Source organism: Opisthocomus hoazin, chromosome 8 (assembly GCF_030867145.1).
Source record: "Opisthocomus hoazin isolate bOpiHoa1 chromosome 8, bOpiHoa1.hap1, whole genome shotgun sequence".
NCBI classification, from domain to species: Eukaryota; Metazoa; Chordata; class Aves; order Opisthocomiformes; family Opisthocomidae; genus Opisthocomus; species Opisthocomus hoazin.
Window position 1 is genome coordinate 16,306,103 of NC_134421.1, and position 139,249 is coordinate 16,445,351.

The following is a 139,249-nucleotide window of genomic DNA, read 5'->3' on the forward strand; positions in this document are numbered from 1 at the left end:
GGCTGCTCCATCTTTGACTTGTGGGAGGAAAAGTCACAATTCAGAGGCGTCAGGGTCATCCCCATGCAACAGGCAGCCAAAGAAAATCCACCAGCTGACATGAGCCCACCTGGTCCTGGCCAACAGCCAAAACTCCCACAGAAATAACCTGAAGGAGGACTGCTGCACCCCAATCTGTGCATCCAGCATCTTCCCAGAGTCCTTCCACCCCCTGTCATTGCATCACTCTTAGACTTGCATTCCTTTTGACTTCTTCTCTGTCTTTGTTTTGGCCAATTCGCACAGTGGAAAAAAAAAATCCTCTGGTTTATTTGGTTTCCAAGGCCGAATGGTGATGACTTGTTGGCTTTTGCATCCATCACTGGGAGAGCTGGCAGGTACTGACCCCCCCGTAATCTGGAGGGTGCAGGCTACCCTGAGCTCAAGCCGTGACAAGAGCTAGAGAAATGAACGCAGGCGAAGTTCTCCTTTTCTGTTGGCCGTTGCTCCTGAGGGGAAGACACCAGAAAGCTCCCAGCCCGGCAGCATTTCTTCCGCAGGAAGGGGTTTGCTGTTGCACTCGGAACAGGTGATTCAGAATACAAGCACCCAGCAACCCCAGGACTCCCAGTGCCCTCCACTGCCTACACACGATTGCTGTTAGAGACCTCTTCTGCTGTGCTGCAGAAATGCCTCTGAAGCCCCTTTTGCATGTGCTTTTTCTTGACTGCATGGCGGGTTTTTTTAACCAAAATTATGTAGAAACACTCTGTTGCTGCCAGACCAAATTTTTGCTCAACTTTTCCTTCACCGACTTTCCTGCTTCCGACAAGCCACCACCGACTTGCTTTTATTTATATTTCAGTTGTTCTTAGAGGAAGTCGTGGAAGCTCTGGTGTATCCAGTGGTCTGAAAGCGTGCAGCAAAATATAGCCCCATGCTGCAGTCTGCAGGCTGGAGAGGCTCGGCATTGGCTGGAACAAGTGGCGTGGCCTGGGCTGGGCAGGACGCTGGTGCCAGCAGACACCTTCACCTCCGTGCCCGCCGCCTTGGGCCACCTTGCCACGGCTGCCTCCCTCCTCAGCCCTCCCAGCTGCGGAAAGATCCAATTTTTCATGCTGCCCGGAATCGCTCTGTAGTAGGAGATGAGGATGAAACTTGATCGCTCTGCCTTCAAGATCGCAAACTGAAAAAAAGCCAAATGCATTTCAGCAAATAATCCAAGGAGCAGGGCTGCCAGAAACCCCTAAGTGAGAGCAAACAATCCTGATCTGGCAAAGGTTTACGTTACTTAACACCAGTGCAAGTTTAAAGGCATTTGTTTGTTTCTGTTACACACAAGGCATCTTTTCTGGCCGGATCCTGCTATTAGGGTTAGTCTGTGAGTATTTGTACCAGCACTTGTTCATCTTCCCACTTGCTCGACTACTGCCTGATTGCTGGAAATGGTGATTGCCAGGGACTGTAATTTTTTTCAGATCTGAGTCCTCAGAGCACTCAAGGAGGAGATAAATATCATTGTCTTATGCCGATTGCCTTGTGACCGATGATAGAAATGTCACTTTGTTGTTTTCCTCCCTGCCACCAGCAGTGCAAAATGAACAAGAGCATCGGATTTCAAGACTGGTTGGCTCAAAGGAGGACTTTGTTGGCGGAGACTAGCTCGAAAGGGCATAAAAGGACTCTAATCCCGAAGGGGGGGAGAAAGAGGTGACCTTTCGGCGATCTTCTGGGGAAAGGGCGACAGTGAAAGTTCGGCTCTGTGACCATTAACTCGGCTCTGTAACTCAGTGTGAAGGAGTTAACCGAATGTCAAATGACTTGCACACAGGGAGCCCTAGAATCACTTATCAGCAATAGCCACATGGTGAAAAAGAGATCGCGTAAGTGCGACCGAGTGGGAAGTGTTTATAGTTCCTCTTAGGAGAGGGACTGGCAGAATTACCTCTTTCTGTAACAGCAAACCCTTAGGCACAGCCCCTCAGATGTGAACCGCGTTCCCCCAGGAGTGATGGGGAAGCACCTTTCCACCCCCTGCCTTTGGCTGGCAGGTTGGAGCTACCCAGCTCTGCTGGGGTTGCTAAAGCCAGCGCTGACCAGAGGCTCTTGCCCACACCACCCACATTTGGTGCCACCCAAGAGGAAGAAAATAGGGCCACATCGCACATCCTGGCCACCAAAACCCATAAAAACCACACAGGACAGTGTTTTGCTTCTGGCAAGGCAGTAGAGTGGGGTGGGGAGGTGCAAATCATCACAGGGCTGAGCACATCACCAGGGAGTCCCCTTGGTTCAACTGCAAACACAGAAGGGTCTCGGTCAGCAAACCAGCGGAGCCGAGGGCTCAGCTGTGGCTGGGCGGTGTTTTATCTCGCTTCTTCCATCAGGATTCATTTGCATGCAGAGGTTTGGGTTTTTAGTCCATTTAAGGTTAACTCGTCGCAATATGTTAATCAGCCGCTTTCCCGGAGGAGCAGCCGGCGGGGGGTTTGGGAGTGCAGAGAGCAGAAGTTGCTCTGCCAGTGGCGGGATGAGTGGTCTCTTCCTGGGGTCTCTGGGTCTCTGCCCCATTCGTGCTTGGGGTCGCTGCATGCCCGGGACATCCGTGCAGCGTGCTCAGCTCCTTCCCGGCCTCGCCGGCTCCGCACGCCGTGCCCTGGGCTCTGTCCGTCTCCCTCACCCCGTAGAGGGGCAGGAGGCACCACACGCCGTGCCAGGAGCGGTGTCCAGCCGCCCCACGGCCCGCAGGTGCACGCTCTGCTCTCTCCCTCTCTTCCCTCCCCTGTTTCTGCTCATCACGGAGCTCATCCAAACTGCTTCGCTTTCGGTTGAAATTGGCCAGTGGATTTAAACCGTATCGTGGGAGGCTGATAGACAGCCAGATAGACAACATGATTGCGAGAGCTTCATTTCTGTAAGAAATAGGGCTAAAAATGACTCCTTATCCCAAGGGAGCTTGTCCAGCATGTCTCTGAAGTATGCGAAGCAGAGAGAAAACACTACACAGACAGCAACGGTTAGGGTGCTGATCCGCAGCCAGATTTCTCCCCTACTGTAGCCTTTCTGTTTGGCCTCCAGCAAATCACAGAATTTTTCTAATCCTCTGTTCCTTTTACATAGAACAGAGTGAAAGGTTTGGGGTTTTTTACCTCTTGGAGAGGGTATGATGGCTAAGTAAATTAGAAACTGTGAGGTGCTTGGGTACTACATCTAAGCCTACAGCCGCAGTTTGGTGCCATCAAAGCATGTAATACCATTTAAAAAATAATAATAAAAAAAGACTTCTGCTGTCTGGGCCCACAAACCCAGAACCACACAGGTTTGGAAACAAGGTCCCACTCGGGAGGAGGTACAGGTAACGGCTGCGCTGGGGTGAAGGAGGTACCAGCAAGCTGCTGCGCCTGGTAACGTACTAGCGCACGCTGAAACAACCGCCTTCTGCATCATTCTGCTCCAGGGTTAGCCTGAGGAAGAAGAGCAAAACCTCGTCTTTCCTCACAAGAAGGTTGAAAGGCGAAGCTAAAATCCCTCCCCAAATGTTTGCAGGGTGTAATAGAGGGGCAAACAGCTCCGGGGAGGCTGCGGGAGCCCTGTCTCCATCTAGTCAGGAGTACTCAGCATGGCAAACGCTGTTTGTCACAGGACAGGGGAGCTGTGGTATCGCAGCTGCCTCTCCGTGCGCAGGGATGTTATTCTGCCTCTAGATTTGTGGTCTGATGTTCCCAAACATTTGCAATCTCTGGATGAGCCCGTAAGCCTTTAGTTTTATCACATTAACATGGAAAAGTGTTGGCTGTCTTCAAACCACTCCAGGGATAATATCTGAAGCAAAGGGATAATGTTTTGCGAGCGAAGGAGGTCCAAAATAGCGGTATTTTCTTCCCACTAGTGCCAACCGCCCCTTCCGTGATGGGTGTTCGCCGGCTGGGGGAAATGAGTTGGTTATTGCTGCCCATCCCTAACAGGATTTATACTCCCAGAGCTGAAATCACCCACACAAGCAAGGCTAATGCCATCACTTTCCAACCCTCTCAAAAAAAAAAAATAAAGCAGTTGTGGCCTCAAGGCAAATTGAAACACAGCTGCCAAATTTCCCCTGGGGACGGAGGAGCTAAGGGCTCCCTTGCAGCCCAGTTTTCTGCTTGGGTCCCACGGCTGTCCCGGAGAGCATCGTCCTGTGGGTGAGCGACTTCATCTCAGACCCGCAAAGATGGGGATGTTGTTGTCTTCCCAGTGTGTTCCCCCCGATATGCTACTGGTGTCGTCGAGATGGAACCTCTTGGCGTGCTCAGGGACTTGTGCTGGTGTAGTACTGTCTTCTGCCACAAAACGACCTCCCTCATATGGTGAGAACTTCACTTGCTGTACCATTGTCTTCCTCCTCTGTCCTCATTCCTTTCCCTCAGTACTTCTGCAATACTCCTGAGGCACTTCTGAATCCAGCTGACCTCTGGCTGTCTTCAGTCATCCTTCTAGCTGAGTTTGCAGCGGGGAGAATTCACTTACGCTGTCTCTTAGCCTGGGCTCTGACACGGTCTCCATCTTGGCCTTAAAACCCAAAATTAGGACGGCCCTTTCCCAAGGAAGCCCTCTCTGGTGCCAGCTAGGTGAGACGAGGAGAACAGGCAGAAGATCAGTCCCTAGGGCAGACTCCTGTGCATCCCCACCGGCCTGCCGCCAGCACTGCTTGGGAGAACGGGCGGCAGCGGTTTAACCGCCCCATCTGAGCAACGGCAGGTCCGAGGGGCGCTGGCACCGACGCTTTGTTTTCAGCGCGCTGTTTTTCTAAAGCCCCATCGAGTCGCGAGGAAGGGTGTGCTCCGGTTCTGCTTCCTTTTGACCTCTCGCTAGCTCTCGGCCGCGAGGGGTGAGGTCCCACGCTCGCGTTTCAGCGCGTTCGTAGCGGTGCTGCTCAGCCGAGGGGGTTGTTTCGCTTTGGCTTGGCTTCATCTTCCTTCCCAAAGACGGGCCCGAGGAGGAAGAAGGCAGGGAAAAGTTGAATTAAGAAAAGGCAGCTTTTTTGCGGTCGGGGCGCGGGATCGGGAGTCAGCAGGCGCAGGTTTCTATTTCTGGCACCGCCGCACAACTTTCCGGGTGTCGCTGGGCACGGCGGCTCGCCCACCTCCACCTCGCCCATCTCCACCTCGCCCATCTCCACCTCGCCCACCACCACCTCGCCCACCTCCACCCCGCCGCCCCCCGCCGGGGCCCGCGGAGGGATGCCGCCCCGCCGGCGGAGGGGCCGGCCCGCCCGCAGGCCCGCCGAGCGTCCCCGCGGCTCTGCCTCCGCCCCGCGGCACCCCCGGGGGGGCACCCCCGGCCCCGCCGCTCGCCCCGCAGCCCGCTCCGCACAGCCCCCTCGGCCTCACCCGCCGGGCCCCCCCCCCTGCGCGGCGCGGGGAGGCGGGGGGCGGCGGGGCCGGGCCCCGGGGGGCGGGCGGCGGCGGCCCGGGGGAGGAGACAGGCGGGGAGGGCGGCACAAAAGGGGCTGCTGCAGCCCTGCCCGCCGCTGCCGGCGGGGCTCGGCTCCGCTCCGCATCGCACCGCGGCGCGCCGCATCCTTCCCCGCGGCCGGGAGGAGGTGCCGGGCCGCTCCGCCGAGGAGGAGGAAGGCGGCGGGGGGCTGCGGGCTCGCCTCGCCTCGCCTCGCCGCAGCCGGCGCCGAGCCATGCCGGGGGGCGGCGGGCGGGCCGGGGGCGAGCGGCAGCCTCGCCCCGCCGGGGGCCCGGCGGGCACCGACGCTGCGCCGGCCGGGGGTGAGTGAGCGGGCGGCGGGGCTGGGGGAGGTGGGGGGCAGCGGGACCCCCTTCTCGGTCCGTGTTCCCCCCCCTCCCGCCGCTGCCGCCACCTGCGAGTTGTGCTTGGGCCCGGGGCTGCGGCGTCATCCCCTGCGGGCGCTGCCCGAGCGACTTCCCCCGCCGAGCCCCCCTCTCCTCGCTCCTGATTTATCTACATTAATGTTATTTTTTTATTCTCCCCCCCCCCCCCCCCTTCCCCCCCTTAATCCCGGCATCCCCTGCTAAGAGCATCGGCGGTGGGGAGGAGGGAGGCGATGCTGCCAGCCCCCTGCCCGCCGATCCGGGCTCGCCGGGGATGGAGGGACCCTCCCGCCGGGCCGGGGCCCGTCTGCTGCCAGTCCCTGGCTTGGGAGGGGGGCACGGGCTGGGGATGCGCGCCAAGCCCGCAGCGAGCGAGGAGGAGTAACAGGAGTGTGTGCGTGGGAGGGAAAACATACATACAAATATATGCATGCGATCGTCATCAGACGTCCCCTCTCCTACTGCTCTGTCTCCACGTCGGGTTGCCAGAGTCGCCCTGTTTGGGTGCCCACGTCCCCTCGCAGCCAGCCCCAAGTTCTCCCTGCTTGTGCGGGGCTGTCGGGTTGTTGGTGGGCTGGAAATAGCTGTGTGTCCCGCTGCTGGAGTGGCGTGGGCTGGCGTAGCTCTGTCCTTGCGAGAGTTGTGCTCCCTGGGTGAGCGTGACAAGGGTGATGGGGAACGCGGCATCTGCTGCAGCTCTAGACTTGCTCAGACAGCTCAAGCAAGGGAGGGAGCGGGATGGAGCGAGGCTCCGCTCGGTGCCTCAGCCCATGGTTTTCCTCTGGGGATTTCTGCAGGCTGCGTTTCTGTGAGCTGTGCCTGGGTTGCTCGGGATCGCTGCCTGTTTCCCAGAGCCAAAGCTGGGGTCTCGCACCTCTCCCTTCCACCCTAGGGCAGAGCTTGGGTCAGGAGAGAGCCTGCCGTGTCCCCAGCACACCGTGTGGGTGCTAAGCACCTCCCCTCCCAGAGAATGGCCCTCCAGTTAACTCCAAATCCCTCCCCTGAGTGGGAAGTTCAAGCCTGTGAAAACACTCGGTGTCACCACTAACAAATATGACTTGAGTCACCAGGAAACCCCCAGCCCTGTGCAAACTCAATTTCAAATTCCTGCCTACTCCTGCCCCTGTCTCCCTCATCCTAGCAGGGTGTGAGTCAGCAGGAACTTTTGAGGCCCCCTTCCCAAAGGGTGGCTCCTGTGCTGTGTAAATACCACCTGCAGAAGTGGTGTTCAAGTCCAGCTGGAGCCTGTGGCTTAGGAGTTACTTGCGAGTCCCTATTGTTGAAGCCTGTTTGCCGCCAGCTCCTCTGGGAAGAGCTGAAATCAAGCAGGACCTGCCATCGCTGGACCCTCAGATAGTGGAGAGCCATCTCAGAGGGGAGGGAAAACCAGCAGGCTTTCCACCCTCCAGCTTCCACAGCCCCCTTTAAACACAGCCATAGTACCTGTGCTGGTTTTCTCAGCCTCAGTAGTAGGCTGGGAATGCATACTGGGGTGGGAGAAGAGCAGTCCTGTGAGCTATTCCCAGGGAGCCTCCAGCCTCCCTGTAGCAATATAAAGCAAGCTTTGAATGAAAGCCACTGCAAACTGCAGAAGAGGAGTGAAGCTGCGACTCTGCCACTGCATGTCGTAAAAGCCCCTCCAAGATTTATAGCCTCTGTACACCCTCGGGTGATTTTGCAGTAGTGGCAAGAAATCCACTGCAAGGTGTAACATTCCGTTCCTGCAAGGACTCTTGGTTACACCTGCGTAGTTTGTTTGTTATTGCCCTGGATATGGCAGTTATATCCTTAGGAGAGGGGAGGGATTTTTGGCTAGCTGCAGGTGAGTTTTCTTGCCCTGCTCCTAATGTGGTGGCCCAGCTGCTGCCTTTTGTGCTGGCACACCTTTGGTCTGAGGTGCTGCTGATGCTCGTCTCCATCGGAGGTGCCCAGAGTGTGGGGGACCGTTTCCAAACTGGGTTCAGGAGCTGAGCTGCTATCCGGCTCCCTGTAAATGCTTGTAAGGCTTTAAAAAGAAAGCTGCTTTTGTGGCACACAGGGTTGCCTTAGCAAGGAGGTCAAGAAGAGGAGGTGGAAAATATCGCATGTGTTTGCACGGATGTTAGCTTCAGGGGATGCTCACAACTGTAAACATGTATCTAGAGTACTTGTGCTTGGTATGAGGCAGGGATAGCTGCTCTGGAGGGTTGCTGGGGCTGCTCTGTAGCCACAGAGCCTGCTTAACCTAGGCCAGGCACATGGCAGCAAGCACAGATACACTCGGTGTGTTTGCCTGGGGACCATACCGGTGAAGTCTGAGTGCTGGTGCATTTATCGTAGGCCTTGTGTTTACCTTTCTCCTCCTCCTCCCACACGCAACTGGCTAAGTACGGTGTGACTTTGTGGCCTGCCAGGTTGGTGCAACGTGCTTATTGCGTGCCTTTAAGGGATGCTTGTGTGACAGATGTGGGTGGGTGTTTGCTGGGTGTGTGTAGCAGTGCACACGGGTCCTGCTGGTCACGCTTACCATGAAACACATGCACTTTGCAGTAGAGTTTATGCCTGTGGTAAATGTGGTGTGTATAAGCAGTCATGAGTAAAGCAGTTGTTCAGGACAGCGTGCGTAGGTGTTATTGTGCATGTTCAGTGTGTGAAGGACACCTTAGGACAGAAAGTTTCTCTCTCTGTCCCTCCCTTGCTTTGACCTGTCAGCAAGCAGAGATAAACTCTGTCTCACGGCAGGGTTTGTGGCCGAGCTTTCAGCCTGCTGCATCTGAGCTTCCTCCTGTCTTGAGAACAGCATCTTGAAGGTGCACCTGCCATCACAAATTGACATCTTCCCTCCCCCCCACCCCTGTGCTGGATTATAAAGGAATTTGGTGATGGATAGATGGAGCAAGTTGGGCCAGCATTCATTCCTAAAGGCTGATTAGGTTTTAGGTGGAGTTGGTGGCTCTAAAATGAGCCCTTTGTACATTGTTGGAATCTGTGACCCAATCAGTGGGACGTAGCTGGAGGAGGTGGTGCTAACGAAGGCTGGTACAACTGACAATAACTCCGGCAGAGAGGAAGGCGGAGGGGGTACTGACTGGCACAAGAGGCGTCTTAAGGTGACCGAAAGACGTGAAGGCACCTCAAAGGGCTGGTTCGTGTTATCAGCCCTGACTGTAGAGGTGTGGCTAGTTGTCCCCACCTGCATTTCTCTACTGTCAGCCATCAGTTCTGCACTGGTCAGGCTGTGTTGCATTTGTCCTGACGACTGGATGGCATCTTGTGGTACTGCAACAAAGTGTTACAGTGGGATCTGAAAGCTGGGGAAGGTAGACATGGGGCTACATCTGAGGAAAGCCCGCCTTTCCCTCTCCCAGATGTTGTTGGAAAGGTGGTGACGTATCTGCAGTGCACATGTGGACCATGCTGTCAGGTCAGCGCTGCAGGCTGGCCTTGAGGAGCCTTGGCAGAGCTGCGTGGTGGGAGCAAGCCTGGGATCGTGGGCAGCTGCAGGTCAGGTTTTGGGATGCTTAGTTAGGTGAGTGTGTTGCTAGGACTGGGCTGCGCGGGTCAGGGCTGTGCCCCAGCAGCAATGCTGTGTGGGGTGCCAGGACCAGGTGCTTGTCCCAGGGGCCAGGGCAGAGTGTAGGTCACAGAGCTGCTGAGTTCTTCCTTATCCTGTAGGAGGTGGGAAGAGTGCTGTGTGCTGGAGCAGCAGCACAGGCTGCACAAGAGCACTCTGTGCCTGCATCCTTGTTGAAATGGACATGGCTGCAGCTCTCAGGAAGGCAGAAACATTTCTTTACCTTCCTTTTCTGCCTTCTCTGCACTCCCTGCAGTGCAGACTCTTTACTTCCCTCAAGCTCCTCCTGAAGCACAACAGGTACCTCCTGCTCTTCAAACCTCTGAACACCTGGAACAGGGCGGGTGCATTTTTGTGCTTAGAAACTTGCCTGGTAGAGCTGACAAGGGTGAAAGGGAGTGCAGCACTGCACTCTGAGCTTTCATCAGGCAGGCTGAGCGAAGAAGCAGCACGAAGGGAACTGGCTGCCAGACAAAAAGCAAGGGCTTGTTCTTGAGCTGTGATTTAGGAAGTGGTTATTCCCTGCTTCGTGATAGCAGAAGTTACCTGAGCTGCTCGCTGTGGGGGCCTTGGCCCTTCATAATGAGATAACCCCTCCTGGTTGAATAGGCAGCTTGATAAGCTCAGTTAAGGTTCCCTGTTTCCCAGCTAGGGGAGTGCCTAGGCCTGTGTCTACGTGGGCTTTTTTTCAAAAAAATCAGCCGTGGCTGTGGAGCATGACCAAACTGAGCTCTGCCAGCAGTGTTTTTGAGCCTGTAGTATACAAGCTTCAAGCAGCAGGAGAGGTGGATGTGGCTGTGCAGAGGGGGACAGGCAGTGGGGGTAACTCCTCTTTCTGAGGATTGTCTGTCTCTTGCATTTTATGACAAGACTTCTCTCCAGGGGCTTCAAAGCAACCCATTAAGCTGCTTTTAATTAGGCAAGCCCCTTACCTGGAGTAGAAAAGTCTCTCCCATTTCCCACCTAGGGAAACTGAGGCATGGGGCAAGGCTGTGATGTGCCCAGTGGCCCAGGCAGGGGCTCAGCAGGAGAGCAGCGACTGACGGGCAACGCTTCCCGTACTTGCTTTGCCACTGGCTGTCTTGGAAGTCCCAGAGAACGGCCAGGTGCGGGTGCCGAGCCAGGGGTTATCGATAACTTTCTGGTCACTGCTTGGATCCTCCTGCCCTTTCAACTGCAGATACTGTCTCCTTCTTGATCTGCAGCCTAATCTATAATCCCAGCTCCCTGCTGCCTTTCCCTTGGAGTGCCGTTTTCCCCTCGGTGTGTAAATCCTCACAGGTTGGGCCACAGTTAGCGAGCAGAATCAGACTCTGTCATCTCTTTAAGGCTTTGGGGGTAATTTTTATCTCGGGATATTGCTGCATGTGTCTTGCATGATGCCAAAGCTGCAGCAAGCAGATTTGAAGCATACCGAAAGACTAATGCAAATTAGACCCGCTGCATAACGTCTTCAGCAACTGTGAAACCTGTGATCTAAACGCAGGTGTCTGCTACACTGACTTTATCTGCGTTAGGATCCCCTGTTTCGGCATACAGATGCTGGAACTGAACAAAAAGCAAGAGAAACAGCGTGGCAAAGAGAGATGAAAGGGAGTCTCTCTCCTAGATGCTGAGCCCTTTAAGAAAGAAGGGGAAGGTAAGCTAGAGCCCTGAGATTTTAAGCTGGTTGTGCTGAGGCTGAAGAGAGGGCTATGGTAGCGCTTTCAATTCCTCGTTCCTCTGGCACAAACACTGCTAGCTGGGCAGCAGGGAAGAGGAGGACCACGACGGAGGCCTGTGTGGACTGAGCATGTGGGGCACAGTCAGATCTCGGAGGCTGCTGGAGCTGGGAAAGGTAGGGCTTTGGAAGAAGGGTTTGCCTGCGCAGGGGCTGAGGGCGGGTGGTGCTGCTGTGTACGAGGCAGTCCTGTTTTCGTGGAGCTTGTAGTGCAAGGGCTGGCTCCGAGGCAGAGCAAAGGGCAGGGTGAATCTGGACAACAGCGCCCTGAAGTGATCAGCGTGAGCTGCACGCTGATGTTTAATGACCCCATTGCTGAGGGAAACCTCCGCGGCCCCGATATTCAGAGGCAGTATCTCTTGAAGGCGGAGTGGGGCAGAAAAGCAAACAGTCATTCTCTGCTTTCAGCTCAGCCTTCCCCGTATGTTATTTGTGCTTCATTTTTGTACGTTATTTTAGAAAAACTGCTCCTTCTTTACTGCCTCCAGAGTGTTTTCAGTTCCCTTTTCTCCTTCCCACCTGCCCCAGCAGTCCTCTCCTCCCCGCCTCGCTGTGCCAGTGCTGTCCAGCTGCAGCTCTCGCCAGCTAACCACAGTTGATGGAGGCAAGATGTACCAAGCAGCCGCGCTTGAAGGGGATGCGATTTGATGCTTTTTCTCCTGGGGCCACGTGAGGTCTCCAGAGAAGAGGTGGGTTAAAGAAATTGCTGTTTCCGCATCAGCCCTGTGTCCCCAAATACCTCCTGTCGCGCTGTTTGGTGCAGGCGTGACTGTTAGCAAGTGGCCGTTGTGCTCTCAGATACGTGCTATTGGCACAGAGCCTCCGTGGCCTTGAAATCCCTATCTAGCAGCAACTTATGGTGCAAGGGTTGACCACACCTGCTTTCAGCTTGGCCAGGGGGACGATGGGATTGCTTGTGCATAATTTAGCAGTCTCTTGAATTATTTATAGTGCAGTTGTGCTCTGGAACAGAGTCTTCTCACTTCCCATGAGCGCTGGGGGGGAGGGAAGGGAAGTTTGTCAGGCATCCAGAGTCTATCACTTAGCGGTGAGGAAGTGCTTTGGGTTTCCTTGCTGCCCATGTTTGTTTGCGTGTGCCTCTGGGCAGCAGAACTGCCCTGAAAATCCAGTTCTGGTTTCCTCATCACTCGAGTGTGTGGTACTGCAGAGCATCTCCGTAGCTTGGGACTGTGCAAGATGTTCCTGAGTTTGGAGCCTTGTCTTTGCAGTAAAGTGTGTCAAGCTGGAGACAGTAAATGTGGTGCTTGGATTTGGTCCCTGACTCAATTACAGTGCTGTGGATCTGGGACAGGGATCATTGGAACTGCTCTCTAAAATATTCAGATGCTTGACAGCATTTTTTTCTTTCGGAGGCCTATCTTGTCTTGCCAAAGTGGTTTTTTAACTTTGGCGTGATGACACGGTCTGTTGGACCTTACAAGAAATATCAGGACCTGAGGACCTGAAAGATCAGGTGGTTGAGCAGCAAGGTGTGCAGCTGAAATTCCCGTCATTTCTCAATGATTAAACCCTGAAGAGCAACCGGTTGAGGGCAGAGGGAGACCGGGGCAGTTTTTTACAGGCTCTTGCAGCAGAGGAGCATCGTGAAGATGAGCTGGGTGGGCTGAGCACCCACCACAGCTACGTGTGAGCTTAATGTCCTTTTTGGCCCTCTGCCTCACTCTGGCAGGTTGCTGTACCATGCGGATGGGCTGTCCTGCTCCTGCCCTCATTTTCCTGGTGACTTCAGCATGACTGTGGATCCACCCCTGCATTGCACATCCTTCTTGTTCACCGCCAGTTTTCATGGTGTGCTTACACATTAGTTTTGTCTTCCTCCCCTCCTTCCTTTCTGACCTGGCTGTGGCAGCTGACTTCTCAGAAACAGTTAGAGTTCAATATAAATGTTTGTGTTACTGAAGACCTGAGAGGGGAGGGAAAGGAACTTGGCCTGTAATCAAGTGACTGTGGCAGTAAACTGCTCTGTCTACTGTGCTGTTGAGCAGAAATGCTCAGCTTCCCTGTTTTTATCTGCACAGTGTTGGTTTGTGGCTTTTGCATTTTGCGAGGAGTTGGCCAGCCAATTGCCAGATGTCCCTTGGTCAAGCTGTGCTGTCCCACCTGGCACCAGCCTGGTTTTTGGGTTCTTCAGTCCGAAACAAAACCCATTCTTTCATCAAATGGTTTTGCTTCTTGTCAGGAATGTCGGCAGCTGGCTAAATGCAAAATTCCTCCTCATCCTTCTCAAGAAATAATGCAATCTGAGGGAAGGATGTGAAGACAAATGGTCCCAAAACCTGTGTGATGTCCAGGATGGCATTTGATTTTGCTGGCAAAGACTAGCTCGTTCTCTCTCTTTCCCCATAGACCTGCTCCTAGTCATTTCCGCTTGGTTTAATCTGGAGATCAGGGTACCGCTTTGCCTGGTGAAAGGGAATGTTTGTACAGAAGTAGTAAACATATTGTTGAGACCCAGGCCTGCTGCAATGCCTGTAAACAAGATCCAGCCGTCTGTGGGAGGCAGAGGAGAGATTTATTTGACCCTGAGTTAAGTGCATTAGGAGGCTTTTGATTTCATTCTGAGAAACTGCCCCTTTTCGTGGTACCATATGCCTGTTACCGGCATAGAGCCGTTACTGAAGATTTGATTCGTGTGGTTTTAATCCGAGGGGCTGTGATGCTGCAATCAGGAGGATTGCATAAGCAGGGGGGTGTCTCTGCAAGCCGGAGCCCGAGGTGCTCTGCAGAGCCCCCGAGCCCTTTGTGCACCTCGGAGGTGGGAGTCCGGGCGGATTTGCTTCTGCCTTGGGGCAAGGCATTGAGGAGCTCTCTGCCTATCAGCGCTTTCTTTCCGAAAATAATAACAAAGCAAAGTGGCAGCGGGGGATCCAGGCGGCACTGTGTCGAGGTCTTGCCTAAGTCTGGAAAGAGGAAGTGAAGAACAAAGGCAGAAGAGACAAATAAATAAGGGTCTGTTCTTGGTCCAAGAAAAATTCCCATGGGTTTGTGTAACATTCTCGGGAAGGCGCGACACTCCCAGGGCTGGAGTTGATTTTTGAGAAATAAAAGGAAAGGGGAAAGAGGTGAGAGAACAAGGTGGGGGGGGTCGGGGATGGGGAAGAGAGAAGGAGCTAGAGACACCCTAGAGAAACCTCGCAACATGGAGTCAGGTTTCTCCGGCTGGCCGTTCCCAGTGAAGAGGGGTTAATGCTCTGTGCATGGGATTGGCTGGGCACCAGACATTCAGAGTTAGAGGGGGATCCGGGGGCTGCCAAGCGGGACCCCTGTGGCCTGAAAGGAGGGGAGGAGGGGAAGGAAGAGGCTGGGAACGGTCTTCCAAACAGTAATAGATCGGCTACTGTGGGAAAGTGAGCGCACTGCCAAACCCCAAGTGGTTGGTGATGGATGGGGGAGGAAAGAAGGCGGCAATGGAGGGCCAGCTCTTCTCCGTGGCCGCTAGGATCTTGCTGCAGTTCCATGGCCTTTCTTTATTTATTGTCTTCCTGGGGTTTAATTACTCCCTTCCTCGATCCGTCTTGGAGCGCTTTTTTACTGGGGATGCATGAACAACTGCCACCCGCTCCAAAAATAGCTGGAGGCAACGTGGTTTCTGCCTGTCTGCGTGGGTCTCTGCACTCTACCCATCACCATGGCATCAAGTGCTTCTTGCCTCCTTCCTTCTTTAACTGCCTTGCTCCAGGCCCATGGGGCACCCACCCCACCTTCTTCTGGGCTGTTCAACCTGCATCTCCCTGTTGCTTGGGCAAGGAACTCCTGCTTTGCTTTGCACAGGGTTTGCGTGCGTGGTCTGACATGTGTCTGCCAAGTGCTCTTCACCCATGGGCCATCAGCTCCGAGAGTGATCTTAATGGCCTGTTTTGGTGCTGTTCTCAGGATTTGTGACTTGTAGTCCGCTTGCTTGGCATACACAGACTGCCTGCCAGGGTCTGCTCTGAAGGCGATTACCTGCTGCTGCTTCTTCCAGATCCTTCCTTGAGATGTGCTCCTTCCCTGATGCTGCTGGGAGGATTTAGCGAGCTCATGGCAGTTGAACATAGCTTAAAAAGTTCTGTAATCTTGAGTGTCTGAGAATGTATCAACATCATGCCACAGTTTTGGGGGGAAGTGAACAGGTGAAATAATTTAGAAAGTTTCTGCTGGTCAGCTGCTTGTTCCCATGTCTAGGCACTTTTCTTGAAGTTTATTTTTAACCCAATTAGATCAGCCGCTGATTTGGCTTGACAAAGCAGACTTTCATACGATTGACAACTTGAATTCATACAACTGACAACTGAGGGGTGGTGAGCTGTGAAGGTGGTGAGTGAAGGGAAAGAACCTATGAAACAGCCTGTGTTACTACACGCCTCACTTGAGGTCTCTGAAGGCATGATTTTTCTTTTATCCTTGGACAAAATAGTTGTGTCCTGTCCCTCTCTGCAAGATACTGAGACCAGCTGGGAGTTCTTGCATACAAGACAGAAGTTGCTTTTTCGTGTAGTTTTGTCCCTTTTTCTTTCCCTATTCCTCGCCTCATGATGGAGCATTCCTTCCCTGTAAGACACCAAAGTCAAGAAGCAAAAGAACTAGCCAACTCCATTTTGCACTGCTGTAACCATTGCACACTTCAAGCAGTGAGCAGCAACAGTACTGTATTTGACTGGGAGAAAGGACTCTTACATCCTTGGTGCGTGTGCGTACTGCAGAGTGCAATGAGCAATGCCTCAGTTCACCCCCTGATGACCTGAGAGACCTGATCTTGGAGCCAAGTGGTGATGCAACCTCCAGGGCCATCGCAGCAGTCTTCGTGGAACCAGATGTTTTGAGGAGACAGTAAGCAGGGTGGAGGAAGAGTCTTTCCAGGATATCAGGCATAAGTGAAGGAGAATAGGATAGAAGTGCTGCTTCTCCTTTAGCGGAAAGAGCGCTCAGACTAGTGGTGCTGAGAAATTAAAACTGGCTTCTGAGAGCGTCTGAAGGATCAGAGTGTGCTGAGGCATCTCTGGAACCATGGAAATTCCTATGGTAAGACTGGATTTAGCTGGAGAGAGGAGACTAGTTACAGGGGAGCCCAGTACAGCTGAATGATACTGAGAAGAATAGTTGATAGATTCCAATAGAGTTGGAAATCCAGCTTGAAGTTTCCTTTAGCATGCAGTACTGTACCCTTGTGATGTCCAAGTACTTCTTGGATAAAATTAAATTCGTGTCTCATAGGCCATTATTGGATTTCAGTAGAGTTTTCTAGTCTTCTCTGAGCAAATCTCTTTTAAACTGGGGGCTGGAAAATTATATAATTATGCTGCTATTAGTGTTATGGTAGTTATAGTAAGAACAGTCTGTTCGAGTGGAGGGTTTTATAATGGCCTCTGAAGGTGTTCAGATACTGGCTTCTGGAAGATCACTTTTGAGGCGAAATCCTGTCAACAAAGACCACTTCATCTCCAGGTCCTGTGTGCTCTGTATAGAGGGCTAAGTCTTGTCCCAAAGTGTACAGCTATCTTGCTGTGGCTGGAGATGTGGCATCTTTAAAATGACCAAGGCTTAGTCCACCGAAGAGCAGGACAAGAAACTTGAGAGAACAGTTGAAACAGCGAGAGCCCGTGGAAAGTCTAGAGTCCAAAGGTACTGTGCTTCCAGGAGCTGAAGAGGTCACAGTACTTGAAAAACTGGAGGCTTTGTATTGCATCCATCTTGGTTTCCGTATGCAGCAGATCGTAGCTACTGGCGTGGAGCACTTTGGTTTCCTACAAGAGCACATAAGAGATACCAGTTTTCTTTTCAACCACAGATGCTTCTGGTCAGTTGAGGCCTAGCAAGGCCTTGCACACAATCCTGAGGCTTGTGGTTGACGTGATGTACATCATGTGTCTGCCTTTAGTGAGAAGCGGAAGGCAATGCCTTGGTTTCTCAACTGTGCTCTCGCCCTTCCCTGGCCAACCTCATCTTAGCCTTGTGCAGATTCACCCTTTAGCTGTCTTTTTTACTCCATCCAGTTTTCTTCCTGGCATGATGACACCCGTTAATAGTGTGTGGATGGCAGCTCTGGAAGTGGATGCTATGGTGGCAGCCTGTTGAGAGTGGTTACCTTGTATCTCTGCTCACCTCCCTGTTGAAAGGGAGGGAAGATGCTTAGGACAAAGCCTGGCTCTCCCTTAGCCTGACCTTACTTGGAGAGTAATTGTACTGGATGGCTTGCTCCAGCTGGTTGTGTTGGCAGCAAGTCAGTGGCACCTTGTGGTCAGTTGCCTCGAAGCCGCAAAGGAAGCGCGTAGCATGAGGTATTGCTGTTTTGCATTAGCGCTGTGGGCAGCAGCTCTTGATGAAGGTCACGGAAGAATGTTATATTCCGTCCTTGAAACTTGAATGGAAGCCGATGTGGACCTGCCTGAGTTCAAACCACCTCGTACTGTGACTCTGCCAGAACGTCCTGTTGACATCCTCCTGGCTTGCAGTCCCTGAAAACACCACGGTGTCCTTCACATAAGGGAAATGCTGAGCCTTAGGTACCCTCTGGTACACCCTGCTTCTCTCCACTTTCCCTGCTGCCCCGCTTTGTAGGATAATCTTCTCTTCCTGTCCTGCTGTCCCTGAGCTAGTCACATTTCACTTGTAGACAAATAGTAGGTTTTGTAGTTTCTCCTTACTTCTGTGGGTGTTTGCAGGACAAAAGTAACTTGAGATTTGAGAGTGTTTTGAGGTACTGTGACCCTGATGCATGTTGTGATTCTTGTGCCCTGTGGATGGCAGGTAGACCTAGTACTTGAGAAGAGTGGAGCCTGTTCATTTGTCCCTTGCTGGAGCAGAGACACACAGTTTGGCCCTCTGGAGTGGGGGATGGAAGTCATGCTGGATTTAATCTACTGTGTGAAAGCAATTCTAATTTGAATTGTTGCTTTGATGAAGTGTCTGAGTGATGGGCAAATATGTTACTGCATGGGTGTTATGGAATAACTTTAGGCAGAGGAGATGAGCATCTCTGTCATGGGAAAAACAGAAGCTTCTACTCTGACTCGTCCTCCAGAGCAGCTTTGCTCCTGTAACCACAGGAGAGGTCTGGGGAGTCTTGAGTTCCATGCCCTAATGAGATGGAGTGCAGGGTATCGTGCATCCGGTGGCCTGTTGCATGGCCTCTTGCCAGTGTCCTCCAGAAGAGAAAATGAGGACTGGTGAAGTGCCGACTCAGTAGTGGTGCGTATCTCTTTCTCTCTGGTTCCTTGAAAAATCAGGATATGACTTCAGGATGGTATAAATCAACTGGTCACTTGATATAGTGGTAAAGTAAAACGGTAACAGGTGCCTGGGGATAACTTACATGCATACCACTTCTAGCTCTCCTTCTCTGAAAGCCCTTCCCCTGTGTGGTGGAGACATAACTTCAAGCAAGGAGGTATCAAAGGGATCCCTTACAAAAAGAAGCTTTCGGCTTGTCTTGCCGAGGCTGAATGTTGCTGAGGCGGTTTATAACTGTGTGTTCCCTAAAGAGCTTTGTCTTAATGGAGCTGACTGTCCATATTCCTTCTGGCTTTTTCTTCTACTTGAACATTAAAGCTTTTCTTGCCGTTGTTTTTAACCTGACAGCAACTTGATCACTCTCCCTGAGATCAAGTTGACTTTTTCCCCCCTCCTCACTCAAAATTGTCAGAAGGGAAATATCTTTTCTTGCTGTTTTCTGTGTTCGTCGTAACTGATGGCTGCTTTGTGACAGAGCAGCTGGGCTCTTTTATGACAAGCTGAGATGTCTGCCTGGTACCTCCTTTCTCGTTTCCACCACATCACATGTAAACGTTCTGGATGGGGAAGGTGGGTAATAACACCTTCCTCCCCTGCTGGCCTTTGTCTCCAATTAGCTACCACTCAAAGACACATCTTTCACTGCAGCGCTGATCAGAGGATATGGGAAGGGATATGTGACTGATGGTTTTTAGCATCTCAGCCCACCTGAGGGTGCAGGAGTGCTCTCCACTCCCCGGCAGAGGCATCTGTGGCATGTGAGAATGGAGGTAGTTCCCGGGGAAGAGGTTTTGAAGAGGACACAGCTTTCTTCTTTGCTCTCCTCATTTTAGGAGGGGATAGGAAAAGGGTTGATGTTCCTGCTCCCTAACAAAGGCAACTGAGCAGTGAAAATTGCCTCCTGGGACATGTCAGTAGCAAAACAGCAGAGGGTACTGCAGGGCCAGCTTGGTTTGGCAGAGCTGCAGGAGAGGGCTGTGCACACCAGCCCAACTCTCCCAGGCACAGGCTGTGGTAACAGGGAGGCAACGCAGCCATGCACAGGCTGAGTGTTGCCTGTGGGTGAAGAGCTGCAGAGCCGTGTGCTCAGCCTGACAGATACTGATGCATGCAAATGTCAAGTGAGGAAAATATGCTTTACTTCCTAAAGTACGTGTCCTGCTATGTTGACACGGCACACCACATTGCAGAAAAGTGAAGCGGTTTGAATGTCAGGAGTTATGACCTTTGATATGGGAGTTTCCCGCAGCATGCGGAGCGTCACAGCTGCCTGGGGAGAAGATGGAGATGTGCCTTGCGTGACTTCTTCAGGACCCATCCTCTGTCACAGTCTGGCCCAGAGGAAGCTGGCTGCCCTGCGTTTGTGTGTCCTCTAGGAGCTGGGGTGAAGCCAGCATTACCTGGCAGCCATTGAGATTGCCTTACTGGAGCAGGAGCAGGCCAGCCATTCACCTCGCCTGGGTTTCAGCATTTGAGAGTGCGACCTGATGTCTGGAGGTGATGCCTCGGAGAAAGTGCAGGATGCCTGACTGGAGAAAGCTATGTGAATTTACCAGTGAGGGACAACTTTCCCCTGACAGCCAGTTGCTGGTAATTAGTGTTTTCAGCTTCCTCATGCCCTTCTCTTCCCCATGCTTCAAGACAGAGCAAAAACTGGTGGCATGCAAGGAGAAGGCACCGGATACTTGTCTACCTTGTAAGTGATCTCGCTGTTCCAGCAAGACATTAATGGAGCCGTAAGAAAAGAAAAAGAAAAATACCCTGGACACAACAAGATGCTGTTGGGGGGCTTCTGCAGCCCCTTGTTTTGTCCCCGTGAAGAAAGCTTGACTGTAAGCCCTAAGGTAGTCCCTTATGGCTTTGAACAGGACAACATGCAGCCCCTCCGTGCCTGGGTCACCACAAAGATGGCTTGCCACCAGCTGGGGCACGGCCAGGCACCTGAGATTGGGCTGTGGAGCTGTGGCAGGTGGGTGCAGGAGGTAAGGGCCTGCGCTGCCCTGGCTGCCTGAGAAGAGCTGCCGTTTCCTCCTTCCCAGCCCCTGTGACGAGATGGCATCCTGGGGGTGCACAAAGCCGGGACTCTGCCCCTCCGCTGACCTGTGTCTTGCCAAAGTTTATCAAAACCCATAATAAACATTAACAAATAGGATCATGCTATCTCTTTTTTGTTGGTTTTTTTATTTATTTTTTCCTCCTTCCCTGGCTTGCAGTTCCCCCCTTCAGAGCTGGGCATGGGACATGTAGACACCTGAGTGAGGGGGATGGTGCTGGTGGACAATGGCTCTCAATGGCTCTCACTAAAAAGGCGACTGCAGAGTGTCCAGAAATGCTTGTTGCTGAGCCAGAAGTTAGAACCGCAGACAACCCTCTACCAAAGTCTGTATCGGAGCCATCTGTAGAGAGCCAGATATGTTGTCCTTTGGGCAGTCGCCATCTGTCTAAATGCTTTATGGCTTTTCACTTTGGTATTAAATTGTCTCCAAGTTAATCAGTAAACGTGCTTTGCTGTATTTTACTTAATACCCTCTGAAGCGGTGGGAGCAGGCTGGGTGCTTCTTCCCTCCACCCCCCGGGACACATGTGGGCTGTGAGGAACCCTGGCGTACCCCTGTGTGGGGCTGGGGTGGTGGGGCAGCTGGCCCATGCCCCCCAGGACGGGGGGCTGCCTCCTGCCAAGGCATCGCTGGCACCATGGCATGCTGGGCAGAGGGTTTGTGAGCCATGGTGCAGGGTGTGTGGTGCTTCTCAGGAACTTTGGCCCTTGGAAGGGGGATGGCGCCAAGGTATGGAGAGCGGCCATGGGGGAGTGTGCTGCAGAGGGGACACAGCGGTGCGTGGGGCTCTGCCGCTTTGCTGGCCACCACAAGGAGGGTTTCGTGCTCCAGGGAGGAGGGGACAGCCTCTACATTGCAAAGGGCTTTTGGATAACCTTGTTCCCCTGCCTACCTTTGCCCCAACCTTCCCTTCCCTAAACAGCAGAAGGTGAGCGCCTTTTCTCCTTTTCCTTGGCAAAGCATTGGGTGAGCTTCATTTTTTCTTCTTCTTTTTCTTTTTTTTTTCCTTTTTCTGGATTGTAGTCTTCAATCACTTCTCTACCTGACAGCAGCTCTGCGCTCCCTGCCTGGGCTAGAGGAGGGGAGGTGGTGTGGGGAGGGGATGAAGGCAATATTTCGTGTTGCCTAGAGGGAAGGGCTCCGCGCTGCCGGCTTCTTGCTGGCCTGACTTGGATCAATTGTGATGGTGCAGTATTACCAGTGGAGAAAGCTAGATGTTTATTTTAGCCACCTTGATCCAGATGCAAAAAAACCTCAGCACCTGGTCCACAGAAAACAAAAAGCAAAGAGCAGCCTTTGGAGATACAGTGGACTTGAGAAGGACGGGAGAATAGTAAAAGTGACAGAATCTTAATTTTTTTTTTTTCCTATTCCCCATGTGAACTTGGGTAGCATTTTATAGGAACAAGGGTGATTTTTAGGGCGTGTGTTGAGCAAACACTGAAAAAATCTGGGGAGTGTAGGTGTTTTCCTGGTTCTGGCTGCCTGGCTAATGATCTCAGTCCTTTAAAACTGCCTCTCTCACACCAGTCATGTTTCAGCCATGTACCCCCTACTGCCTCTCGTTCCTCCTGCTCTCTGCTCTCTCTTCCCCCAAACCTTTGGTGATGCCGGGCCTGAGGAGGCCGACATTCATTTTGTTTCCATCAATGAATAGGGACAAATCTGCCAAGTGCGGTGAGTTCACTGGATTGTGAGTTCTTGTTATTCTGGATTTCCCACGTTTCTACCCTGTTGCCGGTGCCTTCCTTGTCTGTGTGAGTTTAGGAGACTGTGACTGACCTAGAAGAGGTTCAGCTTGGTGTAACCCAGCTGAGGCAGAAGGCCCACTGAAGATGGCAGAGGGTGGGGGGAGCAGATCTTGGATTCAAGTCTCAAGATGCATGCTGAATTTAGACCAGCTTTCTGCCATCCCAGCCCGTGTTCCTACCAGTGGTAAATGTTTTGCACCTCAGTAGCTATTGAATGTGACTTTCTTTTTCGTGGCTTTTCCACAGGATGAAGATGAGACGCCATAAGCTCTTTCTGACTCTCTGCATGGCTGGCCTCTGCCTCATCTCCTTCTTGCACTTCCTCAAAGCCCTTTCCTATGTCACCTTCCCCCGGGAGCTGGCTTCGCTTAGTCCCAACCTTGTCTCCAGCTTCTTCTGGAACAATGCCCCCGTCACACCTCAGGCCAGTCCTGAGCCAGGGGGTGCAGAGTTTCTCCGCACGCCCCTGTACTCCCACTCCCCCTTGCTCCAGCCCCTGCCTCCCAGCAGAGCCAGCGAAGACCTGCACAAAGTCGAGTTTGTGCTGTCGGAAGACACAACAGAATACTTCGTCCGTACCAAAGCTGGCGGCGTTTGCTTTAAACCAGGCACCAAGGTGTTGGAGAAGGCGCCCACGGGAGGGCGGCCGGAGGAGCGAGTGGATGGTGCAGCCTCAGGGCGGCCGGCTCGTAAGCCGCTGAGCGCCGGCGGGACCAAGCGGCGCAAGTGGGTGGAGTGCGTGTGCTTGCCGGGTTGGCATGGCCCCAGCTGCGGGGTCCCCACGGTGGTCCAGTACTCCAACCTGCCCACCAAGGACCGCCTCGTGCCGCGGGAGATCCCCCGGCGGGTCATCAACGCTATCAACGTCAACCATGAGTTCGACCTGCTGGACGTCCGTTTCCACGAGCTGGGAGACGTGGTGGACGCCTTCGTGGTGTGCGAGTCGAACTTCACGGCCTATGGAGAGCCGCGGCCCCTCAAGTTCCGTGAGATGCTCCTCAACGGCTCCTTCGACTACATCCGCCACAAGGTGCTCTACGTCTTCTTGGACCACTTCCCCCCCGGTGGCCGCCAGGATGGCTGGATTGCTGACGATTACCTCCGCACCTTCCTCACCCGTGATGGCATCTCTCGCCTCCGCAACCTGCGCCCAGATGACGTCTTCATCATTGATGATGCCGATGAGATCCCAGCCCGTGATGGCGTGCTCTTCCTCAAGCTCTACGATGGCTGGACGGAGCCCTTCGCCTTTCACATGCGCAAGTCGCTCTATGGCTTCTTCTGGAAGCAACCAGGGACCTTGGAGGTGGTCTCGGGCTGCACCATGGGGATGCTCCAGGCTGTCTATGCTACCGATGGGATCCGTCTGCGACGCCGTGAGTACTACACCATGCCTGGCTTTCGGCAGTATGAGAACAGCACAGGACACATCCTGGTGCAGTGGTCGCTGGGCAGCCCCCTCCACTTTGCTGGCTGGCACTGCTCCTGGTGTTTCACCCCAGAGGGGATCTACTTCAAACTGGTGTCGGCCCAGAATGGGGACTTCCCCCGCTGGGGTGACTACGAGGATAAACGAGACCTCAATTATATCCGGGAGTTGATCCGGACTGGTGGCTGGTTCGATGGTACTACGCAAGAGTATCCCCCCGCCGACCCCAAGGAGCAAATGTATGCTCCCAAGTACCTGCTGAAGAACTACCAGCGGTTCCGCTACTTGTTGGAGAACCCCTACCGAAAAGCAGAGGGTGCTGGGTGAGGCCACGAGGGCTTGCGAGGGAAATCGGGACTTCACAACAAAGGGAAAGAGTCGGGTGTTTTTGTCTGTTCCGTTCTTCTTTTGTTTTCTTTGGTTCCGGGTGGGGTGTGCCATTTCCCCCGGGTCTCTTCCCTCCTTCCCTCCCTTCCTTCTCTTCTTCCCTTCATCCCAGAGTGATGCCTGGGGACATGGATTCCTCAGTCACCTGAAGGGAGGCCTGGGCAGGAGGAAGAGGAGGGATGTTGGGAATGTACTCTGGCAGTAGCATAAAGACTTTCCTGCGTCTCCCGCACCTCTCCTGCTGTCTGGAGAGAATCTCTGCAGCCAGATGGTGGATTTTCCTCCGGGGGAGGCTGGGAGGGTCTCATGGGGAGAGAGGGCAGCTGTTCCCATCCACCCTCGTCCTTTGTGGATTGGAGCAAGCACAGATGCGAGCCTGGGCTATTCAGTGAGCGTGTGAGTCAGCAGGCACAAACCGATGCGAGTGGTCACGTGTGCAGATGTGTTTGTCACAGGCATTTTTTGGATGAGTGAATGTGCAAAAGCATCTCGGTATGCGTTTATTTTTTTGTATACCTCTATATTCAAAGAATATTTTGGGCAAGGGAAGTCTGTTGTTTCCAAGGTGTTGTCCCCAAGAGCAGCCTCCTCCTGCAGCTTAATGTGTCTGTCCTGGGCTGTGTCTTGGCCTGATGCTCTACCAGTCCTGGAGCAGGCAGATGGGAAGCTGAGGAGAAAGCTGATTTTTTTTTTTTTTTTAAACTCCTTTTTCACCCCTGCCCCCACAACACTGCACTGGCTTGGCCCACAGAAGCTGAAGCATCTTTCCTGCAGTACATGCTTCTGTTGGGGCTGGGATAAACTGCAGGGGACTGAATCAGATGGTGGGAGTGTATGTTTACAAGTGCATGGTTTCCTATGTGCATGAATGCTAACATGCATGGTTTTGGTATGCACGTGGGCGTTCGTTACCAGTACGGGGGGGGAGGGGGACATAGTTGGGCTTTGGGTGCGTGTGCTTTCAGGAAATGGTGGGATCCAGAAGCTGCGATCTCTGTCTCGGCATGGGTGACTTTTTGGGGAATTCATAGGAGAGGGCCAGGGAGAGTGTTGGCTCTGCATAGCAGTGCTATGCTGTGGGGTAAAAGGGAGAGGAGAAAGGCAAAGCTCTGAGTCAGCAGTGGGTGTTGTGGCGAAACACAAAGCCTGTCAAGGCACGGGTTCCGTCTGTCTGCTCGTAGGGTGTGAGGGAGCTCATGGAGAAACGGGCCATGGGCGCACTCCCACTGGGACCAAAAGACTGTTTTGGGATCATCGTGCAATCCAGAGAGCACGTGCAGCTCACAGGTGCAGCCTGGGCCGTGCAGACAAGGCCATGCAGAGGAGAGGGGATCTAGGACAGGACACGACACTAATGGCACCTGGTTGGGCTGGTGTCTTCTCAGAGTTGGACAGTGATGGGTAGCCAGGATCGGGCCTGTTGTTGTATTGGATTGATTCAGCTGATTGAGGAAGCAGATCCACATCTCCAGCCGTACCACCCTTCCTTAGCAGATGGCTTGACCGGGTGCCCGGAGCTTGGGCTGTAGTGGGCAGAGGATGAAAAACATGATCAGCTTGCTCTGTTAGCCTTGCAGTGGAAAGACTGGCTCATGTTCCAAGCAGAGAAGTGAGGATCATACGGAGGAGGAGGAAAATATTGGCATAAGGAAGAGTGACCCTGACATCAGGCCAGCTGTGCTGAACCAGGAGGGTTTGCACTGCCATTAACTCACTCCATTAGTGCTCCATATTCCTGCGCTGTCCAGCCTGTTCCCACCACTGTGCCTCATTCCTATCTCTGTATCGCTCTCTTTTTCCTTCCTATTCCCCTCTCTAGAGAAGTGAAAAACATCAACAAAAATAACCTGATTGCCTAATAAGACTGAGACTGGAACAGAATGCAGATGAACGTCTTTTTCTGATCAAACTGAGACGGAGTTCATCTTAGCTCATTCAAAATCTTATGTGCCGTAATGCCTGCTTAGAAGAACCGAACGACCCTCTTTTTTTGTTATATTTTTGTTTTTTTAATCACTGTTCTCAATTCTGCTGTGTCTTCCCCCAGGTAGAAAAGCCCATTGGGAACTGAGTGGTAGGCAGAATGCTCTTTCCCCAAGGGAAGCTGCGGCTCTTCAAAGTCCAGACTTGTTGATGCAGCAGGAGGGAATCTTATCACAGTCACGGGGTCCCTGTGCCAAGCGGCTGCCTGGAGGTCTTGGGCATAGAGAGATTAGGGAGAAATGGGCGTCCGGCTGAGAAAGGAGCAGGATGAGAGCATAGCACTGAGGCTGCAGCACGAGGGGAACGTGTTTTCCACAGCGGCAGCCAGAGGAGAGCAGGTGTCAGCTCATGGGATTCAGTAGCAGAAAAGTGCGGAAGGAGGAAGCTGTTTTTCATTTTTACTCTTGGAAGGGAGCCCAAGACCTACTCTTAGACCTTTGGCTTTGCCTTATCTCGGTGACTACAACACAAGCCCAGTGCCAGGCCTTCCTGAAGACAGGAGAGAAAGAGAAGTCAGTCTTTGCGTGGGTGCTTTAGCAGCACCAGAGCCCCGTGAAGCAGGAGACAAAGTTCATGTGTGCTGGGGCTGCACCTTGTTATCTTCTACAGTGTGAGCAGCCTCTCCCCTGATACCAGCCCTTCCCGTGCGCAGGCATCCTTGGGGGATTTTAGTGCGCTGCAAGTCACATTTTCACCACTGAGGTATGGCCCTTGTCTCTTGGGAGTTTCAGATGAGGCCACAGCTGCAATATCTGGATCTCCTGTTCGTGAAGTACAGCCTGTTGCCTTCTCTCCCCTCTCCTCCATTATTTGCTCCATCATTCTCCACCTCTCGCTCTGAATTGCTTCTCCTCTCTGCTTTCTGGGGCAGGAGGAGAAGGTCCTGCTGGAATAGCAGCACTGGGGCTCTTCTGCAGGACTCAGGCCCTGTTCTCCTCCTGGACTTACTCAGTTCTTTATTCTTAGGAAATTAAATTCAAAACAGACTTCTGTTGTGGTGGGAGGAAGGGGCTTTACAGATGAAATGCATTCTTTTTTGTTTCTCAAGAATTGTTTAAACATTTTTTTGATTTAAGGCCAAACCAGTCAATGTTTTTGTCTAATTTGTCTGGCTAACCCTGTGTTTATTATCCTTAGGGAGCTAGAGTGCTTGTCATTAAAAATCTTCTTTCTTGTCCCTGGAGGGGATGGGGACTAGCAAGCTGACTTTTGCACATGGATTTCCCAAGGTGGTGGCTTGTGCTCTGTCCAGCCTTGCCCGTACTGCTGCACCGGGACCTCCACGGCCGGCGCGCAGGGGAACAGCCACCCTCCCAGGCAACCGCTACAAGAGGGAACCCAAAAGCACGTGGGTGTGTGGGGTGGTGAGAGAGGCAAAGGGGGAAGCAGGTTTGTATCAGATCCTCATTTCCCAACGCTCCGACTCTCTCCAAGGTGTGCGTTGAGGCTCCTTAATCTTATCTGGACCAGGTGGTGAGGTCTGAGAAGAGAAGGACTGAAAAGCCCCGTCCTGTCCTTGGGCTGGAGCTGGGTTCAGACCGCTGGAGCCTGATGTCTGTTGGCTGTTGAGCCATAAACAGCAAAGCCACATGCCCACTGCCTCTCTGGGAGCAAAGCTGTCCAGCTTTGTCCCAGGAGGGAAGGAAAGCATCTCCAGCCTTTCCTTGCAGCCCTCCTCAGCTCTGTGCTTCTGCATCAAAACCTTTCCACCTTCAAATTAATTGGTGTGAAGGAGCGCCAGGTAGTAGGTGAAGCAGTCTGTGGCATCCCCAAGCCTCACTCTTCTCTTTCTGTCTGCCGATCTATGTTCTTGCCTTTCTTTGTGCTTCCTACATAAAAAAGGGATTCTGTGCACATGCATGGCTTTAGAGTGGGGAACTCATCTTCCTCCTTCACCCCAAGCAAAGGGAAGGATGTGGGCTTTGGTGGACCTGCAGCAGGTGAGCTTGATAAAGCAGAGGGAACAGGGCAGGTCAGCTGTCTTTGCCCCTCCAGAGGACTGGGGGTAATGCCCTACCCAAGTGACGGACAGAAAAGATGGGGTGGTTTTGTGCCTGTGTGGTTGGTATGAAGGACGACACGCTGAAGTCCACTCTTGCTGTTGCTTTCTCTGATCCCTGTGTCCTGCTGAGGTGTTTGCTGTCGTGCAGCTCAGGCCAGCCTGCTCTTCGTGTCTCTGTGGTCTCTGTGTGGGTAAAAGGGGACCTTGTGGCCTGCAGGTAGCATATGAGTTGGGATGGAGTGAGAGTGTCAGAGCGGAACAGGTATTTGCTCCCCTCCACCCCCCTCGGTGTATCCTTGTGGGGGATGGTAGTGTCTTTTCCCCTCCTGAACATCCCCTGGGCTCTGTCCCTGTCTCCCAGCTCCTGCCAGCAATCTCCGTGGCTGCTATGCCTCTGCACTGTGAAGACACGTGTCCAGGGTCACCCCTGGTCCGATTAGTGAATGCTGGTGGCGAGGAGGGAAGGGATGGCTTGTCCTGGCTTCACAGACCTCAAACCTTGGTGAGAAAGGAGGGAAGCGAGTGGGAGAACGGATCCCGAATTCCTCCATCGTTGTGTTCTCCCCGGCCTCTCCAAAAAACATCCCTTCTGATTTCTGAGATGTTGGACAAACTTGCTGTGATTATGGGAACAGAGGGGGAGCTGGAGGTAAGGGGGTGGCAGGAGGGGCTCGGATCCAGCACCAAGAAAGGAGAGCTGTTTCTAATGCAATACACTGACATTTAAAGCTTTGGGGACTACAGATAATGGCTTAAGAAGGGACCTGAAGTACTCTGAGACTAAGGATTCAAACCACTGTTTTTTTGCTTCCTGTGTGGATGATGATGCAGTATCATCCTGGCAGTGGTCCAGCAGCGCTTCCGAGCCTGGAGTCCACCTGGACCTACTGGTGGTGGTGTTGCCCCTGGGGTGACCCCAGCACACCCTGCTTTGGCAAAAGAAGGCATGGACTTGCCAAAAATAAAATAAAAGAAGAAAAAAAAAGAGTGTCTGCAAAGCTCCTTTCCACTCTGTAATTTATAAACAGCAAGTAATAATGAACTTTTTGTAAGGATAAATCAAATGTACATTCTGAAATCATTTTCTCTGTAAATGGTTGGATTTCATTTCACCCTTAAAGGGATGCTTAAAAGGAGGAGATAATAATAAAAATAAAAAAAATTTACAAAGTATGAAAGGAAACCAAGGCATGTGTGTGGCAGCTTTTATTTCTCATCGCCTGGCAGAGGGGCTGCTGGAAAATGGAGTGAGGGAAGTTGCTGCTTCCCACCTTGGCAGGACTGTGTTCCCGAGGGGGGAGATCGAGGGGGAACCTGGCTGTTTTGGGGAATGATTCCTGATTCTGTGGGCCCAGGTCAGACCTAATCTTCTGCATGTTAGGTGAGTATGAGCACGTACAGGCACACGAGCAGGGATCGGTGGCTGCCAAGCAGTTCTTGGAAGAGCTGGTGGATGTAGCAACCAGCACCACCGCTCACGAAATTGTCCCTTGCCACCATCTTCCCTCCCTTGGATGCATCCACTTTTTCACGTAAAGCCGTGGAAACCCTGGAGCCCCCAAATGAAACGTCTCCCTGGTAGCTGACTTTCGTCGCGCTGTGTGAGAGAACGTGACCTCCTTGTTTTAGCTTATTTTTAAACCCTCTCATGTAATTTTGGCTGTTCCCATTACTTGGTATCAAAGCCTGGTCTTGCTCTGAATGCTCCCAAGCATCTGGCCTCAGCAGTGCCTTTGGCAAGGGCCTTTCGCAAGCTCATGTGCCATCTACAGCTATTTCCCTTTTTACCTTTTCAAGTGTCTTGTGCTTCAGGTTGATTTCTGGTCCCATTTAGAGACAGTGACTGTAAACATCATAGGTTAATTTCCTTATAATCATTAGATCTGACACGTTCCCTTTCTTTCCCTCTTCCACATCAGTCTGATGTTTTCAATTCTCCCCTTGTGGAAGGGTGTCCATCAAACTAGAGGCTTGCGTTGTCCATCGCTAATGCCTTTCTGCTGTCTCTGTCTCTGGAACAAAGGGCCTGGAATAAACATGCCACTCAAAATTAACAATTAAAATCTTCCATTAAGAATTTTCAGCATTCTGAGTGATTGCTGTAATTTTGTGCCTGAATAGGGGATATTCTAAAAATAAATGATTGCCAGAATGCCTGAACTTTCAATTTTTCATGAGGGGAAGAAAAGTATATAAGCTTAGTCCAATAGCGATTTAGCGAGACAGTTTAAGAAATGAGAGCTGACTAGGTCAAAGATTCTCCCATGTGGTTTTCTTGCATCCAGCACAAAATATTTTACTGACATTTATATTATTTCAAGAACTAATGTAAATGGCATTTCTTCAGTTCCTTAGGAGGTTTCAGAAGAAGGCATTGGCAGACCCTAGGTCCTTTTTCCCCAGAAAGATCAAGATTCTGCTGCAGGAGCTCAAAGCACCTCTGTGAGCGAGGGGTTGACTCTTCCACAAACCAGTCCACAGTGGAGACCCTTGTTTGCAGGAGCAGTGCTGACAGTTACCCGAGCGCGGGGGGCACATGGCCGCCCCACCATGAGCCTTGTACACCATCTCAGAGGGTCCTTCAAGACATCAAAAGGGATCTGGGTAGCCACAGCGTGCAGCCTGGACATGGATATGGGGCCGTAAGCACCATATCCCCAGCACAAGAAGGACATGGAGTTGTTGGAGCAGGTCCAGAGGAGGGCCACAAAGATGATCCAAGGGCTGGAGCACCTCTCCTATGAGGAAAGGCTGAGAGAGTTGGGGCTGTTCAGCTTGGACAAGAGAACACTGCGGGGAGACCTTAGAGCAGCCTTTCAGTACCTGAAGGGCCCTACAGGAAAGATGGGGAAAATATTTTCAGCAGGACTTGTTGCGATAGCACAAGGAGTAATGGCTTTAAACTAAGGGAGGGCAGATTTAGACTAGATATAAGGAAGAAATTTTTTACCATAAGCGTGGTGAAACACTGGAACGGGTTGCCCAGAGAGGTAGTGGAGGCCCCATCCCTGAAAACATTCAAGGCCAGGTTGGACGGGGCTCTGAGCAGCCTGATCCAGTTGAAGATGTCCCTGCTCACTACAGGGTGCTTGGGCTAGATGACCTCTAAAGGTCCCTTCCAACCCAAAGCATTCTATGGTTCTCTGATTCTGTATCGAAGCAGGAACGTGGAGCCATCCGATGCCAGGTAAAGCCCATGTGCTTCGCAGAGTTTGAGCACCCCAGCAGGCGTTGTGTGGGGAGATGCACCATGGAGGGGCTCTGGCATAAGCTGTCTGGAAATGAGCCATTTCCCCCCAGGTCTCGCTGTGTGTCGGGGATGCCCAGTGCTCACCACGGGTGCCGTGCAACACTGCTCAAAAGGGACTGGGGCTGCGGCAGACCCTCCGTCTCTGGCTCGTGGAAGGGCTGGCTCCGGCTGATTCCCGATCGATGCCTGCATCAGATTTGCTGATCAGGGGACGGACATGCTGTTTCCGAACACCAGGGTGCTTGGAAACAGAGTGACTTCGATATAAACTTACAGCACCATTTAGAAAGCTGGAAAGGGGATACCAAGGGCCTGGCTTGCTGGCTGTTTGCTTTGTTGCTCGGATACATTGGTTCCCTGTGTAAGGGCACAGCTTAAAATGCTGTTTAGCAGGGACAGTTAATTTGTAATTATTAGTGCTTTTTTTTTTTTTTTTAATTCTCGCTGCTTTAGCAGCTCAGCTGGGGGAGCAGTGAGGTCTCAGCTGGCCGGCTGGCAGCCTGCGGAGCAGCCAGGGAGAGAGTCGCCCTGGCCCTGGAGAGCGTCACCAGCAAATGGCTTCATGCTCACGTGCCCGCAGCTTCAGGCTCCGGCTGCCCTGCTTTCCAGAGCACCGTGGCAGAGAGGATTTGGCCGAAGCCGTGGCAGAAGGGAGGCATATTCTCTCTCCTGGCAGCGGCACGTGTTTCTGTGGCTCACAGGCGCGCTCACGCCCCGGTGGTCTCAAACCTTCACCTGGGAGCAAGCTTTGCGGGGCTTTGCTCTGTTGCTGCAAAATGGCCTCAGAGGAGCCATGCAAAACTGTCCCATCCGGAGAACAGGCTCCGTGTCACTGGAGTGAGAGGCTGACATAGGGGATATAACCCACGGGCGTTTGGGAGAGGAGCTTGGCTTGGGGCCAGGCTGCTACAAGCTTTGCCTTTGTGGCTGCAGCAGGGACAAGCACGTCAGCAAAAGGGTAAAGGATCAGCCCACTTCAGCTAATGTTTGGGACGTTACTGTGAGCATCTCTGAGAACCCCAAACACAAACCCTTACTTGGAACTAAGGAAAATCTGGCAATCCTGACATTTCTAGCATTTCTGGGTGTGCTTTATCTTTAAGCAAAGCCAAGAGGGAAAACAATCCTTACCATCTTTTGAAATACATTGTAGCTCTGTAAAAACATAAATCTTGCAATGCCCTATCTCTCCTCACCCTGCCAAATGAAATACAAAATAAAACTCCATTGTTATACTCTGCTGTTTCCTGTGCCTTACGGCTTGAACTGTGGGTCCTCCTGGCTGAAGTCCATCCCAGTAATGATTTAATTTGGGAACCACACTTCACCTTTCTAAAAATAAGGAAAACTGAGAAGAAGAGCAAGTAAGCTGTGCCGAATAAAGATCTAAAATGACTTCTCCAGGATCTTGAATTAAAGAAAATGTGTTACCCAGAGAATGTATAAAATTAAATATTATAAGCCAGTATTATAAGCCAGCCTCTATGCAGCAAACTCTTTCCTGGCATTTTAGCCCTGTTCTACAGTCTGGACCTTTTCCAAAGAGAGAGCAACAAATCATCAGTCATATCTCTTTTTTTTCCCCTCAGATGCTTACTAAGAACCAGGCACACACGCGAAAATAAAAGAATGTAGCAAACATCTACCCACTTCTGTTTGGTTCCCAGTGTTTTTAAAGCATTTGACTCAAACTGTTACCCAGAAGTGAATGTCAAACTACTGCAAAACCAAACTCAGACAGATTTCCCCAAATGGGACAGAAATAAATCTAAGGACCCATAACTTCATGGGACCCATAACTTCATGGGACAAGATGTGCAATAGGTGCCTTCAACTACAAAAAGAAGAGAAGCAGCGGGATGTAGCAGCTCTGCGTTTCTCATGTTGTGTGTATGTATGTGGGACCAAACCCCACACGATGGTGGGAGTCCAGACGCCCTTTACACAAACCAAAATCCCGTCTTCACGCTGACAGGACCTCACCACAGCATGCAGCGGGCAGAGGGGTACAAAAAGCCTGGGGTCAGCATGTGCAGCCCTGCTCGGGGGGCTGATGCCACCAGCTGCAAGCTCTCAGCTCTCCACAGATGCTGCTACCGCAGAAAGCCCACGAGGCTGTCAGAGTGATGCAAAATTGCAAGGATAACAGCGCTCACAAAATCAGGGTCTCTGAATGTCTCTGGAAACCTTCTGCAGCATGCAGCTGGTGCGAAGTGTGGGGGGGTGGGGTTGCTTACTAGCCAGGGAAGAATAGAAAAAAAAAAATAGTCCCCCACAAACTCAGCCACGGGGAAATTTGGTTCAGAAACATGAGTTGCAAAAATACTACAGCAGCATTTTCAATTTGTTAGGTAATAAAAGCGAGCTTCCTCAGCGACTGTTGGTGCAGACCCTCCCAGTAGCAGCAGCAGCTCTGCGTCGCAGAGGAGACCACTCGCCGCTGCCAGTGTTTGCAGCCCCCCGGGCTGCCGGGCTGGAGAATGGGGAGCTGAAAAGTCCCACTTCAGCAGCAGCTGGGCTGTTTTTCCCCTCCTGGCAAAAACATACCCTGAGTGCGGCTCCCCGGAGTGGCTAGTTATTCTCTGTCACTAAAATCTGGGCCTCGGCTGTAAATCAGCAATGCCCCTCGAAAGGCGGCTGCACACCAGTGGTCTCTCCTCCCTCTGCACCCATCTTCCTTCGCACACGCGCTGAACATCAAAGCTGCTGGGGGTTCGGGGAAAGAAGCCACCTGCAACCACCCTTGGCCCTCTGCCCCTCCTGGCTCATCGCAGCCCAAGAGCAGGAGGCCAAATGCCATTATTCCTTGTGACTGCTCGAGAAAAGCAAAGAAACAGGGCTGCAATGAAAGAGACAGCTGTTGAACGGAGTTAGACTGCCAAAATGCCTCTTGCAAGGTCTATTTACTAGAAGACAATATTAAGCCCAAGCTCAGATGGCATTGATGGGTCACTACCCATCTTCCGTCTCGCATTTTGGGATTGTTTTCTGGTTCCTGCACGAGACCAGCCTTCTGTTTCTCAGCGCAGTTTTTTCCTGATCCTGCAGAGCCCCTCCAAGATGCCGTTTGCAGCTCGGGTCACGTTCACCTCCCTGCTGCCCAGGGAGGGTTTGCTGGCTGGTGGTGGGCAGCACAGGGACATCTCCCTGGCCGGGAATGGTCCTGCCCTTGCAAAATGGGTGATGGGAAGCCCTGGGGATGGCACTCGGCTGCCAGGAGCAGAGGCTGCAAGCCGGGCTCAGAGGCAGCAGTTCCCTGCTTTTGGTGGCCCGTGGCAGTGGCCGCTCGAGTGGGAGGACCGGCTGCAAGCAGGAGAAGACCGGCAGAGGAGTGGCAGCTCCAGAGACTCCCAGGGAGGCAGGGGATGGGGGGATGCCTGTACCTTATCCCAGGTAACAGCACGGGTTACCGTGCCCTGTCACCCATGCTGCCTTTGATATTTTGCAAGCTCATTTTGTCATCTGGGCAAACAAAGGTTGTTATTGTTCTCCAGTCGCACAAGCTAAGGTGTGCTCCCTCCTCCCCGCCTGCACCTCGCCCCATCTGGGCAAGTAAATTCCCTTTCTTGCAGGGATGCAGGCTGGAGGCGCGGGGGCCACCCCATCCCCAGTGGGGAAAGAAGCCACCAGGCAACAGGGTTCTGCGGGCAGCGGGGCGCCGGGGCCAGCGTCCCGCCAGGGCAGCACAAGTCGATGGGGCTGCTGAGCGGCTCCCTGCCAGCGCGGCTGCGTGCGGCGGGTCAGCAGAGGAGCCGGCCGCGTTGGGAAACACTGGGAAGAGGGGGAACGTTGCTTCACTGTCTCAAGGCACAGTTCAAGTTTACAACCCCCGGCACGTCACCAGAGGTTCAGTGCTCGCACGGCAGCTGGAACGGCGTCGGTCACGGGTCAGTCCGCTGTTGCGCCTGTCCTTCACTTTGCATGACAGAAAGGGCAGGTTGAACACCCGTGCCCGTGTGGCACAGGCGTGGGGAGCCCACGGCAAGGAGCGGGCACGGCGAGCCAGCGAGCGGCCTCCCTGCAGGGGCACGCTGCGTGGCGTGGCCGGAGGAGCTCACAACACGCACACACAGCTGCTGGCGAGGGGTCCGAGTGCTGGCATCAAGCCTGGGGGAAAAAACCAGAAATAAACACTAAAACAGGCACAGCCCGAGGGAGCCAGGCTGGGGAGGGGGTGCTTACGGAGGCCTGCGGTCCTTGGCTGCCATGGCGGGAGGGCAGCAAGGAAAGCCCGTCACTGCGCAGCCTGACCCGGCAGATCCCCTCCGTAGGGCATCAGGGGCTGGATGCACGCAGCTGTGCAAGTTTTGACCCAGACTTGGGAGTTTCAGGAACCGGGCTCATGGGTGCACCTGCCCAGAAGTGACAGAGCCCTGTTGTCAGGAGCGAAGTACTTCTGCGGATCAACAGCCCGAGCAGGAGGGAGGAAGCTGGGAGGAAGGTTCAAAGATCGATTTTCATTCTGGCAGCAGGTTAAGGGCAGGGAATACGAACGCTGCCTCCGAGGTCCTGGATAGGTCAGTATATGAACCAATGATCTGGAAACAACAAAAATGAGCAATATACCAAACATTTTTAAGAGATGACTCAAAGCTATTGACTCTTGAGGAGATCAGAAAGGACTGTAAGTAAAATGCAAACATGGCAAATGGGAAACAACACACATTTGCCAAAGCTTAACTGGGCACGTCCAAAGTCAGACGAGAGAAAACAAATTGCACAGAAGAATTACTAAGCTCCAGACAGTCTCTAGCAACTCAGGAAAGGTTCTGGACGTCACACAAACCCTGGCTCTGTGAGTAGCTGCAGGTTAAAAAAAAGCACACACAAAATATTAGCATGCAGAAGGAAGAAGGAGAGAATAACACGGAAAATATGATAATGCTATTATGTAAATCAGTAGCGTGGCCTCTCTGGGAATACTGTCTGCAGTTCAAGTAAGCCTTTCTCAGAAAGGGCTGATTAGGGGCATGGCAAACTCGCTCACAAAGAGAGATCGAAATGATTGGAGTTGTTTATCTCACAAAGGAAATGAACAAGAGGAGATTGGCACGGAGCGAGCCAGTCCGGAGCTTCTGGTTTTCTTCCTGCTCAATTCTATCGCTGTCATATCTGGTGTCACTGAGAAGCGCGTGAAGTGATGTGGCTCTCCTCTGTCACACATGGTTTTCTCTTTCTCTCCCCTTCTCCCCCATGGGACGCACGGCACATGCAGTTATGTTTTATATTTTGGTAGGATCTGGGGAGGAAGAGATGGCTAAGGAGGAATAATTACTCCCCAGAGTAGGTATGTAGTAGAAAAGGAAAGAATGGAAAAGGGGGATTCGCACCTGGACAGAAGGGCAGAAGGTCCTGGCTTCAGGAGGCTCCTTCCATGTCCTCAGGCAGAGCCCAGAGAGGCTGCCAGCTACCGTCCTTCTCCCAGAGCCCTTGGGACTTTCGGACCAGGGCCCAGGGTTCCTTGGGGTTAAGGAGTTTGAAGCTGGTAAGTTATTCTGTAAAAAGCACCAAGGTAGTCAGGGGTATCTTCAGGCACACAGCGTTAACCTACTGCTCTCTGCCTACCCCGAAGCACGAGAGAAACCTCCTCTATTGACCTCCCCGTCACCCCCAGCATGGGTGAGGACAGCCGGAGACGACCGCGACGGCCTGTGCTGTGGCTGTCGACTCGCCGCAGCGCGCTGAAGCCCGCCGTGCCTCACATGAAGCCGTCTGATGGCGATTAGGCCCATCAAAGCCAGAAGGGCAAAAGGAAAAACCCGTATCAGTGCTCCAGCTGCTCTCGGCCGTGGGGAGCAGGCTCGCGGGCGCGTGGAGCCACCGAGGCCGACCACCGGGCCTGTTCCGCCAGAGCTGACGGAGCCCGGGCCGCTAAGGAGACCTTCCATGGCGGAACGAGCCCGGTGCCCCGCAGTGCGTTCGGCGCCGGTGCCCCACGGGCAGCTACGGGCGTCAGGGGGGAAAGGGGGAGCTCCGGCCCCCGCCGTGGCGACAGCTCAAGCCAAGGTGTGCAGAGGCTGCACCGCGGGGATCCCACGCGCCCCTCAGCCCTTCCCCACAGCCTTTCGGGGTGCCCCCGGCCCCCACCCCGCCCCAGCCTCTCCCCCCCGGCCGCGCCCGCCGAGGCAGCCGCCTCATCACCGAGGCTGTCGCCCCCTGAGGGGCTCGGCCCCCTCAAACTCCCAGCCCCAACCGGGAGCCGCCGGGGGCGGCAGTCCCCCTCCCTGCCGGCAGGGGGCGGCCTCCCGGCGCAGGCGGGCGGCGCGGAGTGTCCCCTACCGCTCGCCGTACGGCGGCGGGCGTGGCGCTGCGCCCCGCCAGCAGGGGGAGACAACGCCGCGCCGCCACCGCCCCCACCGCTCGGCCGCGCGCCGGCCGGAAGTCCCCCGCCGAAGGGACCGTTCGGGCCCCGGCGAGGTCGCTCTCCGATTGGCGGAGCCGCGGTCGCGACCCGGAAGCGGATCGGCCATGTTGCCGGGTGACCCCGGGAGCTGTGCCGGGAGGGGGGTGGCGGCGGCGGCGGGGTCTGCCGGAGGGGAGCGGGCTGCCGTGAGGGTCCCGGAGCGCCTCTTCTTTCCCCCGCGGCCCTTCCCGGTGAGTGCGGTGCGGCCGGTCCCCGCGGACTCGGCCCCCGTCCGGGACCAGGCGTTTGGGGGGGGGGGAGGCGGCGGCTGGTGCGCCCCTCGGGGAGGGAAAAGCTGACCGGTATCCCGCGCTCCGTCCCCTCTCCGCAGGTCGCCCTGCCCCGGCACAGTCGTTCCCCATGGCAGCGTGGTCCCGGGAGGCTGTGCTGACCCTCTACCGGGCTCTGCTACGCCAGGGCCGCCAGCTGCGCTACACCGACCGGGACTTCTACCTCGCTTCCGTCCGCCGCGAGTTCCGCAGGAACCGGGGGCTGCAGCGGCTGGAGGACAGGGAAAGACAGCTGGAGAAGGGGGAGGCTTTCCTGCGGAGCGGGCTTGGGGGCCTGGTTTAGAGGCTCCCTGTAGCTCCTTCTGGCCCCGCTTACTGTCCTCTGCTTTCCAAACCCCCTTCGCCAACCGGAGGAGATGATCAACGCTCCCTGCCCAGCGCTGTCCTGAAGAAGTCTGGAAGCTGCTTCCACAGGCGCACGAGGAGGGCTCTCCTGTTCTCTTTACAAATGCATTAGGTCACAGGTAGGTCATTTGCGATGATATAACCGTGTTTGTCATGTTACTATTACAGTTGGCTTTGTGAAAGTGCATTTTTTTCCTGCCTAGAGAGGAAGAGTAACTGGCTTCCTGGTTTATCAGGGCAAGAACATTCCTCCCGAGATTGTAGTTTGGCCTTAGAAAAACCCAAGCGCTGTTTTAAAACAGCCAAATCAGGCAGGCTCTGAACCTTTGAAAATGACTTAGAAAACAGTTCTGGAGTCGGGTTGGAAGAGTTTCCTGGTGTTTTCATGTAGGTTCACTGAGGATCTGCCTATGGGTGCAGTGGTGGCAAAGTATGTTTTACATGTGTAGTTGGCCAGGGCAACTCTTTAAATGCCAAGATAGGTTAAATAGGGATTAGAAGGAGCAAAAGTACATGTGCAAGAAAATATTAATGTTCACGTTATACATGACTTGTATGAGAGTCAAACCCACCAGCCTTAAGGGCAGGAAGGTGAAAGCAAGGGAGCTGTTCCCCTTGTGGTGCATTGTGGTCTCTGTTGTGGATTCTTGGGTGTCTTTGAAGTATTTGGGACCGGCTGTTGTCCAGAAATGAGTCTGGGAGTGGATTCTCTGAGGCTGCCTGTGAACTCTTGGGAAGACTCTGATTTGTTGTGGACATGCAGTTGACTATCCGTGCATTGCCTTGTCTGTGAACAAAATTACACACATTAGGTTGAGAATGAGAAAATTAATTGGCATAAAAAAGCCGTGCTTTGGTTGAGAAGCACAAATGAAAAAGGATGGTCATACAGTTTTATATAATATGCAGGATTTTATTGCAAAATAATAGTGAAGTAAATCTTAATTTATTTTTAAAAAGGCATTAGGCAATTGCACAATTAAACCTGCTTAAATTATTAGAGGCCACATCAAATCTGAGATGTTTTTCTTCAGGTCATAAATGAAGCTGGCAGCAAATAAATGCTGCCATTGCAGAGCTTGGTCAATACTTCTATTCTGGTGTGTCTGGGAATAAGAAGCTCCTTGAGGGAAGATAATTAAAGAGGCGGCAGCGTTAGGTGGTCCCTCCCTATGGCTGTGTGCTAAGACCCTAAGGGCCGTGAGCTTGGGGTGGAGGAGAAGGGAGTGAACCCTTAGGGCTGCGTATTCTGACCCGTTTGTTTAATGCTCCGGCTCCTTCCAGGTGAGATGGCAGGCGCTGGGCAGCGCAAAGGGAAAAAAGATGACAACGGCATCGGCACAGCCATCGACTTCGTGCTGTCCAATGCCCGGCTTGTGCTGGGCGTGGGGGGCGCCGCTATGCTGGGCATCGCCACGCTGGCCGTCAAACGGGTGAGTGAGCGGGCGAGCGAGCGGGACAGCAGGGTGGGGCCTGAGCACGGGGGCCTTGGAAAGAAGGAGTGGGAAACAAAAAGACCCGAGATGATGGGTAAAATGCAAACGTTGGGCCCTTAATGACTCAAACCGTGCCTGGTGATGTTGTTTTAGATGTATGACCGGGCGATCAGTGCTCCCAGCAGCCCCACTCGCTTGAGCCAGTCAGGAAAGAGAAGCTGGGAAGAGCCAAACTGGCTGGGCTCCTCCTCGCGCTTGCTGAGCCAGGACATGAAGACGAGCATCAGCCGCTCCCTGCAGACCCTTCCCACTGATCCCTCAGCCGCAGACACAGGTAAGGAGCAGGGTCATATTGCTGCATTGCAGAACCATCCAGGCCCATAAACCCTGTATTCATTTAAACAAACGCTGGAAAGGGAATGCTCTGTCTAGCCCAGGATTTTGATGTTTTTGTTCTAAGCAGGTCTTCTGGTAACTTCAAGAATTGGAAGTCAGATTGGGAACTAGTTGTCTATTTGCACTCTTCAGTCCTCTCGTGATTTCATGCTCTTAAGCTTTATTCTCCCTCCGTCTTTTCTCTTTCAAGCTGAATACTTATCTGTGCAGTCTTTCATAGAAAAAGCCATTCTATTCCTTTGAAGCTCTTTGTTACCTTTCTTTGGACCATCCCATTTTGTTTGTGTCTTTTTAGGAGGGAAATACTCAAATCAAGAATGTACTAGCAATTTATAACAGCATTTTCTATGTTATTTCTACCATTTTCCTAATAATTTCTGTAACGCCGTTCGCCTTTTTAGTGCTGCTTACTACTGAGTTAGCCTTCATCAGGCTATAAAAAGTGACCTGCAGCCTTCTTTCTGAATGGAATAATGAATAATTTAGAGTCTGTCAGTGTCTGTTGTATGTGTTTGGTGGTTTATTCTCACCAGTTTTACCTTCCATCCCCAATCACTTTGGGAGATTTACACTTAGAGATTTAAAACAAGAATCAGGGGCCTTCATAGACTGAATGACTTTTTATCTGAAGAATAACAGTTAAGCTTTAACTTGGTTTACAGATTCTCTGCAAGAAAGTCACCTTCAGGATGGCAGTGGATTTTCAACTGAGGAAACGTTAAATAAACAGACAGCTGCATTAAATGGGGTATAGATCATCTGATTGGACTCCCCAAAGATGAGGATTGAGAAATAAAACCCTTAACGATGGTGTCTTGCATTCTTGGTTTAAAAATAGGTTAAACTTTAAGATGGAAAAATAAGGTTTTATTCTTGAACAGGCAATGAAGTCTGGTTCCCTATGGTTTTGTGGGCTATTGCCTCTTCACACAAACCCTCAAGTGTGTCCAAAAGACCCCAGTGGGACAAGAGGGAGCAGCTGCTGAGGTTGGGCAAGGTAGATCTGTGCGCAGCTTGGTCAGCCGTTCCGCATGTGCTGCGTGGCCAAATGCCTGTTGTCAAACAAATGTGCAACAGCCAATTGCTGTGATGGGGCCACGGTCTTGGAGGTTTCTCCTGTACCACTTAAGTGCCACAGCCTTTCCGAAAATTTCTTAGATTTGTAATTCTTCCTTAAGTCTCGTTAATAACTTCTGAAACTCTTGGTCCATGTTAAGACAAGTCTGAAAGATAGATGGGAAGCATTGACTGACTTCTTTAGGAAACCAGTCAGAAAAAAACGGGCTTAGAGAACCTGTGCAGGTTAGATGTTGCTTAATAATGCGAACAACCATGTAAAGTGTTCTGTTGCTGATATGTGCTTAAGCGTGTGCCCTCTGCTCTTTGGCCAATGAAAGTTTGAGAGGGGTTTTCACTGGGGCTGTGATTACCTGAGCTCTGCTGGCCCCAAGATCTGTCAGCTCACCATCCTGAGCAGTGTTGATCAGAGTGCTGGCAACTATTTAATTTCCAGGTGGCATGATCTTCTCAGATCTCGTACCCTAGCGAGGACTGGGTTTTGCTGATAATTTGTAAAAATACATTATAATGTTAAAAACTTAATGAGATAGCAATGGTTGTTCAAGAGTGTTTTATCCACTGGTCTGGCATTGTGTTAAAACCTTCTGAACTGATAACGGTGCTGAATTTTTGATGAAATTGAACTGAGTTACCGCCCACGTAGCCATTAGAATTACTTCCTTGTACATGATGTTAGCCTTGTTCTGGCTAAATTCCAAATCTAGTAACTTGTTTTCGTCGGGTTTGATTCTCACAATACTACCTTTTGAAGTTTCTCAGCACCTCCCTTTTGACTGGTACCTGCGTAAAGCATGTAAAATGTCTGCTGGAAGCTTTTTGAGACCTAGGAGGCTATAATTCTGTGCTGCAGATTTTCTTCTGCGCATCAGTTCACAGTGAAACACTGCAGACGATCAACGGTTTTCCTTCTGTTTTGCAGACTTTTTCCGACCCACAAAGCCCAAGCCATCTGCCAAAAGGAGTCAAGTGGAGCTGAAAAAATCCCGCCTGCGTCTGTCTCTGCAAGAAAAGCTCTTTGCTTATTATCGGAGGAAGGTCGCTATCCCAGCGGATGAGCAGGCCCGGGCCAAGCAAGCAGCCGTGGATATCTGTGCTGAGCTGCGCAGCTTCCTCCGTGCCAAGCTGCCGGACATGCCGCTGCGTGACATGTACCTCAGCGGCAGCCTGTATGATGATCTGCAGGTAATTCCTGGGGCCGCGTGATGGGTCGTTATTCAGAAGGCTGACTGGGCAGGGGCATTTCAGGCTTCCCTGTCGGCGGTGCTGCCTCAGCACAACATTCCTCTGTAATAAGGCTCCTGGTGTCGCCTTTCCCATCGTGGAGCCAGGCGTTGATTTCTGCAGTACTGTTTGAGCAGGTGTGACCAGGCTGCTCTGGCATTTTCTGCAAAGCATTTTCTTTTTGCCATTTTGTTTCTCTGGATTATCTCAGCCCTTCTTTCCTTCCCTCTGTCTCTCCCTTTAGCGGTGTTTTTCTTGCTGTTCCTCCAGTAGACGTCTGTTTCTCTCTGTCTCTACTATCTTCTTCCAAACACATGATATTCCCTTAGAAATCCTGTGTATTCATATAGGTCTTCCCTACTCTTTTTTTTTAATGCATGACAGACCTGGATTGGACAGCAGTCGCTGCTGCATGTCTCCCTGATGGCAAGATGCCCATGGCTATAGTGAGTGATTCAGAGGCACACTTTTTTGTTTGAGTCAGAGCTCTGGAATGGAGTGTTGAGTGTCCAGTGAAACTTAGATCCGGGGTCTTAATCACATTGGTGAAAAGGGATCTTTAATGACCTTTTTCCAAATGATATGGCAGACCGGGTGAGGGCAGTACCTACTTGTAGCGTGGGATAATTAAACCATGGCAACTTAAGCTTGCCCAGAAACTTGATACTCTGCCTTCTGTTTTAAATTATCCTGTGGTGTTGCTGTGCCCTGGGCCAGCTGCATGCCACATCCAAGGAGTGGACTTGGAGCAATAGGAGGCAAAATGATTCATCTGTGTGCAGTCCATGTCAGGTCCTGAAGTATTTGAAGATCTCTAAACAGTACCTATCTTACAAGCACTAGCTTGCGTTGTACCTTGAAGTTATCCCACTGACAACGGGAAATAGTCCTTCAGAATGTCTTTAGACAAAGCGAGGCTGTGAATCCATGCGGAAAGGAGAGTGAGACAACTGAATCCTTATTACCATAAGTTTATTTGAACAGAAGGCTGTCTAAAGGTGGTGAATGAATTTGAGTGTGGAGAGAGAAAGCTTGTTCTTACCGTCTTTTCTCTCTTACGAAAGGTAGTGACAGCTGACCACATCCAGCTCATTGTGCCTCTGATGCTGGAGCAGAACCTGTGGTCGTGCATCCCCGGGGAGGACACTATCATGAACATTCCTGGCTTCTACTTGGTGCGTCGTGAAAACCCGGAATATTTTCCCCGTGGGAGCAGCTACTGGGACCGCTGTGTGGTGGGAGGTTACCTTTCCCCCAAAGCTGTAGCAGACACCTTTGAGAAAGTTGTAGCTGGCTCCATCAACTGGCCAGCGATTGGGACTCTCTTAGATTATGTGATCCGTCCAGCAGCTCCCCCAGCAGATTTGACACTGGAAGTCCAGTATGATCCAGAACGGCATCTTTTTATTGACTTCCTACCATCTCTGACGCTGGGTGACATCATCCTTGTGGCCAGACCCCATCGATTGGCCCAGAATGACAATCTGTGGCGACTGAGCCTGCGGCCAGCAGAAACAGCTCGCCTCCGAGCCCTGGACCAGTGTGATTCTGGCTGTCGTTGCTTGTGCCTGAAGATCTTGAAAGCGGTATGCAAGTCAAACCCAGCCCTGGGCCACCTCACTGCCAGCCAGCTCACCAATGTCATCCTGCACCTATCCCAGGAGGAGTCTGACTGGTCCCAGGACGTGCTGGCTGATCGCTTCTTGCAGGCACTGAAGTGGTTGATCCGCTACTTGGAGGCAGGCGTCCTCCCTAGTGCTCTGAACCCCAAGGTGAACTTGTTTTCAGAGCTCACCCCCGAAGAAGTAGATGAGTTGGGCTACACCCTCTACAGCTCTCTGTCAGAGCCAGAGGTCTTGCTGCAGACGTAATGGGGCCTTACCTAGGGAAATCTTGATAGGGTTTAGCCAAGGTGGACTTTGATTACTGCGGAATATGTCTCCTCCACTTCTCTCTCTCTCTCTGTCTCCTTTTGGTTCATTATTATTTCCTGCTGTGGAGTTGGTGCTCCCACTGAATTTCTTGGTGCTACTGGTCCATTTCCACCATTTCTGCCCCAACAGGTACCCATTGGCTAGGGAAGAGAGGCTGAAACTGCAGCTCTAGGATCTTCGCATAAATTCTGCTGATGTTTAAAACTCTAAAAAAAACAATCCAAACAAACTATGCACTTCTTTTTCCTGTAGAACACTTACTGCAGTGAGACTATTTTCTGTTTTGGTCTGAAGAAGGTGGAACTGGGCTGGTAAATCCAGTGACGATTTTAGCAGACTTGCATTGAGGTCGTTTCCTTTCCTCCAGTCTGACTTTGCCTTGTGTTTGTTTTTCTCTGCTGTACCACACTGTCTCACTTCCTTCCCCCCCCCCCCCCCCCCCCCCCCCCCCGTCCCCTTGACCCAGTTGTGCAGGGCAGACTGAGTGAGATGTTTTGGATAGGGCTGTTTGTTGTATTTCCGAGTGGATAATGATTACACTGGCAGTATTTAGGGCTGTTGAGCTTGGAAGAGGAGAATGCCCATGGCTCCTGCTCCTACGGAGCCTTCTGATCCAAGGTTCAGAAGTAAGGGCTGAGGCATGTCCAGTCTGCTGCAACACAACCTCCAGTATGGGCAATTATCACTGAAGCTGTCACAGGGGAGGAAGAAACCTTTGCGCTCTGGCTGTGTGATGAGGCCGAAGGAGCAGGGCTTGCCATTCCTGCCTAGCCAGATCTGCTGGGTGTTGCTGGTGGGAATGGCCCCAGGAATGGAGAACAGGGCGGCTCCTTAGATGTCTGTCTCTGGCCTACAGGAGGAGAGGCTGATTATAGGGGAGGGGTGGGAGACACATATGGGAACGGGGATTATTTTTTTTTCATCTTTTCACTAAGAGCTTATGGCTGTTCTGGTTTATAGGAGGTGGAAGCAAGACTGCGTGCCTCAAAGGGCTTTGTCATAAGCACACGTAAGCCAGATTCTCACCAGCTATAAGTCTGTGAAGGTGACAGGACCGAACTGGTGTCATCAGCAAGATTCTGTCCCATACGCTGATGTCAGGGTCCGTATGCAGAGCTGGCACTTGGAGATGTGTTGGCTTTGCCATCTGCTCTCAGTCCGTGTTTTAGTCTTCTCCCCAGCCACCTCAGAACTGAGGCTGTCCACCCCCTTCCTCATTCCCATGTGCTGACTTTTCCAGTGCTCCCAGTTTACAATTGCTCTTAGAAAGCTGGTGAGGGCACACCTTCCCATTCTGTCTGGACCAGTTCTGAACACTCCTGTTTACAACTGCTGTCAGGCTGTTCTCCTTTGGCTGCCCTCCCATCTGCTGCTGGACTATGGTATGGCTTTCAGGGGGCAGCTGCTGCACTGTTGGTATCTCCTACACTAGCCACACGTACTCTGTATACTCTGTGTTCAGCCTTCTGGCCTCCAGTCTTCAAAAAGGGGGAGGGAAGGTATCCTCCTCCCGAGTCTGGGTCCATCTCTCTCTCAAAAGACCAGCACAGCTATTGTTGCAGAAATGTACTTGCCTTTCCCCACCTTTAGCACCTTTTTTTCTTCCTTGCTGTCCAGCCTCCCTAGTCAATGGAGAGGGGTACTGCGGCAGCAGAGTTTGGAGGGAGCAGGAATCCTTTTCTTCTCCTTTCCTCTCAGGACTTACTCCCCTTTGACAGAGAAGTTTCAAGGTGAGTTTCAGGAGTGGAAGCACGGAGAGGAGTCTTTAGCCCTTGTTTTCTTTTTAGAGGCAGTGCTGGTGAGATGAGGGAGGGAGGGAGCATCTTTCTTGGACAATCCGTCCATTTTAGCCAATGTGTCAGATAGTATTCAATATACAGTGATAAAGCAACGTTGCATTTTAAATTATTTAATCCTTAGGGTACTGGTATTTTCTAGACTGCCAGATGTGTACTTTGTGTGTGTATATAGCGTCTGTAGTCTATAAAAGGTTAACAGAAATCCTGTTTGTATGATTTTGTGTTTTGTAAGTTTTGCAGCAGTCAGTGTTGGTCAGCTGTTGATTGCTCTTCCCTCTTCCAGATTATTTCCGTCTTCCTTTCCCTGCCCTCCACTGCCTTTCTGGTGTCAGCCTTCCTCCCCTAAAAGCAGACAGATGAGATATTGGAGCCTATAGGCTACTGGGGGAAATTCCCCTTTCTTCTAATTACTTGAAGGTCAACAAAAATATTAAAATGTCAGGGTTGTCAGGAGTTCCCCATAAGTTCATTTCTTCAGTGTGATCTCACCCTCACTTGGTGCTGACTCCAATACCATGGTCTTCACACAGAATTGAGCAACAACATGATTTGGAATGATCAAAACTATAGATACAAAAAAGGTGAGACATAAGTAGGAGGGAAGCCACTGTCTGAGCTGGCTTGGGAGCAGTTGCCACAAACATATCTGCATAAAGAATTTTTTACATGAGTGTTTTTACTTCTTCCTGGCAACCTAATGAATTAATATTTTATGGCCATTTCTTGCTGCTATTGAACTCAATTTGTGTATCAAATGGAGACTGAAGCTGCCTTTTTCCCTTTTCTGTAGACTTCGCTCCACTTCGCTCGAATCATTTCCATCACTTCTTCCCTTCAGTTTTGCCCTCCTCTGAGCTAGCCCCAAGCCCGTTCTTGGGAGGAAAATGCGCACTTCCTACAGGCAGCCACGACAGCGGGCAACAGCTGCCCTGGCAGTGGCAGTCTCAGCAAAGGCCAAAGATGTAATGGGTCGCAGGGACACTGCAACTAGGAGTATTTCAAGAGCAGGGTCAGGCATAAGGGGCAACAGAGGCGGAGAAGGAGGAGTCGGGTAAGTATGCAGGAAACTTACACTAATGCTGTGTCCAGCCTGTGGGTCAGACAGACTGTTGCAGAGTCTTTCGAGCTGGCACCGTTCAGTATTCAGTGCAGTACACGTGTTGGCGTGTGGTCCAGAGGGCTGTCTTACCTATAGGCAGGCTCCTTCCTAGCCAAAGCTTTAGCACAGAGCAGGAGGACCGAAAGCTGAATGTGAAAAGGGCAGCTCCCGGCCACCTTCCCGGCAGAGCAGCTCAGAGACAAACTGATTGTAAGAAGCCCAGAGCGTGCATTTGGTTGTTTGCTGCCGGGGCTCCAAGAATGCCTTGGCGTGTTCTGCTGTAGCTTCGCTCACATGAGCGTCCCACAGGATTGTTGTCTTGTTCGCTGTAACCACAGGGCGAGGACCAACTTGCTCAGCAGTGGGGTTTCACTGCTGCTGAGCTCCACTGCTAATCCTTCGAGTCAGATGGATTTCTTTTCCAGTGTTTAAAAGCAATTATGGAAACAAGAGGCTGCTTTCTGCCGCCTGGCGAGCTGCTATCAGGGCCCTCACTCTTGGCATGTGGGTACTCGCAGTGAGTGTGGAGGCTGTGGATTTGCAAAGGGGAAAGTCTAGGTGCATGCTCTGTGACAGAGTGCGTGAAATTCTGAAATAAAATGACTTTCCACAGTAGCCTGGTTGTCTCGTGTGTTTATAAACAAAGGAGCATCCCTCTGCTGTTGTTTCAGTGCATTGCCTTTGTGCTGACATAATTCTGCAGCGCAGCAGCGCTTGGGGACCAACGTGCCCCTTGCTGATTCACTTGCTTTCCCTTTGCGGCTCTGCAACTTTCCTTGAGGAGAGAGCAGTCAGCTCGGTGCTGCAGTGCACTGGCTCCTGGCAGCATCCACACCAGTCACAAGATGATGCGTAATTATGGCACTGTGCCTCCCGTCCTTTCTCTGATAGCCCGCGTGCCCCGACAGGCACTTGCGAAGTGTTGGATGTCGAGTAAAGAAGCATGGAGTGATGTCGCTTTTGATGGATCCCAGGCTCCATAATTCTGGGAGGGCGTGCTATGGTGACAACACATCCTGTGAGACTTGTTTTAATGAGGACTCGGCAATTAAAATTTAACTATTTTGGAGGGTATGTTGCGATGGAGAGGGAGTCTACATCTCCAATGTGTTTTGTTTTTCTGATAACCTCTGCCTGTGTTTTGTTTTTTTCCTTTAATCTGTTCTGTGGTAGAAACAGATCAGGTAGGATCAAGCACATTTCACGTCATGCGGAATCTTAGGGGAACAGCTAAAACGAGCTGCTCTGTGGAATCTGTGCCAGGTATTACCTCCGCAAGTTAACGCCCCTGGAAAGCCTGGAGTTTGCAATCCATGTTTAATGTATGTAGCGGTTTGCACCTTTGCATAAAAGCTGTCCCAGCATGAATAGGGAGGAAAGATCAAAAGATATGGGTTTGTTTAATGTAGAGAAGAAGTAATTGATGGGAGTCATGATAATTATTTCAAGCGTGGAAAAAGTTGCCACAAAGAAGAGCTGCATAAATGGCTCTCCAGGCTGCGAAGACTCAGCAGCTCTTTTGTTCTTAGCCTAAGGAACAAACAGCTTAGGAGGAAGGTGAATTTTGGAAAAAGCAAAATATTTTGCACGCTTCCTTATATAACCGTAGTCCTATCCTGGAAGTAAATGTAGCCAAGCTTACATTTAACTTTTTTTTTTTAACATCTCTTAATTTTACAAATAAATAAATAAATCCCAGCCTGACTGTTCTGTAGCTAATCTTAGGGGGGAAGAGAGGGTAACTGTAACCCAAATTTGAGATTATCGTGCTGAAGTGTTGAACTGTATTATGAATGTTTCTTTTTTTCCCAAAAAACTTAATCACCTCTGTGTTTTTTTAAGGTTTTTTTTAAGGTTTATTTTAATATTCTAAACTCCAGAAAAGCTGCAGACAGCTGCTGCTTTTTAAATTTAGTCTCATGGAAGAAAGAGGAGCCTCTTCCAAATGAGGAGCTTCTCTTCCAGATAAGATAAAATATGTTGGCCCACTACACATGCTAGATGTGATTCAGTGGCTCCAGCATGAATCTGAGACTGGATCTTGAAATGTTGGGCTTTAGTCACAGATGCAGCAAGCAAGCAGTGGGAGATTCTCCCTCCTACCAGTGAAACCCAGTGCTGGCTTCCAGCTCTAGGAGGACTGCTGCAATCTAGACACTTGGGGAAGTGTTTGAGGTATCTGGATTTTATCTTCTTTATCCTTGTCAGGCTGAGTTTTATGATCTGAGTTATGTTCTGAGGGATTCAAGAAATAGCCTCCCCCTCCCTTTTTTCTTTTTTTTTCTTTTTCCAGATTTGAAACCTTCTTAAAATAGCTCTCGTGTGACAAGTGTGTCCCCTACACAATCAGGGATAGCACAGCATAAAAGTTTTACCAGCGTACTCCTAGAAGGACAGCATTATTGACGAGTCACAGAGCCAGAAATGAGCAGGCTGATAATATCTTTATAGTATGTGATCCTGTGGAATAATCTTGCAAATGGTAAAGCAGAAGAGGGTGGTCAGACCAAAGGGTGAAGCAGGGAAGATCTGAAGTCATTCCGTACGTAGAAAGCATTCTTGTCATTTTACGAATAGCAGGAGAGTGGGAGGCAGATTTCGTCTAACAAAACTCAAACTTTTCACGATCTTAAGCTTTCCTAAATACTCACACCGAAGTCAGTTCTGAACAAAATCACTTTAAACACACTAAAAGTCAGACTGATTTTTATTTTGCTGCCCTGGTTCAATTTCCCGGGATCCAGTGGCTAAGTAGCTCTTTGATCTGTCTATTAACACTCAGTGCTAAGCTTCTCAAGGGAAATATATATATGTATCAATTCTAAACACATTCTTCATGAAAAGCCTTCTCCGTACAATTAACGGGCAAAAGTTGCTTGCTTGAGTTTTCGGTTTTGTTTTGGATTTTCTTTTTTTAGGCAACAGTTCCCTTGGTTCAGTGTGAGCTCACCCCTTCTTCTGCCTCTTGCTGTGGTAGAACTGTCACTGTTCTACAGAAGCGCAGGGCTGATACACTGTCCCATCAGGTGTCCTACTACAATGATCCCAGTCCTGCAAATGAGTCTCTTGTCTCATTCTGCTCAGCATTGCAAATGACAGAGACCTGAGATGCAACAGACACAAGGGCATAGATGGCAAATGATGGACTGTGTTGGCTTTTTACCTGTCCCACGATAGACACTACTTCAAAACTCGTAATGCCCTGGAAGGCTCCTTACCCCCTTTGAAAGGCAAGAAGCAATTATTCCTGGAAGCAGTATGGCAGAGAGACATTTTTGCCTTCAAATTCTTGAATTTATTTAGCACAGAGGATAGTTACGGCCTTGGACATAATAACTACAGCCACTTACGTAGATAATATAATGTGAAATATGTTCAGCTGCTGGTTGTTTATAGCAGCAGTGAGATGCTGTCAGAGGGCTGAGATACACTGAAGCAAAGGTAGTACAAGACACAGTAATCCCACAGGCCACAGAGCCGCAGCTCCCATGTTGCTTGTTAGCGAGCATGTTGGCAGGGGTCCCAGCTTCCTGGCGTTCAAGTGGAAGTTGGTTTTTGCTGAGGCAAGCGTGTGACCAAGGCACAAACCTTCTCTTTTCTAAATCACTGCCTGCGGCCGTGAGAGAGGCAGTAGAAAGCATCTAATCCAGTGCCTTTTCTTGAACAATGAGCTAGTGATTTGGATTAGGAACCTTTCTCCTCTTTTTTTTTTTTTATTTATTTTGTAATTTCTGATGTAAGAAGAGAAAGTTAATAAAAAGAAGAGCGATCCATCTTCAGTCCATCGCTTTGCACTGCAAAGGAAGATGCTCGGTGTCACCAGCAGACTGGACTCCTGAGCCTTGTGGCCTGGGACAGACTTCACCCCTCTGTGGTCAGACAGAGCCTGCCCTGCCTAGGGGAGACCTCTGTTTCTGGTAAGTGCTCAGCATCCAAATCAGTCGCACTGAGACTGCGTGACTAAGGTGGATGGCTCACATGCTACCCTCCTGAACAGTGCCTGCGTTGCCTAAGACCCAGAGGAGATGTCTACCACCATTGCAGTCCCTGGACAGGGTCTCAGCGAGGTCTCACCCTGTGAGTGCCGAAAGAACAGGCCAGCAATAGCTCCCCGGCAGAGGTGGGTCGTCATGGGTAGTTCCTCAGACCTGGCTTTAGTCTCAAACCAGCTGTCTTAGTAGTCAAGCACAGAAACCTCCCCGTTAAGCAAACTGCAAACCACCCTCACCAGGTGCCACAGTGATGCCAGTAAGAGGGTCTGTGGACTGAGAAGCCACAGCACCTACTGAATACGATCCTTTGGCCACAAAGTCTTCTTTAGGGACTGTTGTCCAGCTTTCCCATGGCCAATCCCCCTGTAACACATCCGAGAAGGCTTTGCTGAGGCCACGCACAAGCCCACATGCCAAGCACAGGGAGCTGAGCAGTCTCAAAGTCTTTTGAAAGAATCTTCCTGACATTGTTTGCCAAATCTCCTAACGCAGAGCCCTTAGGAGGGAAAATGACAGTCATTCGGGGAAAAGCTATAAACTCGATATCACAACTGCATCAACATCCGCCAGGAATTTCTCTTTCCTCCCCTGTAAACAAATATATATTAAAACAAATCGAAGCCTGCTGGTAAATTCCAGTCACCAAGCAGCCGTTGCCTATGAAGAATGGAGAAATACTACTGAATAACGTTTGCAGTGTTCCTCCCCACGGACTTGGGGAGCTATAGCCTCAACGGTGATTTATCCCCAGATGAATTTCAGAGCTTCATCTGAACTACCTGGTTTGTCAGTGTTCCTGCTGAAGCTGCTTGCCAGCATCAGAGACAGAGATCTCACACACACACAAGATATCCCCAGGATCCTCTTTCATTTCATTAATAGGATATACCCATCCACAGTCTCTCTTCCTGGCATTATCAAGACACTCTGAAGTTACGTTACAAACAAATCCCCAGACGCAGCACACAGAGTGCAGTCTGGTATTATCAGCCTTTCATTGTGCATCTCCCCCACTGAACAGAGAGGCTGAAATAACTCAAGCTCAAATAACTGTTCCACATGCTTCAGACAAAGCCGCTGGTTTAGATGCCAGGTTCAGGAGAGCAGCGTAATTGCCATCAGACTGGTACAGCAAGGAGTCCTCATTCTGACAAGTCGAAGGGGCACTGAGACTGTGAAAAACAAATCCACTGAAGTGAGGATGGGCTGTTATCTCACCCGCTGGTGTCCGTAGCTGCCTGAGATGCTCCAGCCTCACAATCCGTACCTGCTTGTCAGGCCGCAGCTCTTGCTAACTTTGCACTGCCGAAAAAAGAAGGAATGTGCACAGGAGCGCACAAGGCACCTGGCACGTGTGTGACTCCAGCGGACGCTGATAACGTACAGACACATACGCTTTGACAGGCGCTGAATACGCAATCTGCAGCGGGGGCCACATTAACTACAGCCTTGTGAAGAACAACAGTGGCCATGAGATATGTTTCTGTTCTCCTACTGCTTGGACAACTGGAAGGCTTTTGTTCGTGTGCTGAAATGCTCCCACATGTGCTAATACACGAGGGATTATTCTTGACCCCCAAGCCATTTCATCCTAATAAAACAAGGCTGGACAAAAAAACGAAAAAAATATCCCCTGATGGTCTGAACAAAACTCAGCACCCCCACCTCCCCCCCCACACATAGTTTTTGTGAAACATCATTTTCAACCAGTTGTAGCTTTGCTCGGGAAATTCATGCTTGGGCAAGTTACAGGTTAAAACTCACCTCCCTCTTACCAGATCTGCACAATGTTTTCACTTGTGGCAGCTGGCCACAGCCTGGCCAATTCTGAGTAACTAAGCCTCTGGAGAGCCATGTTTTGTGAGCCGTCAGCATGTGCTTGGCATGCCCACGTTTGTTCAGTACGAAAAATGTAGGTGGACAACCAGGATTGTTTCTGTCTAAAATAATTGAACTGTAAGTTGCAAATGTAAATTGCAGATTTAATCCTTTTTTTTTATTAGTCTCATTTCAAATGTCAGTGATATTTACATAACAAGATGGAAACAGAAGACAGTGAGGGGGTGGGTAGGCAATGAATGATTTATTAGAGATTCCATTTGGTGAACTAGTCCAAAATAAACGAGGCAGAGCATATGGCTAACTTATTGTCTGTTTGTGTGTAATAAAAGATGGACGCTAATACCTCCCAGCCTGATCTTTAATCACATATATTTGCTTTTCAATCTAGTTTTAAAACAGGACATCTATAAAACAATCCCTAAAGAGCTTACGATGAGAATCTGGCAGAAAAGATCCTTCAGATGCTGTTTGTGCCACATGAGGAAGAAGCAACTGAGCGCTGCGAGTTAGCCTGTGCCACAGAGATTGTAGGTAACTCTCCCTTGAAATTGCTGAAAATGTCTAGCTGCTTTGCCTCATTCCTCTGTTGTTTCTCTCGGCACTCTGTCTCCAGGAAAAATTCCTGCTGGCCTCTGGAAATGCTTTGCTCATCAAAGTGCGGGGTAAGTCTTCCTGTCCCTTCTGATGGAAGGTTCAAAGGACAGAAATTATCAGATGAATCTCCTCGGGGACTTGCCCTCACACCCATCTTTCTGTGCAGCAGGCGATGCCCCCTCATCCCCAGCCACCCTGCAGGGCCCAGGGCCAGCCAAATGCCCATCTGCCCCTTCTCCAGGGCACTGAGGCTCAGTGGGGGCCCAAAGCCACCTGCCCAGTGCCACCACGGGGGTCGTGTGCCCTCCTGATGCAGCGTCCACCAGCCCTTCTCCCTGGCGGTGGCTTTCCCAGCGCTCCATGAAAGAGCAAACATCTCCCTCTCCGTTAATTTGCTGGTTACCCCCCTGGCCCCAGCGATAAGTACTCCCCCCTACCTTGCTGCCCTGCTACAGAGGCCCAGGAGTGCTCCCCCCCCCCCGCTGACAGTCCCTGAGAGCATCTTATACAGATGGTCTAGAATGTGCGAGGACATGTTACTATAGAAACACTTACGTCCTCCCTGTCTTTTTGTGTGCTTAACAACATAGCATTCAGCATGTTTCTCTCCTGTGTACTTACTGGTCAAAGAAGAAAACCTCTTTTCCTTCACAATGCTAACTTTAAAAAAGAAAAAAAAAAGAAAGCAAGCCCATATATTGACCTTCCTTCTTAATGAAGGAGGAGAGTGAATGGAGGAGTATTAGTTTTCTGCCTCCTGGTGCTGCTGTTTGGCTGGAGGTGGCTTTCTGCAGTGCTGCATTTATCAGGGCCGTTCATCACTTCCCAGCAAGGTCACTTTGGCCTCTGTCCTGCAGTGAGCTCTGCACAAGCAGCTCCTTTTGCCTGCGGCTGGCTCCTGGGTCGGGATGAATTGTACTTATCACAGGAGCTCTCTTTGCCACGGTACGGTACCCAGGGCAGGAAAATAACATCCACCGTGCTAAAGACCTTAATGAGCCAGCAGGAGTTCATTGACCATACACACAAATTAATCTTCATTCAGAAGCCACCTTTTCGCGCTGCAAATTCAATTTTCTTCAGAACTGCCAGACTTCTCTCCACAATCTCTGAGCCAAAAATGTATTCTGCAATAGTGGAAAGGAACGCTTTTTAGACACTGTTGAGTCAGTAGCAGGCAGCTAGTAATTCTCTGCTCAGAAAATACTTGTCAGTTTCTTTGTACAAAGATTCCCAAGCAATTGTTACTTGGGCTTAAAGAAGTATCTCCTACCTTGGTGAAAACACTCTAGCCACAACGTAGAAATCTCTGATGCAACATAAGCAAATGCAGAGGGGTGATTTATAAAGGAATTGGGGATGTAGCTCTGGAAATCATTTAATAACAGTAATTCTGCAGTCCTTCAGGAAACAGGGAAAAAAATATGCTGTTCACTAAATGGCTGGCTTCCTGTTACTGGATTTCACTTTTTGGATTGGGGATTGATAAAAAATTTCTGTCTAGAGATCGTAACGCAGACAAATTTCCACAGAAGTTTACACATAAAATAGAAACCAGGCAGCTATGAAACAGGCAGATCGGGGTTAAGTTCCTCATTGTGTATTTCATTTTTGCTTGCGTGATTCTTGCTCACACATACCCAGAGTCCTTTTAGAGAAATCTATAATTATCTGTTCAAGATGAAGGATTGGGTGTGTACATCATTTCTGTTTATTTAGCTACGATTACGGTTGTATAATCACCCTTTTCACTTAAAGGAGGGGCACGCAGGCACAGCAAGTGATGTGAGAGCTCTCCCTTAGCCACTGAGGACATGGAGATGCTGCCCACCCATCCACCCAGCCAGTCGCCCACTTGGCTTCTTTAAAAGCTGAATTTTGCTTTGAAGCAAGATCTGCCTGCTCCGTGGTGTATTTATCAGAACAATCATCTTATATCACTCAGTTGCTACTGCCGTGTTTTCTGGTGTTGGAAGACATTTTTCTCTGCCTCCTCCTTGTTAATGAGTCATTCCAAAATCTGTGCTTGCTTCTAGACAAAAAAGACTCGAAAGAAAACAAAACAAAAAAACCCCAACAAACCAACACGGAGGAAAAATTGCCTTTTTCATTCAGCAGCTAGTGTTCAGTTTACAGATGTGGAGTGACATACTCTGCTTTGTAGCAATGATGGTAACATCAGACTGCTAAAAGTAGAAATTGGGTGACATCTGTCCTCGCAAACGATCAGTCAGGTTGTTTAATAAGTTCCAGGCAGTTACACCTGAACAAACTCAGTGAAGGCCATGGCTTTGTACAAATACTACTGAGGCCCTAACTGGAAAATAGTGGAGCCTTTTGCAGAAGTAGCCAAGAGCAATTTGACCTGCAGGACGATGATGTTTGAACAAGCAAGGACCCACCGCAGCTCTCGGAGCTGATGGCATGCTGCAAGGTTGGCAGCGTGGAAAAGCAACCGGTTGAAGCTGGATGCCTCTGACACAGTGAGGAAGCACACAGGTACCGATCCTCCCAGCTCACTCGAGCTGGCCGGCGCTTGCCTGACCCGAGTGAAATGAAACAGGGACTGAAACCAGCAGAAAACTGTTGACTCCTCTGCGTTTCCTGCTGGGTTAGCTGGCTGAGCTGGCTCACGGAGGGCCAGACCAGCTAGTGGAACTGTATAGCCAGGAACAGGGTGCGGGAAGAGGGCTGCCTTCTTTCCTAGCAGTGCGTTGATTTAGATGAGAGAAAATATAATGTGAAACTGCTCTTTAAAAACTTTCCAAGGTGACGCTGCCCTTTACAGCTGTGAGGCTATATAGGTGACCCATTAATGCTCACATCAGTCTGAGTAATGTCTGCATGCTGAACAGAGAAGCAACTGTGTCAGCGCAAAGCTGCATGGCAGGAGAGGAACTTCTCATTCCTCAGCTGGGGAATAACCAACTTTATTTTCAGCTCTTGCATAGGTCCAAGGCACTAATTAGACTCATGCTCTCGGCTGCTCAGCAGCACGGCTCTCCAGCGGAGCTCCTGATGAACCGCTCCAGGTCGGTACCACGCCATGGTCGCTGCGAGGCCAGCAGCCTCCAGTCAGGGACGCAGGTGCCATCCTGCACGCAAACACACAGCCCGTGCCCCCAAGCCGCCATAATCTGAGCTCTGCATGCGTGGGGCGGGCAGGGAGGGAAGGCGACGCTGCCCTGGGCTGACACGTTATCTGAGGGGAGCAGGAGGCCGCGGCAGCCCGCTGCCTCAGCGCTGCAGGGGAGCCATGCCAGCGCCTCGGCCTGACATCAGCAGGACTTTGTGTAGAGAACAAACGGGGCCGTTGGAAAATAAAGAGGGGCACACACACTGAGTTGGAGAGGGACAGGTCAGCGAAGGCGCGGGGCCGGGCTGAGAGGCGCAACCCCGCTCCCGCTCCCCCACCCGCCACCATTTTCTCAGCCAGGTGCCCCCCGTCGCCCCTCTCCCCCCAGCATCCGGCCGCCGCCGGGCCCTGGCCAATGACGGCTCACAGGGCACGTGAACAGCTCCCCTGCAGCCAATGAGCGCCCCCCTTCCCACGTGGCTCTCTGCGTGATGCCTCCCATGCCAACGCCCCGTCTTTGTTGGCGGTTAAACCCCCCCGCCCTAGCGCTCCCCGCGGTTGGGGCGGGCGTGTCCCCAGCTGCTCCGATCACGTGACGCGGATTCGCCGGGAGGGGAGGTGGCCGGCGCGGATGTACACCATATAGTCCCTCCTCCGATGTTCCGTCGCGGAGCGGTAGCTTTTGTCGACGGCTGCTGCGTTTAAGCCGTAGCAGAATGTCGGGAGAGAACGCCAGAAAGATGGGCTACAGGCCGGCGGGAGCCGGTGAGAAGCAGGTGACGCTTGGCGGAAGTACACATCATAGCCGGATCTTGTTTCGCAGCAGGCGGCTCCCATATAAGGGCGGCGCGCGGGCGGTGCCACCTCATTGTGTGTCGGTGGCGGAAAGCGGAGGTTCTGTTGTTGTGTTTGCGCGCAGCAGCCTCCCGCGCGGCGCGGACCGGAGCAGCACCTCCCCCCCAGCCGCCATGGCGCTTTAAGGGCGGCAGGGCCAGCGGCGGCATCGGCCAGTGCAGCAGGCGCAGCAGCAGCGGCGGCGGCCTCAGCACCTCCCCGGCATCTGCAACCATGGCGTGAGTATTGTGTGTGAGGGACGGGAGCGCTTCCTCTGGGTGTTGCTTGGTCGCCATCTTCTCCCTTTTAAGTGGGCTTCGGGGGTGGGTTTGTCACCCTTATGGTAATGAATGGCATCTCCCAGAACAAAAGTACTTGGGTAATAAGATGGAAGAAGGGGGCGTCCTTGCGTGGCCTCAAACTCCGCGGGGGCGGCGGGTGTCAGAAATGGCAGGAAATGCCATTCCAGAAGAAATAACGAGGAATTCTGGTGGCTTTCCTCGTTCAAGAAAACTCGATTTCCAAAAGTTCGGGGTTTTAAGGTTTGGTGGGAGCGAGAGCAGTACATTGGTGGGGGGAGGGTACATCTACCCCGCGTGAGGGGAGCGCTTCTGTGGCGGGGGGAAACGGGGCGTTGGAGGCGTCGGGGTTCGGAGAGGGTTGGTCCGTCGTCCCGAGTAGATAAACGGGGGCTGGTCTTAAACTGTGCTGTGATCCTTAAACAGTGTAGCGTTAAGTCTGCCCTGATAATCTGGAGGGGTGTCTCAACCCTCTGGAAATTCCAGTAAAAAGTGCGTGAGACTCTCGATTCGGTTTCTCAGGCACACGCCCCGTGTTGTAAGCTCGTTTCAGAGGGGTCCGCTGTCCCTTTCCACCTCGCCTCCAGCACCGCGTCCTCGGTACTCGTCCCGGTGAAGCCTGGGCGGCAGCTGGGGGCCGTGGTGGAAACGTGGCAAGACACAAAATGGCGGCCGGGGTGGGGAGAGGGAGGCGGCGGGATCGCGAAATGGCCGCTGGCGGGGCGTGCGTCACGGCGGGTGGGCGGGGCCGGCGGCGTGAGGAAGCCGGGCGGGCCTCGGCGGGAGGTGCGGGCCTTGGGCAGGAAACTAAAAAGCGCGAGGACGCTATGCTGCGGGCAAACAGCAGCCCCGCAGATAGGAAGGGCGTACAAGTCCGTAGAGTAACCACCATGCTTCCTGAGGTCGCATCGCTTTTAAAAAAACCTGTGCTGGTTGAACGAGTACTGACGAATTAAAAGTTCTGTTTGCAGGTTTTTCAAGGCACTGCACAGCAGCATTGCTGTAGTCGACAAAAAGACCCTCTACCTGTCTGCATCCTTCGACGTCAAAGCATTAAAAACTGACGAAGATGAGCCTCTTGAACAACGAGATGCTGTTGGGGGATTCGTTATCCCCCTTCAGCCAGCCGTGTTCGGTGGCTGAGGAAAGTCTGGGACTCCTAGATGACTACCTGGAGGTGGCCGAGCCCCTCGGTTCGCATGGGTTCTCCAGCGACAAGGCTAAGGCAGTCTCCTCCAATTGGCTTGCTGTGGACAGTTTAGGCAACACCATAGATAGCAGCCAGGGTAAGGTGTTACTTATTTGCATAAAGTACATGTATTACAGTGGCACATAAAATACTAAGTAACATGCTGATTAGGTAATAAAATTGCTATGTTTTCATAAACATGAAGGCAACCTCACATGCATACCTCTGCTTGGCAAGTGTGTGTTCTACACTGCTTAAATGAAACAATTGCTGGTTACTGGACTGGCGTATGGTGAAGTGACACTTTAGTTGTTCTTTCATTAACGTACCAGCTGTTACTGTACTGCTCTGGTGGAGGTCATAAGAAATTATCATGGCTGTGTGTTTCAAATGGCCTGGAATTCTTCTGGGGTTGGAGTAAGAGGGATGGAATGTTGGAACAGCTGATGGCTGACATTGTACCCTGCAGTCTTCTGCAGCTGAATTGCAGGAGATTTTTTCTGATGGCTGATTTTTTTCATAGCAATATAAAATATAGGGAAGGTGTTCAAAGATGAGTTTCTAGATTGTTTTCAGAAGCTGGAGTTGCATTGGTTGGTGATTTTTTTTTTTTTTCTTTTTGTGCAGAGGATGCCTTCTCTGGCATGGAGTGGATGGTGGAGAAGATGGATCTGAAGGAATTTGATTTTGATGCCCTGTTAGGTATGGAACATCTGGAAGCCACCGTCTCACCAGACGAGCTGATGGCCACGTTGGAAGACACGTGTGATCTCCTATTTAACCCTACCATCCAGGAATTCCACAACAAAGAACCTCCACTGATAACTGACCTAATCACCCACCTCCCTGACTCTCCAATTGGAGCAGATCCCATGGCCCCATTGGCTTCCCTTTGGTCTTTTCCCCTCTCCCCAGGGTCTCTGACTTCCACTCCAGACCATTCATTTAGTTTAGAACTAGGAAGTGAAGTGGATGTTCTGGAAGGAGAAAGAAAACAGGAGGGCCCCACCTTTGTGGTAGTGATCACCAAGTCCGAGAAAGAGGAGGAGAATCATTCTGACGACAGTGGAATATGCATGAGCCCAGACTCCTACCTGGGCACACCCCAGCATAGCCCGACGCATTCGGTTGGATCCCCCAACGGCAACCCGTTCCCTGCAGATGCCAGCTGTGGCTCTGTGCGGTCCAAGCCGTATGATCATCCTGCAGAGAAGGTAGTGTCAGCAAAGGTGAAAGGAGAAAAGAAAATAGATAAGAAATTGAAAAAGATGGAGCAGAATAAGACGGCTGCCACGCGTTACCGGCAGAAGAAGAGGGCAGAACAGGAGGCGTTGTCAGGGGAGTGCAGAGAGTTGGAGCAGAAGAATCAGGCCCTGAAGGAGAAAGCAGATTCCCTTAGTAAGGAAATTCAGTACTTAAAAGATCTGATTGAAGAGGTCCGTAAGGCCAAGGGCAAAAGAGCTAGAGTCCCTGAGTAGGGTAGTCAGCAGTTTTTATGTGCATGTATATAAGCTTGCTGCTAAAGCTGTGTATTGCTGTCTAATAAATTATTTTATAGTAAATTTGGTGTGTGATAACTGGGTACAACTGTGAAACAAGTGTAACTTCTTCCAAGCTTAGGTGTGAATATGAACACTGGAGGCTGGCTGCTTTGGGGGAGAATGCTGTGTGAAGTGCACAGAAACTGCTTTGTTCGTTTAACAGAGTAACTCAGGGGGCTTGTCACCCACTACAATTTACAGATGTTTGTTAACTGAAGTGGGGGGATCACACTGAGGTGTGCCAGGTTTTTCTGTGGGAAGGCATTAATTTCATTTAAAGGGTTTGACTTGTGTGAGATGAGACAAGGTACTGAAGATCAGTGAAGTAGGTGGTGGGAGGGTTTGGTTTTTCAGATGTGGCTGACTTGGATATTCACTCCGAGGGAGGTGAATGGTCGGAGGTGTGAAACATGCCGAAAACATTGGTTGTGAAAGTAAGTTTAAGCAGTGAGCAGCTGGAGGGGAGATGAGTCGAGTGAGTAAAGGTGGTGTTGGGCTGGCACTGCCTATTTCTCCCTGTTGACCCGTGTATCCCAGGACATACAGAAAGTACGGGTGGGAGGTGTAGGTCCAGGCCTGGTGCTGGGCTTGCTCAGTGCTCTCACGGGTCGAAGATGTTCATGTCCCAAAGCATGGAAAACGTGGCAGCTGCTTCCCATAGCCACTGGAGAGTCAAATTTTAAGGTGCAAAGGTAAATTTGACTTTCTTCTATTGAGGGAGCAGATGAGCTGGTTGGGCTCTGCCCCGAGGCAGGCGTGTAGCTCGGTGGGAGTGGGCGGGAGTGGGTGCTGGCAGTGGGCTGCAGCTCAGCTCTTGGGGATTGCGTCCCAGCGGGGCCATGTCGAGCGAGGGAACACTCCGCGGCTGGAGCCTGGGGAGGGAGAAGATGCGATGGGGAAAGGCAAACCCAGCCCTGCCGTGATGGTGTCTATTACACGCTGCGGAGAACTCGGGCAGAAAGATGGCAAGCAGCAGTCTGTGTGGCAGGGTGTTTTCTGCCCATAGATACTAATTAGTGCCTTTCTAGTCGTGGGCAAGTTCATAGTCTAGCCACTCAACGCAAGGAAAATTTTTTCTGTGGTGTGTTCTAGTTCTGTGAGGTTCTGAATGTCAGTGAAGTTCCACACTCGTTGTGGCCGGACTCTGCTAATAGAAGCTTCAAGGATTTGGGATGTGCTGTTTTTAATCATTTTGTGTGGGGGGGCTTTTTTTTCCAGCCACTGATACCCAGATTTAGCATCACGTAATCCCTGCTTGGCCTGCTGGAGCCAGCTTTGGCATGTGGACGTGCACATCCTTGCCCGAGGAGTTAAGATTCCGTCTCCCTTGCCCTGACACGACCCAGTAAGCTGCTCGGGTCGGGCACTGGCAAGTCGCAGCCCAGCTGGTGCGCACACGCAGTGCCATGGCTTCAGGGGCAGCCTTAGCCCATGCTGGGCTCCAGCCAGTGCTGGAGCAGGGAGCGAGAAGGTCCCTAATGGTATTTCAAACAGAAAATCGTTTGTCCGATTGCAGCCTCGTGGGGGTCCTGGTCTCTGGCACCTGAGCTCCTTACGTCGTCAAGTGAGGGCTGCAGTCCTCCAGCCCTGTTCATTGCCAATGCGTGACAGGGGATGACAGCCCTGGGACCTGCTGCCTGAAGGCTCCTCCAGCAGGAAGGTGAAGCAGGCAGCTGCTTGCCAGCAGGGATGGACGAGCAGGCCAGGCCCTCGGTGGTGATGTGACCTGTTGGCGCTTGCAGCTGGTGCCTGGGTGACATGGATGCTACTGCAATTACAGCCAAAAGACTCCCTGTCAGGAGTTGGGGCTCGTGCTGCACTGAAAGCGGTGTGGGTAGCTGAGACCTTCACCTCGGGTTTCGTGAGACAGCGAGTTCCCTCTTGTCTGAGTAGCCTCCATCTAGACTTCTCACCTTCGTGAGAGCATCTGCTCCACCTCTCACCTCCCAGGCACGTGCACTGACCATTATGTCCTGTGTAAACGGGAAGCACTGCAGTCTGGCAAGCACATCGCGGTCCTGCTTTAAGTGCTGCTTTGTTCTCTAGAACTTACAGGTCACCCCATGCAGGGATGAGGGACAGTACTGTTTTGGGAGGTAAAGCAGCCTAACAGGTTTCTTTCAGATCAGCTGGACCTGTGAGGCTGGGGACAGGGATAATTAGAGGCAGAAGAGCCCAATGAGCAGGACAGTCTTGCCCTTGTTGGGTCAAATCTGTAGCTGAGGTGACTCTTAAGGTGTTTGGGCTCAGCTGAGCCACAGAAAACATGGCAACCTGTATGAATGTATGAGTAAGTTGCTTCTCGGTGCAGGGCAAACCCCTCTTCTCCTCCCCAGACTGATCTCCCTTTCCAAACGAGGCAACCACCTCCACTTTCCTCAGAGCTGCTGCTTAAACCTGGCAACAACCTGGGCAGCGGGTGTATTTTGCAGCCCTTACTCAGTTCATCCAAAGCCTGGAAAGATGTCAGAACATTTATCTCCCCACCCCATGGCAGGGCTGTCTGTGAGCCACTTCTGATGAAAATAATTATTTTCTTTGAGTCCATGCTCTGCAGGCAGACGAGGCAGTGTCTGTGCTGGCCAGTAAATACATGATTCTGGTTTCTACAGCCCTTTAGAGAGTACGTAGTTCCAATTTACCAAATTACACTCGCTCCAGGGAAGGAAGATCAGAGCTGGAAGGGGAGACCAGGAATGCATGACGCACACGTGCAGCTTCGCTTTCTGCCCTGTGTGCGTTTTATAGGACTGCTCGCAGGAGATCCAGTAACCTGCACTTAAAAGAGCGGCTGGCGTTACTGTTTGCTGAGGCTCTGAGCTTGCAGCTTCTCAGAGGCAGCCAATATGGCAACCTTATGCAACGCCTGCTGAAATGACGCTGTGTTTCCATACTTAGTAACTTAGTTAAGCTTTTACACTGGCTAGAGATTAAGGCTGACTCTTCCTCCGAGTTTGTCATTTAGCCTTTTCCTCCAGGCTGGTGCTAGGCACAGCCGGCGTCACGCCACCTGGCTCTGCAGCCCAGCAGCTTGTCCGGCCTGCCGCAAGAACACCGAGGACACCATCACGTTACAAACCCCAGCCCGCGGGAGAAGAGCTCCGATAGCCTCCCGCCTCGTGACTGATTTTACATTTTGCAAGCTGCAGGAGCTGTCTTCTTTTTCTCACATCCTCTCAGAACAAATGTGCTGCAGTCGAATCCTCATGGCTTGCATACAGTGTGAAACCATGTCCAGAAATAGATTGTAGTGTATGAAATGCAGGCTTTACCTACCCCTGGAGGAGCCCACTTCTACGTCCTTGGAAACAGCATAATTCCCCCAATCTACGCTGCATAAAAGCCATTTGAATCTGAATTGGCACGGCTGATGGGGTTTCTGTCTTGGTTATTTTTCCTCTGAATTAAGGGCAGTGGAGTGGAGTGTGCACGCTTCACACACACAGCGTGCATGACCCTCAGGCTGCCGATCCCTTAGCTAATTTTGTACAACATGGTAAACAGGAGTTCGATATCCCCGTACATAACCAAACCACCCCCAGCGGTTCGCTGCTTATAAAGCTGCTCTGACAGCACATGGCCCCTTCTCACGAGCGTGTTTCTGCTGTTATAATGATATTTATAACTACCTTCATCTTCGCCCTGCCTTTAGAGAGACCCAGGTGCTTGCACTTCTTGCAAAGAGAAAACCACTACTGCTGCCAACTTCGTCACATATCTGTGTGGAGAACCAGATGCACCTTTGCAGCACGCTTACAGAAATAAATCCCCAGCTGCAGCTCTGGAGAATGAAGAAAGAATGATGATAAAATCTTCCAAATAGCTTTTGCCCTGGCAGGAAGCCCAGAAATAGCTGCAAGGACAGGCTGTCCTTTGGGAGATGAATGCTCCCTCAGCACTGCTGAGCTGGACTGGTAGAAAGAAAATGTGGGTTATTCTGATCGAAACAATTTCACAGTGGTAGTCCAGTCACAGCCCCCTATCCCCCGGCCCCAAAGCCATGTCGTCTCCAGAGAGGAGTCACGTGCCTCCCGAAAAAAATACACTCCTTGTCTCGCTCGCATTTCCCACAGCCTCGTTAACTATTGCCTCACCATTTTTTTAGGTATGGTTCAGCTTCTGTTCTTGGCATATCTATATACTTTCTCTGTTTTGAGATGTCCCTTGCTTTCTCAGCCCTCACTGCTGTGTATCCACCTTTCTTTTCCACTTACTAAACCTGTTTCTAATTCAGAAAGCCTTTTTTGGGGGTGGGAAATCTATACATTTTTTGTCAGAATAACACCAGTTGTCTTTATCTTTCCATAGGTTTAGGCCTTCAGAAACAAGTATTGTCCTTCCTATAAGTGTAATTTCCATCCTGTCTATGCTAATTTTTTCTTAATACAGTTCAGTAGCTTCTGGAGACAACCTACCTTCCTCCATCCTCCTGACGTATTCACAGCCTTGCTGTGCAGCCCAGCACATACTCCTGTTACACTTCGTTCCTAGTGCAAAGACAGTCTTGGGGTCTTACCATGAGCATCCCTTGCTCGGCCAAAAAAGTTCACTTTTGCTGACTTTCCTGTTGAAATGCCTCAGGTTGTTTAGTTGGGCCTCGTGAATTAACAGAGGAGTTCAGTCCCCCAACCTAGGCAACACTATTTGGGCTGCTCAGGTATCCGCGGTATGCTGTCTTCGCATGATTTTCAGCGCACTCATGCAGTGTCACAAGCCACCGAATGAAGCTGCCTCTACCCACAAGCTCCAACTCCCCTATTACATAGGCGCATGTTCTCACTGCAATGGCTAGCTGCCTCTCATTTCTCCTTCAGCTGCTCTTTTCCTCTCTTTTACACACACACCCCCTTTGAAAAAATGGCAGGGTGCGAGCTTCAAGCGCAGCAGATGCGTCAGCTTAATTTACACACAGCAGAGAATCTCCCAGCTCTGTAACTCCTCTGCATCTCCATTACAGCACGTGGACAGTCAGAGAAAAAGACCTAGTCTTTGCCTCCCAGTAAAGGAGATAAATAATCTTGCTGGCACGCAAATGGTGCAGCTCAGGACAGACCAGCTTGGCTAGATCACTGGTTAGCCCTGCCAAGAGCTGATTCGTTCAGAAAAAGGTGCATGTAGCCCCGTGGACAGCTGCAGAGCAACCTCCATGCTTTTATTTCCCCTGCCCCCACCAGTTAGTGGCTAGCACTGTTAATCCTATTTAATGTAACTATGGGTAGACATGCAAACCTTTAATCCGTCTCAAACGTACTAACTCTTCAGCCTGGCTTGGCTGGAGTTCCACGTTTTGAGCTGTAAGCAGGCATTAGGCAGCCTGCCTTTGTTTACACTCCTCGTTTTTAATTGAATTGATGGGTCGTCTTTTCTCAAAATGAGACACTTCCTTTTGCTGAAACTTTTCTTTTGTGAGTTATTCAGGGCGCTGCTGCTGTTCACCCTTTCTACAATAACCAGTCCCTTACCTAAGGCGTTCGGCAGCCCATCAGTGTTCTAGGTGCTGATGCTGTGCTGACCATCAGCAAGACTGAAATGGAAGTCAGTCCTGAAAAAGAAACCAGAGGCTGAGATTCCCAAAGGTTTTTAGGACCCTCCCCCACTGGTTTTCCCCCACAGCTTTTTCAGCATTTTAAGTCTTTCTTGTCCAAGCAAGTTCTACAGTCTGTCTTCGTTCATTTGCAGCCAGGTTTGTTACTGCTATGACATTTCAGAGGCAAGAGGTTGGTTAGTGCCCTAAGCAACCACGTTTTCTTGGTTTACATTTGCAGTCCTCCCCCCTCTTGATACACACATAATGCTGACATTAGCTGTTGCTTTCTACACTAGAGAAATAAAGACTTGTGGATACGGCAGAGGCTTTACTGGCTTACATTAGCTTGTACCTGTCAACCAATTTTCCTGTTTGCTTTACATTCACATAACAGAGGGAGCAACAGGCCATTAACCGGTTTGATGAATCTTATTCACAATAAACTAGCTCAACACTGAGCATCTGGGAACTATTCTTCCTCCTCTGAACCATTTCCCTGGAAAGGTTCTACCACATTAATAACACTCCAGAGCTTTTATTTGCATTTATATTAAAGCTGCCGCTGCCGCCTCCCATTTCGAGGAGCTGCGTGTGGGTGGGGATGCACTGTAAGATGGCACCCTCCTCCTCCTTCCCTAGCTCAGCTCCCTCTAATTTCTGGTGCAGGACGCTCAGCCGGTGTCGCAGAGCTGGGCAGCGAGCCAGCAGCCCGATGAGCTCAGCCAGCACACGGCCCTCGCCCCGCAGCAGTGGCGCAGGAGGGCAACGCCGTCCGGCAGGTCCCTGGGTTGCTGGCTGCGGCATGTTAGCTTCCAGCGTGGGAGCCGCAGGTCAGAGGCCGAGTAGGAAAAGCCGCTATGGCAGCCGCGCATTCCCTGACCGCCCTCTTCTCTCTTCCATGGGGCAGCAACATCTGGCTGCAAGGGACAGAGAGATGGCAGGGGTTGCCCTAAGACAGCCACCTCCTGGGGTGCCAGCGCGGCCGAGGAGCTGGCATGCTCCAGGCATGACCAGACCATAACACGGACAGTTGGGAGCGCAAGAGATGCTCAGCTTTAGCTTACTGCCACGGACAGTATAAGGGAATATCTCCTTCTCTGGAGATATTCAAGACCTGCCTGGATGTGGTCCTGTGCAGCCTGCTGTAGGTGACCCTGCTTCGGCAGGAGGGTTGGACCAGATGACCCACACAGGGCCCTTCCAACCCCAAACATTCTGTGATTCTGTGACGTGCCACAGGCTGGTATCCATTTACCCCTCTAGTTTGAAGACATTCTCCTCAGGGGCCAACTCCTGTCCTCATCTCCCCAGCATGCAGGTGGCACTGCTGTTGTTTCACAGGAGCTCCAGCTCTGCTAGAGAGGTGGAAAATCCCGCAAAACGAAGTTTGATTCATTTAAGGATGCTGCTGACTGTACAACCAAGTTTGATTTCAGATGGCAAAATCCAGTCTGTCATGTATGGTTACCCTCTTCAACAACACAGTGCCTCCTTGGGTATAGCCCCAGGAAGCATGTCGATCACCTGTATTGGCGTCTATAGTCTTTCCAGCCGGTAACGAGAGCTGCCATCCAACTTCAAAACTCCATGGATTAGGGGGCTGTTATCCTTGGGGAAAATTGTTCTGGGCCCCACTTTAAAGTTCTTCATCAACTCTGAAAGAACAGCTTTCCTGTTTGCGTACATTTGCAAGCAAACAATCAGGGTTTTGTACAGAGAGAGTGAACCGCATTACCCTAGAGATCCTTTCTGGAGCAACAAAGGATAGTTTTGCTTTCCTCAGCCTGCAGAAGAAGGGCCCAGGAGCTGAACAACCACAGAAACAAGGCTGTGTGGGAGACTGGTAGAGAAGGCGCAGGGGGTGACACGAAACACCTCTGTAAGGTCAAAGGAACTGCCAAGTACTGAAGATGAGGGATTGAAACAAACTAACACCCAGAAATCTACTGCTTTCAAAAGTCAAGTTGTGGCACAGCCAGCTTTTTGACACTGTTAATTGTCTCCATGACTGCTTCACACAGAGCTGCATGTGTTAGACCAGCTTACACACTGCAGCAGGCACAGAGTGCAGAGATTTTGGGGAAACGTGCTGCATACACATTTTGTTCAACTACTTTCTCAAACAATAGCATTTCCATTCTTTTAAGAAGCAGTCATTCTCATTTTTAGCTTTGGAAGCTAGAACAAACCGAAAAACGAGGGAATTGGTCTTTGAACTGTTCTATATTTACCACTTTTGGCTGCAGATAGTTGAACTTGGTCCCATTACAAGAAATCCCCTCCCACATGCTATTGCACGATTTCTGGTGCACAGACTTCAGTATGTTCACTATTTCCCCTGTCTGGACCTCACGCATCTGGGTGACCTCCCCTCCCATGCAGACAACAGGGAAAGTACTTAGCAGAGGAGGCGCAGACTTAAGAGAATGACACCAGGAATTATAATCAGAGGGCAAAGGATACCAAATTCCCTCCAGTGCTGACATCTAAGCAGCTGTTGCTCAGGTCAGCCAAGCCCCTTGTAATCAACTCCTGAGTCTAACCAAAGCTTGACATTAAGTCCTCCATACCCCCCCCCCCGCCCTTTTTTTTTTTTTTTTCCAAAGGGAACACACTTTCCATCTTCTTAGGTAAGGAGCTCGAATGGAGAGCGGCAGGAGCATCCCAGCAGCATATGTACAGTGAATTAGTGAGGAAGAGTGTCTGGAACAACAACACTCCCACCTGCTGGGCCTTCTATTTGTTGCAGCAGTAGCCTAATAAAAAAAAATTCCCTTGAACCCAGCACCACAACCTCTGGCTGGGAAGATTTTAACTTAGTGCCCAGGCCAACACCTGGGTCACAACCCCTCCTGGCTAGAGGAGCTGGCAGTGCCCAGCAGCGGGTCCCTCCGAGTGTGGCCAGACCCTCCGTGGGCGGCTCTGGTATACGCATCCAAAGCACAACTTTCTCCATCTGAAAGCTCTTCCTTGCAGTGGGGAGACTGTGAGCATGCAAAACTGAGGAGTCATCTCCGTTCCAGCCTGCGCTCTTTGAAGGCCTGGGCATGTCAAATTAAATACACGTGTCAGCGTGAATCAGCGAGAGAAGCCGTTCGCACAACTGAGTCACCCGAAAGAGAGGGATGCTTGGATCAGCACAGTGACATGGTTTGTCTTCATCAATCGCAGCCTGTCATAACAATCACTATTACAAAGGCAAAGATAGGCAGCGTCTGCAACAATTATTTAATCAAACGACATACACAAAGTTTTTGCAACGACTGAAAAACTTGACGGAGGCTGTAATTAGAACAGAAACTGCAAGGCTACTCGGGTTTAACAGTCTTTATAAACCATCCTTCCCTTCTGATGATTTGTTAGTGCTGGTCCAACACATTTCTCCATTCAGATACAGTACTTCCAATGCTCGCTGCCAAGTAACAGAGGTAGCAGAAGCCTTACATCCTGAGGAGGGGGAACCAGATTTATCTGTGGCTCGGTCCACCCTTCTATATTAAGAATGTAAGAGATTGTAAGGACAACACACCTCAGAGCCAAGAGAACCTCCATGCTCTAGCTGGCCAGTAACAAGCTCTGCACAGGCACAGAGTTCCTCTGCAAGTGTGACATTAAAGCACTTGCTCCCAGAGGCACATCTCCAATGTCCCATCTCAATCATGCTGAGGAGACGGCCACTCCCGCGTGCTGCGCAGAAGACTAGAGCTGCGAGAATCCCTCTCACGCTGTTCATGGTCTCCCAAAGTATTCTCTCTCAAATTTACGGAAATCTTCCTCAGTAAAGACAGTGCCCTCGGGCTTCTTCTTTGCCGCCTTCTTTGGAGGCCGATCTTTGGACTTCCTGCCTCTGTTCTGAGCAAGAACCTTCAGACAACAAAAAAAGAAAACAACAGCTGTTGTTACCCAGACCAAACCACAAACCGGTGATCTGCAAGCTCACCTGCAGCATCGCTGCTATTCTGCCAGTACCCTGCTATATCCTGGAATGCCTCCAAAGAAAAGTGAAAGGCAATCACAGATGTTAACTGAAGCAGGTCACTGGGACAACAGCAAATACCACCTTAGTACCTGGAGTCAAATTACTCTCTGGTAACTGTCACAGAGATAGAAACACCGATTTCAATTCAGACCTTTCTGAAACTGACCTTCTTTTATCCTGTCTCTCCACAAGCCAACCTGAAAACCCAACAAATTGGTGGAATTCCCTCAATATTTTCTAATACAACATCACCTCCTTTCACAGTCTCCAGCCTGGGAAACACTGCCCTAAACCACTTGGTTAGTTTGTGTAAGTTAACAGCCCGTATCTCATAAAAATAGCCCAAGATTCTAGCAGTGTCAGCTATTCTCTTCAAACCATGGCACAGGGCTACCTTTGGGAAAGACCAGTGGTTAAATGCTCAGGTTATGACAAACATCATTCAAGATGCTACGAAATTCCTATTATGTGAGCAAGCAGCACACCTGGCTCCTTGCTAAACAGCCTCCAGCTACAGAGAAGGACAAATCAAATCAATCAACATTAAGAAGAAGGTCTGAACCAGAGCTTCTTTGCCAGCTGAAGCTATGAAATATCTTTGGTAATTAAGAAAAGCCAGAGAACATCACAGGGGACAACAGGTCAACAAGAGTTTAAAGCTTAGTAAACTGTTTTGCCAGTGCCCACAGAAATTCCTCCAGGCCACTGCAGACAGAAACTTGACTTCGTTCCTTTTCACAGGGTCTAAGCTGGGGATAATTCCCATTCACCCGTGGTCCTCAGCGGAAGCAGACTCCCAGAGAAAGAAGTGACACTCTTACTTGTTCTGTGATGGCTTTGTTTGCAACAAATCGTCCTTTCAGCATGTACTGCAGGTTTGCTCTCAAGTGATTCACGGGCTTCTTCTTGTGATACTCCTCTAGGTCAGAGCAGAGTGGGACAAAACACATCAGCTGCTCATCCAGGCAGCACGCAGAGAGACACAGGGGGATGAGCAAGGCCCCGGGAAAAGAGGACACTGCCACAGCTCAGGGATGGGGGTGCTGCCACAGCTCAGGCTGCGTTTAAGCAAGGGACACCAGAAGGGCGCCCGGGAGGACGGGAAGTGGCGGACACAAGCGACCGGGGAGGGGGGGGCTGCCAGTCACCACGAGGGGACCCGGTGCGAGGGCTGTGGAGGGCGGCGAAGCTGCTCCCCCCGGAGCCGGGCCGAGCCTCACCTATCGCCGACTTCACGACTCTGCCCTTCACCGTGGCCTTGTTCCGGCCTGGCTGCGGGGCCGCCTTCCTCCGCCTCGCAGCGCCCGCCGCCCTGGGGCCGTCCTGCCCCCGCTGGAGGCCCGGCGGGGCCCTGCCCCGCCCTGCAGTGGGAAGAGGGACGGGATTACTCACGCCGTACGCCGGGAACACCCCTCTCCCCGACCCCGCACCCCCCGGTCCCCGCGGGCCCACCCGGCGCCTCCAGCAGCTCCAGGCCCCGCCGCAACAAGGAGGCCGACATGCCCGCGCGCCCCGCGCCGGTGGCCAACTTCCGCCCGTGCGTGACGCCACTTCCGTCACCGCGGCGCCGCACTTCCGGCGCCGTGCTGGGCCTGACGCGCATGCGCAGAGAGAGCTGCGCGCGGGTGTTGGGCGGGAAGGGCCGTGGCGCCATGTTGTGGCGCCATGTTGTGAGGAGATTACCTCAGACCCGTCCTGAGCTCGGGTCGCCCTCAGGGAGCGCGTCGCGTTCTTGGTGGTGGCCCTTCCTCGTCGCCCCTCTCTCCTGTTTCTGCAGTGCGTGGTCCGGCTGCCTGCCCCCAGGCCGTTTGCGCTACACCCTCATGGAGCCACTGTAATGGGGTTGGGGCTCTGAGGGGCCCCTGCCATCACAGTGATAATAATAATAACAGGCTGGGAAGAAAGCAGATGGCCAGCAGTGGTGTCATGTTTTGTCTCTGTGAGGACCCAAAATCCAGATTTAACTCTTGTGCCAGACTCTTTGGGCACAGAGGTTCGCTCCGCTGTAAATTGCATCTATTATTCAGTGTTACTTTAGTCTATTTATTTAAAGCTTTCCTCCCCCATTTTTGCCCCGCTAGAGACTTGATGCTAATATCTGCTAAATTTAGCTATCATCTCAATAGAGCTTATTCAATTATAGCCAGTGCTGGCAATAACAAGCTGACACTGGAGAAGAAGGAGAGAGGTTTATTCTCCCTCAGACATGTCCTGCAGCGAGAAAGTGATACAAGCAGCTCTCGTTGTTTCTCATAGTAATGATCTCTAGTGGGGACTGATAACAGTTAAAGCTCGGTTCATTAAAAGAGATTCATTCTCTGGAAATTATTCTCCAGCCTCTGCAGATGTCACCTCAATGCCTTTCTTTTTATTGCTCATTCTCTTCCGAATCCTCCCCTTCCTCCGAAGGCATCCTGTGTCAGGATCTGCTGGTGTGATGGTGCTAATATGTTTTTCTGGACAGGACCAACTCAATGCTCATTCTTGGCTTCAGGGCTGGGGAAAGTTAACCATTTACTGCATGTTCAGCAAGTCGCTTCTCTTGATTTTCCTTTTATAGTAAAGAGAACCATTTTTTGATTGATTCGGAGGGACAGTCGCTGGGTGTGCGACGCAGAGCACTGCTCCATTTTCTTGTTCTCTTTAGTGATGGTGGAAGATAGAGCTTGCTCAGAAATTAGTTCCCTGCCAGGTTTGTCCCCCCAAGTTGTGTGAAAGCTAACGAAGTTACGGGGAGGTTATTGTAGTTTTGCAAAGCAGAAACTGAACAAAAAACGAGTTAATAGCCTGTTGCTGAAATTGCAGAGAGCACTAGAGCGCATTCTAGTCAGCAGAAGATTTGTTATTACTTGTATGCTCAGATTATCTTTATCTTGGTCAGACTGAGATAAATGATAGCTGCCAGTGATCTTACCAGGCGGAGAATGCTTCCAAAAATACCCCATCAGTCAAACACTCTCTTTTAGCTCCTAAAATATAATTTACAGGTTCTTTGTAAGCTGTTCATGGTTACATATTGCATAGTATATTCAAGGTAGCTTATTCTGCTGGTTAAGCACTATATTTGCATCATTTAACTTTATTAGGATCACGTAATGCATTGTTACACATGCTTAGTGTCAGAACGGTGTACCCTGATAAATGCCTTATGAAGGCACCTGATGCAAAACCACCTTCGTTACCAACGCCGCAAAACATGCGTAACAAATTGGTGTGGTACAAGCAGCACTGATGTGTTATGCTGTTGATGGAAAATATACGCCCTTTTCTACCTCAAAAGTAAACCATTACCAATACTGCCTTATTTGTGTTTCTGTTGCGCCAATTAATAAAGCTCTCAATTACGTGGGTCTCTCAGAAAATCTGACTCCCTTCTTATTAAATACCTTCAGTAGCAAGAAACTGTAATACAGGCAACACCTCCTTTGACCAGCAAGGTTGAGTGCAGACTTGCTATGATTTTAGTCAGCAATTACCTGCAGAATAAAATTTAATGAGCACACAGGGGTCACTTTGCTGAAGTGGGAAGGCAAGGCCCTTTCTTTAACTGCATTCAGAGTCTCCTGCCTCAGAGTCTGGTCAGGCTCTGGGAGCTAGTTAGTGCACCAAGAAGTTAAACAGATGCACGCTACATGGTGTCACATGTTCCCCAGGTTTGGATTTGTTACCAAAGATCAAGGTCCAACATGGGCCGTGGATTTTTTAACACTTAGTGAAATCATATACCTATTATTAATACATTATAGTTCTTCAGCTCCTTCTAACAGCATCTGGCAGCTTTTCTTGGGACATGATCATTAATGTTTCTCCTAACTGCGTTCTGGTTTCAGCTGTGCTTGGTCTTGCCAGACATGGGGATGATAACGCCTGTCATGTCTCTGTCCGGGTGACTTTGGTACACCTAATACTTGTCACATTCCTGCAGACACAGGTGCAGAGTCTTCCCTTTCTCTTTGGCTTCAATAGAGAATTATGCTTACATCTTTTCCCTGCAGTGCTAAACAAGATCAGTTTATTGACTTATATTAGGAATGTATGAGCATCTCTTAATATGAATTAGATTTTGCCTGTGTATTGTATGTTACTTTAAATCTGTATATATGTAGAATTTAGGTGTTTGGATCACGTAATCTATTCTCGTACAAGTCATAAACTGTGAAATATCCTCTGCTGACCTTAGATTAAGTTGACTAACCTGTCTTTGATAAATCTGCTTTATGCTGAGCACAGCATATAAAATGCTGTATTTCTCTTTGCAGGAGCTTCCATGGCTTTGTCATTCTCACAGTGATGGTATGCTCCTTATTTCATCATGATGTATACATTTAACTATCACTTTCTTTTACGTGAGTCACTGTTGACAGCAGTTGAGCAGACCCTACAAATAGCTTTTTCCACGCTAATATGTACTATTAAAAATTTAATGTTTGGAGACTTTGTGTCTATGTCAGTAAAAAAAAAAAAAGTCAGTATTTCATTGTACTGTTTAAGGCCTCTGCTCAAATTAAAATTTCATCCAATAAAACTTCATAACTTTGTAATCCTTCAAAAATCAGTGCAGTTAGCTCTTTGAAGTGCTTCAGGGACAGAATGAATGTCAAATGGTGTTCATTTAAATGTATAACATCCAAACAAATCGCTGTCTTAGAGCTGAACAATCTAACTACGGATGGGAAAAACCACACGTGCTACATATCAGACTGAGAATGTCTTTGTTTCTGAGAGTTAAGCCATCTTTGAAAGCTTTCTGACGCTAATGTTCGTGTTTTATAGCTTTCTATAAATCTCATGCCTCAGTGGGTACCCATGAGCTAGCTGGCTATTCAATTACAAATAACCCAGTGTACAGATCAGTTTAAAATTTAAGTAACTTCCATATATGAATATTATCAGTTCATTTTCTGCTTGCTTTCTTACGGCACTGGAAAATGGAAATTTTCCGTGTTTGAATATGTTGGTAAAGTTTCTGGTTCATCTTGGAGTGACTGTTCTTCTCCCTGTTATTCTAGGCTTTGGAATATGTCTAAGATTATTGTACATTTGGCCTGTTCCACCTTATTATTCTGTACTATGTGCTAACAGAGACGTTAATGATATTCATGGTTAATCATACTGCTCTCTGTGGCAGTTCATAATAGCTGTTTGTTTGCTCTTACTTTATGTTCCAGCTTCTGGATTCAGGGGGTTATGTAGGAGTCTCAGTCTGAAGGAGTATTGTGAAGAATGTTAGAAAACAGAAGCTGAGGGCAGCATTAGCAGTAAAGTACAACAATCACTAGCATTTGTTTGGTTTAGGGCTTTCTTAAAAATAGTCTTATGATCTTGGGAAATGGGATCCTTGTGTTTGAACACGTGGTATTGTCCACACTGACACATATATCTGTATTTTCTCTTCCAAAATGAATCAGACAGATTTTCAAGCTGATTTATAACAGATTTTCACCTCTGCATGTTTCTTCACGTGTGGATTATGGAACGTGCTCTGCTTTAGACAGCTGTCCAGTTTCGCTGCGTCCCATATTCTGTATTTTCTCTTGAACAGCAGTGTTCAAAGCTGCTGTCATTAATATTTAGCTATGTTTGCCAACTTGAAGCAGTTTCTGTTGTGGTCACTGTTCCTACAAAGAACCACGGATCACTGCCTGCCCTGTACCTCAAGTACATAGGAACCTTTGTCCTTTAACTGTGTGACATGCCTTTGAAAAGCAATTTGACTTTCTGGACTACTGAATTCGAACAAGGGCTGGACAATGCTTTGATTCATGCACTTGCATAGATAAGTGTCTAGTTATTTTAGCCTGGCAGAAAGCCTTTTGTTCTGATTTTTTAATTGTTGGGTTTTTTTGTGTTTTTTTTTTTTGTTTTTCTGTTTTATTTTTTTTATTTTTTAATTTTTGTTTTTAATCCAGTGCAGATGCCTACCTCTTCCATGCACTTTTCAACCTGTTCCAGGTCACCAAGAAGCTGGCTGTGCCTTGCACAGTTTCTGCAGATAACATTGGCACAGGTTAAGATTGAATCGGTCTCCCACCATACTAGATGCTGCAGTAAGAAGTGAACTCTGCACCTGAACAAGACAAGAGTTATTATCCTCCCATACAGATGAGATACAGAGGGACAAAGATAAAGCAACTCACAAAGTAGCTGCGACAGGATGAATACTCAAACTAGATCTTCTGACTGACAATGTGGCGGCCCAGCCCAAAACATACCCACCTGCTGTTTTTTGTCTCCAGATGGGGAGAGAGCAAGCACCAGTATCTTTGCTAAAGCTGCAAGAGCCTGCTTTGTATAGAGAGGTAATATTTTTAAGAAAGTAAATGTTATATTTGGAAAAAACCCCCAAACAAGTCCTTCTTCAGGGCTTAGAATACCAGAAGAAAGGACTTTGCTAGTAATATTTTGCATATAATACAGAGTTGGTGTCATAAGCTTTTTGTGGTCAGAAATAATGGGATTTTGCATCCAGACTCACAAAATGCCTGAACTTCCAGTACCCTCATGCTTTTTGTCTTTGCCTGAAGGGAAAAATCTCTTCAGAAGAGCAACTCCTGCTCTTGGATGCCTTCTAGAGTGGAGCAGGGAAACAGGTCTGCAGCTGGAAGGGAATGATTTCCCTCTGTCTTTCTCACAACTATGCTTAAATGTCAGGAGAGGGAGGAAGTCGCAGAAAGAGCCCAGGGCTCAGAGTGACTGACTTCTCCCTGTTCCTTTTGTGGGCCATAGAGATGGTTGCTGGGTCTTCCTTCCTGCCTTCCCCACCTACTTCATTCCTGTGGCATTGGCTCTGGGAGAAAGTGGCAGAACTTTCTGCTGCTGTTTCCTCCCATCTAGAAGGCTAAAAGATATCCCACTGTAGTTGCTTTTCCTTTTGCCTAAAAACCTGGGAAAAGAGGATAAGGATCCTTTGGTGCAGCAGGAATAAGCCTCAGCGAACAAAATGTAGGGGAGCTATGGACCACAAACTGTTCAATGCTGGAGAACAGGTTTAACAGGTGGTAGACACACGAAGGAGGCAAAGGCAGGACTGATACAGGGATTGGAGTGCGTACAAGTTTACTTCATAGATTGTCAGGCTGAATGAAATGCATTGTAGGAAGGTGAGTAAAGCATGGACACCACCTACTACCATATGTACACACTGGGAATTACTGAAAAACTTGAGAGCTTTGGGCCCATATCTTGCTTGTCATATCCCCAGAGGGATCTGACTTGTTAAATTTTGTGGTTTTGTGTCCCCGGCAGTGCTGGATCAGCACAGCTTCCAGGAGTTATGAGCTGTTTGGTGGAAGTCCTTGAGGAATCATGCAGTACATCGTCCCTTGTTACTTTGGAAGCTTACAGTTAATGATGGGCTTGATGAGACTTACACCTCAGTTACTAGCATCTGAGCCTCCAAGCTTACCAGCAGCTTTCCAATCAGCTTCAACCAGCTGGACTGTTACGTGTTGACTTTCGTTTTTTTCCTTTTCTTCTCTCTGGATTTCAACCTATCTTTTCTTTTTCTTTTTTGTGCTTCCAGACTCGATCTGTCCCTTATCAGCGGCAGAGTGGCTTGACACTTGACCTTCTTCTTTTGTTTAACTTTTGGCTTTCAGCTTAAATCTTTATTCCTTCCTTATGTTGTTTGATTTGCTCTTCATAGATTTCTTTTGTGTTTTAGTCAGAACTATAGGTATTCCATGCCAGAATCTGAGAAATTCAGTCCTAAAGATATTCCCTTGCCAAATACATAGAAAATTGACAGAAATTGAAACAGGGATTTTGAGACAAGGTTCTGAGTATATCATTCTTTAACTAGAGGGATTTGTAAAAGGGCCATGGTTGTTCTCAGTTCTGGAAATATTGTGGCCTTTGATGAAATAAAGTCTCGTTTCTTCCAGGAAGGATGTATTTTATCCTGATTATAAGGGAAAAAATGATTTCTCATGTAAAGAGCTCGGAAATACGCAGAGAAGAGGCTGTATTAGAGCTGAGAGCTTAAATGTCCTCATGCTGTGCAGATGTGAAATTGGGGAATGTCAATCATTGTTGAACGTGGCTGCTTTCAAAGCAGTGACAAAGTGGTGGAAGGCTCTGTGTTTTGTTCCCAGCCTCCCTGCTCCAGGCCCTTAAAATGTTTACAAGCCCCAGAGCTGGCTCTGGATGCAGTGATGTTTAGCTAGTTATGCTTGTCACCAACCATTAAGGGTTTGGAGATGGGCAGGAGATGGGCTGGGGCCGTCACGGGCTTTTGCTGCCTTAGGCAGGCCTTGTTAGCGGATGTCTCTGCTGCTTGGTGCAGAGCAGAGCTGGTGGAGCTGGGGTCAGCGCTGCCTACTGCTGCAGCTCCTCCCAGCACCATCCTATGCTGGCACCAGTCCGATCTTCCCATGGCTAAAGATGTGTCATGTCCCCAGCTTCAGTGGCTAAAGGTGTGTTGTGTGTCCTCCTGTTCCCCAGGCCCTTCAGACTGGGAAGGAGCCATTTGGAGACAGTGGGAAAAACGGGGGAGCACGGAGTAGGGACGGGATCATGAAGGTGTTGCAGGTCAGGGGACGGTGGGGCAACCAGCATGCGTCGGGAAGGAGCAGGTCAGATCAGCGGATCCCCTCCACAGCTGTTCCTGATGTGGGAATAGAGAGCAAGGCAGCACTGTGGATTTAGCTGCAAGCAGCAGCGGGACTGGATGCTTATTCCCACAATGCACACTTTGTGGTTTCCTAATTTGTGGGATTTTTTTCATAATTCCTCAGAACCCCACAGAATAACATGTGAAGCTTACCCGGATCAAGGAGATGTTCTGTCCTGTGGCTGGCATGCTGCATTTGTCAGCATGGTGCCAGACCTCTCTCCCTGCACTCTGCTTTTATCATTTTTCCTCCCTCCCTTTTTTTTCCTTTCCTTCCTTTGACTTTCTCTCTAATAGCTGTATTTTGTCTTTCCTTGTCTTATTCCCCATTCCCTTGACTGCTGTCTCTCTTTGTAGCCTTTACTTCTCCAACCAGGATCCGCAATTTCCGAGGCTGTGGGAGGGTGACAGTTCAACCTGACCTTTTACCATTTGTTCTTGACTCCCAGCAGTTGAGTCCCTCTAAATCATACATCTAGCTCTCTCTGCTCTAATCTTCCTTTCCTTACCTTTCCATCCAGCTCTCCTCAGCAGAGTGTAGAAAACACTCTTTCAGAAAACACTGAAAATGCACTGGAATGTGCTTGGGGACCCCCACTTTCTCGGGGTGCAGGGGCAGCCCTGGAGGTGCTGGGTACCAGGCACCCATACACTTACCACATGAGTTCACCTGGGCCAGACTGCCTTCTCCTCCAGGGCCACATGTCCTGCTCTGTCTCTGTCTTCTCGAAGCCTGGGGAACAAACGCCGTGGGAGAGGAGTCCAGGCTGCCATTTCTGGCACGGGTGCCGGAAGGGCTCTCCTCACTAGATGTCAGTGTGAGGCTGGATTTCGTCCGCCGCAGGCACAGCAGCCAGGAGAGATTGGTGGTGAGATGGGCGCTGAGCTTTGGGAAGGCCCTGCCGGGTGCAGGGGGAGGGCGCGGAAGAGGTTCGCAGGACGAATGTTGAGTTTCTGTAGGTTTTACCCAGCCCTGGCAAGTTTTGGACACAGAACCATCAAGGTGCAGGAGGGTTCTGGGGTGCAACTCCGTACCACCAGCTTTGAACACCCCGGCCTGTATCCAGTAGTGATCAGGGCCTTAGCGTGGATTGACCACTGTGACTTTTGCCTGAGTAGTGCTGATCTCCTGCCAGTCGTGATACCAGTTTGGCAGCAGGTCCCTTGATAATGCTCAGCCCTGCATCACTGTTCAGTGTCCCCATCTGCTACGGCCCGTCTGTAGCCCTGGCCGCAGCACACCTCCGTACGGTAAGTGTCCGTGTCGCTGCCTCCCTGGCAGGGCTGTGGTGGAGAGGACCCTTGGGGAGGCACCGTGGTGGCCCCCAGAGCCAAGGTGGGAGCTGGGGAGCTGTAGTGAGTGGTGTAGAGAGGCTTGCCAGGGGCTTGCCTTTTCTCTCACCAGGGAAGCCAAGTGACAAGCCAGCCATGTGGTCCCTGTTACCAAAGATGTGGGGCATGACTGCAGGGTGGGAGCCAGTAAACTCAAGTGCCTGTGGGGAGTCTGGAATGCACAAGGCCTCCCCATGCAGTGACCGAGGAGACCTTCTGTCCCACAGCTGGCATGTGTATTTCTCAATGTGGTGGCAGATGCTTTTAAAATTTCTTTTACTTACTTGATTTTTTTTTTGGCTTTCCTTCTTTTTCTTTCGTTTCCTCAGTCCCTCTTGCTTGTCCTCTGTTTTTTCCTCTAGCCCTTGCTTCTCTAACCAGGGTCAGCAATTTCTGGGAGGATGGCAGGTCAGTCTGACCTTTTATCTCTTGATCTTGACTCCCAGCACTCGTGTTCCTCTAAATTATAAGATGAGCTCTTTTCTTCTTTCTTATCTTCCTTCTTTACTCCACTGTTTGTTCGTAAAACTTTGTATTGTGAACTGGACCTTGTGATCATGTCTCCATCCTCTGAGGGGTCTCTACTGTGCAAAATCTGTTAGCTGTGTCCCAAGGGAGAGGAACTGGCTAATAAATGCCCTGTAAACAACCGTATCTGTGGCGTAGATGGTCTTTAGGAGGATTACGTGGTTTTATTTTCAAGTTAATCAACTGCAAGCCAGAAACAAGGGAAGGAGGGCTATGTGGAAAGCCATCAAGTCCGGGAAAGTGTTGTGGTTTGGTTGTGCATAGGTATGCATCTTCCTGTCTTACTGGGTACACCGTGGTTTACGTTGGTATAAGAGCACACCCCATATACATGTTAGCATCCGTATGATTTTCTACCTGGCTGTAGTTACGTGAATGGAAACAGTGCCATGAGATGTACAGTGTGTGAGCTCCTCAGCGTGCATCCGCGCTGATTTTGTACAGCCGATTCACTGTGTGGGGTTTGGATGGCTCTAGGTCAATGTGTGTGTTTGTGTGCAGCCTGGGTATGTGCATTTACACATGCAAGTGCATCAGTGCTAAAGAGGATGTGAAAGAGATTGGATACGAACCCCCAGGATATGCAGCCTTTGGGGCTGGCCAGAGTGGTCAGAGCCCCAGAGACTCCTCTGCTGGGCTCGCCTTGCTGGGCTCCTCCAGCCGCGTGCTGCACTGGAGGCTGAATCCAGCTCCACTTGATCACATGCCAAGGCGCATTAACGTTCGCTCCGTCACAGCGCAGCCCAATTAATATTTGATTCTGGCAAATGAAGGAGGGCAGAGAGATTAAATAGGGTTGCCAGCTGGGGTGGTGGGAGTGGCGAGGGGGAGGCATGCTCTTTTCTGTGCAGCCCAGAGGAGCAGGACTAAAAGACTCCTTGGAGGAGGAATCGGGATCTCCCCTCCGCAAACAGCAGCTCTGAACGGTCTCCCCTGGTGCTTGTTGGACATGAAGCTGTGCTGAGACCAGGCGGTTCTAGGGGTGGGGTATGGAGATTTTCACCGCTGGTTTTCTGCTGACCTCTGGGCTGACAGCAGGGTGTGGTCGTGGAGGAGGAGCAGGAGGCTGCCTGAACCCTCTGGGGCCTAATTGTACAGATCTAATGGAGTGGGCATGGCCGGTTAGCCGGCGCTGATAGGAAGCTGCAGCACTTGAAGGGGACCCCTTGGAAAGTTCTCTGCAGGGATAAAAGCACAGATCCAGCTCACAGATGTCCTGGGGAGCGACTTCTGTGTCGTTTACTTGCTGCATTGGCAGATAGCCGATCCATGTCGGTGGTGCCCTGTCAGTGCTGCTCAGCAGGACTTGGGGCTTTGCTTCCACATCTCAGGCAGGTGGGATGAGGCAGATGGGCTGAGGTGGATCGCGTGCCCTCCCGTTCTTTGCAGAGCTGCCTCCAGTCCCCCAGGGCTGGGAGGCCCAGTGGGGTTCAGCGGGGTCAGGGGGTTCTGGTCTGTGGGGTCAGGGGAACCTGATCTGGGCTGTGCCTACTTTCAGCCTCTCCCAGATGTGATTGCCCCTTCCCAAGTAGGCAATGTGTCACTTCCCAATTGAAAAGCCAAATGAAATTTCCAGGTGGTTTGTGGCTTTTATGATTCACTTATTTGCTTTTCTCCCCTTCTCTCCTTTTTTACTTTTTAATTTATTTTTTTTTTCTTTCTCTCTTCTGTCTCTATTCAATCCTGCCAGCCGCCTACTTTGAATTTAGTTTGTATCAAGGGCAGGAGAAATTAATTTTCTGCTTTCCTATTTGGTGCAGAATGGGTTCTCCCCTCTCCATTCCCCTTCCCTGCCAGCTGCTGAAGTAAAGAGAGAGGTCTTGGAAACATTTCCTTTTTAAAATCTCCTTCTGCCCTCTTGTAGCTACTTGGCCTCTCTGCTGACAGTGTGGCACAGATGCTAACACAGTACTCCTTTCCTGATCCAAGAGCTGGAGAATAAACTCTTGGGCATATTGCAGATAACCAAGTGAGAACACATCTCACTACAAATCTAGCTACAAAAAAAGAGGAAAATAAATAGTAGGACAGTTGGAGAGGGACAGGTTTTTCATAGTCTCTGGGAAATCATCCCTGCTGCTGAGCATCTCGGGGTTCAGTGTTGGGACAGCAGATATGGCCTGACCCTGCTTGGACCTGGGAGGGGAAGCATGGCGTGGCAGGATAGCGGCCAGGAGGTGATACGACCAGTTTGCAGCAGGCGTCTGGTAAATCTGTTGTTTTAATCCAGAAACTGTGTTTTTGTGCTGTGGGTATAAAACTTCCCAGTTAGGCCTAAAGGAACTGAAAGCAACTTCCCAGCTCCCACAGCCCAGCGATGTATAGGCTCTGTGTGTGTCCGTGTAAGTGCAATACTTGCTGGTAGAGCATATATGTGAGATGTGGCGTTTATGTTACGTTTTAGCAAGGAAGAATCGTTTATCTCAGCATTCTAATTATGTTCCATTAAAATGCAAATTTGAGTTTATGCATTGAAATTGTCAGTACCATTGCCATGGCAACTGGAGCTTGAGGGTGGGGAATTGGAATAGGTGGGACCATGCATCTCTCTCTGAATCCCTCTCAAATACCTCCAGGTAACTGAAATCACAGTGCCCTTCCCCGGGAATCATGGCACTTTCCCACTAGTGAATTTGGGGGATCACTGAAGTTCTCCTTGGAGTTGTTGTAACAGGGCAAGCCACCATGTGTGTAGGTCACTGGGTAGCTTCCACTTTGCTAGTGTACAGGTCTTTCAGAAGGGGGTGAATCTTTCCCATTTTACCCCCCCGTCATTTTTCTTTTTGGGGTGTCTGGCGAGGAAGGAGGAAGAGGAGATCCCTAATGACTTCACAGACTTCCACTTGGAAGGCCTTAGATGCTGCCACACTTACTGGAAGATGTAAGTGTCATCTATGCTTTTAAAACCACTCACCTCCAGTTAAACACCCAGTCAAGCTGTCTGTGTTGGTGATGTCCTGCAGCAGTGAGTTCCCCTGGTCAATCATCCTTCGCACAGAGTGAGTAGAGTTTTCCCATACCACCTTCTCGGGGCCCTGCTCCTTTCTCTGTTAGTTTTGTATGGGTAGACTCTGTGTCCTCCTTCCTTTACCAAGTACAGCTGGAACCCCTGGAGCTTGTCTCCCTCCTGTTTAAGAATCGAGTGAAGGGCTTTTACAATGCTGGGTGGAAGCGAATGCTGAGAGAGATTGGGATATGGCAGAGTACATTTTACAGGGGAAAAATGTGCCTCTCTGTTTTGGCTGTTGACTGAAAATTTTGATGATAAATAAAGCATGATGAGTTAATTCCCAAACCACACTGACAGCTGGGCAGGGAAGACAGGACTAAGTCTGTTTTCTGGCTCCACACCCCTGTTAAGAGGTTCACAAAATCATCTGATTCCTCATCCTGGTGTTGCCAGGGGATTATCTTTTCCTCTGGGTTTGGAATATGATTTGCTGATAGTAACAATAGGTACAGTCTTATGAACCTGGTGATCCAAACTGTGGTTTCTGTTGAATATAATTGACTTGGATAGCCTGGAGGCTGTTTACCATCCATTTAACAGTGAAATAAAGAAAAGAGGAAACATTCAGAGCAGGCTTTAGTTCAGCCTAGGGAAGTCCCAAGTAAGGAGAGGTAGTCAGGCATTCCTCCTCCCCCCCCTCCCCTTACAAGACAGAGAGTGGCAAACTGGAGCCAGTTTAGTGGAGGGCCATGAATATGGTCAAGGAGTTTGAGCACATAACATGTGAGGAGGTGCTGAGGGCACTGGATTTGTTTAGCCTGGAGGAGAGCAATTTAAAGGGGATCTGACTGGTAAGGTAATGGGGGGTGTGTGTAGAGAAAATGGAGCTGGACTCTTCCCAGAGGTGTGCACCAAGGACAACAAGCAGCAGAGACAAGTTGCAGTGAGGGACATTCCAACTCCATATAAAGAGAAAACATAATCGTAAGGGTGGATCTGGTGTGAGATGGTGGCCCAGAGGTATTTTGGAGTCTGCATCCTTTGAAACACTCAAAACTTGAGCAGATGAGGCGCTGAGCAACCTGCTCTGGCTTTGAAGTTAGCCCTGCTTTGAACAGGGATTTGGACCGGAGGACTCCAGAAATACCTTTCAGCACCAGTTATTCTGTGGTCTCCCACTGGGAGCGGGTTCTGTGACGCACGGTGAGATGGGGAGCCCACACTGTTCTCTCCACTAGGATGAATCACAGCACAGGTGATCTGTGGGCTTCTTTTGCTGGGAAACGCAAGACCTTACTGTGGACCCTCAGCTTCTGCTTTGGGGGAGTTACGTCTGTGCAGTGAGCAAAAAAGTGATAGGGACCGGGGCTGGGCAGAGATCTAGATCCCATGAAGACAAGGAATATATCACTTACTACTTCCACACTAGGCAAGCCACTAACTTGAGGGGACTGGGTTCCCCAAGAGTGACATCTGACTGGGAACGAGGGGTAGGACTAAAATAGGACATTTTGCATCCCAGGCTTTCTCAAGGAGCAGATTAGAAATACATGACAGAGAATGTCCTTTCCTTCCAAGTGGAGAAGATGGTGGGGGAAAAAAAGCTGATATCTGGGTTTCTGCATCTGATTTGACAAGGAAGGGCATGGAATTGGCTGGTACCTGAAAGCAGAGCAATGAAGAACTGGCTTCGGTGGGAAAGAAGCCATTTCACCGTGTTCAATATTATCGTCATTAAGCTGATCCGCTTCACCGGCAAGGAAGAGACCGAGAATGAGAGAGCAAATATTGTAGGGAAAGTAGAGGAACACACATTCAAAATAGCTGTGTTCTGGAGAAAACTTGCCAATAAGTGCTTACAGAGGGAGAGACAGAAGGTGAGACAGAGACCAGAAGAGGAAAGTGGAGAAGAGAAAATGATGGGGTGGAGGAGAGTGGGAGAAAAGAAAATTTCTATCATTTCCATAAATCACTCCGTCCTGCTCCCTCGCTGTTCCCTCACACACACTGAGAGTTGAATTCCCCTGGCACCGTCCTCGTGGCACGCTGTTTTCTCTGGGGTGAGCTGAGGGGCTTCAACCCAGAACCGCTGCCCCACATCCCTGCCTGCGATTCCTGGCTCCCGCCCTCCCCTCCACCTCCCCAGCCAAGCCCTCGGCTTTGGGACAGAGAGCCTGTGCCACATCTCCTTCTGTACTGCACACCAGGGTGCAACAGAGGTGTCCTGTTTTAATGGGTTGAAGTTTTACCGACTGTGAAGATTTAACCCTGTGTCTGCTGATATGAAGGGGCTTTCCAAGCTAAGGAGTAAAGACCTGCTTTGCTAACACCGGTGACCAGTGGCTTCTGTCTCACTGGTCTGGGGGAAGAGCAGACAAGCCAGCTGACCCCAGGTAGTCCTTTGTCGTCCCTTATTTCTGTAGTGATTCACGTGGTGTTGTGTGAAAACAGCCGGTGAGCTTTGTCGTTGCGCGACAGGTTGGCATCGCAAAATCTCCTGTCAGAGCTCACCTTTGCCAAGCGAGGTCCTCCACTGGCAACCGCAGCAGAGATGCCCATACCTCTAGCAGAGCTGTAAGCGCCAGGTGAAGCTTTCCCCCATCATGGCATTGGCTCCATCCCCTCACCTGCAAACCCAGGCTGCCTGTGCACCTGCACCCGTTCAGGCTGGTGGAGATGGCAGCACACGCACCCTCCCACAGCCATTCCCTCGTCCTCCCTTCCCCCAGCCGGCCAGAAACACACCCCCAACGGGCTGCTTTCGTCTCACCCCCTTGGCTCTTCTAACATATCCTCAGGGAAGGTGTAAGACTGGCTGTGGTGATGAGATTGTGATCTTTCTCTCTTTTTTTTTTTTTTAAATTGACAGTGGAGTTTCCCTTGCCATTTTCAGCAGAGCTAAAAAAAACCCCTTCACTGAATATTCAGCATCTTCCCAGAGCGTGGCGGTAGCCAGCGGGGGCCGTGGGTACGCGCTTGCCGAGGAGATGACTCACGAGCCCCGTCTTGTTCTCGGGCCCCCAGGACTCCTCTGCTTCCCTCGCTTTCTCTCTGCTGGCAGCTTGTGCTGATGGGCCCGTGGCTGCCGGCTCTGACGGGGCTCTGTTCGCAGCAGCGCTGGCAGCAAAGGGGTCGAGGGCAGGAGAGATGTGCCCTGCTCCTTGCAGGCTGCAGGGACGGGATGGGAAGGGAGGTTTCCACTGGGGTACGTGGATAATCCAAGGAGGGTGCCTGGAGGCTTTACGTGTAACGCTGGGGATGGGCTGGCGGAGAAATCTGGTTGGGAGGTCTGGTGATTTGAGAGCCCCTGATTCAAAACCTCCTGTATGGACCAGGTCCCCTCGCACAGTTCTTTGTTCAAGCTGAAACCTGCGCCAGCACCGGCTCATTTTCACACACCCTCCCCTGTCGCTCGGTCATTGACTAAATTAAATTTCAATTACTTTTTTCTTATTAAAAAAACAGTGAAAACAGCAGCTTTTTATTGGCAGCAGCTACTTGGCCTGCTGGAGCAGGGAGGGTGTGCGGGCGGTTTGGCAAGGAGGAGGAGGAGGCAGGGGATGGTGGGGAGTCATGGGTGGCCCCTTTGTGTGGACACGTGGGAGGGCACAGGAGCAGGTTCCTGGCTGGGTGTCTCATCAGGAGACATAGGGTGACCTGTTTTGCTGCTTGCCAAGAAGGGAGGCTAAAAATACCAGCTGGTGGCCCCTCACCTTTCAGGTTGCCCACCAGCTCTCAGTTCTGGGGAGGAGGCTCATGCTAAAGGGTGATAGTGGTCTTCTTCAAGTGATCCACTCTGGGTCCCTCGTGGTCAAACCTGACCAGCTGGCTTTGATACCCTTCTTCTGATGGGCTGCTGAGAGTGTAGCTTGCTTGTTAGGAGACCTGGCACAGCCTGACCTTACTTCTCTGAGAGTATGTCCTTCATGGCCCCTCAGTGAGCTGGCAAGCTGAGGAAAGACAGTGAATGTCTTCACTTGTGTGTCTGCCGGAACTTCAGGGAGAAAAAGTGTCTGCCTGAAAGCACACGCCATTTGACTGCTCCCTGGCCCCTCAGACAAGCAGAACAGCAGCTGTGCAGGCAGCAAAGCTGTCCTGCATCCTCTGGGAACACCAGGAGTCCTGGCAGAGCATCGCCTTGGGTCTCTGGTTTCTGCCGTTGCTCGATTTTTCTTTTTCTTCCTCTATGTTCCTCACTACTCATCTCCAGAAAATGCCACCTGTGACCTCAGCCATCATACCTGTGTCAGCCATGTGGGCCAGGAGCACCTGGGGCCCCTTTTCTGCTGATGACATCTCCTGGGTGCATGCTGACAGGTAGTCAGGACTCATTGTCTCTTGAAGAAACCAGGAAAATAAGCTTGCATTTGAATCCCAGGTGCAGAGAGGGTCTGCCTGTCACAGCCAATTCAGCTGCTGCTCTGCCTGGCAGTGTTATTTTCTATTCTACGGGCTCCTATTCACCCTCCTCTCTTTTCCTTTTGCTTGCTTTCCCCTTCGCTCATCTCTTTCTCTCTCCCTCTCCTCCCTAAGCTGCCTCCCAGCAGAGATTGGCTATTAAGCCAATTGTGCCGAGGCTGCAAGATGCGCACAGGCGTTAGGAACAAATGACATTACTTGGGCACTTGCCTCGGTTGCGGCAGTAGGGCGGCACGAATCTCCCCGAGCAGCATCGTGCCAGAGAGCGTGCGTGTGCCATGAGAGTGTGGGAACAGCGCATATACAAGAGGTGTGATTGCCCTTAACTCTTTCACGAGCTGTCTGTTGCATCCTGCAAGCCAAGGTGTGAGTCTGTGCTGCTTGAGCTGCCAAAATATGGGCACGTGAGTTTTTTATATGGTCCATGGGGCCAACAACCACTCTGTGTCAATGTAAGTTATGTACAGACTGGTGGGAATGGAGGAGATGCCTGGCTCCCACAGGCAGTGGTACAGGAGCCAGGGTAAGTCTATCCCCAGCATAAACACTGTGTGAGCAGCTCTGGATTCCCCCCACTTGTGGCCAAAACATAAAAGCAGATGCACTTGTGATCTTCTGGCATTATGGGAGCAGTGGGTGGAAGGGCTGGGAGCAGTGGTGTAGAGGAAGCGTTATGGGTACGGCTGCGTCTGTCACAGTGACCAGGGCACGGAGGAGGTGAGGTTTAGAAATGGAGGAATTTAGATGGCTTAGAGTAGCCCCCTTTGAAGGGGCAGAAGAATGAGACTGAAGTCTTGGTGCAGTCTTTTTTCCCCTTGAGAAGATTGTTTTACTATCATGATGACTTTTTCTCAGGTGTCTGGATTGTGAAGGGTGTGTGGTGGCATCCTTCTGTGCAATGGTGATGGTGCGGGCAAAATGTGAGAGGGGGGAAGTCTAGGTACTAGGCAAACATGGGTGTTTTCCTGGAGGAGGACTGAGGAGAGAAGCAGATTATCAGAGGAATAGGCTCAAATGGATTTTATGAGTTCATTTTTCTCTGAAGGAAATGAAATATCTTTCCCAGATAGGCACTGATGACTTGGTCATGGCTGTGTTTAGAAACTGCGTTGAGGTGGCTGTGGCTGGGTTGGCTCCTCAGCACAGTGGTGTGAGGTGCTTGATACTGGGAGAGCTGGGGAGAGTGACGTGGCTAGTGCTCAGCAACCCATGCTTGTGGCAGGCAGGGTGCCCGTGGGCCTTTGCAGGGGGCAGGACCAGCCATGGGGGGGTGATTCTTCATGCACTGAAGGTTCAGTGCCCTCTTGGAGTCTGTCTCACTTTATGATAGTTTCCCTTACAGACTGGTTCCCCCTCACTGTGTCTTGTCTGACTTTCAGGGATTTGTCCAGGAGTGGGTTAAACTTTCTCATTAATAACCAGACAGATAAAAATCACTGGAAAAGGTAAATGAAATGCTGCTCTGACACATCTGATGCAGTGGGAGAGGCAGGTCCTCCAGCCTGGAAAGCCATTGTCTCCCAGGGGTTTTCAGATATCACGTCGTCGATGGAAGCGAATAGGACATGCCCAGTTCCATGAGAACATCTGGTAATGTAGTGTGGAGGGAAGGTACAGGGACAGATTGGGGCCAGCACAGCTTTCTGATTTTATTTTGGGAAAGAGCTTTGTGAGAAGTAGGCGCTGCTTTAATCCGTGGGGTGAAGAATAAAGTGCAAGGGGCAGAGAAAAGTCCCACCAGCTGCACGGCTTCTAGGGGGGAGACTCTCTGAGTGATGAGCAGTGGAAGGGAAGAGTGAATCAGCTCTGCAGGAAGGGGTGATGGACGCAGGCTTTGGAGAGATCAGCAGTGCCGAGTGCCTGTATGGTCCTTAGTGTGGGCAGCACCTCCAGAGACATATCTCCCCGTGACATAGCCTACAGTATTTTAAAAAAATTTTAAAAAGGTTAGGGAAGTATTTCAGATACCTCTTGCTGTTGTCAAGGCAGCTTTGTGGCAGGCAGTGGTGAGGACAGCAGCAAAGGCTGGCTGGCTGCTGCTGGGCAGAGCATCCCAGTGGGAGATCACACAGAAGGGGGCGATGGGCTGGGGTTTGGAGCAGAGGCTTCTGCTATGAGCTCCTGAATCTTCATCCTAATGCTCCCTTTTGCTAGTGGCAGCTGGGAAGTCTGTGGTAGATCCCTCCCTTTTTCCTGTGCCTCTACTCCGAAACTGGTCAGAAAAAAAAAAGACAAGAAAAAGGTGCTGAGGGAAGGAGGATGTGGGAAGACTGCCTTGGAAAAATAACTCTGCCTTAATATGGGAAAAACTGTATCTTGTTTTGTTGGAACAGATGCAGTTTAGAAGGAACACTTTGGGGAAATCTTTAATCTGGTAGCGGCATCCAGGAGAAATAGTGTAGGGGAAAAAGACCTGAGGGAGATGAAGATATGGAGATGCATTAGCAGGTAAATAGCATATAGCAGGCTCTGGGTACTTCCCCGTAACTGTGCCCCGGGAGAGCCAGCTTGGTCTTCCTTTCGCCAACTCCCGCTCTCCAGCAGAGGAAGAGAGGGGTGTGCAGCTCGTCCCTCCCTGTCCTCAGCTCAGCAGAGGCTTTCCCTTGACCTGGCATCTAATTCTAATATCCAGAGCTTGTTCCTTTAAGCATTTACACCTCCAATCAGGCCGCCAGTCCCACTGCCATGTGGAACCATAAACAGGGATAAACAGTAATTAGTATGGTAAATAGCTTGGCCTTGTGTTTTCTGGTTACAGTATCATGGTAATTATTTCCGGCTCCCTGCCTGTGTACTCCTGCTGCCTGATTTTGTGCTCTGTGCATTCTTGCCAGCCTGATTATCGCTGGACGCATTAAAATTGGCAATTGCTCTCTCCTGTCTCCCATCCATTGCTTGGGGGACACTGGCGTAGGCTCGTTACACCGAGGTGATCGGGGATGATTGAGATGCGATAGGTAACATCAGACAGTCCTCCATCTTCTGGGGGCTGTACCTTAATGGGAATGACATGGGTCTGTGCTGAGATAACATAGGACTGCATTTTCAGGGAACCCGCCAGTGGTCACCGGGCCTTTGTGAAATATGGCAAGAGAAATGGCCAGATGAAGCAGCTGGGCAGCTCCCACCCCTGCATCCCACTGGTGAGGCTTTTTTCTCCCTCCTTTTTGGCTGCCTTGCTGCAGCAGGCAGCTTTGTCTCAGACAGAAGGACTGATTTCAGTCTGGATTTTGGCCCAGCAGGGACAGATGTGCACATGCATGCAAGCGTACATGCAGTGCCCCGAGGTCCTGCTCGCTGGGGAGGGACAGATCAAACCTGCCGCATCTTGGTCTCTTGGCCAGCATCCCAAGCTTGGCTTTTCTTAAATGCAGTGTGGCTGCTTTGGCATTTGTATACATGGGCTGCAGCCAGTTGAGAGCCTATAGGTTTGGGAGCCTCAGTCCTTCCTATCAGCTGTGGAACTCACTCCAACTTGAGAGCCAGGGCTCTCCTTTCTTTCTAAACTCCCCCCAGTTAAAAGAGTCTCTGTTTTGCAACGTGCTGTGCTTTCATCTTGTCTCTGCTCTTCCCCAGAGCTCCTGACTCACTTTTTCCTTCTGAATGTCCCTCCTCAGCCACCCTCCTGCAGACTACAGCAGGTAAGTATGTGTCTCTTGCTTTATTTGCATCCAACCTTTTCTGATACATATGCAGGCAGGGTGGAGGCACTGGAGGCAGCTTCTGGAGCTGGGGTAATTGCGCATTCGCTCCCTCTCTCCCAGTGTCCAGGACATTAGTGTGAGCAATTTGTTAGAACCCTCTCTCAGGTTCTGTTTTATTCATGGTTTCACCTATGAAATGTCACCAAAATGGTTGGGTTTTCTAGTTATATCTGAACTCTACCCTCTTTCCCCCTGTGGAGATACACTAATGCATAACCCCTATGTGTCTGGTGGGCTGGATTTTGCAGCACTGTAGGGTTCATGGGCAGATGCATTGGCTGGTCCTGATGTACACAGGCGTATGCCTTAGCTGACCCAGTTTTTTATTTTGCTGGAGATATATGAGTGTTATTATTCACAAAGTGTTGCGAACACACGCTGAGCTCTGTGAGACTCTCAGGAAGACAAAATAAATGGGCATTGCTGGGGAAGAAATGGCCAGGGGAGAGACAGCTGCTGTTTCTCCCCTAAAAGCACCATAACAGCAACACTTGATTGTGGTGGTGGCCCAGGCGTTTGGGATTAGATGCTCACCGAAGACAGGCCTGGCAGGGTCCTCAGGATGTCGCTGGCTTCACATCTCTCTCAGGACGATCAATGCATGCATCATTCCCAAGAGGTTTTGGCTGGCCTGGTTTTGAAGGCCTGAAATGCAGGACATTCCCCTGCATCTTCAAGCAGTCTGTGCATTGTATGCCTTCCTCTCCGTATCACTAAATGTCCTGTACTGCAACGGAAGCCTGTTGTTGCTTCTTCTGTCCACTGTGGACACTAAGATTTGAGAACTCTTCTCCTTTTGTAGCAAATTTGTGTGTATTTGAAGACTGTTATTGTGCCCCTTCTCAATCTTCTGTGGTCTAAACAGCTTCACTTTGCTCAGTACCTTCCTGGTAGTTCATGCTTTCTGCATCTCTGATCATGGCAATATGATTCTCCTAACTAACTCCCCCACCACTCTCAGACTGATGGAAGAAAAGCTCTTCATCACCCCTGGAACCGTAAGTCCTTATGGCGACGCACGCTATCCTTCACTCCTCAAATATGACTTTGACTACATATTATTTTTCTAGACAACTGAAGTCATTCATCAGATTTTCCTCACAAGGCTTGGACTGGAGTGCATTGCTGTTCGCTAAGGCAATTAATTCTAGCTGAATCTTGGCTTAGATGTAAGCCAAAAAGGTGTCTAAAGGAGAAACGATTTTGTGTGTGTGTGTGTGTCTCCTTTAGAAAGTCTCTGTAATGTTGATCTAAGGGGCGGAGAACCTTTCATTTTGTTCTGCATAGCACCCAAGCTACTTGGAAAACTGTCTCAGCAGTGGAAACCAGCTCTCCTGCTTGGGGAGTTTTGCAGACGGCAAGCAAATGAGCTTTCCCTGGGCAGCTGCCTTTGAAACCAACCTTCAGGTCCCCTCAGCCAACACATCTGGGGGGGGCTGTGATCTTTTTTGCTCCATACCAGAGTACAAAATAGCACACAAAGATTCTGCCAACCTCAACCTTCCCCAGTTTTTATCCCCTGCAGCTAGGAGATTGGGAAGTCTGTCTGTCATATGGGCTAGCAGAAGCTCATTCTCCTCTGACTTCTCATTTGCTTCCAGCACTTGTGATTTGGTCTTCATCTTTAACCTTGGGATCCTCTTGCTCCCCAGCCATGGCTGCAGGCTTTGCCTGTCTGCCTTCTGCAGCAGCTGAGAAGTTGCCTTGGTGTATCCCTGCCTCAGCTGCGCCCTGGCTGAAATCTCCTCCTCAGCCTTGGTCTCCTCTCCTCCTGGCTGCTGTAGCTCCCATTCATCCTCTGTGCTTTAAAAATGATTCCTTCCTTGCTTGCTTCTGCTGCTTTGCTTCCTTGTGATCTTGCCTCAGTGGCTGTGAGAGCCCTCTCTGGCACCCGCATTTTGGGAGCTGCCTGCCTGCACCTCTTCACCTCTCCTGCTCCTGCTGAGCACAGCTGAAATGGCACCTGTCCTGTCTCCCCTCCCTCCCATGCCCTCCCTCCCTCGTCTCCCTCTCTGCTGAAAGTTCAACTCGTATGCAGTGACGCGTGCAGAAACACTAAGCGTGTGCTTAAGATGTATAATAAGTGCTTGGATCCTACAAGCTGCTCTTAAGCCTTGGGCTCCAACACGCTTCAGGAAAAAGATGGAAATGTTACCCTTTCTGAGCAGAGGGGGAAGGTGACTTGTACAGGGCTGCCCAGCCTGCCTGCAGCCAAGCTGGGAGGAAAATACAGGCAGCCTAATCCCTGCATGATGCTTCTCCACGAGCAGACAGTCCTGCCTGTCTCTGGATGTATTTGCCTGAGAGACATCCCACCACTGGTGATGAACGTGCATGGCCCATTGCTGTGAAGATGCGGATGTGTGGGCACAGGCTGTCGTTGTTCTGGGTGTTCACGCGTGTGCACATGTGTAGGCAGATGTGCGAGCTCTGGAGGGCATTTGTTGGCACACAGAGGCCTCCTGGCCCCGGTGGCTTTCACAGCAGCTGGGCTTCCTGCCTGGCTACTTTTCACACTCCCGTGGCAGCCAGGGAGGAGATGTGGAGCCAGGGAGGAGATGTGGAGGATCACCAGGGGCTGGTACTGGCAGGGAGGCTAGGAGGGATCGGGAGATGGAGGCTGTGCCTGCCATGCTGCAGCAGCTCGCCAGCTAACAGTGGCTCTATCCCAGCTCAGCGCCACTCCCTGACGGCTCTGCGTTGGGCTTGGAGCACCCCGGGTTGTTTGGCAGGTGGCCCACTTAGTAGCCACACGTTTTAGACAAGCAGCCTTCTCCCGGGAGTTCTGTGCGGCAGCCTTTTTGGCAGGAAGGATGGCGTCACGCTGGCCTGATTTGCTGATGTGAGAGAGTGCTGCTGAGATGCTCATGGCCGAGCCGGGACAGCTGCCTGAGCCCGGCTCCCCAGCCAACATCAAGGCAGCTCCTCTTTGAAATGGTGACTCTGGAGTACTGATGGTGGCAAGAAACCACGTGTCTTCTGCCCTGACGTGGGCAGAGTATTTCGTGGGTCTCGTCTTGGTGTATTGTTGTGGGGAGCTGTTTCACATGGGTCTCTTCCTCCTCTTCCTCTCCCAGTTGTAAATGCTGGAGTCCTTTCCTCCCTGTCCAGCCAACTAGAACCTGCTGGCTCTGCACATTGCTGGCTCTGGCCCTGTGTGTCCCAGTGGGCTACATGCAGGTTAGGAAGAAGAGAAGGCTTTTCACCTCAAAGTCTGTACAACAGAGGGGGTAGGATGGGCTGACACAGAGCCTGCTTGTGCTGGAAGCAAGGGATAGTGGAACAGGTTTCCCAAATTGTTAGCAGATGCCCCATTCCTGGAAACATTCAAGGTCAGGATGGATGGGGCTCTGAGAAACCTGATCCAGTTGAAGATGTCCCTGCTTATTGCAGGGGGGTTGGAGTAGTTGACCTTTAAAGGTCCCTTCCAACTCAAGCTATTCTATGGTTATATGATATCTCCTGCTCTCCTTGCCCATGCCTCCGGAGCAGCCCTTGGGGACGCATAAGGCACGCCGCAGTGCCGTGCAGATGCTGTCTGGGTATCAGCAACAGTGTAGCTCTGTCAGCGGGACAGACTGGTTTGGCCAAGCGTGGTGGCTCCACGCATCCCCTTCAGCTCCGGCTGTACCATGCGGCCCTGGGTGCTCAGACAGACCCTTCTCCTCGCTCTGTTGTCAGCAAACGGAGGACTCTTATTTGGGGTGCTCCAAGCACCCCCTTCACACCCCCCAGCGGGGGGGCTGGCGGGGGGGGGGCCTGCACCCTGGGAGCGGGTGCGCCCACGCTGACGGCTGGGTCAGTGGCGTGAAGCCGTGGGAAGAGGCAGGTGCCTTGCATCAAATTCCCGGCCTGACGCGAAGTGATGGAGCAGAAAGAGTGAGCGACAGGGAGGGCGGGAGGCGGGGTGGGAGTGATGGAGGAGCTGGGGGAGGGGAGAGGGAGACTGGTCTGTAGCCTGGGAGCAGAACAGCAAACTGGCTTATATTAACCATAACCCCTGTCCCTTCCTAACCTCGCATCTGATAAACTGTTCTCTGTTCTTTTTTTTTGTTTCTTTTTTCTTTAATTCTCCCTCAGGCGCTGCTGTAGCTCAGATTTAGTCTCCAAATTCATGTTGTTCTGTCTCTTCTATTTTCTTTCTTATTTGGAAAATATACCCAAGAGGACTGTGGGACTTGGGAAGAGTTAGAAGCACAGGGGATGCCACATTGGATCAGTTGATCTAATTCAAGATCTTCCTTTCTGCCCATACTCTGTCTCTGCACAAAATTAAACCGCCCATCCCAGTGAAAAATACAGCTGTGAGATGGGAGGTTTGGTGAGAAACAGCTTCCTCACGCTGCCCACGGCAGTGCATACCTTGATGTGTCAGATTTGGTTTCTGTTTGATGAGCTTTGTTATCTGGAGGATCCCTAGCTGGGTGCTGGTACAGGGTGACCCACTATGTGGGTGTTGAGCTGGGGCTGGGCAGACCTGGCTTTGCACCCGCTTGCGGGGTCATCTTGGATGGATCATCTTCTTTCTCTAGGTCTCAGTTGCCTTATCTCTCAGACGAGAGCTAATTAGCTCTGTTCTCTTCGTCAACTGCTTATATAACATTTCTACAGCTGAAAAATGCTGGAGGAGATGCCTTGTTTTTGTACCTCAACAACAGAAGAGAAAATACATCAGCTGCCTCTAGACCTAGAAAATTCCTCACTGGTAGCATCAAGTACGTGGAAGGGCATATTCCCCCTGATGAGGGGGGAATTGGTATGCACTGTGCTTCAGATAGCGCTGAAAAGAGAAAACGTTGACTCAGCTGACTGCAGATGCTTGTCTGGTTGTCCTCAGAGGCTCCCGTGTCCAAAGCCAGGCAAGACCATGGGTCAGGGCCAGCTGGGATAAAGCACCTGTGCAGAACATGGCACAGAGCCTCAAAGAGTTAAACCCAAAGTGGTGGATGGGTGATGAGAAGGACTATCTAGTATTTGGAATGTAGGTTTTCTCTCTTCTCTTTTTTAACGAACAGTGAACACGCCTGAGAGGAGACCCCAGTCCAGCCTGGGGTGCTCTTTGGCTCTTGCTGCCTTCTTCTCTACTCCCTGGAGTAGCTGATGATTGGAGTGTGTGCCTGCCCAACAGAGCTAGGGAGCACAGCTGTGCCGAGGGGGTAATGGATCTCTTGGGGGCTGTTGAACTCAGTCTAGACAGAGCCTGTCCTCTGCATAAGGCATTTTGCAAATGCTTACACACTTGAGGTTAGTTTGCTTACGCTCTCTCCAAATGAAGTGCTGGTCCTTCTTGCGTAGAGGATGATCAGGCTGCTGTATGCAGGCTCTCTGTGTTGTCCTTGGATGATCAGCAGGGTGAAGCAGGTCGGGATGGCTTTGAAGCTTGGCCACCAGCTGGGAAACCAGCTCTCTGATACTTTGTGTGAACGTGAGGTTTTGAGAACGATGACAAATAAGTACTGTATGAGACAGTCCCTTAGAGACAGGTGTACCTCAGTCTGGGTCCGAACCCAAGGGACGCCTTGGGGAAGCTCAGATCCAGGTTTCACTGTTGGATCCCACAGACCTACATCTAGAGAAGATTCATCTAGGACTTTTGAAGACAATGCTCCTCTTCTCAGCAGCTGCTTAGCAAACTGCAGTGGTGATCTTCCTTTTCTAGACTGAGCTGTTGGGTTAAATTGAATTCCATCCCTTGGAGACCTCTCCCTCAAGTGCACACCCCCTCATTATGCTTTTCCTCTCCACTGTTTTTCAGAACAAACCACCTTTTCGTAAATGGTCTTTGTCCTCTGCCTAGAAACCTTTGTGCCACCATAGCTCGGAGCTGCCCTTTGGGAGCAGAGATTCCTTTTTCTCTTGCACTCTCTTTGTTTCTCTCCACTGCTGGAGGGATTAGTTTATATTTTCCCTCTCGCCTCTTTCTGAGCTATTCTCTTTTACCATCCCTTGCTTGACTTGTCTCAACCTGGTCTGGATGAGGAGGGGTGAGGTAAGGGCTTGCGGATGTTCCAGATCCATGGTGGCATTCGGTGCAATCAGAAATGGTCCTTGTGTGCTCAACCATCTATTTCAGCTCTGCTGCACCACTCTGGCCCTGTAAAAGAGAAGTCCAGGCAGGTTTGTGCATGTGAACGTTGCTTCCCTACAGCATCATGTGCTGCTGCACTCCCCGTCTCAGCCCTTCTCCAAAGTTACACTTCTCGAGGGGCTTTTTTTCCAACATGTAAGAAGATGCTGTATTGATCAGGTGGTGGGGAGGGATGGCAGCACGCAGCAGAGAGAAGGAGGGGATGTGTGGGACCCTCCTCTGTGGGCCCTCGGATTCCCTGTGCAGCTGGTGGACAGGTTGCAGCCCTTACCTAGAAGGTGATGGTTGTCAAAAAAAGGGAGAGTGACTGTGGCACCGTCATGCCATAAGCGTACAGGGTACGGGCCCAGGAGAGAGGGACAGAGCTGTGGGGCGCCAGCCATGCCAGTCCCCTGCTCTGACAGATCCCAGGTGAAAAGAATTATGGTCTCCTCGAGATGCCTTTTGCTGATGACAAAGTCCTTTTTCTGGTTACAGAAGTGGAGAATAGCTGGTGGTGGCCAGCGGCCCTTCCCCAGGAGACCCCTGATGCCCAGGTGCCAAAGCTGGGGCCAGGTGCGTTGGCAGAACGGCATCGTGCCCCGGGGTGCCGGGCTGGAGGAGGCAGGGATGCACCCTGCCAGCCCCGGGGCGCACGGGTGGGCACCGGAGTGAAGCTCTGCGCTGGAGCAGCGGGACAAGGGACCCCTGGGAGGGAGCCGACGTCCATCCCGAGAGCCACGTGACCACCGGGATCAGGAGGCACCGTGGATCTGATTACCAGCACCGTGGCTGGGAGCGCCGGGCCAGCTCTGAATTGCATCGGCAGATCCATGTGAGGAGCTGTGCTTAAAAGCCACAACACTGAATCATTTCCCAGAAATCCCCTGTCAGTCTAACCATAAACACCGGGGAGAGTGGAAGGTGGGGACACATGTGTTTCTGCAATTTCCTACAACAAAGCAAGCGTAAAGGGGATTAGGAAGGCAATGCTGGGGGAAAAGAGGGAGCGATTTAGAAGGGAAGGGAACATTAAGATTGAGAGGGATAAAAAGCAGATCGAAGTTGTTGGACTAGAACAGAAGAACTTCTCAGTCTATATATTTAGCTCAGTGAGGTATATAAACAGAAACCTACAGCCAGCTCAGCCACTTCTCCCCCAGTGGAGTGAGTCATCAGCCCTTGGATCTAAAGTTAGGTTCACGTCAGAGCTTACACTCTCTCTCTCTCATTTTATTTTTCTCTTTCTATTTTGAAGGGTGTGGGAAAAGCTGAGCACTGTCTCCTGGAAGCAGCAAACGTAAACCCACAACGGCAACAGATGCCGGACCTGATGGCCTACCTGGGAGCACTGTGAAAAACCTTGCTTTGTGTCTGGCTGCTCCTCTTCCTTGCTGCCTGCCTGGGGGTGAGCTCAGCCGACATGGGGCCGTGGCTAATCTGTGCACACAGCAGCCCCGGCTCCGAGGGGTCTGTGCGCTGTGCAGATGAGCTGGAGGGTGGGCTGGGATGCACAGCCGGTCCTGGGGGCAAGAGCAGCAGGACTGGCTGCGACAGTCGGTGTTTGGCTCCTGTGTGCTGCGCAGGAGAGCAGGGCTTGCCATCAGGGCTGGCAAGAGGGCTGGGGCTGGGTCAGCCTGGCAGGAGGCAGGATGATGCCCATGAAACTTGGCTAGAAGGTGTCTGTGAATCCAGTGTAGGCTTCTGCCTGGTGGGCTCAGCCCACAGCCACCTGCAAACCTGCAAAGCAGAGGGCTGCATCTCCCAGAGCTAACCCTGGAGCCTCTCTGCTTGGATATGCCTCCCCTTTTCCTGCTAGTTCCCTCTCACCCGGTCCCCTCTCTGAAACAGTGGCAGTGAAACACCTACTTTCCCCACTATCCCCCCAGCCAGTCCTGCTGGCTCAGGTAGTGACAGGGACGATGTGGACTTTCTTGTTCCTCTCAAGAATCACAGAGGGGATGTGAAGGAATGTGATGGATGCTTCTGTAGGACCAGCTTGCGCCGTTCTCACCCCTGGTATGACCCACCCCCTGGAAGCTCCCAGGAGAGCCCGCACGTATCTCTCAGGGCAGGTGACAAAACTCTTTCAAAGAGCCTTGGGGGTTGACAACAGAGCCCTGTGACTACTCTGAGCTGCAAGGCGAGGAGCCGTTCGTCTTCAGACCCTTCCCTCAGGGATGGTGGAGAGGAGGGTCTGCTTGGGGAGGGCAGCAGCTTCCCAGCCCAAGGCTTGGTGATAACACTGAGATTGCCACTGTGGGGACTGTCTGTGGCGTATGTACCAGCAAGTCCATGGAAATACTCCCTGGTGCGTGCGGTCTGGGGAGAGGTGTGGGAGGAGTGGGCCCTGCTCTGGAGCGTGAGCTGCCCTGCACTTGCTCTTTTCACCAGCTCCAAATCTGTGAAGGAATGAACGGCATGACTTCATTTCCCCACACGGCCCCTTTCCCTCTCCCCTCCTTCCAAGCCTGTTGCATGTTTTTATCAATTTGGAGGGTTTGTCTGAGTGAGAGTTCAAATGTCTCTTTATCCCCATGCTGTGGGTATGCTGGAAGGCAAACAGACATGATCCTGGGATGTGGACATCAGTGATGACCCACGGATTATCCTGGGTGTGTATTTATGTGCGTTGTCCTCCTGTGCCCCTCTGTGTGTTCCCTTCATCTTCCTTTACCATCTTGTTTCTTTTGCCTCTCCTTGCTGCCCTGTTTCTCCCTCCTGTCGCACCCTCTCCCTCTCCTGCCCTCCTCCTCATTCTCTTTTTCTCATTTGATATTCATGCATGAATAAATTCAATTGCATTTTTTCCCTGTTCCCCCTGAAGGGGCTTGTTGGTGAATTGCAGGCATCTGAAATCATATAATGCCGAGATTCATCATTTCGGGGACAGCATTGAAGCCCTTCTTCTTCTCGGGAAGGAACAGCAGATGCTTTTTATGAGGAGAGGGAGTGGCGAGTGTCTTGTGGCTGGTGAGGAGGAAGCCAGAAAGCCAAGAAGATTAACCTCGGCAGCCCAGGGTGGACTTACTAGCACGAGGGGACTAGAAGGTCAGCCAGCCCCTCCGGTGTCTGTAGGGGAAGGCATGTGTAGGTGTGTGTATATGGAAGTGCGAGTGCCTGTGGTTGCTTGCATATTTGCTATGTGTGGTGCTTGTGGTGTGCTTAGGGAACAGTAATGTCTCTTAGGGGGCTGCCAAGAATTGGTTGAGGCAGGAGCTGTCTCAGTGGGCTGCCAGCAGCCCAGCACCTGAGGATTCAGAGTGATCGTCTAGAGATCTGCCCAAGCATCTTCCTCAGCCGACTTTCGGGACAATTACGTGGCTCTGGTATCTCACTCAACTCACTTGTGACTCTGGGGACATGTCCAGTGCCTCATCCCCATCACGCTAAGAAGCTGAGGTTGGTGTGTCCTGAAATCATGTCCATCCTGCACTTCGACGGGCTTCCTGGTGTGGATGGGCACTTACTGTCTCCGTGCTCCTACATGGGAGCCCTCCAGCTCATGCAGGACAGTGGACTCCAGGGAACCACAACCATCTTTGGTACCGAAGGTGGCTGGAGGTAGTGTCCTGCATGACTTCAGTACAAACAGGCTCTGACCACTGTCAGGGAGAGGTCCAGCCAGCACAAATATTTATTACCCTGGAGTAAAATCTCTTTCTGACTTGTGGAAGATGCATGAGTTCACCATGTGACTACAGCCCTGGTCAGAAACTATGAAAAAAGAAAGGCTGGCCTTGCCCGAGGAAGGGCTGTTTTTCATGAAGGTTGTTAATCAGGTAACTTTTGATACTCACAACATTCCTGTGGTTTATAACTCTGCTCACTTTTCTTTTTTTTTTTTTCAGCACTCCTAGTGCACCCTGAGGATCCTCTGAGGGCTGAGTTTGCCTTTCAGGGGAGAAGACAAGATTAGACACTTTATAAAACACAAAAGTGTTATGCTAGAAGTGGACAGAGGCCATCATCTTGCTCCAAAGACTTTTAAGGGCCTCATGAAAGACAGCAGCGGTGCCAACCACCTCGCTCAGGCTCCAGGGAGCTTGGTTTATGTGATGGAAATGTCCAGGGGCTCCTTGGCTTTTGCCCAACACCCCTGGCACAGCAAAGCCAAGCCACACAGAGATGGACAGCGGAGGAGAGGGTATGTACTGGGTGTTTTTCACTCTAGATGGTGAATGCACGTGAGCTACCTTGATGTAAAAGCAGAGATGCTCTGGCTTTACCAGAAGGTGGGCTTGCTCCATTGCCTCCCCGCGGAGAGTTAATATCTGAGGGCCTGTTTCACAGTAGGATTAAAGTGCTTGGCTTCCCAACCATTTTTAGGTCATATGTGTTAATTACTGTGACCCAGCTATTCTAGCCATTAACGCAAAGTCTGCGACAGCCGTTGCAGACGTCGTCTTGGGGGGGAAGGGCTGGAGAAGGCTTTGTGTAACCCCATGAGACAGCAGAGGAGCTTCTGGGCTGCAGTGCATGTTGTACCACACCCCAACTGGGAGCTGGGTGCTTTATAGCTGCTTACTTACGATATCTGCCTGTGGCAGAAGCAAGAATATCGCTGTCTCTCATAACGTCTGGGGTTTTATTGGTCTGAACAGACAAAACCCACAAAGATCCTCAAGGACTACGATGTCTTCATGTAGTGTCTCTTTCCCCGAGCTGACTCGGGGATCCTCAGCAGGAAAATTGAAGGTTGATGCTCCAAGGATGAGGGGCCTGTGCCGGTGTGAGGCCAGGCTGCTCAGCCATGGGATGGGACAGGTTGGGGAGATGGCTGGGCTGGCCATCGATCGGGATGGGCTCGGGACGGCCGTACTCTGTTTTAGCCCCTAGACAACAGGATCTCTGCATGTTCTCCATCCCTTTCGTTTCCCCCCTGCTTCATGATTTGTAGCGAGTTTTTCCCACACCCTGAGTTCCCGTAACAGATTTGGGAGTAGGATGGAGGGAGAGGAGGGACTGGTTTTGAGGGAGGGACTTTTTGGAGGGAACGTTAGGTTGTTTTTCTGACTATTCCCAAGGGGTAATTCTCTAACGTGCTTGGCCTGTGACCTGTGGAGGGACACATGTTCACAAGTTCAAGGCAAGGCAAACACACTGAAGCTGGTGTCCATCAGAAAAGGAAGGATGAGTGGACTGAAGGCAGGGGAATATCATCTGTCCTGAGACGCCACCACAGATGTGGGTGCGTGATGGTGTGCAAGGAGATTTCTTCCTTTCCTCTCGTGTTGCTAGAATTCCTGCCTTATGCACCTCTAATTGTACGTTTCCCCTGAAGACATTTGGTGTCACTGTAAGGACGGCGTTTCACTCTCCCTCGCTGCCTGTACAGTTATTCTCTCTCTCTCTCGCTGTGCAGTTCGCTCTATAAGCTGTTGGTGAACATACCGTAAGACACAGATAGAGAGAGAGAGAGAGACAGAAACAACACACCAGCCCTTCCTCCTTGCTTTCCCACCATGGAATAGCTAAACTTGCCCCCACCCACACCTCCATCACCTCCCAGCGCCCTACAATTGTTTTGACCCTCTGGTCTTTTTGGAAAGAAGCTTCTATCACTTCTTAACACCACTCGCCTGGAAAAACACTCACACACACAGACAAAGCTTCCCCAAACCCTCCCGCGAAGGAAGAGGTCCTTTTTTTTTCCTCTTTTCTTTTGCTTTGACTCCAGAGCTTCAGAATCCAGCCTGAGCAGCCACAATTTCTTACCATGTATTCTCCTTTCAAACCGTCTCCTTCCTGCACACGCTCAGTCCTTGCAGCCACGGAGCTAACACAACTCCCCGCTTCTCGCCTGCAGGTTCTTTGCTCCCCGTCACTCAGCTGATCCTGATCTTTTTTCTCCTAATTCCCCCCCCCTCCCTGGGCGCTGAGGTGTGTGTGTCTGTGTGTGAGTGTGCCTGTGTGCGAGGGGGGGAGGTGGGGGGGCCTTTTTTTTCCCTTGGTGGGAGAATTTTTTCAAAGCGTTTTCATTATCATTTTATTTTGCTTCTCTGACTTGGACACTTCTCCCTTGGAGATTTCTTTTCCATGCAAAGGTAGGTGAGACGCATGCACACCTGGCTAACCTTATGTCTGTCTCGTTGCGCTTGTTTTGCTGTCCTTTTAATAGAAAACTTGCGCCCACCCGTGTACCTGCATCATTCCTGTTTTGTTTCGTACCTGTTTCCTCTCTGGCAGAAGTAAAGGCTGAGGGTAGACATATCTGTAATGTTAATAATTCTGTCTTTCCAGAGAGGAAAGTTATTTCTCTGTGCATGTCCGGCTGTACATGTATGTCTGTGTGCGGTGCCCCTGTATGTGAGACTGCCTCTGTTTACCCAACAAGTAGCAATAATTGATTTTGGTGCGTGTGTTTTGGGCAGGGGCGGTGGTAGAAAGGGAACGACTGTGTGTCCAGCAGTTCACGTCCATGAGCGATTGCAGCAGGGAATGTGTTTCTCACACGCATTCAGCAGCTCCTTTTTCATGACTGTAAATGATATGTGGAGTGTGAATAATCCCAGGAATTTCATATTTGGCCCTGGATACTTTGTGCTGTTATGATAGGAAAGGATGGGTGGGAAAGAGAAAGGGTTACAAAATCTCCTGCCTGGATAGGTAACTGTCTGAGACTTGTATATATATAACTTTTCTTAAAACCATCTCACTGCTTCTTGGGTTTGGGGTATTTTTTTTCTTTGCAAAGCAAGAGTTGGTTCTTGGATTTAGGTTTCATAAATTGTCTTTTCTTGGTTTGTTTATGATTATTATTGCATTTCAATTGCGTGTGCAACATCCAAAGTGTCTGAAAAGGGACAGGGAATAGGATGTACTTTAATACAGCAAATGCATCATCTTCTGTACATCACTGGAAGCTGTTGGCTAGAGTCGGGGGGAGAGAAATAGGAGAGAATTAAAAAAGAAGAGAACCAGAAATAATATTAGACATTGTTGACTGGCAGTTATCCGGCATATTTTCTGCCAATACTCGTTTTCGTAACACTCTTGATGGATACCTTTTGCTTCTTGGTAACAGCAGCTGTGTGAAAAGTACCAGGAGCTTTAAAAAAAGAAACCACAAAAACCAGAAAGAACAAACCAGCACACATCATTTCCCTGAAAATTACTACAAAGAAAAACGGGAAACATCAAAAAGCAGAACTTGGTCTGCATTTTCTCTCTGCTAATAGGAAGTGTTTTTCTTGTTGATCTGGGGGTTGCTAGTGGTTCTGCATCTCTGTCGCTTAGAAGACTGCTATATTAATTGTCAGTTGTTTCTGTGTGCCGTTGCAGAGCTCTTGGTCTTAAATTTGGGCTGGTGATTGAGGATTTAGTATATCAGAAGAAGGAAGGGGTCTGCTGACCCCCTCACCCCTCGATGTTTTCACTCCAACACATAAACTTCTCTGTTGGTGGAAGAAAATCCGCAAGCTCATTATCTTCTCAACACCCTACCTGCAAAGAAACTTTTAATTCAAAGCATTGGGAAGGGAATTCAAGAGCCCTGTTTCTGCTCCCTTTCCCCTTTATAAGGACTGCTCCTGAGCATCTGTCCCCTGGCCAGACTGGGTCCGGGCAGGAGCACAGTTTCAGGCGGAGGGCGGCTGCCCACTGCCTGCAAGGGCTTATGCTGTTGGACTGAGAGCATTTATTTCTCTCTCCATTAAATAACGTCATAGTTCCATGGCATTGGCATCGAATGTGAGCTTCCTCAGAATGGCGGCAGTGCGTGCGCGTCGGTGAAGGTCTGGTGTCACGATCCTCTCCCCGGGGGATCCAGGAGGCCGGCAGGGATCGAATCCAGGCATTGCACTGGATTCTGTGCCCGCTGGCAGGGTGCTTGCACCGGGCTGGCTGGGCGAGGGTGCAGCACCCGTCCGGGAAAGCCTTGGCCCTGGCTGTAGCAGGAAGGTGGGGAAAAGCAGTTTTCCTGCAGATCTCACTAGGAAACAAGTGTATAAGGACTGGCCACCTCAATGCACCAGCAGATGCACACGTGCCTTGCCAGGAGATCTGGTGGTGAATATCTCAGAGGAAAGTCAGGGGAGCAAGGAGGGAGCTTTGATCTGCCACGTCTAAGGGGTTTGCCTGGGGAAGCCTGGATCAATCTGACAGTCCCTGTCATAAAGGGGGGTTATGCCAACCTGTCTCATGTTTTCTCTCACAAAATCTCCCCTTGTTGCTGCCTCAGGAGCGTTTTCAGGCAGTGGAGCTGGCTAGAGTGGGGCCAGCGCAGCCACAGCCGTCAAGGGAGTGAGGGGAAGCGTCATGGGAGGGGGATGCTGATACACGAGGAGCTCACTGCTTGCCTGTGGGTGTTTCTGGGTAGGCACCGTGGCCTTGGTTGGGATATGAGGAGACCAGTCAGGCTGCTTGGGGTCTGTCAGAGTGCACCTGCAATGCTGGGCGAGCTTTCATGTGTCCCCACCAAGAGCAGCACCTTCCCTGCTGGTCCAGCCCTGGACGTCCTTGAAGCGTCAGTAATGCACCTGTGCCCCAGGCTGCAGCTCTGGCTTCTCCTCTAGTCCTGGGCTCCCTAAATTTCCTCCTCCCTCCCTTTCTCCCTTCCTCCCTTTCTCCCTTCCTCCCTTCCTCTCTTCCTTCCTTCCTCCCTTCCTTCCTACCTGGCTGCGTTACTGCTGCCTGGTCTGGTTCTGGAGAGCCCATGTGTCCATGCACAGTGCGACATGGTCCCAGCCTAAGAGCCCTACTTAGTGTGACAGCCTTGCCCTGTCCCACCCACAGCAAGGTACACCAGGAGGATATCCCAGGCCAGGGTGGCTTAGGCTAAGCCCTAGCCACCTTTGATTTTGGGAAAAGCCTACAATTCTGGGCTCTGCTGCAAAGAAGTCATATGCTTGGTCAGCTTTTTTTCCTGGGGAAAAAAATGTTTTAATCGTTTTTCTCAAAGAGAACAAGTATCTACAGCTGGAAACTCATGAAATGCACACACAGCATTAGGAGTCTTTAAAAGCGCTGGCCACCTGTTTAAAATAAATTTGTTCTTTTAATAATTCAGCGTCCTAATCCTGCGAATTCAAGCAAGCAGGTGAATGGCTGCACTTGCACACAGCCTTGCTAAAACTGCTGGGTCCGTGGATGGTCTCAGAAATCAAGTGGCACAGGTGGATCTGCAAGATCTTATGGTACCATTTCTTAGCTGTATGTTTTTAAATCTATAAAATGGGATAATGTAGGGCTGATTTTAAGAATGTTCAAGATCTACAAAACCCCAACCTGTTATTGGAAAGTAAAGGTTTCTTCCCAGTTATGCAGAGGTGCATAGTTTTTTATAATGACCTAATATAGTAATTTTATTTAGTTTATTCATCCATGTCTGAAATGCATACCTTGAAGCTCTTAGAAATTGCATAGTGGTTTGAAAAATGTCTTGTGCTGATACAAAATTTATTTAAGCCCTATAATCATAACTCAAACTGCATAAATCAACCCACTAACTTGGTAATAAACTCCTTGCTTTCCCAGTACTCGTCAGGCCACTGTGTTTGAAGCACTGCAGTGTGCCCTGAAGAGTAATCAGCCTGGTATATCAACGGCTAATTGCAGTGAGGAGATCTCAGAAAATGCCTTATCGCTTGTCTTGGGCTGCAGGTGTGTGCTGCTGTGGTGGCGCAGGAGGGAGGTGGGCTCTTGGCTAAGCCAGGCTCAGTCATCAGGGCTTTTGCAGGTCAGTGCCAGTCCTTGCAGCCCGTGGGTGGGCGGACGTGCTGCGGGCTCTTCGTGGGAAATGCTGCTTGTTGGTGTTTTCTGTGGTAGCTTGTGTTTCCCAGCACGTGCAGAGTGCAATACAGCAGCCTGATCTCCGTGTGACCAAGGCAGGATTGGAGGGGTGCCTCCAAAAGGAAAGGTTCTTCCCTTCTTATCAAGTGTGCGTGTGTGTGTGTGTGTGTGTGTTCAGGAAAAAAAAAAAAAGGTGGCTGGTCTCTGCTTCTGACGTAACCATCGTCTGCAGTGCAGGCACCACGTCCTGCTCCATCGTGCCTCAACACAAAGCCTGATGGGGCTGTCCTGGTGAGGACTAGCAAGGGACATTTTCATGCGAAACCACTGTTTGACCATGGCTAGAAAAACAGCACCATACAGAGAGCCCAGGTGGAGTTAGTGGTGTCAAACGTTTCTCAGGTGTTGGGTCAGTGTGCCTTGCTGACAGGCTCGATCAAGTCACTTTCCAGGATGGAGGTTAGGAATGGATTTTCCTACAGGTCTGAGTGGCAGGGATGGATGGGATCCTGTTTCTGCTGCTGCACCGTGCCTGTGTGCAGTGGGTGCCGTGTGCCCATGTGTGCAGTGTGCCCAGCATCATCTCACATCGCCTCTCAGAGCGGGGACTTTCGGCAACGGTGATGCCCTCAATTGCTTGTCTTCCTTGGGTGGTTGTTTTTTTCCCGTTTTGCCTTTAGAGCTACTCCAAGTTTGCCAGTATGTGTGGTGGGAGATGGGGGGTAGGGCAACTGTTTATGGACTCTCTTGGACTGAGTTTCATTGCAAGGTTGTCTGTTATGGGGAGGGATTGGACTTGGACTACAGGGGTCCATTTCAGGTCTCTGGTCGGATGTGCTTGCTTTGGTGTCTTTGCTGCTTTTCAGTGATTTCTATTCAAGCAACCATTCAAGCTTCGATTTTGTTTTTTTTTTTTCCTGGTGGCAGCAGGGAGAGAAGGGGACTTTTCAGGCTTGTATAAATGAGTAGCAGTGTCAGTAGTCAAGCAGCCACCACAAGGCCCTGGTCTTTCTACTGACCTGAGACCAAACGGCCCCTAGGCCTTTTCAGAATGGCTACCAGTGTTGTCTCCCCTCTGCTTCTAGATGAATCCCACCTTCATAGCTACATTTCTCTCCCATATTCCCTCTTCTTTCTAAAGGCAGAGCCTGGGGCATCGTCACACTCCACATAGCTTCAGCTCCCTTCCTGTTTTTGTTTTTGCTGGGGTTAGTTTGCTCCAAATGTGCATATGGGTTTACGCAGATTATCTCCTTTGGAGGCAGCGGATTGCAGGGGGGCAGTAATTTATAGGGAGGAGAGAGGTGTGAAATATAACCCTAGATACTCCCCAAATCCCTTAGCACTGGGTTCACTTTAGATGTGCCCATTCCTCTCTCGCTTCTCCCCACTCCCCTTTCCACGCTGGGGAATCTCCTCTCCAGACATGAGCGGTGATGTGAGTTGGGACAAAGTCTGGAGGGGGCTGTGAGGGTGCTTGTGCTGGGATGGGAGGTTGCATCCAGTGCTGTGTTGTGATGGGGAGCCAGGGGTCTCCCGCGGTCTCCCTGCTCCTTGTATGCTGCTATTTTCCTACACTCGCTCACTGCAAGAGTCCTGAAGCGACACTGGGTCAGGCTGGGCACTGGCACTGGGACAGAATGGGTAGAGAGGTTGGTCCAAGATGGATGGTGTGAAAGGGCAGAGCTTCTCGCTGCCAGCTTAGCCCGTGTGGGAGCGATCAGCCTGGTCAGAGCCTCCGGCTGCGCTTTTCCATCCGCTGTCAGCGCAGGTGCAACGCTGGCAGCAGCAGCACTGGGCACCGTCTGCTCTCATGGTGGGCAGGAGCTGCAGCTCCGTTCCCCCAGCATGGGCTTCTCCAGGAGGCACAGTCGAGGTATTTGCACGTTTTGCCTCTCCTGCAAGCACTTAATATTCTGGCTCAAGGCTGAGGGGGGCAAGGACGGCCCCAAGGCTGTTGTTGCTGGGAGCCTACGAGACCACTATCTTTGTCTTCGTCATCCTGATCAGACCCTGTCTTAGCTGACATCTTCATTGCTGATCTGGAGGAGGGAGTAAACAGCATGTTAATGACTTTCCCGGATGATGATAAAACAGGTTTTTGCCTGCCAGTGGGGATGGAGAAAAATAACACAAAGGAAACTAGAGAGGTCAGAAAGATGGGCAGAAAATAACATAATGAGATTCATCTTAGGAAAAATGCAAGCTAACGCATCTGGGGTCAATGTAATCTGAAACACACGGTCTGAGGACCTGGTGAGGGGCAGTGAGGGGATGACACATGCCAAGAGAGTAGATGGCATATCAGACATGGGCTTGCAGTGTGACGGGACCAGCAACAGAGCCATCACAATGGCAGCCCGTGTCTGCAGCCGGCCCAGGTGGCAGCTCTCCCTGTGGGAAGGCGGCGCTTGGCACATCGTTGTCGGCAGAACATCGGTAGGTGAGAGGCGGCTTTCAGCGCGGATCTGCATGAAATGACTGCGTGGCTAGGGAGATTAATTTATGAGCGAGGATCAAGTGCTAAAGATGTGTAGCTTGGCAGCAGTGGTTCAAGTGAGAGGGTGTGACAGGAATCCGCTCACGTGAAAGTTGCCTGTGTGCCCGAGGAGGAGGCATCGCTGTGAGCAGTGCAGACCAAAGGGGGTCACAAGGAGTGAGGGGGGTGAGTTGGAAAGGGAAAACATTGTCTTTGGAACAGAACCTCCCCATAGATGGGTCTGTTAGGGTGGGGAGTCACCCCAAAGGGAGATTTTTGGGTGCCTGTTTATCTGGGACACCAGAAATGAAAGTGTTTTGTTGAAAGCAAGCATGCGTCAGGAGCAATGGGATGAGACTGAGGTCTTCAGCAGCGCTAACCTCTGGATCTCAAACACCCCACATAGTTAAGGCCAGATAATTGTTTTCCACCCAGAAACTCCCTTCATGTCTGTACCTCCTCAACCCAAAGTGACCATGTTTCTCCTGTGCCTTTTCTTCTCTCATCATTTAGCTTTTCCCCATCTCTCCAGCAGGATCTTTACTGGTCTCCACAGCAGCTCCTTCAGGCTTGGCCAAAGGCAGCTTAGAAGCATGAGGAGATCGCTACTTTGCTGTGCCGGGTATGGGGACCGGAGGCACGGCCAGGACGGGGCTATCCCAGCCACATGAGGGGGAAGCGAAGTGGTGGACGTCGGCTGTGTTGATAAGGCTGGGAGAGTCCAGGAGGTCTGGACTTGCTCTTCCTACAGCTGTAGGGTGCTGCCTGTGGCACAGGTTGAAGGCAGGATACTGACGAGGCTTCAGGACAGATAGTTTGCTTATCTTTATTTTGTCCTGTGCTGACCACACTGCTCCTTCCACTGCTTAGTGGGGTGGGGAATTTCTTCAGCTCCCTGTCCTGACCAGGAGGAGGGCTCCAAAATCACCAGGGTGGAAAGGGGGAGGCTGCCAAGCTCCTCAGCAAATCTGGCAGAGGTTAGTGATGTGTGTGGAGGTAAGCCACAGCAATCACCCAGCACGTGGCTGAAAGGCAACAGGTTGTGGGCATTTGACCAGGAGACCCTGGCTCTGGTGCAGGCCATGGATGGCATGTTTCAGGGGCACGTGGGCACAGTGGGACCTGTGAGTGATGGATTCGGGAGCCATTTGAAATGCTTTCTGCTGGGTTCTGCCACGTCCCATTGCATTAGGAGGTGCTGAGATGATGGAGATGTAAAAGCACCTCTTTCAAATTAGCTGCTAATAAAAGTGACCCTGTTTGTTACCAACACTCGTACACAGCATCACAGAATCACAGAATGGTAGGGGTTGGAAGGGACCTGTGTGGGTCATGTAGTCCAACCCCCCTGCCGAAGCAGGGTCACCTACAGCAGGCTGCACAGGACCCCGTCCAGGCGGGTCTTGAATATCTCCAGAGAAGGAGATACACATACAGATAGAAGGAGATACACGCACATACAGACAGACGAGAACAGGCACTGCCTCACACGAACAGGCAGAGAAATGCGCTGATGCCAGATGAACAGAAACACAGAGGGAGCCGTGTACCACTAATTGCATTGTACCACTGCAAATGCTCAAAATGTGAAACTTGTATGACTAACACATCCCCACAGCCAGACGCATGCATCAAAGATAACACACAACCGGCGCTTGCCGTTTATAGCAACAAACAAATGCGGGCTCACAACCGTGTACAGCAGACCACCCCGGGAGGCACAGGCTCACACACAGCTACCGAATGGGGTCACCCACATGCATTCGTAAATACGCCACGCAGTCAGAGGCGTCCTTAAGTCCAGGTTTGTGTGAAGCCGGCTGCAAGAGCTATGCCCCAAGATGCTTGTGAACTTTCGGTTGGACGTTTGGAGATGATAAATAAATACATGTGCCGCAGGTGCTGCTCCAATTGACGGGCCGTCTTGCCCTCCCCTGCGACGCCAGCTGGAGGTTGTCATTTTTGTCCCTCTTCTGTGAGGGTGTTGCAGGGTGTTAGCAGGGCAGAGCGGCTGCTGCGCTTGCTGCCGCTGCTGAGTAACAGGTGAATTATTGTGATGGATGGTCTGTAAAGGACTTGTGTCCCCTGAGGGTGGGAGGTGCTGGATACACGTAAGGCTGCTCTTAGAGGAAATATACTCTGCACTTTCATCTCGGCTGCGGGCCCCGGTGTTGCCCATGCAAGCAGTGTGCAGTGAGGACAGGATGGCAGCGGGGCAGGGTGGGCTGACAAGGGATACGGGATTGAGGATGGTGGTGGAGAAGGTGAACTCTGCGGATGCTCGAGACGTCCCACTGGGCTCTGAGTGGATTGCCTCCAGCACTGGGATGGTGCTTTGGGGATCTCTGACTGGTATTTCCCTCTGGAAATGCAAACTGGCTGCAAAAGGCTCTTTCGCTGGCAAGATGCGATAGTCTCCCCTACCCTGTCTGCATCCTAGAGGTTTTCAGGAAAGTCCTGCACAAGCAATGCAAAGGTCACATCAGCCCTCCCTCACCCACAGTCCCTGATGGCCCCCTCTCTGCCCAAATCCGAGGAGAGGTGGCGAGGAGCCAGGAGTCTGCTTCAGCTGGGGCATGATGCCTGCTTGGACATCTTGGGCTGGCTCGCTCGTGACACTTTGGTTGGCTGTGGCTGCCTGGCAGGCTGTGGCGTTAACAGCCCCGGGATGCCTGCAGCAGCCCTGGAGGGGAGCGTGTCTCTGCAGAGACCTCTCTGAGCAGCGCATGCCAAGAGGTGACATTGGCCTTTGGGGACAGACACCCCCAATCTGAAGCGCTTCCCCCGAATCACGACGTCTCCTCTTTTTTCTCCCAAGCAATCTCCCCTGCTCGTTTAGTCCACCACTGCCCTTGCAGTTTCAGAGCATCCTTCTGCCTTCTTCCCCACCAGAGTCCGGCAGGACCAGATGCTTTCTCCGAAGTGGGGAAGGGCTGAGCCAGAGGCCGGCAGCTTCTCCCGTGCCTGCCAAGTCAATGAGCTCCCTGCCAGCACACATCTCCGGGGCAGGCGTGCGTGCCGGCTGCAGGACCAGCGGGGGCTCAGCTCGGGATGGCAGCGTTTTTAAGTGGCCCTCGGGGACGGACAGTGGGAGGAGGAGTGCAGACTTGAGACCTGGCTCCAGGGAAGGCTTTGGTGCAGGCTGTGCAGGGAGAGAAGCAGGAGGAACTGCCAGCCCATAAATACCTTCCCTTCCCCTGGGAGGGAAGTGCAGTGAGGGTAGCATTGCTCCTCCAGCGGTATGCGACTTTTGCAGGGGAATGGTTTAGTGTGTTTGGGGGGCATTTGGCCAGAAAAGTCAGGAGTGGGATTTGATTTTCACTGATGGGTCTGGCCTGCCACTGCCAGCTGGGGATAGTCTTGCCTGCACAAAAGGTAGAGTGGGAAGAACATGCATCTGACCACCCCATAACCATGTAATTGTCCTTTTTAATTGCCCTTGTCACAGTAAGCTGCACAAAGGTGAGGTTAGAGACATCCCGAAGGTGAGTTCTGGAGCCTTATAATTCTGTCTGGTCTTATTGTTACTGTCTCTTATCTGGGTAGGAACCCTCTCTGTTGATGCATGTTTTTCTCCATATGCAGATGTATGCATGAGCCAAACTCATTGCTCCTGGTCATTTTGCATTAAATAGGGCCTCTCCTGCATTGAAATATAGTAACAGGCTCACTCCAGCGAAGTTACACAGCAATGGTGCCGCATGGGAAAGCCAGCAATTGCAATACCAGAGAAAATATTGACATTGGATGAGTTGCAGTCTGGCCAAAATAGTGGATATACCTGATTCCAACCTCTGCATCTGACCTGGTAGTGGTGAGGACCCTGGATCTGTGTGGCAGAAAAAACACTCCCTTCCCCTTTGATGTTGAGACAGGAGGACTGACTCTGCGTAAAGAGCTCAAAAGTGTCCCGCTGCTTGGGTTTCCCCTCTCCATCTTTTGACACAGCATATTAATCCTCGTTAATGTAGGAAATACGCTGAGATCACAGCCTTGGGGCTGGTTTGGGTGGCAGAGGGGGACTTAGTCTCAGGAAGGAAAGGGGTGTTACATCTCCAGGGGAGGCAGCTGTCATTCAAGGACTGTATTTAGCTTCCGGACTCCGAAAAGGATTCACCTGGCTCTGTGTCTCTATGACCTCTAATAAGTGACTCTGGCCTGGATGAATAAGAGTGATAATCCGCCTGTGATGCAACCACTACCCAGTTTGTGTATGTGTGTTGGACATGGGCAGAGCTGGATCCCAAAGTCCCAGCTGCATCTGGCAGTGGTGAGATGGAGAAGAGGCCCTGAATGTTTGCTTGGAGGGAAAGCAGGAAAATGCTGGTGAGGTTGTTTCTCCCATTCCTTTGCCCAGTTGTATTGTTAATTAGGAAGCTTTCTACGTCGCAGTTTGGAATTGTCGTGCCCTCGTCAGTGCGGATGCTCTGAGCACTGTAATAAGTCATTCCTCCTGGCTGTCCCTGCTAACCTTTCTCCTCTGTGTTTTTAATGGGAAAGAAGCTGGGCTCAGTCACTGCATGTTAATAGCCTGCAAGGGAGCCAGTTCAGAGCAGGCAATGGGGAGCTGGTGGAAATAGGGAACGGAAGAGGGGGTACAAAGGGTTGCATGGGTGCTCAGAGTTAAAAACCTGGTGAGAGTGAAAACAGAGGTGCTGAATGGTGGCAAGAATGTGCTGCCACTTTTGTCACAGGGGTTAAAAAATTAAGAACAGCATCCGAAAGCCAGAAAGCCAGCCGGAAGACACAATACCTGTTTCTTTCCAATAGCTGCAGGCCTTTGGGGTAATGAATTCAAAGAGTCTCTCTGCTATCCCCTAAGGGACACTATGTCTGCTTTCTAAACCTCTGTGCTTGCTGCTCTTTGTTCTGACAAATACCAAGCCTCGAAAAACAAGCAAAGCTTTGGATCAAAGTGTGCGTTGGAAGCTGGGGACTGAGAGCACAGGGAGGATAGGCAGAGCTTGCAGGATCTTAACCGGGGATAACAGGGGACTGCAGCCTAAGGTGAAAAGGTTGGCTGGACCTGACAGATGAGTGCTGAGAAGAGCGCTGGAGATCATGGATCCAGCAGTGTGGGCATCAAAGGGATTGTGGGCTGAAACGTCAAGGGTGCAAGCATGCCAAGGCAGAGCAGCGTCAGCAGAGATGTGCTTGGGCTGCGTGCTCCTAAAGCGAGGGGGACTGAGCCTAGTGCCTGGGAGGATAACCTACAGCCAGGGCATGAAAAAACAAGGTCTGTGCTGTGGATCTTCATGACAGAGACATCCTTCCGTGCTGCCGATTGACACTTTTTGTATTGTGATGTGTCTAAGGGTTCTTGTGTAGCTTTTAAACCTGTACAGGTAGCACAGGCACTTCAAATGCTTGAGCATGCCAACAGGGTGAACAGAAGAAAGCGCCCATCAGGCCACCATCGGGCAGTCCTTGCGCAAGCTCTCTTTCCTAAGAGCATTCCTGTAACACCCCTCCAAAGCCAGGCCTTGGAGATATTTCATTCCCCTCACTTTGACAAGCCACTTCCACTGTGCTGTTTAATGGACAACATTTGGATTTGCATTTTCCCAGAACAAGGCCAACGTTAAGTGCACCCAGCCAGCAAAGTGATGTTCTTCAGCAAAAACATGGTGCTCTGCAGTACTTGGGTGCCACCGAGCGTGAGACCTGTTCTGCTTTTCCTATGTCCACCTGCACTCTCTGACCATTCTGCTTAGTTGTATAACTTTTGCAACCTGTCTTCATGGTGCTTCCACTGCCCTGGCAAAGGAGAGCTTCACAAGCTCTAGTAAAGGGTGCTTAATATTTAATTCCACTTATAGTTTGCGTTACAGCTCCCTGTTTGAAGGAGTGACTGTTCTGTATGGGTTTGACATGCAGTTGCCCATGTCGGTCTGAAGGAGCCTGCCCAATGAGCGGTGTGGCACGAGGCCATCCCAGCATATCCCTGGGTGGGAGAGGGAAAGCCTGAGGCAGCAGAGCTGAACCTGGGGCCAACAGGACCGTGTGAGGGACTGTGAGGGCAGGGTGGCTGTGTTGTGTCGGGATGAGTCCATGCTGCTCCAAAGCACAGTGCCCCATTAAGGTGCTCAGGCTGACTCTGGATGGGTTGGCACCATTATCTGAGATGGTGCAGCGTCGCGCCAAGTGTCTCAGGGGCTACTGGGATGATTTAAATAGTGGTGGAGAAGGCTAGCCAGAAGAATCTTCGTGGAGAAGGGGACTGGCAGAAAAGAGAAATATTGGCAGAAGCTGTCCCGCTCCCACATGGCAGAGACACAGCCATACTGCACAGCTGGGGCTAAACCAGAGAGTTTTACTTAAAATTGCTTTGGCACAAAGTGCAGCCATGATTTATCACTGTCAGAACTGTCAGTCCTGTGCCTCTCCCCTGCTCCAAACTCACTGGGAGAGCACAGGCATGCTGGGCTCTTGCTGCTGATTCCTCACATGAGTTTCATTTCTCTTTCTCTCCTCCTCTCCAGGCGTTCTCGCTTGCGGCTGGCATGGCAGAGTACGTCCCCCAGCCTCCCTCTACCTGGCCCTCAGGCCCACAGCCACCTCATGCCTCCACCGTCTGCCCACTGGAGCCCGTGGATTTGGGGGTCTCAGAGCAGCTAACGCCACTGGAGCAGCCGCCATCCTCCCCGGAGCTGGGTGAGGACGAGGAAGTCACCTCCCCGCCGGACCCTGATGTCCCCTACCCTGACTTGGCCCCAGTTGTCTTCTTCTGCTTGAAGCAGACCACCAGCCCGCGGAACTGGTGCATCAAGATGGTGTGCAACCCATATCCTTTCCGAGCTGCCCCTTCTCCCTCCCCGCCTCTTGCTCCCTCCTGCCCCATCCCTCCCCTCTCCCTGCCCTCCCAGGGTGTCTGGCAGGTAAGGAATGACGTTTCCTACATATTTAATGACTTGCTTTGTTCCCAGCTTGCAATAAACAGAACCTCAGCTGTTTTATCGTATGATCAAAAGAAGCTGATTATGAAAGAGGGGACTTCAGAGAGAGCTGCTGAAAGGCCCAGTCACAGGGTACTGGGTGATAGGAGAAGGGAGCGGTGAGGAGAGGTATTTTAGAAAGGCCTGTTCTTCCCCCTCCCGACTCCCTTTTAGCCTCTATCCTGGGACAGAGCGGGTGTTGCAAGCCCAGGAGCTTGTTGGCAGGCTGACACGTGTGGCGGAGGTGTCTGCTCCCTCTGAGTGTACGGGCTTCAGTGAGAGCCCATCTTGCCCTTGGTGAGGGACCACCACCACTGCTGGACCTTGACTGCGAGGATACCCTAAGCGACCCCTTGCCTTTCAGCAGGCACACGTCAACTGTCCTGGCAATGTCTTGCCATGATGCCTGGGCGGGGATGAATGGGTTAATCTGTTCAGAGTTTGATGCTGAGCCTCATATGCCCTGGGGGAGACCTCTGGCAAGTGAGCATGACCTTCCTTTGCAGGGAGATCAGCAATCCCAGATGTGTGTCACTGTTCACACTCAGTGCCTTGATTGCAAGGAGGCTCCTGCAGCTCACCAGAGCAAAGGACCATCACCTGCACAACTCGTTAGCACTGAGGCTGCTAGGAATTAATGGCCTATGTGACTCTTCAGCCTAACGCAATATAAAAAACAGGTGAAGAGCACTAGTTGCTCTTTGGACTGTGGTTCCTTTTAGAGTGGGAGGAGGTGGAGGATGTGATAAATCATCAAAGAGGTTAGTCTAAAGTTTTGCTTGAGCCTTGTTCTGGCCAAAAATCTTAAGTCATGGCCCTTTCTACCTGTAAGTTTCTTAGTTCCCAGTTAGTTGGGTATTATCTATAAGGATGCTTGTTAGGGTTTTGGTGCATTGGCCTCTAGATTAAATCTGAGTGTCTGGGCACACAGCAGAGACTTGCAAAATGTTTTTAAGAGCCTTTTCATCTTCAAGAGCTAAACCCTGGGTGAATTTTTGGGGTGCTGTCAGCAATACCAGATGACCTTAGATGGCTGATGAATCTGGAGATTTGTTTCGATTTCAAATGTAGGAAAAGCTTTGTGTTTCAGCTCTGAGCTCTTGCCTTAAAGTTCAGAAGCTCTTAAAAAGGTGTTGTGGTCTCAAGCACAGGTTGTGACTGAGAACTTATTGGAGATTTAGGTTTTCTGCTTTCCTTTCTACTGGCTGCTCCTTAAAATTTTAAAACTTCATATTGAATTATGCATTGCTTTTCAATCATTGTGTGTCTGCACTGGTTATTATGTCCTGCGAATATTGTCCCAGCGTGTGGTGGACTCGGAGTAAAGCATGGAAGTTTTGTGTCTCAATGCAAAGGCTGGATTCAGAAAATAAAAGAAGAGTAATAGCCTGGGTTTGGGATGAAAATTTGCTCTTGAATGGGGGAAAGAGGTTGTGGGTGGAAGAAGAGAAGAGCCTGTCTTTGTTTTTGACTAAAAAATCAGTCTTAACAGTCTCTCAGTTTGGTATATAGCAAGGAGTTTGTTTTAAGGTATTGGAACTGTGTTATTCAACAAATTTGGCATTTTATGTCTGTCTTGCTGTTTAAATATTACTTTTGTTTTAACCCTCAGATGTGTGTGATATTTTACTCTGAAAAGAACTTTTTCATAGTAGAAGTTATGGAAGGAAGGAAAAAGCCTTGTGCAATCAACTGTTGATGACATTACACCTGGCTACGTGTGACATAAGGAGTGAAGGGCAGTGGTGGGGCTGCTGGAAACCTTTTGAAAAGGTTGTTTCAGACCTGTGATTTGAGCTCAGCTGTGTGAAGTTAGGAGGCTATTTGAAAAGCAGAGACTGAGTAGAGAGGATTCAGCTCCTCCTTTGATTCCCCCTCACCCTTGAGGTCCTGTTTTTGAATGGATCATGCAGTAAGTAGTTCCCATGATTTTTCAAATGAGAGATTGTTTTGGCACCCTGATGGTTTCTTGCAGGTAATTATATGTTCTTGGCATCGTGTTTTTTTTGTTTATAGCACCATAGAAATGGTATGGTTCCATAGCCTAGTAGCAGACCACTCATCGGGGTCTCATCCCTAGCTGGAAATGAGCCCCTTTAAGGGATACGTCTATGAAAGTCAAATCATGTTTTCTAGGAATTTGTATGCTTGCCTGCTTTTTCCCTGTCTGAAGTTTTTTTCATCTGTGTTATACTGGGCCATTGGGTCTCCAGTGTGCTTGTGCCAAGCAGGGGCAGGCTGAATCACTGTCACAGGGCAACACCTGGCCTTTCCTGAAGATTCAGCAAAAAATATGGGGCATTAATTAAAAGCCTGTTAATCTTCTCATTGACTTTCTACTAGGCCAGAGCTTCATGATCATTATTATGGAAGTAATATCAATGAAACTTAAAATTGAAGCTGTGGTTGTTAAGGATTATGTCACAATTTTTGTAAGCACAAGGTCATTAACCACCAAATTTCAATTTAGGTAATTGCATTCTACCTACTTAAATCCCCCTCCCCTCAAGATTATTTTTCTTTCCATGAGCAGTCCTGCAATTTTGTTATGTGCTATTAAACAACTGCCATATTCCTTTGCTGCAGTGCAGTAAGAGGAGAAAGAACTTATAGAACCCCTGCTTTAAAATCACATCTGGATGTATATTAGCCTATAAATATGTAATGCTGCTATTGCAAAAATTGTAGACCCCAACTCCGTTTTAACACGGGGACTATGTTCATGTGAAGCTTGTGGTGTTTGTCCCCGAAGGGAGTGTTTACTGTGCCTTTTGCCATTGTGCTCTGTGGTGAAAAGGAGCACGATGCTTTTAAGTGATTGCATGTTTCTGGTATGGCTTTACATACAGTGCAAATGAATGCTTGAATTGCCCTAGTTTACTGGTGAGCAGATTTTTTTCTAAAATCCTGATTAACCTTGTTATAGATAAGTAACTGCTGTGTAATCAGCCAGGTTTGCAATGTGGCGCACACCTGGAGCCTGGCCTGGCTGCTGCGAAGTGTGCCTGTCTGGGAGGAGTCTGGTGTGATGCAGCACGTGAGCAACCCACCTGGTGACCAAGCAGTTTTCTTAGGTTGATTTCTGTTTTCTGTTTCAAGGCACAAGGCTGGGCTTTCTGAGTTGCAGACCATGGCGCTGTTGCAGCTGCAATGATAACAGAGTCAATAGTTGAGATACAGTTTTGAGAGGCTGCAAGATTTTTTTCCTTTTGTGAAACCTAAACTCCATGTCAAAGAGGATTTGAAGTCGAGCTTGGAGGAGAAATAGGGTGAAAAGCCTGAAAACACTTCCAGAACAACTGCGTAGCATTCATCTTATGAATTTATAAAGTGTTTAGGACTAAATAAAGGACATGCCACGTGGTGCCTTACAAATGGATCCTGATTCACTTTGCAAATTATGAGAAGATTATGAGAGAGTTGCCTGGATGTCTGCATCACTGTTTGACTCCTTGGGGTTCCATAAAGACTTTACAATTCGTCCGTCCGTGGGGTCAAATGCAATAGATTTGGTTTGTCCTTTGAGCCCTTCTTTAAAAGAAACACTTTCCAGGAGGCCCAGGCCTCCTTTTGCTGTTGTATCTATAATATTGACATGACAGCAACAGCAAGAGTGCAGTGTGCCATTTAAAAAAAAAAATCAATGCTTAAACGGTAGCAGTAATGAGATAGGCTCGGCAGTTCACCACTCTGTCATTTTCTTGCTTTTTTTTATACCAGCCCCCTTCCCTTATTTGTGAAATGTGTTGGCCATTTGGGCTTCTGTTTTGCTCTCAGGCAGTAAAATGCTGCATTTGCAGTTGATTTCAGTGGTGCAGGAGCAGCAAGTCAGGTCCCAGTTGTGCAAAAGCTTATATACGCACTTAATTTTTAGTACTGGGAGCTGTGTTTTATGGGGTATGGAGCAGGGTGGCTTCTTGAAGTTAGTATGACTGCTTGTGTGTACTGAGGAGCTGCCTTGTAGCTCATTAGCTTTAAAGATCCTCACAGTAGAGACTTTGCCATCGTACCTGTCCCTCCAAGCCCTACCATGCTTCTGGGAGTACTTTTCCTGTAACTTGTACTGACAACTGTATCTTCTTGGACTGTGTGCTTGGTGCAGAAGAACACAGGACTGGCCTTGGGCATATTGATGGGGAACTGGGAGAGCCTACAGATTTATTCCCTACGTCCTCCCTGCCTGGTGCCACGGAGGTCATTTGTATACGAGCCAACAGAGTCTAGGATGGTTGTCGATGGAAATAGTGGTGTTTCATGCTCGCGCTGCCCAATGGGAGTGGAGAATCAAACACTGGAGGAGCAAAGAAAATCATGTGTGTGTGGATTGGTGATTGGTACTTCTCTTGGCAATGTTGAGCTGGTGATGCCATGGTGCATGGGGACCCTGTGCTGCTGAAACCACTGCTTTTCAGGTGACACATGTGGCCAAGGGACTGACAAATCTTTTGCTCATTAATAAACCTCAGATGAACAGGTGTGGTAATATTACACCCTGGTCAAATACAAGTTTCTACAGTTTGATTTTGTGTGAGTGAAATCTGGTGTGCAGATTGTCGTATGTTGTACTTGTTTTCTGCCTTAAGCTATTGCCTTGTGTACTGTTAAACCCTGGATGGAGTCTTCATAACAACTGGATGTAGTTAATTAATAAGCAAACACCAGCTGTAAATTTATTGCAGGTCTTGTAATACTTGATGTCTGTCTGAAGGCCTGAGCTCCTGTAATCCTGTGAGGTTTATTTTTCTTTTTACGTGTGTACATTTATATATGTGTGTGTGTATGAATGTATAAATAAAACCAAAAAATGTTCCTGCCTCTGTAGTAGGTAGAGAAAAGCTTGGAAATGTGACCAAAAGGTATAATAATACATCAAAAATTGAGTGGGTTATGAATTTTAAGCAGCATTGATCGTTCTTGAGGACCTAGGGATCATGGCTTTCTGCTTTTGGGGTCACCTTTTCTGTGCATACCTGGGAAACACCAAAATGCATATGTTATTCCTGCTTCTCCATTGTAAAGACACATGTCTCCTGTCTCTCTTTGCTCAGAAGACAGGCAAAGAGTCTGGCACTTATTTGAGGACTTGTGATAGCTTTGTATCATTCCAGGTAATAAGGCCGATGTGCCTTTAGGAATGGATTGATTTCTGTTGATTACACAGCTCTGTAGACCTTCTTCCAGCCAACAGATGTATCTGTATACCCGAGATCCAACAAGTGCAAGATGATTCTTTTTCTGTAAGAGGTGATCTAACCTCTCTGTGCTACACACTGTGCTAAACCTACTTTGCAGATGCTCCTGTTACAAGGGAAACTGGGCTGATCCAGAGCTCTCCAGTGGACATGTGGTGTAGGTGGCATTGGTGTTCCCCAGGGCATGTGCTGAATGCTTTTTAAGCTTTGAAAGGGGGCAAGCCTGCTTTAAATCCTGCTTGGTTTTCTGCCACTCTGCCAAGCTCCCTACTGGTGGAATGAAGTTTGCTATTGGCAAATAAGTGTGACTTCTAATAAGCCAATTATACATAAACTTGATTAATATTTGAAGTCAGTGCATGCACCAGGCCAACACAGCCATCTCCCCAAGACCAATCTGTCCTCAACTACTCTCTTCCCCTTCTGTTAACAATGTGTATTTAAAAGCACTGATTTCCTATGCTTGTAAATTGACCCTTAATTTACCTTTTAATTGTTCTCTTGGGAAGGTGACTGGGCTTCACCCCATCTAACTCTACCTGTCTGAAAACCAGGCATCCAGGATCTTTCCATAGATATTTGATAGACTGCCATCTGTAGTGGATTATTCGGCATGCTTAACTTAACCTCCTCCTTTCACAGGGCGAAGTCACTGTCTGGAGGTGTCTATTTTTTTCCCCTTTAGTAAAGGGGGAGTTTCTGGATAGCTGTGGAGCGAGGCAAAGGGGAATGCAGGGAGCAGGTTTGGTTTTGGAGATGGTGCGGTTTGAACATTTTGGTGCTTACATAATAAAATATCGGGCAATCAGAGTGTTGTGGAGGAAAGGAGGGGCACACCATCTGCCTGGACTCTGGATTGGGGAAAAAGTACTTCTGTAAATTCCAGCTTCTTTCCTGGGATAGAAACCCAGTTTCCGGGTTGTGGTTGGTAGGCAGGGGGAGCATGTCAGTGCTCAGGACCTCCACAAGAAGTTGGGGAGGAAGGTGCCTCTGCAAAACTGGTGTTTTGGGAGGGGAGTGTCATTAGTGTGGTCATTTGATGTGCAAGTTTACAATGGGAAGTTCAGAGGGATCGTTTGCACAGTCAGACATAGTGTAAATGGAATTTAAACTCATGCATTATCATTAGTAGCCCACAAGGGATGGATATGTTTGAAGGGCATTTGCATGCTTGTGATCTGTAAGAAATTGGCTGGGCTGTGTGTATGTGAGATGTACGCAATTCCAGGCAAGTGGGCGGACGTAAAGGGATGAGGTCTAAATTTGGCTGGCTTGCAAGCTGGCCCTGTGTATCTAAGCACAAATGCTGAGACAGGGTATCTCACTGCCTCCCTTTAGCTTATTCTCTGGAGGTTTTTTATAGTGAGAAGTCAAATACCACAGTGTGGAAATGAAGCAGGACAACAGCACAAACAAAAAGAGAGCTCTGACTGTCTGAAGCTTTAATGTCCATAGGGTCTAACAAAATCAGAAATAAGGCTGAAAAAATTCTTAGTGCATCCCTACTGTCTTCATGCAAAGCTCTGAGCATTTTCCCTGTTACTGAAGGATAGATTCTTACTGTTGGAGGAAGGGCTAACTGCAAAATATTGAGATGAGACTGTAGTTTAGGAGAGGGGTATTTTTTTTTCAATGTGTTGTACTGCCCTGTTTCCCCAATATGTGCCAAATGCAATAAAAAACCTGCTAGTGCTCCATGCCCCGGTGCTTCAAGAAAGTGGGGCTAGGACTCTTACTGCAACAGCTTTTTATGAAGTATCTCAGTATGTTCCCTGGAGTTCTGGTCAATGAATGTGGAGGGTGTGGGAAAGAAGGTGGGAGAGTGCAGTGTACGAAAGTCACATCCTTGTCTGGTGTAAATCAGTGTTGTTCTGCTACATCTATTGAAAGCGGACCTATTTGCACCAGCTGTTGCTCTTCAGGCTATACTGGGGAGACTGGTCTTGTCTTGTCATATAGTACAGTGTTGTCCAGTGCAGACTGGTTTGTGCCAGCCTGCGGGGTAGCTGGTAGTGTCAGGCCAGAGGAGAGGGGCGATAATCTCTGTCGAGTGCAGTAGCAGTGCCTGCTTTCGGGGACCTCCCCATCCCTCTGCAAAGTGCATTGCTGAACTGAAGCAAATGCTGAAAAACCCTTCTGGTGCATGTTGTGTTTATTCACTGGAATGTATTTTGCCTTGGAGATGAGAACCATTTATTCTCTGAAAAATGGTCAGTTTTCCTTTTTCAGCCTTTGTAAACACTGGAGCAGGGTATGGCGGGGAGCCGGAGGGGGCTTGGAGAAATAGAAAGGGCAATAAAATACTCGTTTTGAGTTTGATTGATAAAATACTCTGACCAGACCTCTAATTGCATGTTCTGTCATAACAATGTGAATTAAATAATGCAATTAACCACTAACAAATTGACCAGCTGCCTGTTTGAGGACTTGACATTCTTCCCACCCCAGACCATGAGGAAGGGCCTGCAGCCAGCTGAATTTGCTGTGTGTTGTGAGTGTAATACTTGATAGGAGCTGCTTCAGGTGAGGAATGGTTAACAGAGTTGCAGCTCTTCTGCAGCAAATGGCCTGCATCTCGTCCTGGGATGGTTAAGAGGAAAGACTGTGTGGAAAAACTTGGCCCATTTCTGACCAATGGAGAGAACAGCAGTAAAGAGTCTGCCAAGCTGTCAGCCTCTAAGCTGGGAAGATGTTTATAGTCCTAGAGAGACACTGCCTTTGGAAGATGAAGGTGTAGGAAGGCTGCAGCCTGATGTAAGATGGACCAACCTCAAGCTTGCACCCACTTCTGTCCTGTGCTTACTTTGCCCACTGGTTCTGGTTGGCCCAGCATACCCTGGCCAGCCTGTGACTTTCCCGAGTCCCTTGCATATCTCCATACCACCGCCTCTCCTGTACTTCACTGCCTGCCAATGGGCAGGGGTGAATGAGGTGCTGTTTGAAGTGTGCTTCTCTGAAACGGGGTTTGCAGCCTCTTGCTGGTGGGGGCAGTGGGAGGAGGGCTGAGCAGCAGTGGGAAGTGTCACCAGGCTGTTAGAAGGGATGGATCTGCTTGATGAGTTGGGCTTGCCCTGCTTTGGGCAGCGTGGTTGGGTTGCTGCTGCTCCTTGAACCATGGGTTTGCACTGTGCTGCCTCATGTCAGCTGTGCTCCTCCGTCAGGGAGGGGATGCTGCTGGCTCCACTGTCCTACCTGCCTCCCTTCTCTGGAGGGGTGCTCTGGGCTCTGCTGCTGAAATGAGCAGGGATCATTCCAGGAAAAGCTTCAGAGGAGGGGACAGACTAGCCAAGGGGGATGTGTTTTATTCTGGCTGGAGAGGACAGCACAGCTGTAACCAGCAGCTAGGGAAGGAGGCTGAGACAGTGGAGCTGAGATGAGCAAGGAAGGCAGATAAGAGTACAGCTGGACTTGTAAAAGAAGAAATGAAGTGTGATTATGAAGATGTAAGACAGAAACTGATGGGTAGTGATAAGTGGAGGTTATCTAGGTTGGGAACAGCTACTCTGGCACCACACTGCAAATCCCTGCTGAGCTTGGCAGGCATCTCAACAAATCCTTGTAATCAATGGTATCAAAGTTGGCTGATAGATCTGAGAGAATCAGCATGAGCGCTTGATCTCTATTGACTGCCATCAAGGACGGGTGAAGTAAGGAGGTGGTGTGATGGTGGTGTAACCCTCCTGCTGGAAGGCCTACATAGGTGTTTGGATGGGTTGGCTGGTCTTGGGGCTGGAGTTTGAGTGCAGTGCTGTGGTTATAAAAGCTTTCACCTGCCCAGCCCTGACTGCAAGGTCAGCTGGTGGGGATGGAGATAGAGAGCTTAGCCTGACCTTCCTGCCTGAAGGATGCCTGTCCCTGCCTCCCTTTTCTCCAGCTTTTGCCCTTCCTATTGCATCAGTGCAGATCAGGGGAGGGGAGTGGCTCCCTCGGGTGGGACGGGGGATGTGCAGAGCTGTGATGTGGGTGACCATCTGTCCCCCGAGACAGTGGTGCCATTTACACTTACGTACTGCAGCTCATCCAGGAGGAAAGAGAAATCTGTCCTCACTAATGATACAGAACCACAGTCTTTGCTTATCCTTTCTTCCTTTAGTTTTCTCTTCCCCCGGTCTCCCCTCATCATCGCCTACTGTGCTCAAGTCTATAAAAGCTGCCATCGCTCCCCCTCCTTGAGTGTGACTTGGAGCCACCGAGTCCCCACAACTCCTCCAGCAGCCCCTCCTGTGACTCGCCACCCTGTCTCTCCCCTCTCCTTTCTCCATCTGTGGCAGTCTGTCATTTTTCCCTTCCTTTTTTTTTTCTTCCCTTGCTGTCATTCCCTGGTTTCACTGCTAGCAGCCTGTCTCTGTTGATTGCTACTGCTCTTGAATTGGCTCTTTCTGTAGAGTGCCCTTCTTAGCCAATATTGTGGACAACATGCTTCCTGGGGGGAATGGTCAGCAGCTGAAGGGAAGGTCTGAAGGTAGAATTTAAGCAGGGGGCGTAACTCATTGGCTTAATTAGAAGCAGGGAAAAGGCCAGGGCTCTGCAGAGATGTGTAGAGCTTAACTGTGAGAAGAGTGGTTTTCCCCTATTTGTGGGTACCCACAATGGAAGGACAGTGTAGGGCTATGGGTGCTTCCATCCTTGTCTAGAGCATTATTCCCTGCCTGGTTCAGCCTGTCTCCTCCTGTGCCCTCCAGTGTGCAGGTGGCATCCCTGACATCCTGGTCCCGAGCTGTCAGTGTGCAGGAGCACTGTGCTGCTTGCAATAGGACTGCAATGGATGGCAGGGTACAAGGGTGGTGCGGTTTAACCTGGCAGGCAGCTAAACACTACACAGCTGTTCACTCGCTCCCCCACAGTGGGTTGGGGAGAGAATGAGAAAAAAGGTAAAACTCGTGGGCTGAGATAAAGGCAATTTAAGATGACAGAAAAAGAAGGGAAAATAAAGGTAAAGGAATATACCAAACAAGTGATGCACAATGCAGTTGCTCACCAGCTGCTGACCAATGCCCAGCCAGTCCCTGAGCAGCGGCCGCTGTCCCATGTTGGCTGCCAAAAAGAACTGTCATAGTTTAACCCTGGCTGGCAGCTAAGCACCACACAACTGCATGCACCTCCAGCGCCATGGGGAAGAGAATCGGAAGAGTAAAAGTGAGAAAACTTGTGGATTGAGATAAAGACAGTTTAATAGGCAAAGCAAAATCCAGGCATGCAAACAAATCAAAACAAGGAATTAATTCACTGCTTCTCATTGGGAGGCAGGTGTTCAGCCATATCCAGGAAAGCAGGACTCCATCATGTGTAACATTTACTTGGGAAGACGAATGCCATCCCTCTGAATGTTCCCCCCTTCCTCCTTCTTTCCCCAGCTTTGTTGTATGGTATGGAATAGCCCTGGGGTCAGCTGTGTCCCCTCCCAACTTCTGGGGGTGGTGTGAGAAGCAGAAAAGGCCTGGACTCTGAGTAAGCACTGCTCAGCAATAACAGACACCCCTGTGTTATCAACAGCATTTTCAGCACAAATCCAAAACACAGCCTCACACTAGCTGCTAGGAAGAAAATGAACTCTATCTCAGCCAAAACCACCAGCACAAAGAGGTGCACCCACCCTGGGAGCAGGGACGAAGCCCTGCTCTGTGAGGCAGAGTGCTAGAAGGTGGGCATCCCCTGGACCAGCTCAGGTGGGATTTGCTGCTGGAGCAGCTGGCCCTGGTCCTCTCTGGGACGTAGCCAACTCCTTGCTAACCTCTGCTCTTGTTGGCAGATGCAGGCAGATGTGAGCTCAGCGTGCTGACTGGGAGCTGCATAGCCATGGTCTCCTGGCCCTGTGCCCCAGCCTGGAAGCTGGGCAAGGTGCTCAAGGATTTGCTTACAAAAGTTGAACCAACCCTTCTGTCTCAGCCTTGTTCCTGACCCCGAAACCTTTGTGAGAGCTGTTTCATCTTTAATAACTTGGTTTTGTTTATCGCTGCCTCCCCAGGGTAGCATAAATGCTGAAATACCACAAGGGCTTTCAGGTTGCTTGAAGTAACTGGACGTCTTGAGAGGCAGGGTGAACCAAATGTACCTCGTGGGATTTCAGTGCTTAGAGCTGCAGATGAAAAGGGCTAACATCAGTACAAATTTATCCAGGAGAAAGCTGCTGGATCCAGTGCTTGTAATGCTAGCTATGAGATTTGCCTCGACAGGCAAGAAGGGAAGGACTGGAAAGAAAACACATGGTAAAATATTAACCTCTGTATTGAAACAGGCAGTTTGTAGCAAACAGCAGCTGTTCTGTTTCATGGCATGGAAGAGGCAGAAGCTCAATATTTGAGGGCAGAGAAATATTTTCTTCCATGCAGAAGTTGATAGTCTCTGAAGTCAGAGATCCAAAATCTCTACTTGCCTTCCCAGTGCTGCTTATTATTTGGGAGCACAGTAAAACACCATGAAGGTGTACTTGGCAAATCTGCCTTGCCCCATCATTCACACCCCCCAAAAGGATGCTTCCTACATTTACCTGTCTCCTGCATCTTGCTTCTCAGCCAAGATCTTGGCACTTTAGTGCAGCAATAAGTCCCCCTATGAATATAATGTCCTTATTTCCTACAGAATGCCAGCTAGTAGGCATTGTTAACAAGTATTGTTATGAATAATTAAGCTAAAACATGTTTGTGAAAAGTATGCTTTGTGATGTATTACAATTTCTATGTAATTGTTTTTGTTCACATATTTACCAACTCAAGGTGTAATTTTTGCTTTGAGTAAGTCTCCTGGTTTTATGGGTGAATCTGGCAGGCTCTACTTTGTCTGTGTGCAAGATTCAGGTCAAGCCTTGAAAGAGTTTTCTCATAAGTGAATTATATTTAAAAAGACACGCTCATAGAAGTGCAACTGTAATAATATATTGCCTTTGTGGTACTGCCTGATGTTCAGTGCCACTGGCCAACTGCGATATTTCTTAATGAAGGATGTGATTTTTTTCCTCGAGGCAATTTTTTACTTGCCTTTTTCTTTCCCTGTGGCTCCTTCCTGATTCATTTCCTTGATGGAGCAGGATCCTTCCTTGCTGTGCAGTTTGCTCCTCTCTTCTCCATACTTGTTGACCCACTGTTTAGCAGCCTCTGTGCTAGCAACTGCAGTTGTCTTGCTGTCTAAAGCCCTCTTTTGAAATGTGATATTAGTGGCTGGAGTGGGCCCTAGATGGTAGCCTGTTTGCTTTATACAGGAACAGCCTTTGGAGTCAGCAGTCTTCTCACTGTTTCTTTGTAGCATTTTGTTTGGTCTGTGCTACAGCCTTCTAGTTTCTATTTCTTATATGTTGACCCTGTTGTCTTTCCCTTTGTGGATGACCTCCTGATAATACATGGTTTCTTCCTTGCTGAGTGTGAGCGATGGTTTTCCTTCAGCTCCTGTCTGGCGGCATCTCTGAAGTCATGGGGGCCATGTACGTAAACAGAACCAAAGAAATGGAAGACTTATTTTTCTTTGTTACATGAGGTGTGACCACGGTTTTCTAAAGCTGTCCAGTTTTTCCTGTTGTAGCACTCTTGCTATCCCTTAATGAAATTTTAATTTGAGGTCTGGGAGACAGGACCAGGCAAAAAGCCTGGGAAGGAAACTGGAATAGGGGACCAAGAAGCCCAGGAGGAAAATAAGTCCAGAGGATCAGGCAGCCGGCAGGGAGCTGAGGTGAAAAGTTTATCCACCAGAAATCTGCCCACCACAGAGGAGGGACTAGGGAGCGATGGCATGAGTGAGCAATCTGGAGAGGGGACTGGGCAGACTGGGCAAGGCTAATGGTGGGGCAGGGAACCAGGCTGGGGAAGGTGAGGATCTGGCTGGGAAGAAGCTGGCTGGGAAGGCAAAGGCTGGGGCAGTGAGCCTGAGTGGAGGCCAGCTGGTGAGGCTGTGGGGCTCAGGCTGCAGGGAGAAGTGGTGGAATGGGAGCATCACATGTAGGGTTGGTGGGACAAAGTGATCTCCCTGCCTCAGAGCCTCCATGCTTGCAGTTCTGCTTATTTCTATTCCCCTGCTGTCAGCAAACTTCTGTAAGACCCCTTGGCTAAATAGGTGTCACATCACTGTTTTCCGGCGGGGAGGGGAAGTAGAAGTATGCAGTGAAAAATTGTGTTGTAAAGGCAGTATGGAGATGGAGAAACTGAGGTTCCGTATTCATCCTTACTTCTGTCTTAATTTCTTGGATTGAGTCATATCAAAACAATCTTTCCTGAGCATATTCAAAGCACTATTTTTTTTTTCCCATGGCAGCTGCTAATTTATCTCTGTTTGGATGGATTGTTACAGGATGAGCAAAAGAAGTCTCAGAGGCTGTCCTGCTGCCCAGTGCAAAAGCAGTGTTTCAGAGCATCCAGCAACAAGTGCTAGTCAAAAGAAACCCTCTTGAATGCTTCCGCACAGATAAAACAACTTTTTTTTGCAACTGTTGAAATTCAACTTCGTTTTCCACCGAAGAAAATGTAGTCATACCTGCTATGGAAGTTTCAGCTCAAGCTGCCAGTCAGATGAAGTTTTAAGCAAATGAGATTGGGTGTTGGAAGGGAGAAGAGTTTAGAGTAGGATTAATTAAAATTAGTGTTATCAGTGTAGCTGCATACAGCCTTCTACCATGTAGTTCAGCTCTCACTGAAGCCTTAAGTTTCCCCTACAATACAATAATTAACTGTTAAAGTAGGTACTTTTAAAAAAAACCTTCCTCCATAACCCGAGATTTTTTTCAAAGCACAGAATTAATTGCATCCCTCTACAGTATCTTTGAGGTGCTGTTATTTCTTTAAAATGTATTTCCAGCATATTGTGATATGTCACACATCCTTTAAATATCCAATAGCTTTTTAACTTAAAAAAAATCTATTTCACACTTAGTGGCATGCCTGTAATGCATTTTCTGGAATGTGTGGCAGATGTCTGGGGAAACTGTGTTTTCTCCCATATGGGGGTTATTTTACTGAAAAATGAAGTAGGATTGGCACTTCACTTGATTTCCCTGAGCTGTCACATCAGGGATTCTCTAGCTGGGTGTGAGACATGAATCCAGATCATAGGTAGACTGCAGAAGGCCAAATGTGTTCCATTCCCTGAGTGAAAGGGAACTTCCTGGGAAGAACATCCTCAGAGGCCTGCAAGGGGGAGACACCAGGCTGGATAGGTCTGCCCTAGGATATCCTGTTCCATGGACTTTTCAGCATGCTCTGGAAATACAGAAGTAGCATTAAGTGTGTACTGAGACCTTCTTCTGTGAGGAGGAAGAAGGTGGCAGCTTTGAGGTTACTCAACCTTCAGAGAGCTCTTGACTCTTGTAACCCAGGTCCTGAGGTGAGAACTAAGCTAGGATTTCAGGGTTGGGTGTTGCTGAATTTGGCTCCTAGAAGGAGTCATAAATGGCAGGGCTGCAGTCATTTTGGATGTGTCAGGCCATGATTGCATGGCTGTGGTTTAGGGACAGCAGGGCATCTGTTATTGCTGTGTTGGCCAGTGATACCTGTGTTTGCAGGGGCCTAATCTGTGTTTTTTTTTAGTTTTGACTCCTCTTCCTCTTTTTCGCGTTTGAATGTGGCCTTGTGTCCCTTTGTCCTTGTGCTATAGTGAATCGTGTCCCTGTATTTTCTTTTTCCTGTTCCCCATGGACAGGCAGACAGGCTGAGCGCTGTGCTTGGGGCAAGCCCCTCTGTCCTTTCCCCTGCCATATCAGAGGGAGAGGCGGGGGAAGGAGGTAGAGCAGGGGAACTGCTGCAAGCCCCTGAAGCTAGTGCCTTTGCCAGCATCTCCCCTTTGCTGAGACAAACATAGTGGAGATAAATACCAGGTGTCTCTGGAAGAGTAGTTAAATACACTGACAGTTCTTGCTTTGTCACATTGGGATAGCTGAATCTTTCTTCCAGCTTTACATTTTGAAAGATTGCCTGTGGCACGTGGCCCACCCCTCTTCTTGCGCTCAACGTGGGAGATATGTTCCTAAGTTTCTGGGCAGTAAAAATGCCCAAGGCTTATTTGGCTGTGGTAGCAGCCACCGTGTCCTCACTGCTGGTATGTGTGGGCACGGGCGTGCTGCTCTCAAGGCATTTCTGGGCAGAGTTTCCAAGGGACGGAAGAGCATAGCGCTGGGGGAAGCTGTCACCAAGGGGCACTGCAGCAGGATAAGCAGGAAGGTGCTGGGTATCGCTTGAAATAGAGATACGAGCTGCTGTGTTTAGGTGAGGGGACAAGTGGCTGAATGACCTGGGACATTCCCCACAGGACAGAGGATGTCTGTTGTCCCACCAGTGGCAGCAAAGGTGTAAGGTTAGACAGCTCTAAAAGTGCAAAAAGCACAAAAGTGGTGCTCTCTTCCTTCCCCGGCCGCTTGACTTCTCTGGGTACTTCTGGAGTGTGGTTAAGCAGATTAGTGTCCTGCACTTGAGACTTTGCCTTGTACCTATGGCACTTCCCATTCTTCTTTGCACGCATGAAGGATTTCTTCATCCGTCGCTGAGACACCTCTCCCCACTGAACACAGGATTACTCTTTTCTGATGATCAGCGTTTTCATGGGTCTTGGGCAGCTTTTCAGGAACACAAAGAGAAATTCCCAATAGAGAATCTGATGCAAAGTCTTTACTTTATGGATTTAATAGTTACACCTGGGATTATTTCATCCCACCGAATGCCCTCTTCTGAGATCCTGCTGCTTCCCTCAAACAGCAGTGAAGCTTTATAATTATAGGCTTATCTCTGCACCCCGTCTCCACCAACTGTGCTGCTTAAGCTTGGTGCCCTCAGGCACTTAGCTACATGCTTGTTTGGAAATTGCATGGAGGCCTCAAATGTTCTGTCGTGATTGTTATGTCTCAGTCTTTTTCCTGCCCCCCCCACTCAACATGCACACACTGAGATGCAGGCTGGGACATAACTCTCATGGACCCAGCATGGCTCTCAGCAAAAACATGTGTGCAAGCAGCAGTCAGAGCATCAAAATGCACGGAGAATTGGACAGAAGAAAGTATAGGAGCTGGTACTGCAATGTATATATGACTTTTATATTATTGACGCTCTATAATGATGATACATACACAAAAAATACATTTGACTAATAGTGACACAATTACTACATAATAAATAATCCAAATGAGTTCTTTATTACTCTAATTTATATGCATCTGTATAAATCAGAGGTGTACTCACCATTCTCTTGCCATTCCAGAAAGATATAGGAGGATTAGAAGACATTTGCATTGATGAAGCTTAGGTAAATATTTGACCAATGGGTGAGCTCCTCTGCAATTATCCCTAGGAAAGATTTGCTGTACCTTCCCCTGTGCATCTGGCTGGGTGATGCCAGAGGGATACTGGGAAAAGAGGCTCTTCCACTGGTGTTTAAAATCCTGAAGTGACCTAAAAGCTATTGACTGGAATTTGAGGATTTAACCTTGGTGTTTACTGTTCAAGGTGCAGTGAGAAGACTGTGGAGCTATGACGAGAGAATAGGTCCTGGTGGAGGAAATTTAGTGGGCTGCTGAATTTTGGGCCAGCTGGGGGCCACTGGTGACTGAAGTGCATCAGTCAAAGTCAGTGGGTTCCCAAATTTGGCTCAGGTGTGTTGGGATTCCAGTGTAAACAACTGGTGCAAGGAACTGTGTGTTAATGGTGGGAATGGAGCCCTCCCAGCCCTTTCTGGGCACTGCCCTGTGGTCTGCCGTATCCAGTCAGCCAGTGAGGGATGCGAGTGGTGATTTGGTTGCAAAGTGAGCTGTGCTACAGGGACTGGAGTTCATACCCAGGAAATGGTCTGTGGGCTGGTGACGGGAAGGCTTTGTCTTGGCAGAGGTGGGCATGGGGCTGTCCCTGCATGCTGGCTTGCATGCAAGGTGGGCTGAGCTTCCAAAGATGTTGGGCTCAGCACAGGTAAATGCTCAGGTGTTTGTGCCATATCTGCTGTGGCTTATACATTGGCACTGCTCCATCAGCTTTGAGAGCTCTGCTTGTAAACCCTAGTGCAGGGCCTCTTGGGTTTCTCAAACTGGAGTACAAATCTCACAGGAGGGAACAAGCTCTTGCAAGACTTTGGCCACCTTTCTTGTTTTGGTCAGGCTGAATATACCGTAAAGGACAGCCCTTGTGTCTGTGCTGTTTTCGTGCTTCTGTTTGAACCAGGCATTTACTGAAACAAAATGAAATCTGAGCTGGCAAGGTGGGTTTGAGTTTCAGCTTCATTTAGTTTGTGATTTGTTCAGATTAATTCTCTTTTCCCCCAAATGCTTGTACCTCCCACCCTGTCCCTCAGACAGAAAGGCAGCTGTTGAGTTGTCATTTCTCTGCTTCCACAAAGGCCCAGTGGGAAGAGAAGACAAAGCAGAACATCTTCTACCTTCTCCTATGACTGCAGGTGGGGAGCTGAGCTCCCAGAGGAGCCTGTGCTTAGCTGCTGCCTGTGAATTGGTGGGACGTTGCTCTAGGGATGCTCATGTGGCGGGTGTTGCTTGAGGGAAAGAGGAGTAATGTCCAAGAGAAGAGGCAACAGCAAGCCCAAGTGTTGTGGAGGTTTCCAGTTTGGGTACTTCGCTGGTCCTCCGTGTGTCTGTCTGAGGGAGAACCACTAGGCAGGACCTCCTGAGATGGCTGGGTGGGCTGGAGCATGAAGAAGGCACACGGAAAGGGACCTGGGGAATAAGATGAGGCAGTGCATTAGTGCTCCTAGGAGCTGGCATGTTTTTAAACCTGATGCGTTGCTATGGAGTGTGCCTGGCAGTGAAGCTCTCTTGTTGCTTCTCTAATCCCATTCAGGCAAAGAAGAATGGCGAGGAGATTAAAAACAATTGAGAGGGAAGGCACTCCGTTTTCCGCTGTAGCGTGCTCTTCTTGCTCCTGCACCCTCCACTGCCTGGGCATCTCTGACTTGCTCCCTTACACGGGGTGGGTAAAACAGCCTCCCTGGTACCTTCCACCCTAGCCAAATGTGTGTGTTTCCCATCTTGTGGGAGCCCGGGAGACCACCTGCTACAGCTTCTGCACGAAGCACAAAGCAAGGAGGGAGAAGGGAGCTTTCTGGGAAGCCAGGAGTGTGGGAGGAGAACTAATGGCAATACTCCCACTAAGGTAAACAGAAGCAGAGCTGGGTTGGTGGAGATCTGGTGTTACTTAACATACTCAGTAACAACTGAAGAGGAAGCTAGTGGTCCTGTAATGGAGATTTCAAAAGGTCCCTGACTACAAGATATTATAGAGAACATGACCTAGAGATATTAAGAGCAAGGAAAGGACACAAGATGAAACTTTAACCCTGTTCGTCTTATTTAGTTCTGTGGATCTTCTGCAAACTCTTCTCACCATCGTCCACCTCCTGCTGCCTTGTGACCCATCCATCTCTGGACCTCCTACCTGCTGGTGCCTTTGCTGGCCCTGACTCAGCACCTCAGCTGGGTAAGCCACGCTTTCCCCCATTGCAGGGTGCTGGGGACCAGCCCTGTCCGATCTCACTGGCCACCTCCTCACCTCTTGCTCCTCAACATCTTGCTTACTCTAGTCCTCTGGCTATGGTCCGATGTCTCTCCCTACTACCTGCCATGGTCTTTTTGTCTCCAACAGCTGCTGTGGTACAGGAATCCCTGCGCAGCAAGGGTGCCCCTTGCTTACCTGTGCCTACAATTGTCTTCCATCTCCATTTGCAAAATCACTTCCTTTGTTTGCTCTTCTGGTTGGACAGGAAGACAGTTGAGCCACTATTCCACCAGTATCTAATAGGGGAATAATCTCTAAGCAAGGAGTGAAGGGGGCAGTGGAGATATAGAAGCAGCAGCTGCTTCTTCTTTGTCTACGTGAGGGTGACCATCCTGTTGTTCATGAGCAGTTGACGTGAGGTGGGGGCCTTCAGTGGGATGGAGTTGCCGCAGGGGCTCCTGGGTGAGCCAAACCCCTGCTCCCTCCTGGAGCAGCTCCAAAGTGGTGAAGAAATGACCCTGTTTCTCAGAGTTGCAGCATGCTGAGTCTTTCCTTGCATTAATAAGCTGTTGCTTCTCCATGGAGAGGTTCCCTGTCCCATGCACATCCCCTTTCCGTGATAGCCAGAAATACTTCTGTTATAGCTAGAAGCGCTTTCAGTGAAAAGAAACCTTTCCATTTTTTGCTTTTGGGGCTCAGTGCAAACATTCTTCAGTTGGGAAAACCAAGTCTTGCTGCAGGTGACTTGCCCCAGTGGAACCCTCCTTGGAGACCCCTGCCACGTTCTTGCCCCAGGCTGCCCTCCCCTTTGATCACTGTGTCCCCCAGCTCTGCAGGGTCTCCAGGCCCCTGTGTAGCTTTGCCAACAGGTCTCCATCCTGCATGGTGGGCTGCCAGGCTCCATGTGCCCATACTTTATTACTGATGGATTAATGGGTGTCTGAAGTGTGTGTTACTAATCCTGACCTCAGGCAATATCTCATTAAGAATGAAAATAAAACAAAAAATTAATAGAAGAGGAAATGAAGAGGCTGAAGAAAAAGGGATCCTAAGGAAGAAGTGTGGAAACAGGGAGGAGAAAATTCAATTTGGGACTTGATTTCTCTGGAGGCACAGTGGAGAGAAGGAAAAATGGGAGGTTTAATAGGGCAGGAGGAGAGGAGATAGGTGGACTGAGAGGAAGAGGGGTCAAAGGAGCCCTTGCCTCGGCAGTCTGCCAAGGGCCATGGGCCTGCTGAGATTTCGGCAGGGCCAGGCTGAAGCAGATGGGGAAAGAAGGACTGCGAGTCTGAAGGCTGCATGAAATATTTAAGAGGCTCCATCAAACTAATTTCTCAGTGGTGGTGAGATGCTGGGGGGCAGGGTGTGGGTGAAGCTGAAAAATTTGGCTGATAATGAGAAACTTAAAGCATATTCTGACAACATGCAGCTCTTTACATCTTGCTTCTTACCCCTTACTTTCCCTTCTGTAGAGGTGACATGTTGTCTAATTACGCTGGACACAAGGATAGGTTTCTTCATCCTCCGAGGCTTTAGTTTGCTTTTGCTTTCCTCTTCCTCACTTTCTTCCTCTTTTTCCCCATTCCCCAAACTACATCCCTCAGTCAGCAAACAACTTCAGGCTAGCTGGGTCTTGCCCTCTCTTCTTACTGCTGGTGTAGGATATAGCTCTGTCCCCTCTGGGCACACAAATGTTCCTTGTCGCTCCCCCCTGCCCCCCGCCCCGCCTTGCTTGCTGCTGGGGATACCACTTGGGAAGTCACCTCCACAGGCCCTTTCCTCCCCCCCACCTGGTGCCTGGTCCCTTTAACTATCTGCTGTTGGGAGTGGGATGACTTGAACTGTGCCCACAGCAGTGAAGTCTTCAGCTCGGTTGAGGTGATGTAGGAGCAGAATCTAGTTGTAAAAGTATCCAGAAGGATTTTTCTGACTCTATCCTGCCTTGACTGGTAGAGGCAAAGCTCTTGAAATGTAATGGATTTCACTGAGTGCCTGGGGATCCAGCCAATGGCAGAGCCCAGGAGAATCCAGGAAGCTCAACTTTCTCTGGTCCAAAACCTCACGAGCAATGTGTAGTGCACTCTGCCTAGATACAAATATCGCACTCATGTGCGATACCATCACCGTTTGCTTCTCCCCCTTCCTTTCCCTCCATGTGAGCAGCAGAGATGCATTGCCTTCAGACTGAATGTATGTAATCACCATGACCTAGTTTGAGAGCTAAATCTAGAAGGGGGGAAACCATGCTGATTAAGTTAACAAATACAGTAAATGACTATGCTGCCCCCCCCTATCAAGTGTTAAATTCTGTTAGTACTTTAGATGAGGCTTTGATTAGGTTAAAAAAAACCCCACTCAATACTTGTAGCAGTCACTGTTTTTAAGTGTAGAAACCAATCCAGACTTAATTCTGATCTTTTACCTCTGGAGACCTCATTTAGAGGTGACAGGTACTACAGCTTGATTTTGTGATCTTCCTGTGCATGGTGTGTCCTGCCCACTGTTCACTGCCTCCCCCTCCCTGCAAACCACGCTTGGTCTTTTCTAAGAGGGTGGAATTGTGTGTTTCTTCCTGCTGATTCAACGGAGGTCTGCAGGTGACAGGTCAGCAAGTGCATGTTGGGTTTTTTTGGGGGAGGGGGGGTTGGAAGGAAGGAAGGATGTGAAGTATATTTGACACGGTTCACAAAGCAAGTGAGCCTGGGTAATTGGTCTCCAGCTTTTCTTGATTGCTCTCTATCTGTCTGGCATCAGAACACATCACAAGACACAGTTCAGTAGACAAATATTACTGTAAGGCAAAATGTGCTGCAGGACTATACCAGCATGAGTTAATAAAAGTGAAGGAGTGAACAAAAAGTAAATGTTATCTCGGATGAGAAAATAACAGGCTTTCATAATGAACTAGCATCCTTCCCTAGGATTGATGGCTTCCAATAAGCCTGAGGTGGTTTTTTCCACCCTTTGGTAATCACAGCCAGAAAATGTTCAGAATATCTTTTGGGTTTTTCCCCCGCTTTGTTTTTGTAATAGGATCCCAGGTACTGAAATGTCTGGTTAAGGCTATTGATAAAACATCCGCAGTACCAGACAGTAGCATATCATCCAATTTCTTCCAAAGATGGGACATGCATCTGCATTTGCAAGAGCAGTATGGCAGTTCACATCTGAGTAGATTATGTACGGGAAGCCTACAGGTTGATGCTGTCCCTCTATTATGCTGTATCAAGATTGATACCAAGTATTACCTTAGCTTTCCTGAAGCGTTGTTATTCTCTTTGGCTGTTCCTATGCCTCCCTCATTAGGAGGAATCCATGAAGGGGAAGTGAAGAATACAGAAACCTGATTTGGCTCAGGAAGCCTGTGAGCTGAGAGTGGTTGGCAGCTGGAAGAGAGTGCCTAAGGGAAGTATTGTGTCTGCTCGTCCCATTTTTACACACTTCTGTGGGCAGCTGTGTTGCAGCCCAGGCTGGACAGACATTTGGTCCAACCTGAGATGCTCATTTATTTGTATTCCTCTGACTGCTCCCTGACTTGTTTAGGCTATTTGAGAGTCTGTAAACTCTTCAGGTCACTCACTTTAGTAAACATCCTTTCTGCTTAATTCTTATCACTGTTTTTCCACTCCTTTGCTTTTAAGTTACTTGCCCTTTTGATGGGTGCTCCCAGTCAGGGCAACACCAGACCTGCAGCTCTGGAGGGAACAGGAGCTGCTCTAGGTTACTCACACCTCTTGGTGGGGATTTCTTGCTCGTGATCAATAGCTGTGGAGTGGGGTTGGAGACTACCATCTCGGCACCTGGTGGTGCCCATCCCATATTTACCTGCTGACTAGAGCACTGAAGGAGCATGTCAAGTTGAGG

At 50.2% G+C, this 139,249-nt stretch overlaps 5 protein-coding genes and 1 long non-coding RNA gene across 7 annotated transcripts; 4 read left to right on the forward strand and 2 right to left on the reverse strand.

Annotated features, from left to right (window-relative positions):
• The first annotated feature begins 5,666 nt into the window (after positions 1-5,666).
• MGAT3 (beta-1,4-mannosyl-glycoprotein 4-beta-N-acetylglucosaminyltransferase) lies at positions 5,667-29,113 on the forward strand. The gene is made up of 2 exons (XM_075428721.1): positions 5,667-5,735; positions 22,356-29,113. Exon 2 carries the CDS (start codon positions 22,357-22,359, stop codon positions 23,863-23,865), a length of 1,509 nt encoding a protein of 502 aa, XP_075284836.1. The 5' UTR covers positions 5,667-5,735; position 22,356; the 3' UTR covers positions 23,866-29,113.
• A 5,004-nt stretch (positions 29,114-34,117) lies between these two features.
• LOC142362251 (uncharacterized) lies at positions 34,118-36,651 on the reverse strand. Its single transcript, XR_012764872.1, has 3 exons — positions 36,491-36,651; positions 35,343-35,698; positions 34,118-35,267 (listed from the first exon to the last, which is right to left on the reverse strand). It is a non-coding gene; the product is annotated as an uncharacterized LOC142362251 (long non-coding RNA).
• Positions 36,652-37,563: 912 nt separating this feature from the next.
• On the forward strand, positions 37,564-38,136 carry MIURF (mitochondrial elongation factor 1 upstream open reading frame). Its single transcript, XM_075428675.1, has 2 exons — positions 37,564-37,754; positions 37,895-38,136. The coding sequence occupies exon 2, from the start codon at positions 37,924-37,926 to the stop codon at positions 38,134-38,136; it is 213 nt and encodes a 70-aa protein (XP_075284790.1). The 5' UTR covers positions 37,564-37,754; positions 37,895-37,923.
• Positions 38,137-38,231: 95 nt separating this feature from the next.
• On the forward strand, positions 38,232-47,778 carry MIEF1 (mitochondrial elongation factor 1). Of its 2 annotated transcripts, XR_012764824.1 has the most exons (6): positions 38,232-38,317; positions 39,483-39,631; positions 39,788-39,968; positions 42,030-42,292; positions 43,396-45,995; positions 46,855-47,778. XR_012764824.1 is itself a non-coding variant. In XM_009934966.2 (5 exons), exons 2-5 carry the CDS (start codon positions 39,488-39,490, stop codon positions 44,200-44,202), a joined length of 1,395 nt encoding a protein of 464 aa, XP_009933268.1. In that variant the 5' UTR covers positions 38,232-38,317; positions 39,483-39,487; the 3' UTR covers positions 44,203-47,778. The 2 variants fall into 2 exon arrangements, 1 of the variants encoding a protein (XP_009933268.1); XM_009934966.2 differs by having other exon boundaries at positions 43,396-47,778.
• A 9,732-nt stretch (positions 47,779-57,510) lies between these two features.
• Positions 57,511-60,551, forward strand: ATF4 (activating transcription factor 4). Its single transcript, XM_009934967.2, has 3 exons — positions 57,511-57,740; positions 58,772-59,086; positions 59,617-60,551. The coding sequence occupies exons 2-3, from the start codon at positions 58,870-58,872 to the stop codon at positions 60,465-60,467; spliced, it is 1,068 nt and encodes a 355-aa protein (XP_009933269.1). The 5' UTR covers positions 57,511-57,740; positions 58,772-58,869; the 3' UTR covers positions 60,468-60,551.
• An 8,703-nt stretch (positions 60,552-69,254) lies between these two features.
• RPS19BP1 (ribosomal protein S19 binding protein 1) lies at positions 69,255-71,572 on the reverse strand. The gene is made up of 4 exons (XM_075428436.1): positions 71,489-71,572; positions 71,257-71,397; positions 70,858-70,955; positions 69,255-69,921 (listed from the first exon to the last, which is right to left on the reverse strand). The coding sequence occupies exons 1-4, from the start codon at positions 71,535-71,537 to the stop codon at positions 69,787-69,789; spliced, it is 423 nt and encodes a 140-aa protein (XP_075284551.1). The 5' UTR covers positions 71,538-71,572; the 3' UTR covers positions 69,255-69,786.
• Between the last annotated feature and the right edge of the window lie 67,677 nt (positions 71,573-139,249).

What these genes read in the sequence shown, in the direction of transcription:
- ATF4 (XM_009934967.2), top strand. Translation starts at nt 58,870, where the DNA reads ATGAGCCTCTTGAACAACGAGATGCTGTTGGGGGATTCGTTATCCCCC. An exon ending in CACCATAGATAGCAGCCAGG is followed by an intron (nt 59,087 to 59,616) that starts GTAAGGTGTTAC and finishes CTTTTTGTGCAG; the next exon opens with AGGATGCCTTCTCTGGCATG.
- MGAT3 (XM_075428721.1), top strand. Translation starts at nt 22,357, where the DNA reads ATGAAGATGAGACGCCATAAGCTCTTTCTGACTCTCTGCATGGCTGGC.
- RPS19BP1 (XM_075428436.1), bottom strand. Translation starts at nt 71,537, where the DNA reads ATGTCGGCCTCCTTGTTGCGGCGGGGCCTGGAGCTGCTGGAGGCGCCG. An exon ending in AGTCGTGAAGTCGGCGATAG is followed by an intron (nt 70,956 to 71,256) that starts GTGAGGCTCGGC and finishes GCTCTGACCTAG; the next exon opens with AGGAGTATCACAAGAAGAAG. An exon ending in ACAAAGCCATCACAGAACAA is followed by an intron (nt 69,922 to 70,857) that starts GTAAGAGTGTCA and finishes TGTTGTCTGAAG; the next exon opens with GTTCTTGCTCAGAACAGAGG.
- MIURF (XM_075428675.1), top strand. Translation starts at nt 37,924, where the DNA reads ATGGCAGCGTGGTCCCGGGAGGCTGTGCTGACCCTCTACCGGGCTCTG.
- MIEF1 (XM_009934966.2), top strand. Translation starts at nt 39,488, where the DNA reads ATGGCAGGCGCTGGGCAGCGCAAAGGGAAAAAAGATGACAACGGCATC. An exon ending in TCCCTCAGCCGCAGACACAG is followed by an intron (nt 39,969 to 42,029) that starts GTAAGGAGCAGG and finishes TCTGTTTTGCAG; the next exon opens with ACTTTTTCCGACCCACAAAG. An exon ending in GCCTGTATGATGATCTGCAG is followed by an intron (nt 42,293 to 43,395) that starts GTAATTCCTGGG and finishes CTCTTACGAAAG; the next exon opens with GTAGTGACAGCTGACCACAT.